Genomic DNA, 142,711 nt, shown 5'->3' with positions numbered 1-142,711 from the left:
CCATACCCAAGTACCTTTCCCTTTGAGTTGTCACCAAAGGTAATGCTTGACTTCTTGTTGATATCTTCAATGAATTGATCAAGCACACCTTTTCCTCCGGTCATATGATTGGTGCATCCACTATCAAACACCCATTTTGGACCACCGGAGGAATATCCCTACAAAATCAAGTAGAGGATTTAGGAACCCATCGATTAATGGGTTCCTTTGCAATGGCAACAATATCTTTTGGTACCCAAATTGAGTACTCTCTATAAGCATAGCCATTAGGAGGGCCAACATAGTTAGCATAGACATCACCATAATAATCAACAAATAATGCATAGTGATCGTTTGGCCCCGTGCGGTCACCACTAGTGGCTTTGCCCTTTGAGGTTTTGCCATTGTTAGTGACCTTCTTGTTCTTATCTTGAGCGGGTTTCTCCTTCTTGTAGTTGTTCTTCTTGTGGGACTTGGGAACATATCCAAGTCCATACTTTTGATTGTTTGACCTTTGCTTACTCAAGAGGTCATCCAATCCCATCTTGTTCTTGGCGGTGGTGAACTTTGCAAGTTCCTTTGTTAGCCTAACATTTTTCTCAAGAATAGATTCTTGCTCACAAGAAGATTCATTAGGATGATAGTCAAGACCATATTTAGTCACCAAGGACTCAAGATATGCATTGGTCTCAACATGTAAGGAATGTTCCTCTTGTAAGCGAATATGTTCCTCAACAAGTTTAGCATGCTCACTAGTAAAGGAAATGGAGGAACAAGCAAGCTTTTCATCATCAATGGGATCCTTCATTGATCCAAGAGCCCTTTTGTAAGATTCTTGAAGTAGATCATGGTTCTCTCCAAGTTTCTTGAGCTCATCCTTGACAAGCTTGTTAGCTCTTTCAAGGTGGTCAAGATCCCTAGTGAGAGAAGCATGAGCAACTTCAAGTACCTCCTTTGAGACATTGAGCTCTTGGGTCAATAATTGAGCCCTATCAATAGTTTCTAGGTCCTTAACTTTATCAAGTTCATAAGTTTCAATTTGTTGCTTAAGACCTTGAGATGTGCACCTTTCGGTTTTTAGCTCTTGTCTTAGGAGATTGAATCTCCGTTCCTTCTCATTCAATTGATATTCTAATTCCTCAATGGACTCATCCTTTTCTTTGAGTGAGTCCATCAAGAAATCAAACTTGACAAGAGCTTCACCACGAAGGGTGCATCTAACATCATAGAGTTCCTTAAGCACAATTAATTCTTCTTGATCTTCGTTCTCATCATCAAGAACACTAGATAGGGAAGGTGGAGATTCCATTACCTTGGTTTCCCTTGCCATAAGACAAGAGCCAATGATTGGAGAGGAGGGAGAGTCATCGGAGTCATCATCTTGAGTTGTTCTTGCCATGAAGGAAAAGCCAACATCATTCTCCGTGGAGTAATCTTTGGAGTAGTCATATGTGAAGAGTGACCGGGCTTAGAGAAAGCTAAACCGGCCACTCCGGCCTCCTTCTCCTCATCTTCCTCTTCTTCATCGGACAAGTACTCGGCCCCAACAAAAGCTCTTCCCTTGTTCTTCTTGTACCGATCGTTGATTGGGTTCGGCTTCAATCTTGGCTTGACCCCTTTGATGAACTTTGGCTTGTCTATCCTTTTCTCATAAGGGCACTCATTTGCAAAGTGGTTATCTTCATCACAATTGTAGCAAGTTCTCTTCTTCTTCTTGTCATTGAGGAGCATTGGAAACTTTGCCTTGTACTTCTTGGCAAAGAAAGCAAAGTCGGTAGCAATGTCACTAGTTGAAGTCATCTCTTCATCTTCTTCAATTTCATAGTCTTCTTTGCTTTCATGGTCGACTCTAGCTTTGAGAGCAAGGTTGTGTGACGCTTCATGGTTGTGTGAGGCTTCATCAACACGGTTCATTGCCTTGAGCCTCTTTCCGGCTTTGGCCATGTTTTCATTGGCGGCCACATAGGAGACTAGATCATCGGAGTTGAGATCGGCACTCTTGGTCATGATTTGCAAGTTGAGTCCAAGGTTGGTGTCTTCTTGTTTGACGGCAATCATAGCAATGACCTTGGATTTTATGAAGGCTTCGTTCATCTCGAATCCGTCATTGTACTTCTCAGACACCAAGTCCCTTGACCCTTACTTTCAGAGCACCAAGCCTAGCATAGGCATCGAACACGGATTCTCCATCTCGAATCATGAACTGGTAGGCCTCTTGCTTTGCGGTCTCATAGAGAGCTGATTGGATCAAATCGGTTCCCTCTTGGAGTACTACGATCCGATCCCACAACTCTTTAGCGGAGACAATGTCATCGACTTGATCAAGAAGCTTGCGGTTGATGCCACTTCTAATCTTGTCACGTGCGGATGCATTGAGTTGACGGTTGTAGAACTCGGTGGAGGTCAACCGAGTAGGATCTTGTGGCTCCCGATGTCCATGAACAATGAGCTCCCATAGCTCCACACTGCAGTGCGAATATGAGATTCCATAGCAGATTTCCAATGTGGAAAGTGAGTTCCATCGTAATGGGGAACGGTCCCACTATGGTTTATATGAGGCATGGGTGAAGTGTTTCTGGGATAGTCATGGTTAACATCATGGTAGGATTCCTTAGAAGCCGAAGCCCCACTAGGAGTTCCACCCGCAGTTAGGTTCTTAAGCATGGCGATCATTTCGTCATTTGGTTTTGTAGCTCATCCTCCTTTTTCTTCTTCTCGGCATCATATGCCAAGAATCTAGATTTCATCTCTTTAACCGAAAGGTTAGAGTCGTCATCTAGACCCTCGAAGAGTTTATCCATCTCACTCTTAAGGCGGTGAAGCCCTTAATAAGAGTCCAGGCTCTGATACCAATTGAAAGTATAGAGATGGTAAACCTAGAGGGGGTGAATAGGTTTCTACAAATTTTAATTCTTTCTTTGCAATATTAGGCTTTGCGGAATATAAAGATGAGCCTAATGCAAACTAGGTGAAGCAACCTATATGAGGATACAACTAACTCGAGCACGAAGGCTCTCATAGGCAGTTAAATCACAAGTAAGGAGTTCGGTTAGAGATAACCGATAGCACGCGGAGACGAGGATGTATTCCCGTGTTCCCTTGCTTTGCAACAAGGTACGTCACGTTTGGAGGAGTGGAGGTCCCACGAAGGATTCCCCGCGCCACGAAGGCTCACCCTATTCTCCGGAGCCTATCCCACGAAGGAATAGCTCACTCACTTGTGGTAGACTTTGAGGTAGCCTCCAAACCTTCACAATCTTGCCCGGAGCAAATCCACAGCCCGGATGCTTCCGGACTCCTCTTGCCTACCTAGGGTTTCCAAGGAACCCTAGGAAGCAAGCTTCTCAATGAATACAAGGGGGAATGAGATTTGGCTTGGTAGAACGGTAGATCGGGTCCTCCTCTAATGATTCCCCGGAGGGATTTGAGTTTGGGTGGAGGAGGAGGGAGATCTGAGGCTTTTGGTGTTTCTAGCAATGGAGTATGAGAGAGAGAGCTCAAGAACAGCTTGTAGTGTAGTGCCTAACTGTTCAGAGGTAGGAGAAGACCTATTTATAGTGTTCTTCGAAATAAGTCCGTTCGTCACTTGCCACATCGGCCAGATTCTTCGAGAAACCCGGTCAACCGGATTTGGCGCCGGACAGGCCGGTCCACAGCCCGGTCGAGCCAAGACCTGACCGGGCCGGCCGGTTTCCAACCGGAGCTGGGACCGGGTCTTGACCGGGCAGGCTTCGACCTTGCTTGGATGGCGTCCGGATGTCACGAGCGCAGTCCGATTCTTGGCCGGGCCGCTCGATGCAGCGCCCGGTCAGACCGGGCCATGGACCGGAGCAGCCGGTCCGAAACCGGGCTGGTGACCGGACGCAGATGGAGGGCTCGCCTTCTTTACTAGAACTCGCCGGATGGCACGGTTCTGGTCCGGTTGGTGACCGGGCTGTCCGGTGCCAGGGCCGGTCCGACCGGATCTGTGACCGGCCAGGCTCTGAAAAACTAGCTGATTTTTCGTCGAATTGGGGGGGGGTCTCCCGTTGCCTTTTGTTCCATTGCTATACCATCATACCTCTTTGGCTAATACCTGAAAGTCATCTTGTAGGCATGTATTAGACCAAATACTCTAGCACGGTGTCATAGATACCAAAATAATGGATAAGGGTAAAATACCCTTACAAATTCACACCGAGATATGTGGATCATTTCCTGTGAAAAGTGTGGATGGCTATGATTCGTTCATAACATTCATGAATGATTACTCCCGATATGGTTATATTTATCCAATAAAAGAAAGAACAGAAGCGTTGGATAAATTCAAAATATTCAAAGCTGAAGTTGAAAATCAGCATGATAAAAGAATAAAGATAGTCAGGTCTGATCGTGGAGGGGAGTACTACGGTCGATATACTCCATATGGCCAAGTCCCTGGACCTTTTGCAAGGTTTCTACAGGAGACTGGAATAGTCGCCCAGTACTCGATGCCGGGCGAACCTCAGCAGAATGGGGTAGCTGAAAGGCGCAATCGTACCCTTAAGGATATGGTGCGCAGTATGATGAGCTATTCCACCCTACCATTGGGATTGTGGATTGAGGCGTTAAAAACCGCTATTCACATTCTAAACAGAGTACCAAGCAAATCGGTGCCCAAAACGCCGTATGAGCTATGGACATGGAGAGTGCCTTCTCTAAACCACCTGAAAGTGTGGGGGAGCCCTGCTGAGGCCAAAGTATTCAATCCAAATATCGCAAAGTTAGATACCAAACAGTCAACTGCCATTTTATTGGCTATCCTGAAAAGTCAAAAAGTTATCGTTTCTACTGTCCAAAGAAATACACAAAGTTTGTGGAAACGAGACATGCTGTCTTCTTAGAAGACGAAATGATGAGGGGGAGCATGGTAGCTCCGAAAATTGATCTTGAGGAGAAGAGGGTGCATGCACCTAATCCGATGACTCAAGAGCCATTTTTGCGCTACCATGTGCACCTGTACCGACGATCCCTGCGATTGTGGTGCAAACGCCTATTGTGACTCCACCCATGACAACGATGAGTGAAAATTCGGAACCTGTCCGTCAGGAGCCGAATGAACCATTTGTTGAGCATGAAAGGGAGCAACAACAGCCACCTCCTGAAGCTGAGCCACAAGTTGAGGAACAGAATGCTCCAGAGATTGAGGCCCCTAGAAGGTCTACAAAAGCTAGAAAATCAGCCATTTCGACTGATTACAAAGTTTACAACACAGAAAGAGTTCATATTGAAGGTGATCCCACTTCATATGAAGAAGCCTAAAGAAATCCATTTATGGATTAAAGAAAGCCTCCAGACAGTGGTATCTAAAGTTTAATGAAACAATTAAGAGATTTGGATTTAAAGAAAATATTGAGGACAATTGCGTTTATGCAAATTTTAAAAGAGGGAAATATATTTTCCTAATCTTGTATGTGGATGATATTCTGCTTGCCAGCAGTGATGTTAGTCTACTGCAAGAGACAAAGAAGTTCTTATCCTCAAATTTTGATATGAAAGATCTTGGTGAAGCGTCATATGTTTTGGGCATAGAAATTCACCGAGATAGAAACAATGGAGTATTAGGACTATCGCAAAAGGCTTATTTAGAAAAGATTCTAAGTAAGTATAATATGCATAAGTGCAGTGCCACACCTGCCCCTATAGTCAAGGGCGACAGTTTTGGGAAGCATCAAAGTCCCCAAAATCAATACGAGCTCGATCAAATGAAAGCGGTTCCATATGCTTCGGCTATTGGAAGCCTACAGTATGCACAAGTGTGCACTCGCCCTGACTTAGCATTTATCACCGGAGTACTCGATAGATATCAAGAAAATCCAGGTTTTGAACACTGGAAAATGGTAAAGAAGGCATTGCGTTATGTGAAAGGCACAAAGAGTTACATGCTAACATACAGAAGATCTGATTCCCTAGAAATAAGAGGGTATTCAGATGCAGATTTTGCGGGGGATAAAGATGATAGAAAATCCACATCTGGATATGTATTCACCCTCGCAGGGGGAGTTATTTCGTGGAGTAGCTCCAAACAGACCATCTGGAAAATCCACATCTGGATATGTATCCACGATGTATGCAGAATTTATAGCATGTTATGAAGCCACGGGGCAGGCATTATGGTTAAAGAAATTCAAACCCGACTTGAAAGTGGTAGATTGTATTGACAAACCACTAAAGATGTACTGCGACAATGATCTCGCAGTATTTTATGCTCACAACAACAAGTTGAGTACAGCTACGAAACCAATTGAGGTTAAGTATTATGTTGTGAAACACAAGGTCCAGGATCAAACTATAAGTCTCGAGCATATAAGGACAAAAGATATGCTTGCGGATCCGCTAACGAAAGGCTTACCACCCAGCGTGTTCAAGGAGCACGTAGCCGGCATGGGTTTAAGGGAAAGTCTTACCTATCCTGGATCATAAGAGGTCCAAAAGTAAAAGAATTTGTTTCAGAACAGAGAAGTGCATTGTGGCTGTCCGATTCTATCGGCAATAGAGCTGTGACGAAGAAATATGCCCTATGTACCGATCCAAAATGAAACGAATAAAATGAAAGTATAAAGTTAAAAGAAAAGTTGAGATCAAGGGGGAGAATGTTAGGATGATCTCCTCGCGTCTGAGCCCAACGGCTCGAACTCGGACCCTTGACCTCGTCCGCGCCCTGATCGGGGGCGCCCAACCACATCTGGTTGGTGGGCCCCTGTCGCCTGTGCTATAAATACAGTGGTGGGGGCGGTGGCACAGATCACGAGGTTGACCGGAGTGCCACTCGCCCCACCAACACACCTACCGATCTAGGTTCAGCACAGTGCCGACGGGAAGCTCCGCCGCCACCACTCCCTCACCGATCCGCCGCCGTCACCCACGTCGCCATCGCCACCATCACCATGAGGACGTCGGGAGGATCGTCCTCCAGGAAAGGAGAAGGTACACATCTCTGTAATCTCAAAGTTCTACTCGGAAAGATCTAGACTAGTGATCCTAGAGAATCAACAGAGGGCAGCTGACCGACAGCGGCTGCAACCTGTTGATCCCCAGTGGCACAACATTGCTCGAGTGTCGAGATAAGGCACAATGTTGGCGAGGAGAAATCTGACCACGATGTTGCGGAGGTACTTGTCGTCCATGGCGGCGCTGTGCGTCTCTAATGCCATGAAACTGGACAGGAGGTCGTGGCTGCCAGGGACGCCCAGCTTGACATATCATGGAAATGTCGAGCTCGAGGCAGCCCGGTGGTGGTGGCTTCTGATGCACTGGCACGGGTTGGTCCGTCGATGGCGAGGTGGCACAGCATCTTCATGGCGGAGAAGGCAGCGGTGTCGTTGAGGTGGTGGGTCTGAATCTCCCGATCATTCTATGGGAGCTAATGACCCCTAGCTTGATCGTACCTTGGCAGTGGTACATGGTGCTTGGTCGGTCTTATCATCGGCCTTGGATCCAGCACGGTTGGATGAAGCTGGCCCGTATGCACGTGAGGAGGGTGGCCAGCCGGCCACCATGGAAATGAGCAATGATCGCTGGAGCTGGCATTGATGAAGGGAGCTGCTGGCCGGGGCTGCTGTTGGGCGCCGGGGAGCGAGCGAGGGAGACGGCCAGGGATCGACTGAGTTGGCTTGGGGGCGAGCGCGGCGTGGAGCTGGTGATGGGGGGTGCTGTACACCGACTTGGTCGGCTTGTACGGGGCACCGCACACCCCAGCGACCAGGTCGGTTGGTTGGGTCGCGGTCCATTAAGAGTAGGTACGTTTTTCTTCATTTTTTTGTTGTTTCTTTTCTGTTAATATTTTCCTTTTTAAATATGTAACTTAAAACAAAAATCGGAGAACAAAATTTCAAAATCTGTTTAGATTCGAAATTTTAAAAATGTTCAGATTTTGATTTAATTTTTTTCGAAATTTGAACATTTTCGGATATGGACATAATTGAACATTTTTTAAAATTTGTAAAATTTATTTTTTTCCGAAAATTAACATTCTTAGTTATGAACATATTTCGAATTTGAACATTTTTCCAAATTTGAACGCTTTATATATTTGAACGGATTTCAAATTTAAACGCTTTTATGATTTGAACATTTTCTAAATTTGAACGGATATCAAATTCAACAGTTTTCAAATTTGAATGTTTTTAAAATTTGAACATTTTTTGATTTTTGAACAATTTTCAATTTTGAAAATTTTATGAATTTGAACTATTTTCAAATTTGAACAAAAATAACAAAATAAACACAAACAAAAAAAAGAAACAAAAAAGAATCAGAAAATAAAAAAGGAAAAGGAAAGAAAAAAGAAAAAAGAAAAAACAGAAAACAGAAAAAAATTGGCGAACTGGGCCGATCAGGCCGGCCCATACCGCGCGCGGGGGGTGTGCGGCATGCGGTAGCGGCCGACCTGGTTGGTGTATAGGATTTGCCCTGGTGACCTGGGGTGATCGAGGGCAAAACCTATACACCGACCAGGTCGGTGGCTACCGGCCACCGCACACCCCTGGTCGGGTATGGGCCGGGCCCATTTGGGTCTGTTTAGGCTGTGCAGTTCGTTTTTGCTTTTTTTTTCTTTTCTGATTTCTTTTTCTGTTTTCTTTTCTTTTTTCTGTTTTCGGTTTTTGTTATATTTTTTCAGATTTGAAAATTTTAATTTTTAAAAATTGTTCAAATTGAGAAAATGTTTAAATTAAAAAATGTTTAAATTTGAAAATCGTTCAAATTTGAAAACCATTCATATTTGAAAACCGTTCAAATTTAAATTTTTGAAAACTGTTCAAACTTTGAAACTGTTCAAATTTTAAAATTGTTCAAACTTTGAAATTGTTCAGTTAAAAATGTTCAATTTCAAAAAATGTTCAACTTTAAAAATTGTTCAAATTTTAAAATTGTTCAAATGTAAAACTGTTCAAATTCTAAAATTTGTTCAGTTTTGAAAATGTTCAAATTTTACGGAATATTCTATCTCAAAAAATAGTTTTGTGTTTCCAAAAAAGTTGTTAGATTTTAAAAACGGAAATATAAACAGAAAAGATAAAACAGCAAAAAGGAAAGAAAAAGAAAAAAAAAAGCTTACCTGTTGGGATGGGCCGCGGCCCACTGAACCGCCCCGAGTTGCGGGGGTGTGCGGTGCGTTGCACTGACCGACCAGGTCGGTGTATAGCTGCGGAGAGGCCGGTCGGGGCGGTCGCTGGCGGCCCAGCGGAAGAGGAGGCCGAATCCAGATAGGCCGAATCCGGAGTCGGCCCAACGCGCTGGTGGAGTTGGGGCAGGCCGGGGGAGAAACCGGAAGCCGGAGCCGAGCCGGAGCGGGCCGCATGGAGCGTGCCAGCCGGTCCCGGAGGCGAGGTCGGTTGGCCCAGTACGCACCGTTTCTTCTCTATTCCATTGGTTTCTTCATATCTTTCGCTACACTTGGTATTTCCTTGATCTGCGAAGTGCGCGCTTGTTAACTCAGGGACTTTGCCATACCGGGGCATCCCGACAAAATCTGTGCATTTGTGTTTCTGTGAGAGCTAAGCGAAGTGGCAGAGAGGGAGGTAGGGATTACACCGCATTTTTGTCTTAAATCGCAGGTCTCATTTCTGGGCTCGCACTGGGCCAAGTCAACGTAGCATCAGGGTCTTTTTTTCTTTTTTCTTAAAATTTTCATTCCTTGCTCTGGTGGGAGAGAGAGGTGGCAGGCAAAGGCTGCCATGGCGGAGAGATCCACATGGACCCCGCAGTCAACGCAATAGTGGCTGGCTGAGTGTGAAAGGCATGGACGCTGTACTCTGTTCTTCCGTCTGTTTCTTTTTCGCTCTGTATTTCCGCTCGCATGTGTGAGGGTTTGGTTGACCGTGGTGGAGAGCTCATCGCTAGAGCTGTGAAGTCAGTCTCCTATTTCGCTGCCGCAGGGGAGCTTGGGTTTGGGGTTAGTGGCGGGCTGTAGTCGGGCTGCTTGTTTCTGCGTTGGGGTTAGGGATTTCATATCTAGCTGCTACTGCTTTAAAAAAGCTCTTCATAAGGACATATCTTTATCTTTTTACACAGGACACAAAAAATGTCAATTTTCCGCGAGACTTGCGTGCACATATAGAATGTTGACATGTATGTGTGGAGTTTTTATTTAGAATTTTCTTGAGAGTTTAAATGTATTTTCCGTTAGCAGGAGTATTTGCACCCTAGATCAAAATTGAATTTCCGCTGGTTTCAGTCTCTTTCTTAAGTTTCTCATATTATCAGTCACTCATTCCTCAGCTTCCCATTCTTCATTGTTCAGTCCATTTGTTTTTTCAGTTTTTGAGTTTATCAATATTGTAGTGTCTTATGGTTCAGGACTATTACTCTTAAGTATTTTGCCTACCAGTTTATTTGTTTTACATTTTTAGAAGAGCTGGATCCCATCCTTCTTGTTTTTTCTTCAATTATTTTTACATGCAGTTTAGTTTTGTTCTTATGTTCTCACTTCGTCTTTTCAGTTCAGTATTCCTCACTCAGTTTAGCTAGTTTGTCAGTCATGTCTTTAGTAGAGTTCAGTTTATCAGCTATTTCAGTTTGCATTCTCATTTTTCTCATTCTTGTTCTTCTACCTTTAATATCTTTGGCCTTTCTTATTTCTTTTGCTTAAGTGTTCAGTCAAATTTCTTCAGCTGCTCTTTATTAAGTATCTCTGATTCTTGTTGCCTCTGATTCTGTCTTAAGTTTCTCATCTCTTCAGTCACCTAATCATCGATTTTTCTTTTAGCATCTCTGCTTCAATCACTCAATCATTCTGTTCCTTGGTTTCTGTGTTAAGTTTCTGAATTATGTGGTCACTTAATCATCGGGTTTTCTCTCGGTATCTCCTGCTTTATTGACTCAATCATTGTGTTCTTGATTTTTCTTCCAGTATCTCTTGCTTCAGTCTCCTTTGTTTTTCATTTGGATGCTGATCTGGCACAGACGTTCGCGTCAGAGCACCAGCGCGTAGCTCTCACGTAACAGTTGCTAGGAAAAAATCAGGTGTGGGCCCTGACAGCATTGCCATCCACCATACACTGAAGATCCAATGGCTCTCAATGCATTTGCTCCACGGGACTAAAATCCTAAGGTTCGCTCCCTATATTTTGGGTGTCATTTTCTCTTGCTTCAGTCATTCATTCTTTATTATGAATTTTACTTTTCTAATTCTTTCAGTATCTACTTCTTTCCCTCTTTCTTTCAGTATTTTTCATTTGTGTTTCATTTTTCTTCACTCTTTACCCTCTGTTTGTTTAGTGTGAAAAAAGAATCATCGGGTTTTCTTTTCTGTGGTGAAATGTTGCTTTCTTCTTCTGGTTTTACTTTCTTCTTTTTTTCGGTTTTAATTGCTCAGAAAATTGTTTCTCATTTTCTGAGAATTTATCACTATCTTCTTCATTTATATTGTTCAACTACTTTAACTTCATTTTCATGGCTTCTTCCACCAACGAACTGTTTGCACCCTGATTTGCACTGAAGTTATCATTTTGAGCATCAAGATTCCATGTATGGTCGAATGCACGAGTAGTTGCTTCCTTATCGCAGCTATCTTCTACAACCTGAGTAGTAAGGAAGGACTGTCACATTCATTATCAATGTTTACTGGAAGTATCAGTTCCATAAAATTATGTAAGTAATAGCCTCATCAAGTAACCATGTCTTCGAATATGTTTGATTTGCTTGGGTTATCTTCAATATCTTGTTGGATGGTGGTTTTTAGTTGTCTTAATTTATTTGGGCGAAAAAAGCCACAAAACCTCTAGGGTTCCGTCCTCCTTGCCGGCGATATAGTCGGTCCGCTCCGTTTTCGGTGGTCTTGGGGCTTTGGAGGTGTGGTGGACTCCGGTCTTTCGCCGGCGGGAAGTTTTTGCTTTTAATTAGTTTTCTTTTCAGTCTCTTTTTTTTGGGCCGGTGAGGTGACGGATTCATGAAGTTAGAATAAGGTGCTCCCCGTTCTATCCTCGCTTTTGTGGTGCATCTAGCGCTGATGGAGGGCGCATGAAGTTATGTGTCCGTCGGATTTTCTGGGATCCAATCAATTTTCGTGTTTGTTGGTGTGGTTTCATGTGCGTCTCTGATTGTTATTGTTGGCGATGGTTGCTGCTCTTGTACGCTGGTCCTTTGAGACCTTAGCACGACGACTTTCCAACTGTCTACTACAAAGACTATGACTAATTTTGCCTAACTTCAGGGATGGAGGGACGAGAAAAGCGGCGCGCCTTCGATTTGTTAGTGTCTACAGTCATCGCTGGGGATACGAGTACCAATTTATAATTCTTTTACTTTTTAGGCTATTTATACTAATCTTAATGATGTTATTAATACTACATCGGTGGATTTCTCGAAAGAAAAAAGAGACCACCACGTGGATGCCTGGCAGATCCACTGTGCACTAGCGCATCACCATGCCGGCCTTCGTACGGATCAAGACCAGCCCATTAAAGCAAGTCAGTCTTGTGCCCCATCGGCCAGCACCCATGCGGCATGCGGGCCTGCCGCGATTTCGGAGATCAATATGAGTTTGATCTTACCCTAAGAGCATCTCCACTCGTCTTCCCGAACAGGCTTCCGACGTGCCATTTTTTTCATCCGGACGGTGAAAAATGTCCCAGCCGCGCCCCCGATTCCTCGTTTTCCGTCGGATTTGGGCTTTCATCCATCCGACGAGCCCACGCCAACCCTGGCCTACTGGGGAGCGATCGGGGACTCCGGACGAAGCGAAAGCGCGCGAAACGGCGAGAAATCTCTCCCGCGCTTTCGTTTCGTCTTCGCCGCGGAGGTGGCCCCCGACCGGTCAGCGACACACGCATCGTCTTCCGTGCACGCATCGTCTTCCGCGCGCAGTAAAAGCTGCCGCCGGTCAGTTCGCCGCGGACGCGTCGCATTCCACGCGGCATTAATCCCCGGCGCCAGCCGCGCCTATATACGCCGCTCCGCTCGCCGCGACGCGTATCCCTGCTCCCCTCTCCCTCCACTCTCCCTCCACTCTCCCGATGGCGTTCTACGACGACGACGGCGCAGCCAACAACGGCTTCCCCCGCCGGTCGCTCCACGCGTGGGAGGGGCACCTCCTCCACCAGGCGGGGTACCCCTGCCCGCCAGACACCAGGCCTCCCGGCGGCGGGTGGTGGCTAAGCGCTGGCGGCGTACCAATCCCGCCGCCGCCCCGGGGCCACGCCCTCGACGTCGACATCGAGGAGGCTCGGATGACGATGACGGACGAAGAGCGCGCCGACCCGCGCCACCACCCCGACAACTACACGAGGTGGAACTCGTTCTTCCTCCGGCGGTGGGAGCGGGAGCTGGCGGCCTACGACGGCCCGCTGCCTCCGCCTCCGCGCAACAACGCCGCGGGTCGGCGGCGTTGGTGGAGCGCGCCGAACAGGACGCTGGAGAACGTCCTCGAGCACATCGAGGGCGGCAACTTCCCGGTGCTGACGATGCCCCCTCCATCGAGGGCATCGGCCAGCCGCCGCCGGGGAAACATCTGGCAGCCACGGCGCATGGCTGCCAGCTCGTCGTCTTCCGGATCGGCGCCGAGGCCATCCTTGGCGCCGGTGAAAAGGGAGGCGACGTCTCCGTCGACACCGGCGCGCGTCAAGAAGGAGCCGGCGTCTCCACCGCCGAGCAGAGGGCGCAGCAGCGGCGCCCTCGTCATCCGCGACCAACCCTCCTCCCCGCAGCGTGGGCGAAAGAGGAAGTCGGCGAAGAAGGAGGACGCCGCGGCCGCCACCAACGCCGCTGCAAACAAGCTCGCCAAGGAGGAGGCGAAGCGCGCGGAGGATGCCGCCGTGGCGGAGGCGATCGCCAGGTCGCTCAAGGACACAGTGCCCGCCGACAACGCCCTCCCCGAGGACGCCGCGCCGGAGTGGTCGAGGCGCGGGCGGGAGCGCGAGGAGGTGGAGCAGCGGCGGCTGCTGGACCTGGCCGCCGCGCGTCAACTCGCCGCCCGCGCCGCCGCTCCAACCGCCGCCGACGACGTCGCTCGCTACCGCCGGCCTGCAACACCTCCATCCGGCGTCGCCGTCCCCGTCGTCGACCTCGAAGCCTCGGACGACGAATGGTACAAGCCATCGCCGTCCCCGCGTCGCACCAGCGGCCGGTGGGGAGACGCCGGCCAGGGCAGCAGCCAGGCCGCGCCGCCGCAGTTTGACGACGACGGCTCCGACGACGACGGCGGCGACTACACGGTGTTCTACCGCCATTTGGGCATGTAGAGCGCCGTGTTTTAAAATTTACAGTTGTATTCCCCTAGCCGAATTCGAAATATAGTCGAATTCGGCCTCTATGTATGAACTTCGTCCTCTATATAGTAAATATCATTAAATTTAGTCTAAATTCGCCCGTTTTAAGCCGTAGTTTGTCAAGTTTCCGTTATTCAAATTTAGATTGTTGTCTTCGCACGCGGCTGGGAAACTACTCCTCCCCACGCCAAATTTACATCCAATCCGGACGTAAATTTCCCCGGATTTCGGCGTGGGGAGGGCAAACGAGTGGAGATGCTCTAAAAAAAATACGGAGTATGAGTTAGATCTCACTCCTTGATCAGCACTTCACATAGAGCATAACACAAAAACAAAATGACGTTACCAGGTTGCCACCAACCACAGGCGTCCTGACGTTCTGTGCATAAGAGCATCTGCAACGGGATAACGTAAATCATCTATTTGTATTTGTTTGTGTCTGCGTGGATAAAAAAGCGCTCTAGCGCGTTCGTTCTAACGCAAACATATACCAAATATGCGTTAAAAATGTGTATGCGTGTATGATCCCTTCTCTCTCCCTTTCATGTGGTGGTCATTCTACACCACACAAATGGAAGCTTTCTCTCTCCTCCCTAATCAGTGCATGACAGACCCTTGCGATAAAAAAACGCATCTCTGCCGCTCGAGAAGGGGATGACACATGCGGACATGTGACCACTTTTTGTGTCAATGCCCAACGCAAACGGATATAAAAAATGTGTCGCGGCATCTCCAACGGAGCGACGCAAATGGACGCTGAGCGACTGTTTACTTTCGTCGGGCCGAAAAATGCGTCTGGTACCACCTCCAGCGGGACGACGCAAACTGACCGGGCCGTCCGCGGCAATGCAAACCTGGTCCAAATATGCGCCTCGGATGCGTCTCCGCGGACGCGCAAAGTGTCCGCTCGCGTCTAGCGAGCCTTTCGTCAGGCCCGGCTGGCAACGACCCTAGCTCGATGCGTCTTCTCAGGCGCGTCGCTTCGGCAGTCTGTGCCACGTTAATGGCGATGCCTCGCATGGTGCGCGATCGTCGCCTACCTCTGTGCACGAAGTAATGGCGATGACACGCGTGCCACGGTCATGGCGATGCCTCGCGTGGTGCGCGATTGTCGCCTACCTCTGTGCACGAAGTAATGGCGATGCCACGCGTGCCACGGTCGTCGCCTGCCTCTGGCCTATATAAATCTCATCTCCGCACACACTAACCCTAGCTGCCGCACAACCTCCACCGTTGCGTCGCTGCCGCTCAACCTCCGTCGTAGCCACCATGAGCAGCGGCCAGGCTGCCGCGCCTCCACCTCCACCTTCGAGTCCACCTCCCCCGGCCTCGAGCTCCGACGAGGAGTTCGACGACGACGACAGCACATGCGACCTCCTTGACCCGGTCAGGGACGTCAAGTTCCTGGCTAACGTGGAGAAAGAAGCAGAGGAGGAGCGGGCGGGCCACGCGGCGTTCGATGCCGAGATGGAACGACGCAGCCGCAGAGGACGACTCCGACATCTCATGGTCTTCCAACGACCCTGATGCGCCTACCTCGAAGGATAATGCGGCGAAGCAGAGGAATCTTGTCGACTCTTTCGAGACGCTCAAGAAGACCGAGGACGCCGCGAACGAGACGTTGCGCCTGCGCCTGCTAGAGGACGCGGCGGTGCACCGAGCTCTAGCGACCGCACAACGGGTGGCAGCGAAGCAGATGAGGGAGGGAGGCAATGACGAAGGCGGACCATAGGGAAGCAAGTAGTCTAGGTTTCTACAACTAGTTGTATAGTTTCTATGTAGTAGATAATGTTTTAAAATATTTTGTAAAACAAAAAATAGGTCGTTCCGCTGAAAGCACTCAGACGCAAACGAACACAGCGGTTAAAATATATCGGCTCGCGACCTCTTTTGAGCATTCGATATAGGTTCACCCGGTTGAAGATGCGCTAAATATCCGGCCATTTCCATCGGAGGAGCACGTAGTCCATTATCTTGCTAGCACGATGAAGCTCCTCTGCATCTGCATCCTATATATTAGTAGTATATCTGTTGCACGAATCAAGTTACTAATTGTAGATGCCTGCCAGATCCACTGCGCACTACCGCATCACCCATGCCTGCCTTCATACGGATCGGGGCCAGCCCATTAATGCAAGTCAGTACTTGTTCTCCAGCGACCACGTTGCATGCGAGCCTCAATATGGAGCACTCGTTTAACCCGCGACGTGAAGCACCTCACATTTTAACCCGAATAAAAAATCTCACATTACCAATTTGCATCCTGGAAAAGAAATATTACCAATTTGCCACCAACCACCGGGGTCCTGTGCATAAATATCCGGAGCACGTACTCGATTAACTTCATCCCTCTCGTCCCCTCCACCCCGCCTTGGTAGCACGATGAAGCTCCTCTGCTCCATCCTCTCGCTTCTCCTCCTCGCGTCCGTGGAACCAGCCATCTCTTCTCTCGGGAGCTTCGACAAAATCTTCAGCTTCGGCGACACCTTCGCCGACACCGGAAATGGCAGGATCATGAATGCCAAGAACAAGGTACCATTCGACCCCACTGCGAAGCTTCCATACGGCCAGACGTACTTTGGCCGCCCCACGGGCCGCAGCACCGACGGCCGCCTCATCATCGACTTCATCGGTACGACCTCCTGTTCTTGAGTACTGCTCTACGCTCCATGGCTGTAGAGAATGTCTAGTGGTGTTTTGTGCTTGGTCTAGCCGTGATGTGTGCTTCGTTTGCTGGAGTGCAGCACAGAAGCTAGGACTGCCGTTGGTCACGCCGTCCCTGTCGGAAAACGGAAATTTCAGCCATGGTGCCAACTTCGCCATCTCCGCCGCCACCGCTCTCAACGTCAGCTTCTTCAAAGATATCCCGATTGCAAGCATGCTTGCTCTGGACACCACCATGAAGGTGCAGCTGCAGTTGTTCGAGTCGCTCAAGCCTTCCCTGTGCAGCCCTGCCGAAGGTAAACACTTTGCACAGTTCTAACACAAAGCATATTGCATATGAGAGCTTTCTTTCTGCTCCATTGTGCCACGGCTCCAGACCTCCAACCCTCTTCCACTACATTTGAGAGTGATTAACAGGAAAAAACAATTTGTTGGTCTACACAAACGCAGATCTATACAGACTATTTAAATGGCACTCGGTACCTGTTGCGTGTCAGTACAAAAAAAAATCGAGATCTATGCGTATCAGTAGTTTTTTTCTCCGAGATCTATGCGTATCAGTATTTGTTTCGGAGATCTATGCGTGTCAGTGATTTCTTTCCGAGATCTATGCGTGTCAGTAAAATTATTATATTTTGTGAGTAGTGTCAAAATAATTAAGCTGAGTTGAGTAGTGCTGCTGCTAGCTGGTTGGGGCACAAGTTAGAACCTACAACTAGCTTGGAGGCAGGTCAAAGTTATCCATATTTTATCTTCCAAATTGAACATTTTATCTACCGACGCAAAGTAGTCACATAACTTTAACTCAAGATCTAGCGCTATTCTTTCCTCTTAACTCGATTTGGGCAAGCATCGGATGGCAAGAGACCATTGGAGCCACGGCTTCATTGTCCTCCCAAACATTTCTCGATTTTATTGTGGTTAATATATATATATATATATATATAAAATCCATGGCGGCAGTTAACTTGCACCGCGTCTTGCAGCATGCCCGTCGGGCTTCTTCAACAGTTCGCTTTTTTTCTTGGGAGAATTTGGTGTCAACGATTATAGCTTCTCGATTTTGGGAATGCCCCTGCCACAAGTGTATTCCATTGTCCCAAGTGTAGTCGGAAACATCACCGAGGCCACCAAGGTAACTATCCAATCTAGTTGTAATAAGTCATGGGTCATGAGTCATGACTCATGCCCAAGAAATATATGTGACTGTTAAAATTTGTGCAGAGGCTAATCAACCACGGGGCGAAGACCGTGGTCGTACCCGGGATCCCGCCGTTGGGATGCACGCCACCGAATTTGTTCTTCTTCCCTAGTACCGACCCGGCGAGCTACGAGGATGACACCGGGTGCCTGAAGAGCTTCAACGAGCTAGCCGAGCATCACAACACCCTGCTGCGGAAGGACCTGGAGGCCATCCAGAAAAATCACTCAAGTGTTCAGGTCATCTACGCCGATTTCTTCACCCCAGTAATCAGAATGGTCAAGTATCCTTGGAAATTTGGTCAGTACCCTTCCACGAATAAGCTCGTGATGCCATGTTGTTTGTTTGTTCTAGCTTCTTATGAAAACTATCTGGTTTGAATAATTGCAGGGCTTACCTCAGATGTCCTGAGCTGTTGCTGCGGTGGAGGTGGGGAGTACAACTTCAACATCACTGCCGGTTGTGGCATGCCCGGTGCGACAGTGTGCGAGGACCCGTCTCAGTATTTGTATTGGGACGGACACTTCACCGAGGCGGCCCATCGTATAATTGCCAAACGCTGGCTAAAGAAACTTAAACTGCACAACGAAATGATAGAGGCGGCCTACCGCTACGTCAACATAGCCAAAGACTCGGCCTAAACATGGGCAAACCCTAGCTAGTAGCTGTAGAAGGGTTGTAATAAAATGGGATCCATCATCGATGCATGGATTTGTAGCCATCTATTTCAGCACGTGTGTTGTACGTTTCCTTTTCAATGAACACTTTATAAGTGATCAATAAATATGTACCTTGCTTCTGGAGGTCATTGGGTTCATAAGATGCTTTTGCAATGCTTGAGATGTTGGCAGCCCTCGCGTTGTTTGTAAATTTACTTTGCTTTTGTCATCTGGAATTTGTAGTTTCTCGTTTTTCAAACGCTAGGAGTAGAGTAGGCGCTTACACGTCCACATATTCATTTTGGCCCATAGGTGTAGATGCACACGTTTATCTAAACAACATATTTTAAAATGTCAAAAGAAATATAAAAAAATTCCTACGTGTGCATAGATCTGGACATTCTATGCCTGCTAACATATGCTACGTTCAAATATGCTACGTTCGCACATAAAATTTCAAATGCATTTTTCATAATAGGTGCATTTAAACCTATGAGCCAAAACACCATGTCCAGATAGACCTATATTTACTTTCAGTATCACATTTGTATGTTGTACGCCCAGGCAGAGCATCTTGGGGACAATACTAGGCTGCCCAGTCTTCGGAAGGTTAAAAATTCATTTTTCAGGGTATCTAAGCTTGTTAATGGCCCGTGGCAATGTCACTTGGTCCAGTCAGATATAATTGGCCCGGTCTAGGATGGGCGGCATGTTCCGCTACTTTTTTTTTGAGAGTAACTACCACTTTATTGATCAACATTTAGAATTACAGGAATCGACATAGTATCATGGGGCTGAAGCGGCCATAGGTAGTGCCCCTGGTCTAACGATAAAGCAAAGCGAGCTAAACTAGGAGCCTCCATATTTGAGCTTCTGCCCTCAAACGTAAAAGATGCCTCCTGAAAATCTGATCTCTGAATATTTATCTCTTGCACTATTGCAGCATATTGGCCTCCAGTTCCAGCAGCAATATCTAATACCACATGTCTACAATTGACAAGGTATTAACTTATCAATGCCTATGGATTGTAGGCTAGGGTTTAGTTGGAAGTAGAGGGCAAGTAGATCTCGAAGGTTTCAGCCGAAAAGTACTCGACGATTATGAAAACTAGGGTTTGTAAACAATGATTCGATGATCTCTGTGTCCCTCGACTCCCCCTTATATAGGAGGCGGAGCCGAGGGATTCGTGTAGTACAAGTTACATAGTCCGGAAAGGTTTCTAACTCATCCCGTAAGATTACAATTAACACTTCCTATTACAACTCTATCTTTCCTTAAATACATCTTGGGCTCCCGAATCTTCTTATTCTTCGGGTAGTGGGCCTTCAGTAAACCCCGGGTACTATCTTCGGCAGGCCCATTTGGGATGCCTATGTCAGTAGCCCCCGAGATTTTGCTTGAATCGTAGAGTCAAGGAAAATCTCCACTGTTTATTTTTATTCGACAGCTTCGACTTTTCTATATTTATTCACATAAAATTCTACTCCCTCCGTTCCTTTCTATAATGCCTATTGTTTTTTGGCACGGAAATTAGCGCAAGCAATCTTTTTAACACAAAACTCCCTAGCGATTTGAGAGAGAATAGGAAACAGAAACAGATCGGTACAAACAGAAAATAGATCGCGTGATGTACGTGGGTTTCCATAACCGCAGCTCGCGTGATGTACGTGGGTTTCCATAAACGAGAGAGGAAATCTAATCCTGGAGATGTGAGACAGAGAGAGTCGTACGTGCGTGCGTGGGTGTCCAGGATGCGTACGTTGGTTTCCAGATTTTAAGGAACCTAACAGATTGGTTTCCGTATATGCGGAACTCACCTGATCGGTGGAAGGACTAAAACGCAAAAAACACAGCCTCTACTCTTATATTTTGAAACAAATGTGAAAAATCAATAGGCACTATAGAAAGGAACGGAGGGAGTATATTGTACAGGGATAATGGTAGTTGGGGCTAGTTCATCTGACGGATCAGGTACTAGTTAACTGCTCTCGTGGCAATCCGCAAAAACCTACTTCAAGATCACGTCCCTGGACATGACCTCGGGATACTGGTGTAAACTTCGACAGGCGCCGCTTAAGGTCTTACCATTCTGTCGAGTCCCAGTAAAATTTATCGGGTACCTAACGCGTCCGTTAGGATTTTTCTTCGTATCTGTTGATACGGATAAAAATGTGACGCAGTCTTCGGCGATGCCACGCCCAGCAGAACGGATCTGGGGTCTTACCTTCGCAAGTTTGCGGCATTCAGAAATTAATCGCAACTTTGGCGTTCTGAGAATATATTGTCGAGTGCTTTTTCGGCTGTTGGAATGGCACATTTTATCGAGTCAAAGATGACTTATACTATTCTCCCGATGGGAGTATATGTAGAGTTAATTTTAACTCGAAATATACTCTTTTGCTCTTCTATCTTTCTTTTTCTCTTTCTTTTATTTCTTCTGTATAATTTCATCGGGCACGCGAGTAGCGTTCCCGATGGGAGTAGCCCCCGAGGCTACAGCCAAGGATTTGTTCTTGGTTGTAGGCTCCACGCCTCATGCCGCTATATTCTCCTTTTATCTCCCGAAGTTTTATAATTTCTCGGGTGCGCGAACAGCGCTCCCGATGGGAGTAGCCCCCGAGGCTATGAACAAATATTTGTATTTGGTCATAGGCTCACGCCATTTCTATTTTGTCTTTCTAGATCTTTTTCTTTTTTCCAAAGTAGCCCCCGAGCATTTGATCAGAAACTTGTATTTGATCAAAGGCTCAATCATTATTTTTCCGTGTCGCCTTTTATGAAGCTGTTGAGTCGAATTTTTCCTTCTGTCAAGATGACGTTGTTGCTGACGATAGCCACGATTGCCTGTCAAAAATTTGTGACAAGCCTTTCCTCGCTGCCATGCGGGCCCAATTAATCCACTATCATGACACGTCGTGCAAGTGGGGGACACACGTCCTCCGCTTTTTCTGGCGCACGCACCGTAACTTCCGCGACGTTGAATTACTTTTTTACCCTTGATACCACGTGGCTATCATCTGTCACACATTTTCCTTATCCAACGGTTCGTCGTTTCACCGCACCCCTATATAAATTCGTCTTCTTCCTCCTTGGACACTTCCGCCCGCGCCGTCTTCCTTCTCTCCGCTGCAAATTTCTCCTGCGATCCACAGCTTCCTAAGCTCTTTGCCTCCCTGCTGAGAATCCTGCGCCATTATTGATGCCACCTCATCGCTTGACAAGGCATAACACGCCGGAGTCCTCCATGGCCGTCGTGGATCTCGGAACGGCGGAGTGGGAAAGATCGAAGATTTCCTCTCAGGACGTCAACATGCTGAAGAAGCTGGGGATCAGCAAGAAACCCCAGGCATTGCGCTTCCCCAGTGAGGAAAGCTACCCAACCCCTCCAATGGGGTACCGGGTAAGTTTTGTCGACCACCTCATCCGCGGTCTTTCCGCCCCCATTCATCATTTTCTCCGTGAACTTCTTTTTGTCTATGGTTTGCAACTCCACCACCTCACGCCGAATTCAATCCTCCACATCTCTATTTTCATCACTTTGTGCGAGGCCTTCCTTGGCGTCCAGCCTAACTGGGCGCTATGGAAGCGCATTTTTTTCTGCCGCCGCAATGGCTCGCCCAATGTCGCCTATAATATAGGCGGCGTTGTAATTTCTGTTCGGCCCACTGTCGACTACTTCGACGTCAAGCTTCCTGACTCAGTTCAAGGATGGCGCAAGAAGTGGTTGTACATTCAGGAGGAGAACCATGGATGTGCAGAAGACAACATCCCTCCTTTTGATGGTGCCGAGAAAATTTTTCGCCGCCGCTCCTGGGATGCGGAGGCCACCGAAGAAGAACGGGTGTCGACAGAAGCCCTGATGGCTCGCATCCACGAGTTGCAAAATACTCGCGGCAAGGAGTTATCGGGTATCCAAATTACTGCATACTTTCTTAGGACTAGAGTGCAGCCGCTTCAGGCTCGCAAATATCCTCTATGGAGATATGCTGGCAACGAGGATGTAGATCGGCTGTCAGTGGATTTGGAGGTCAAAGACTTGGAAAAGCTTGTCCGAAAAATCTCATCTCTCAGCAAAAAAGATCCTGTCCCTGCTTCTTGTCGTGTAAAACCATTCAGCGCCGCCAATCCACTCCCCCAGGTAATCTTTGTCTACTGTCTTGTTGTTGCTTTGCTAACTGTTTTGTAATTCCTCTTCTGACGTCTCTCCCTATTTATTTGGCACAGAATCATCCAGACCTTGTCTCGCTTCCTCCTCTCCCTGAAGGTGGAGAAGTCGAAGAAAGGGCGATTGTCACTGATGACAATCAAGAAGCCCCATCTTTTGTAAATGAACCCGTAGATTCTCGAAAATCTGCGGGTTCTTCCGAAGGCACTGCGTCGGCACAATCACCTCCTCCCGCTGTCTCCCCGAAAGGCAAAAGGAAAAGGAATGATGTCGAAGATTCCGGCACTTCCAAAGCCGAAGAAGTTGATCCTTCACATCAGAAGGCAGCTTACGATCCTTATCTTGAATCCCTCGTCAGCTCGTAAGTCATTTTTATTTCTCCTTATTTCCATATTCGGAATGTTTATCTTATCTTGCTTTTTATGCTGTCGATTTTTAATCACAGCGATGATGAGGAAGAAATACCAACTGTTGACGTGGCTCCCCGGACGAGCACGTCACATACTTTACTTGCCTCGGACACGTTAGTTGAAGGAGAAGAATCCTCGCCTCCTCAACGAAACGTCGTCACCACTACTCCACCGTCAAGCCCCCTTGCTCCTTCACCAAAAAGGACAAGGATTGAAACGATCATTGAGCCTGCCCCTCAATTGGGTAGCTCTTCTACTCTGCTCTTGGATGATGTAAGTTTTTTTAATTTTCTTGCTGATATCTATATTTCCTCTATTTTGCTTTTTCACGCCTTCACTCTTTTTTCATACCGATGTTTCTCTTTCTTTGTTCTTTTTTGACAGCCCATGATCAAAGAGCTTATCCGCATCGGATCCCAATTCATTGGGTACCGTGAATATGCCAGCAGAACTGAAGGTAATAACTTTTTTTGCTGTCATTGTTTTTGACTTCTTGCTCCTGTCGTTTGTCGCAATGTTTGACCTTTCTTCTTTTTTTTTTCGACAGAGAAACTTGCAGAGGCCAACAAACGTGCCGATGCACTTGCTCAAAAACTGGAGCAAAGTGAAGCGGCCCGCAAGAAAGCCGAACTTGTTGCTAGCGAAGCCAAAGCGGAGGCTGATGAAGCCAAAGCAAAGGCTGCTAGTGTCGAGGAACTGCAAAAGAAACTTGAAGATGCTGAAACTGCCCTAAACGAGCACAAAGCCGCACAGGCTACTCGTGAGCAGGGGATTCTCAAGCGCCTGAAATCGCAAAATCGACGCATTCAAGGTAATGTTATTGATCCCTTCTATTTTTATGGGACCCGCTGTTTCTTGTTTTTGACCAACGTTTGTTTCCTATGGCAGGCCAAACAAACCAAGAGTTTGACCTGGAAAATCCCGACAATGATCCTCTCCTTGACGCACTTTCTTATCTGGAGCTGCATGGATCCGAAATTCGTGAAGGCGTGGCGAATGCTGACGCGGGACTGTCGGCGTTGTTCCCCTACTTCTTCCCGAAGAAAGAGGAGCCCAAGACTTTCCTTGCCCTTGCCCAGAGCTTCAATTCATCAGAAGACCTTGGGTGAAGATGCGCCAGAAAACATGAAGATTCTTTGTCGAAATCTTGTTGCCACTGATCGGCGATAGCCAACAAACTGTTGATTGGATGAAGGTTGGCGACACCGATCAGATAGAGCAGTCAAGATGGAGGTCGTTGATTAAGGCAGCCAAGCCCAACACGAAGAAAATCCTGGCCTATCTCGGGATCAAACCAGCTTCAACTCCTAGCTCATCAAGGCCGGAGGTCTAGTTGCATGCCTCTTTGTATTTTCTTTCTCTGTTTCTTTTGCCCTTGTCGCCAATTTAGCTATGGCGACAATTATCCTGGTAGTCCTTTAGGAGACACTTCTTTTGTAATGCCTATGTAAATATTTCTAGAAATTAATGAAATTCCCTCTGGCACTATCATTGATCCTGGCACTTTCTTTTCCAGTTAATATTTGACAACTATTCGACCAATCCTTGCTCTGCCGATGCTTCTCCTGCTTCTTCCTTCTCGAAGAAAATGATAGTTGATAACGACCCCCTTGAAGGTTCTTCGAGCAAACATTTCTCGGAGGATTTGCAAGAACTTCGACAACAACTTCAGTCCATGAAGAAGCAAACTCTGGCAATGATGGAACAGTCTCGAAAAGCATCTGAACAAGAAAAACTTGCTCTCCAACAAGCCAAAGAAGCTGTGGCTGCCAAGGATACTGCTGTATTGGAAGCAAAAGGAGCCACTACCCGAGAAAATAGCATGCTCGAGCTAATGTTGGAGGCTAGCACAGATATGTTAGGTATGTTTTTCTAACCTCGCAATGCCTCCTCTTTATTTTACTGTGCCCCCCTTCAAATTTCTTGCCTTGTCGCTTAATAGGCTCAGTTCTTGATGCTGCCGCCGAAGATCGAAGAGTGAACGAGAGAACAAATCTTCTCGTCAATCTTTCCCTTAACCATGGCTGTTTATTCTGGGCCTCCCCTGAACGAACCCAGCAAATTGTCAGGTTTCAAGATCGTGCTTGCCAAGTGCGCGAATTTCTCAATTTTTGCACGACAACATTAACCCTTGTTTACAAAACTCTGTTTCCTCGGAATGTAATTCCCAAGACTCTTCCTGAATTGCTGGAGGTTTTCAGAGATGCTCCCCGCATTCATAATTTTGTGCGAGCTCAATTGACTGCTGGAGCAAGGTTCGCCATGATTATGATAAATATTTGCCATCCAAAATTAGACCTGACGAAAATTGTTGCTGATTGCCTGGCCAAGAAATCGCGGCGAAAGAATGATATTGACTCAATCAATGAGATGGTAACTCCTGTGGCTGAGTCGATGATAGATGAACTTCTTCGGATGGACTCAGAATTTTTCGTCAAGGGGTCCTATGCTGAGCATAAAACAACCAGAGGCTTGTCCATAGATAGTATCTTAGGCTTTGACTGATTTGTACTATATTGGACAACATTATGTCTGTATTTCCGAAGAATTTTGTTGTATATTGTAGATTGTTCTATATTGTTGGAGCCCCCGAGCCTTCTGGCTAGAGTTTGTACTGTTTTTCCATCTCGAAGATTTTTCATCTTCTCGTAAGAAGATATCATTATTTTTTCACCGAATAGGTTGCGAGCCTCCGAGTGTCTTAATGTCGAAGTTCTATATTTTTGTTGCAAGGTTTCTTGGACCAAAGCAAGAGCATTTTTGACGTGTACACTATATTTATAATTTGTTGGCTTCTTATATTTGGCGAGGTATTTAATGTACCAAGGCGAAATATTTTGGAAAGTCTATATTGTACGTATTTTGAGACTTGAAGGCGTTGAGCCCCCGGGCGTTTCGAATAATAAGAAATATATCTCCACTATCTTTATTATATTGCAGCACCGCGAGCCCGCCTCATTAAAAACCTTTCCGGCCCCACTCGGTGCCCCGAAAAGGAAAAGAGTGCGTCTGAAAACTCGCGGGCGTTTCAGTACATTGTATTTTTACAGAGAAGGACTATATTTCGACTCTAGGCGTAGAACCGCCTGAGCTGTGCTACGTTCCAAGGGTTTTTCTCGGGAACCCCTGTCTTCTTGTCTTTTATCCTGTACGCTCCTCCTTCAATTACTTCTGTTATGATGTAGGGGCCAAGCCATGGCGATTCGAGTTTTTCAGTGCGCTCTTGATTGAGTCGCAAAACTAAGTCTCCGACTTGAAAGGATCTTGGTCTCAAACGTCGACTGTGGTAATTTTTTAGGTCCTGCTAATATTTGGTTACCCTTGATAATACTTCGTCTCGAGCTTCGTCAAGTGCGTCGACGTCGTCTTCCAATGCTTTCCTGGAAGCATCTTCATTATACTATGTGACTCTGGGGGAGTCGTGCTCTATTTCTATTGGTAGTACTGCCTCTGCTCCATGGACAAGGAAAAACGGGGTCTCCTGTGTCGCTGTATTTGGTGTTGTTCGGATGCTCCATAACACACTTGGTAGTTCTTCTGGCCAGGTATGTCGAGCTTTTTCCAGTGGTCCTAATAGGCGTTTCTTGATGCCATTGCAGATGATGCCATTGGCTTTCTCAACTTGACCATTGGTTTGAGGATGTGCAACTGACGCGAAGTGCAATTTGATGCCTACCTCTGCACAGTACGCCTTGAACTTTTTTGACGTAAAGTTGCTGCCATTGTCTGTGACGATGCTATGAGGTACTCCAAATCGAAAAACGATGTCCTTCACGAATTTTATTGCTGATGCTGCATCTGGTGAATTTATCGGCTTTGCTTCTATCCACTTGGTGAATTTGTCGACAGCAACCAGCAAGTACTCATATCCTCCTGGCGAAGCTTTGTGCAACTTGCCCACCATGTCAAGTCCCCATTGGGCAAAGGGCCACGACAATGGTATTGGTGTTAATTCCGCCGCTGGAGAATGAGGTTTGGCGGCGAATCTTTGACACGCGTCGCAAGTCCTTACTATTTCCTTGGCATCCTCAATTGCTGTCAGCCAATAGAATCCTGCTCGAAAAACTTTGGCTGCAATAGATCGACTACTTGCGTGGTGGCCACATATTCCTTCGTGTACATCCTTCAGAATTATTCTTCCTTCTTCAGGTGCGACACACCTTTGCAGGACGCCCGAAATACTTCGCTTGTATAATTCCCCTTTGATCACTGTGAAAGCTTTGGATCGTCGAATAACTCGCCTTGCTTCAACTGGATCGTCGGGTATTTCTTTCCTAAGGATGTATGATATATATGCTTGCATCCATGGAATTTGAACCATCATCACAAGTTCTTGCTCCTCTTCATCCTCCGTGGTTTCTTTCGGAGGCGTCGAAGTTTTCTCTTCTTTTGCTTTTTTCTGCACCTTTTTTGGTTTCGTGGATCTTTCCGCTATTTCTTCCCAAAATACTCCTGGCGGGATTGGGAGGCACTGCGACCCGATGTTTGCGAGAACATCGGCTTCATCATTGCTCAATCGGCTGATGTGGTTTACTTCGCATCCATCAAACAGCTTCTCGAGCTCATTGTACACCTCCTTGTATGCCATCATGCTATCATTGACTGCGTCACATTGGTTCATAACTTGCTGAGCCACCAATTGTGAGTCGCCAAAGATTTTTAGTCGAGTTGCACCGCAAGCTTTCACCATCTTCATCCCGTGTATGAGGGCTTCATATTCTGCTTCATTGTTAGATGCGTTAGGGAACGTCATCCGAAGGACGTATTTCAACTTGTCGCCTTCAGGTGATATAAGTACTACTCCTGCACCAGCTCCTTCTACCCTCTTGGACCCATCGAAGTTCATGGTCCAAGTTCTCGACAAATCTGGAGGTCCCGTGTTTTGTAACTCCATCCACTCTGCAATGAAATCTGGCAGAACTTGCGACTTGATTGCCTTTCTTTTTTCATACGTGATGTCCCGAGGGGAAAGTTCTATTCCCCAAAGGGAGACATGCCCTGTAGCTTCTGGATTGTTCAGTATATTTGAGAGAGGTGCTTCATTGACTACTATTATCGGGTGTGCCGAAAAATAGTGGCGCAACTTCCTTGCCGTTGCAATTACTCCATATGCTAGCTTTTGGTACTGCGGGTACCGCTGTTTGGAAGGCGACAGAACTTCACTGATGAAATATACTGGCCTTTGCACTCCATGGAGTTTTCCTTCCTCTTCTCTTTCAACGACTAACACCGTGCTAACCACTTGGGGCGTGGCTGCAATATACAGCAGGAGCGGTTCCTTTTCCTTCGGCGCCACTAAAATTGGTGGTGTCGAGATTGTGCGTTTCAAATCCTCGAAAGCTCTATCGGCCTCTTTGTTCCACTGGAATTTATCTCCTTGCTTTATCAGAGCGTAAAATGGTAACGCTTTTTCTCCCGGCACTGCTACGAATCTGCTCAAAGCTGCGACTACTTGATTAAGCTGCTGTATTTCTTTCAACTTTGTTGGCTTCCTCATTGTGACGATAGCTTGTATTTTGTCGGGATTTGCTTCAATCCCTCTTGCTGAAACTAGAAACCCCGAAGTTCTCTATTTGGGACGCCAAAGGAACACTTCGTCGGGTTCAGCTTGAGGCAGAATTTGTTGAGGTTGTCAAAGGTTTCCTTGAGATCCTCGATCAGCGTTGCCCCCTTTTTTGATGTTATGACGACATCGTCGATGTATACTTGCACGTTTTTTCCAATCTGTGTCGCCAAACACTTCTGCATCATCCTCTGATATGTTGCTCCCGCGTTTTTTAAACCAAAAGGCATTGTTCTGTAGCAAAACACGCCGTAAGGTGTTATGAACGCTGTTTTGGCCTCATCGTCTTCTTTTAGTCTGATCTGGTTATAACCAGAGTATGCATCCAAGAAGGAAAGACGTTCACATCCTGCCGTGGAATCGATGATTTGATCGATCCTTGGGAGGGGAAAGTGATCCTTAGGACAATGTTTATTGAGACACGTAAAGTCGACGCACATGCGAAGGACTGACGTGTGTTTCTTCGGCACCATCACTGGATTAGCTACCCATGTGGCTTCTGTAGATATCTCTTTGATAAAACCAGCATCCTTAAGTCGATTTACTTCTGATAGCATAGCTTTGCGGTTTGGTTCCGAAAAACGCCGCAAGGGTTGTTTGATTGGTCTCGCGAGGGGATCCAAGTTGAGGTGGTGCTCGGCAAGTTCCCTGGGTACTCCTGGCATGTCAGCTGGACACCATGCGAAGATTTTCTAGTTCTCACGGAGGAACTCGACGAGCGCGCTTTCCTATGCGAGGTCCATGTCGTTGGCGATGGACGTCGTCTTTTTCGGGTCTGTCGGGTGAATCTGCACCTCCTTAGAATTTTTCTCGGTGTTGAAAGTTGATTCTTTGTTTGGCCTTCCAACGTCTGGCAGCACATCATAGTCAGTAATACTCCTTGACGCCAGATACTCAGCTTGCATCCCGAAAGTTTCTGATATCCGGTGAAAATCCTTGTCGCACTTATCGGCTAAGGCGAAGCTTCCTTTGACCGTGATTGGTCCCTTTGGTCCAGGCAACCTCCATAACAGGTATGTATAATGTGGCACCGCCATAAATCTAGCATATGCTGGTCGTCCCAACAAAGTGTGGTATTGCGACGGAAAATCCACGACTTCAAATTCCAGCCTCTCGATTCTATAATTTTCTCGGGTTCCAAACTGAACGTCGAGATTGATCTTCCCCAATGGGTAACTTGGTTTCTCCGGTGTGATACCATGGAACCTTGTGTCTGTTGGCTTCAAGTTTGCTAGGGATATGTTCATCTTCCTCAATGTATCTGCATACATAAGGTTTAAGCTGCTGCCGCCGTCTATGAACACTCGAGAGACATCGAATCCCGCAATAACTGCTGGTAAAATAAGTGCTGACTGCCCTGTTCGAGGAACTTGCTGCGGATTATCTGCTATTTTGAAGCCTATATCTTGCCCGGACCAATTAATATACTCGACAGTTGGTGGAGGCATTTTTTCTGCCATAAACACCTGTCGTGAGATTACTTTCTGAGCTCTATTGGATGGCCTTCCCTTCTGAATCATCGACACTGCTCCGTTAGAGTTAGGATCAACATAAGGTGGTGGTGGAGGTGCTGCCGCTATTCTGAGCTGATGTCGATTGTCTTCTGTAATCACGGGAGGTGGTGGTAGGTGAATCTCGCTCCTGGGTTCTCGAGGATTTCTCTGTGCTGCCCGCGCGTTAGCATTCTCTGCATACCTTAGCATTGCCTGGAAATTGCGACAGTCTTTCTGCAGGTGCCCTGACTGTCTTTTTCCGTTGCTGTCGAGGAAAAAGTGCATCTGACACGGCCCATTCATCATTTCTTCGGGGGAAACGAAAGGCCTCGGGAACCTAGGTCCGCTATTTTGCCTGTTGTTACGAGAATCGTCCCTGTTATCGCCTCGCTGCTCACTGCTTCTCTGATAATCATCTCTGTTGTTTCCTCCTGTGTTTGCCCGAAAACCTGCCGAAATTTGTCCTGGAGCGTCATAGTTCGGGTACTGCCGAGGAAATCGTCGCCTTGGTTGATAATTTCGACCACGATCCTCCTCTGGCGACCTGTGCCTTTTGTTGTGGACAGCATCTTCTCCATCTGCCCATCTGTTTGCTATCTCCATTAACGCGGATACTGTCTTTGGGTTGGTCCTTCCAAGTCCTCGACGAAATCTCCACGCCTGATTCCTGCGACAAACGCATCTATCGCTCTCTCGTCAGATATATTTTCTGCCAAGTTTTTGATGATGTTCCACCTTTGGATGTATTTTCTCATTGGCTCATCTGGCTTTTGTCGACATGCTCTCAACTCCTCCAACGACGCAGGTTTCTTGCATGTGGACCGGAAATTCTTGACGAACACATCTTCGAAGCTTTCCCAGCTGTCGATAGATCCTGGGGTAAGTTTCTTTATCCAAGATCGTGCGGCTCCACTCAGATGCACCTGGATGCTTTGCATAGCTGTTGCTCTGGTTCCTCCTGTGAGCTTTACTGTCTCGAGATAATCAACTAGCCAATCCTCTGGATCTTGAAGGCCGCCGAATTTCTTGAAGTTGTCGGGTAACTTGAATCCTGAAGGAACTCGAGTTTTTCGGACTCTCCTCGTGAAGCATGGCAAACCGCACATATCTTCGTCGTTAAGCTCCGGGGATTGCCGATGTTCCCTTCTGCTTTGCCGCGCTCTGTCGACCCTTGCTTGTGCTGCCGTGTCTCTTGCTCCGCTTGGTCCTTCAGGGGCTGCCGCTGTTGCTGCTGCAGGTCGTGGACTATTTTGCCTTGCCGCTCCTTCGGGAGGAGTTGATACAAATGCTGTCCCCATAGCTCCAACTCCTGCTACCGCCATATTGTATAGTGTTTCCCTTGGATCGCTTGGAGGTGGTTTAGATGCGAGGATAAAAGCGTGTGTCGCCATATACCCAGCCTCTGGTGTCTTAGGGATGATATTTCCTCTTGTATCTATCGACATAAAAGACATGTCGAGGTTTTGGACCAAGTGCTCTCTTTCTGCTTCGGGTATGTGTTCTAACCTTGATCTTGCTCTGTTCCGAGCCTCCCTGTGGCTATCACCCGAAGTTCTAGATTGTCGACTCAGATCTGCCCTTCTCCTGCTGGATGCAGAAGCTGCCTCCTTTCTTCTGTTTAACTCAGCTGTCTGTTTTTCCAGTTCTCTTGCAGCTCGTGCGAGCCTGTATTGATATGCTTGCAACTCCTCTGGCGTAGCTGTGGTGGCCATTGGTTCTGAGCCGTCCATAGCTCTCGCGGCCCTATCCCACGCTGCTTGCGAGAGTTGAACTCTGTCTCGCGGCTGTGGCCCGACGTATTTATTGCCCAGGCCTCGTCGCAGATCGGAGGGATCGACGTATGGATTTCCCAGATCGTCGAAAGCCTCAGATGTTTCCTCTTGATCTTCAATGGCATAAATCTGATGATATTTTGTATTCAGATCTATGTTGGGTTTGGTGACACCATCGTTGAGATTGATGAAGACCTTGCCCACTGTAATAGATTTGTCGATGAAGTCATAACTGTCGACATTGCTTGAGCCATCGCTTATATATGAGTCCGCAGATGACTCAAACGACATGTCGCTGAAGATCTTGGCAAGTTTCTCTCTTGCCCTGGTGCTGACGTAGCGTGTCGACGAAGTTTCTTCTTCTCCTGATTCGGTTGACGATGTATAGATTGAAAAATCAGAATCGACCGCCGATGATCCCGACGAAATCGGAATTTCGACACGATACGATCCTTCCTTCTCGACGCGAAAGCGAAACCTTCCGAACGTCATCTCCATAGGCTCCTCCAGATACGCATATGCATCCAAACGGGAGGGTGGGTGAGGAACAAAATCGACAGGACCAGTAGCGATCTGTTTACCTCGATCCATTGCGTTGCTTGCAGTTGATGATGTCGAAGATCTTGAACGTGCCATCGAGATCAGATCCTTACGCCTCTAGTTCCCACAGACGGCGCCAATTGACAAGGTATTAACTTATCAATGCCTATGGATTGTAGGCTAGGGTTTAGTTGGAAGTAGAGGGCAAGTAGATCTCGAAGGTTTCAGCCGAAAAGTACTCGACGATTATGAAAACTAGGGTTTGTAAACAATGATTCGATGATCTCTGTGACCCTCGACTCCCCCTTATATAGGAGGCGGAGCCGAGGGATTCGTGTAGTACAAGTTACATAGTCCGGGAAGGTTTCTAACTCATCCCGTAAGATTACAATTAACACTTCCTATTACAACTCTATCTTTCCTTAAATACATCTTGGGCTCCCGAATCTTCTTATTCTTCGGGTAGTGGGCCTTCAGTAAACCCCGGGTACTATCTTCGGCAGGCCCATTTGGGATGCCTATGTCAACAATCACTCGCGATGACAGGATGGTGAAGTGCAAGATCCGTAGCCAAGGCGAGAGCTTCGTGGCACGCCAGAGCTTCCAGAGTAGGAGGATCAGATACACCCTTAAAAACAACAGCTGATGATCCCATGTACTGCCCATCACCTCTCCTCATCACCACTGCTACTGAGCCAGTAGACTTATCCCTAGAAACATCAGCATCAACATTTGCCTTGATTAGACCCTCACCCGGAGGGGTACATCCTTGATTACTCACACGGTGAACTGTAGCCACTGCACCGGATGAGAGTTTAGGGATTAATGACAGCTCATCCAAGAAACGCCTCACAAAACAATGGGTTGATAACGGACTTTGGAACTCCCCTTCATGAATTGCCTTCCGTCGCGCCGTCCAAATAGCCCACAGCGACACACCCATTAGAACAAAATGCTCCGAGGTGAGAGAATCCACCATGTTAAACAACTAACTCCTTGCGTTTGGATCTGTGGTAGCATGCATGTTTTCAACCACTTCCTCATCAGCTAAGGCCCAAACACTCCATGCCATTGGACACTCCAAAAGAGAATGATGCCATGAATCTATCCTTCCGCATAACAAGCACGGACTAGAAGTGGCAATATGTCGATGGGCAGCAAATCACTAGTGGGAAGGGACTGCTTAGCAAGTCTCCAAACAAAGACTCTTATCTTTGAAAGTACATTAACCTTCCAAAGATTAGTCCAGCTCTTTGACTCTGCAGAACTATCGAACTATCAGAACTATCAGAACTAGAGGCCCTTCCTTCCAACCAAGCTTCTCTACGGTTCTTTATATTCACCAACAACCAATAAGCCGACCTGACCGTGAAAATACCATGTTTTTCAAAATTTCATGACCAGAAGTCGCTTATATTCCGGGTACATAAGGGCATACCCAAGATCACATCACAGTCGGCCTGAACAAAACACTCCTGGATCCTATCTTGCTTCCACGATGCAGAGGATGCATCGATCAGTTCACTAACAAATTGTGGTGGCTCATCTGATAAACATGCAATGGGCCTCATCATCTCACTCCTTAGAAACCAATTATGGGTCCAGACCTTAGTGGTTTTCCCATCACCAATCCTCCGAATCAGGCCCAGGGAAAGAGCTTGCTTCCCTTCAACAAGTGCAAGCCAAATTTGAGATGGGTGAGACCCCAATTAATGGTGGGTTTCCATCCCGCAAGGCGGGATTGGTACCCCTAATCGTTGCGAGACCCCGACCACTTTAGTGTTTGTATTTCTGCATGTTTGCATTCTTAATGTCTTGCTCACATGAAGTTGGTATTTTTATATTAGTAAGTACGAAAAAATCGTCAATGGTGATGTCCAATATATACACCTTTTGTCGTGCCACATCGACATAGCACGCATGCTCTATCTAACAATAACATGCAAAATGCTAAGATAGGGTTCAACCGTGTTTATAGTCTCCTAAATAGAAAATTTTAGTAAAAGCTTCACTAAATAGGGTAATATGTGTTACGAATGCACAACAGAAAAAATTCACTCGTATATAAAGATAATAATAGAAACATACTATTTATGAAAGTCAACTTGAGTCCAGTCTTACTACTCCAGATAATGTAAATCGTTTAATTGTCACATGCAAATATTTTGATCTTAGTTGAATGGGCTTGAACATGCTTCCTAAACTTATTTTAATAGGCTTAAACATGCTTTATGTTATGTGTTTTCCTTCCTTCGTTGACTGCTTTTCATGTCTCACCTTAGCTTCTAAGATAGGAGAGTCCTGCTTAAACAAGACATTAGTTTCCATAGGTATGCTCACTCAGTTTGCTCGTGGAGTTCTTAGATCAGTAGACCTGGATAGTCTCGCTCGCAAGCTAGCGCGGCTCGCTTCGCTTTTCGACGCAGAGCTTGCTGCTATCGAAACCTGCTTCAGAACTGCAGGACGTGGGTTAGCACTACGGCTTTTAAACCTACCCTTGTTGGAGGTAAGAGGCAAGCTTCAAAGGAAATAGGAAGGCAGCTGCAAGCGTTCAAGGCTTCTCCTTTTGAGACCGCGAAAGCAAAATGGGTTACCGGAATTGGGGTTATTTCCGAGTTTTGTGGCACTAATTAGGTATCCCTATGTCAGTTCCTTGATGGGCCAATAGGGGTGTTTTTCGACGCGGAGCTCGCTGGTGTCGAAGCCTGTTTCAAAACTACAGGGTGTGTGTTAGCACTGCAGCTTTTCAGCGTCCCTTTGCTAGTTTCGAACACAAGCTCGCACACAGCCCAACAACATGTGCCGTAAGTCCTCTACTTCCATATGACATACAGGGTCTTGGAAAACATGTATGTTTGCCACCGATTAGATTGTTTATCCTTCTTAAATGAATATCTGCAATTTGTTACAATCATCAAATCAATTCTATAGAGCTGTGAGAAAAGCCTGCTAAACAGTTCGGGTCAAATCCTAAAGAAAGCTCCAAAGCACAGTTTGATGATCTTGTGTAGTATTAGGTAGTTGGTCGTGTAAGAGCTGACCAAGTCAATGATGCTTAGATGTCTTTTCTCATGATGTCAAAGTACCGCTTGGAGATTTGGCTAGGCTTGCTTATGACGAAGTTGAATTTGCGGTAGAGGAAGACTCGACATAAGGCCAGCCGCCGAGTGGTGTGGTACGTATGGTAATTAAGGGGTGTGTGTCACACTCACGAGGGATGGCCAGTGGGATACTAGAAAGTGGGAGGCTCAGCATCCACTTGCTTCAGTAGTAGAGTTGCCCACTGTTCACCAAAGTCGTCAGAGAGGGAATCCTCTCACTTTGCATCGGCTAGAACATCCATCCATCCATCTAGAACTTGATGTCAAGTCAAGAGCAGGAGAGTCACTTTTATAAAGACTACAATGATCTGCAAGGCAGGATCTATGAAAAAACTCATCACTATAAGATGTAAACTCTACGACACTTGGATACAGCTGCAGCGTACATGGTACGCCTGCAAATAAGTGTTACTTGTAGAAATGAAAATCCAATGTGACGATTCTCCCGTGCATGGAATGTCCGGTGCATGTTTCCTCTGTCAAATTTACAAAGATTTTTGCTTTGCGATTTGTGCACCAGGTTTTCAGTCAGTGCCATTGTGCTTGGGAAGTCTCAATCTTATTAGCATGCAAACAAAATGATCTCGGGACAAGGACATTTCTTAATGAAAGCAACGCGGCGATCCTACGCTCGTTGACCAAAGGTTTTCAGACACTGCAAGTCTGCAAGTCGAGAGCCGCGAGGTTGTTCTTGCTCGTCTTCCCTTCGCCGTCCACTTCGGCCAGGAACTGGGCAAACGCCGCGCGGCCGGAGCCGCCATCTTTCCAAGACACGGCCGCACCGTCCTTGTGCACCGCCGCCCGCGCCCTGAGCGCCTTGCCCTCCTCACACTCCATGACGAGCCTCACCTTGGCCTCCACCTCGCCGGCCTGGACCCGCCCCTGCTGCCACCCGACCATCTCCGCGGCGACCCCCATCTCGCCCACCATGAGCAACTTGTTCATCTTCTGCTCCGCGTACAGCGGCCAGCAGATCATCGGCACGCCGGCCATGACGCCCTCCAGCACCGAGCTCCATCCGCAGTGCGTCACGAACGCGCCGGTGGCCCTGTGGCCGAGCACGTCGACCTGCGGCGCCCACAGCTTGACGACGAGGCCGCGATCGGCGGTGCGCTCCAAGAACCCGTCCGGCAGGAGCGCGCTGAGGTCCGGGACGCCGCCGTCGGGGGCTCGTACGACCCACAGAAACCGGTGGCCAGAGTTCTCCAGGCCGACGGCGATCTCCCTGAGCTGCTCCTCCGAGTGGGCTCCCCACCCCACGCTACCGAAGCACAGGTACACGACGCTGCAGTCCGGTTGTCCGTCCAGCCACGCCAGGCACTCGTGCCTCGGTACGGTTACCTCGCGCGCGCTCTCAAGTAGAGGCCCGACGCAGTACACCGGAGGCAGGACCCGGCCGGGGAGGCACCGCGGGTCCCTGAGGGCAGCCACCGCGCTGGGCTCCAGCGACTCGAACGTGTTCACCAGGACGCCGTCGGCCTCCGGGAGACGGTGCAGCACTGTCATCGTCGCTTTGTACGTCTCGCTCTCCGGATCCTGGAGCACATCGCTAAAAAGGTATGAGGCCGGCATGGGCGGCAGGCCAAAGAAGTCGACGGGGCTGTCTCCTAGCTCCTTGAAGCTCTCCCCGACGCCGAGCATGGAAGGTAGCTGGATGGAGGCGAGGAGGGTGTTGGCGTTGAAGGTGTACATGTTGTAACAGGGGATCCCACGGCGTGGACGCGGGGGAAGGTGCGGAGGAACTCGCGGAGGCGCCCGTTGTAGCTGCCAACGAGTCGAAGGTACCAGAGGAGGAACGACGCCAACGGCGGAGGTGCGCCCGGGTGGTCCTGGACGGGCGGGAGGAGCGTGTGGACGCGGACGGACGGCATGGAGGAGGCAGCCCGGCGGACCATAGCGCCGAAGGCAGCGTGGTGTTCTGTGGTGTGGCCGATGAGCGCGACGGAGACGGCGTAGCCGCGCTCGAGGAGGGCGCCGGCGAGCTGCATCATGGGGGCGAAGTGGCTCACGGCGAGGCCAGGGTACAGAACGACGGTCTTGTCCATTGGAGATTATGGACACGTACGTACACCACCTTGCGTTGCGTTACTGGGAGCGGCTTTCGTGTCTTTATATACCTTGCTTGCCCTGCAACTTGCGCTGGACAGGGTACGCGTAGGCGAGTAAGTAGCAGTCACTCCTCACTCACGATCCGATCTGTGTTTAATACGGTGATCAACACCGTACGATGACAGTGACGGACGCATGAAAAAGTTGGAGGGTGGGCACACCTAAAAAAAATTACGTCTCTTCTAAGTGTGATAAATTTTGCTAAATGAGTAACATATATAGCAAATAGGTTATTAACATTAAAGTTCATTACACACATTTATAATGTGCAAAATTACAATACAAATAGTTCAAAACATGAAGTCTTACAAGATGGATATTTGGATAGCATAAATATAAAATTACATCACTACTATTTCTTCACTCTACGCTCTCGTCATTCCCATGAATCTTTGAACTATGTCATCTTTACTTACTTCCAAGAACACATCTCGCTAAGGAGCATCCGAGTTTAGCTCTACCGCGCTCACTTTCCCCCTCCCCCTCTCTCACGCGTGAACAGTTCCTGGACCTTTCCTCCCTCTTGCCGGGCCTCTCCCTTCTCCTCTCCGCCGGAGTAGCCGGCTGGAGATGGAGGGGAGATGGCGCCGGAGTAGCTAGGTTCCTTAGGAGTTGCAGCAGTTTGCTGGTAGTGGGCTGTTTGCCCGGTAGTGGAAGCGTTTGGCGAGATCTGGCCGCCTGGATCTCACCATCTTTAGGGTTCTTCTGGTTTCTTCTCCTGCTCCGGTGGTCGGAGGGGGAAGGGGAGCAGCTGAGCGGCGCTTCTTTCAATAAAGGTAAGGCAGTCTTCTTCCTGCTGCAGCGAGGATGCGGCGGGCGACACCTTTTCTTGGCCGGCCTCGGCGGCGGGGGGGAAAAGGTGCGCCTGCTGAGGATCTTTGACGTCTGCAAGCTCCTGGTCGGCCGTGGAGGCGAGGAGGAGCTCAGCGACTTCGGCATCATATTCTCTGCTCCTTGGAAGGTGTATCTCTTCTGCTCTGCGGAGGAGGTAGCACATCGAACCTGCTCCTCTCGGCCGGCCATGGAGGCGAGGGTGAGGACGGCAACGATGTTGCTGCTACCACAAGCTTGAAGCGCTGAATCAAGTGCGTGTCCTGGGAAGCGATGTTTTTGAGCAGATCCAAGGCCACTTTGTGGCCTATCCAAGTGCCGGCGATGGACTCCGGCGTTTCAACCTCCGTTGTGAGGTTCTTCCTGAGGGTTGCAGTCGCATACTACGGCTGCGTGGAGGCAAGTGGTTTCGTCCCCGCCTCTTCGCATGACGGCGGCGAAAGAGAAGGACCTGATTGCTTTTTTACATCTTTCAGTGAGGTCTTTTCTGCAAATGCTAGGGACCTATATGTAATATTAGATCTCATGGGGTCCTTTGTATCCTTTTGTACCGCCACTGACGTGGGCATTACCCTTCGGGTAACCGATGTTGCCCTATCCTGTATTGATCAGTTGGAGGCCCATGAAGGCACTTGAAGGCAAGGCGGCCCATCCGGGTGGTACACCAGAAGATTCCTTGGCAAGCAAGATAAAGAAGCGGCCGAACAAGGAAAGATTAGATCTAAAATTACTGTAAACCTAGTCGTACACGGTTAGACCTCTTGAGACCTGGCCTCCTATATAAAGGCCAGGAGAGGGGCTGCCGAGGGACACAATCAATCTGAGCAATCTTAGCCACCAAAAGCTTAGAGCTAGGTCACCATAGAACTTAGCCATCTCGACGAGATCTCAGCCGAACTATTCGGCACTCCATTGTAACCCATTACCATCATAATCAAAAACAGACAGGCAGGACGTAAGGGTTTTACCTCATCGAGGGCCCCGAACCTGGGTAAATTGCTCTCCCCGCTTGTCTGTGAACCGATGTCTCGTGTCAGCTTGCAGGATTCCATCAACCCTAAGCCCCTATCGGAGGGCATTGCCGAGGAGCACCCTCGACAATTGGCGCCGTCTGTGGGAAGCCTGTCGGCACAAGGCAGGTCATCGGCAATACCAGTCACATCTGCGGCGTTCGTACTCGAGTCACCAACGCCACCAGATCTAAAAGACCCGATCCGCTGCGGATCCTTTGAGTTCGTACCACATCTCGAGCCGCCGCACTCGATCTCTGCAGAATCGCGCGACGGCATGACCGCAACTTTCGGAGGCGTTCACTTCATCATCGACTCCGGAGGCTTTCTTCGCCTCCCTAGGGCAAGTACATCTGGCTCGAGGACCTCAGTCTCGACAGGTGACGCTCCGGCAGCAACCTTGGAAATCCCGCCCAGAAACGCACAAGGAGGCAGCTGAGGAAGTTTCGACCTCGCAACAGGACGAAGGAAAAGACGAAGGGACTCGCACCGTGGAGAGGAAGAACGTACAGCGACTCACCCTCGCCAGTCCGAACAAGGGCAGCAGGACATGCAACCGATCCATGGCCGCATCCGCTCGCCGTATTTATCGGCTACGGAGCAACTCGAGGCACCATGCTACCTCCACTCCTACATTGATCCGAAGGATGGTCGAGAGAAATCCAGTCACCTGCTAAGGAACTACCGACACTTCCTGGAGATCCGACAGTTCTGTGATGATCTTAGAGCCGAAGCCATATCAAGAGTTCACATAATGGAGAAGAGGACAAGGTCTTACAGCTATCCGCCAGAACCGTATGTACCAGAGCCTTACGAACCAATGGAAAGAGACAAGTATGTACCAGCCGAAGCGTTCCCAGAGCCACGCGGGCAGGTCAACATGATCCATAAAACCAGCTTTTCAAAAAGGGAAATCAAGAAATTCTCGCGAGAAGTGAAGTATGCGGAAGTTGCTATGGTTGACACACCCGAATTCATCGACTGGTCGGAGCAAAGCATCTCCTTCGACAGGACAGACCACCCGAAAGCCGTCCCTAGACCAGGTCATGCAGCCCTTGTCCTTGAGGCGCAGATTGGAGGGTACAATATGAGCAAAGTATTCATGGATGGAGGAAGTGGCTTGAACCTACTATTCGCCAACACAATGAGAGCAATGGGTTTAACAGTCGATATGCTAAGAGAATCCGATACAGGGTTCCATGGCATTATACCGACTCGACCCGCTTATTCTCTTGGTAAAACATCATTGGATGTAGTCTTTGGTACGCCCAACAATTTCAGGAAAGAGAAGATCGAGTTCGAAGTAGTCGACTGGGAGTCTCAATATCACGCCATCCTCGGCAGGCCCGCGTTTGCCAAATTCATGGCTGTACCTCATTATGCGTACCTAAAACTGAAGATGCCAGGCAACAACGGGACCCCAATAACCGTTCATGGGAGCTTTGCTCGATTAGACACCTGCGATAGGGAGTTCCAGAAGATCGCCTCAAAGTTCGGCGCTAAGGAAGAACTCAATGCAATCGACGCTACCACGGATCACACACAACCACCAGCCGACAATCGAAACGTAAGATCCGATGAGTTTGACGCTACAAAGGAAGCCAAGAAGCTGCTGGTGCATCCCGCTGACCCAAAGAAAACGGTCAATACGTCGGCTGACCTTACGGTCGCATAGGAAGGCGCGCTCATCGAGTTCCTCCGTGAGCGCTGGGAGATATTTGCATGGGAACCATCCGACATGCCAGGTATCCCCAGGGAACTCGTTGAGCACGCCCTTAATGTTGACCCGACAGCCAAACCAGTGCAGCAGTCAATGCGCCGATTTTCCGAACCAAAGAGGAGAGCAATCGGCGAGGAAATCAATCGACTCCGTAAAGCAGGATTCATTCGAGAGCTCAAGGAAGCTGAGTGGGTAGCCAACCCTGTCATGGTGCCCAAAAAGGACACCACCGCTCTGCGTATGTGTATCGATTACACCGGCCTCAACAAACACTGTCCGAAAGACCACTTCCTGCTGCCTCGTATTGATCAGATAGTCGACTCCACAGCCGGATGTGATCGCCTCTCCTTCCTTGATGCGTACTCCGGATATAATCAGATCAAACTGAAGAAAGAAGACTAGGAGCTAACCGCGTTCATCACCCCACACGGCGTTTTCTGTTACAACGTCATGACCTTCGGGTTGAAAAACGCAGGAGCAACTTATCAACGTTGCATGCAGGCTTGCCTTGGAGAGCAGATCGGAAGGAACATCAAAGTCTACATCGACGATATCGTGGTGAAGACGAAGCACGCTGCCACTCTTGTCGATGATTTACGGGAAACTTTCGACAACTGAGACAAGTATAAAATCAAGTTGAATCCCAAAAAATGTTTCTTTGGAGTGCCAGGGGGACAAGTACTCGGGTACTTCATCTCAGCCAGGGGGATTGAAGCCAACCCTTTGAAGATCAAAGCTATTTTCGATATGGAGCCGCCAAAGAATCTGCACCAAGTGCAGCAATTGGCAGGGCGATTAGCAGCGCTCAGCAGGTTCATCGCCAAGCTAGGGGAAAAAGCTTTGCCCTTCTACAGTTTGATGAAAAAATCAGAAAAGTTCGAGTGGACAAAGGAGGCGCAGGAATCCTTCGACAATCTGAAGAAAATCTTATCGACATCTCCAGTCCTTGTAACCCCCCGTGAGAAGGAAACACTGCTCATGTATATAGCTGCAACAGCCCAAGTCTTTAGCAGCGTCTTGGTCGTCGAACGAGAAGAAGCAGGGAGAGTTCATGGCGTGCAGAGGCATGTTTACTATCTCAGTGAAGTGCTCACACCCGCAAGACAGAGGTACCCCCATCATCAGAAGCTGGCATACGCAGTGTGGAGGTCAGCTCGCAAGTTACGGCACTACTTCACAGAGCACCCGATCATCGTCGTGAGCGAAGCACCACTGAAGAACATAATGACTAATCCGGAGGCCACAGGTCGAGTGTCCCAATGGGCTATCGAGATAGCACCACACGACATAACTTACGTCAATCGAACAGCGATAAAATCCCAAATCCTCCCAGATTTCGTGGCAGATTGGATCCAATCACAGACACCAGCAGCACCCGACATGTCGGGGTCGTGGGTAATGTACTTCGACGGGTCGAAACGGAGCACAGGTGCAGGAGCAGGAGTGGTGTTGATATCACCGCAGGAAGATAAGATGAAGTATATATTGCGTATGAATTTCTCCCTGCCAACGAACAATGAAGCAGAATACGAAGCGCTGATGCACGGAATAAAGATGGCAAAGGCGTGCGGGGCAACTCGTCTAGAAATCTACGGAGATTCAAACTTGGTGGTGCAGCAGTCAATGAACCTGTGCGATGCGGTCAGCGACAACATGATCGCCTATCGGCAGCTGTATCAAAATATGGAAGCTAAATTTTAAGGATGTGAGCTCAAACATATCGGCAGAGCCAGCAACGAGGAAGCCGACACTTTGGCAAACATCGGGTCCATGTGCTCCCCCATTCCAGACGGAGTGTTTTACGAAGTGATCACTCAGCAATCAATAAAAGAAAAGGCGTCGGCACCTCCAAAACCGTCGGCTGATGAATCAGAGGCGAGCCCGCATCGAGCTGCCGAAGAATCTCCAACTCCTCCTGCCGAACAAGTTCTCCTCCTTGAGCCACTATGGACCAAGCCGTTTCTAGCGTATCTAGCGAAGCAGGAGTTACCGGAGGATCCAACGGAAGCGAGCCGAATCATCAGACGATCGAAAGCCTTCACCATAGTAAACGGTGAACTTTACAAGCGCAGCATTTCCGGTATTTTCCAAAGATGCATCGCCATTGATGATGGAAGAGCACTGTTGCGCGAGATACACGAAGGAACTTGCGGACATCATGCAGGAAGCAGGGCCCTTGTGGCAAAGGCCTTCAGGGCGGGATTTTACTGGCCAACAGCGGCATCGGATGCTCAAGATCTGGTCATGAAGTGCGACCCCTGCCAGCGGTTTTCACCAAAACCACACGCCCCTGCGACAGACCTGGTGACAATACCTCTGGCGTGGCCATTCGCTCAATGGGGACTCGACCAAGTTGGACCGCTGCCAAGATCATCGCCTGGAGGACACACGTACCTATTGGTCGCAGTCGATAAATTCACAAAGTGGATCGAGGCAGTACCGGTACGAAACCAGAAGGCAAAAATGGCAGTTCAATTCTTCAGGGGAATAACATGTCGATTTGGCATGCCACACAGTATCGTCACAGACAACGGAACTAACTTTGATTCCAAAGAGTTTCGAAAATTTTGTGATGATGGAGGAATTAAACTGAAATTTGCATCGGTGGCTCACCCACAGACCAACGGCCAGGTGGAAAGGATCAACGGTCTAATAGGGGATAGCCTCAAGAAACGCCTTACGGGTGCGGCCGGAGCTTGGGTCGAAGAGCTACCATCTGTACTTTGGAGCTTGCGGACCACACCTAACAGGTTGACTCAATACACCCCATTCTTCTTGGTACATGGAGCCGAAGCAGTTCTGCCAGCCGACGTTCGGTTTGAAGCCCCTCGAGTGACAGCATACACAGAGTCCTCTTCCAACATCGCATTGCAGGACGCTGTAGACCTCCTTGATGAAGCTCGAGACATTGCTTTAGCCAGAACTACGGTGTATCAGCAGGCGTTGAGGAATTATCACAGCCGACGAATACGCACCCGAAGCTTTAGAGTTGGAGATATGGTACTTCGGCTGAAGCAAGAGAGACCCTCGAAACTCGAGTCTCCATGGGAAGGACCTTACGTCGTCACTGAAGTGATACCAGGAGGAGCATACCGGCTCAAAAACCCAACTTCGGGAAAAGATGTTGGGAATCCATGGAACATTGCACATCTGCGACGGTTCTATACATAGGACACGATTGCCTTTTATTATTCGACAGCCCTTAAGGTTGCTTTTATGTTATGAATAAAGTTTTAATCAGGTTTTCTACCTTTTTTCTCAATCCAGGCCCTACCACCCGAACAGGTCGTCTGCGGCCCCTACCTTTGGCTCTTACTCCCATCGGAAGCGTTGGCCTAGAAAACACGCTTACACAGTGTCATTAATTAAATACTCTCAACGGGAGCTAAGATTAGTGACACACAAAAACAACCAATCCAAGCCTCGAGAAAATACGCGAGTGCTGCAGTCGATGGTTACATTATCACAAAATAAGGCTCAAACTGGTGCACCGCGTGACGAAGCCAAGCGTCTAATTCCCTCGACTAAGTCGACGGGTCTCGCTTTCATAATACTTACCTATCGACTTCGCAATAACATTGCAAAAAATTCAACGAAGTCATCGAGAGAGCAGGTTGAACTGATCACTCAGCCGCCCTCGACAATAAAATACCAATCAAACTAACATAGCGTGCAACGCACGCAGTAAATTTGTACAAAACAATTTTATGCAGATACAAGCTTATTACATTCATGACCGGGCTCCCTGGTTCCCTTGGGTCCTCAGATCCCTTTCGAGACATGATTCCATCCTGGAAATAATGGTATATGCAGGACCTCTAGCAATATCATAATATTGGCCTAAACTCCTCTCAGTGTTTGCCACGGCTCTCAAGTCTAAAGATGGATGGCATGCCAGTACCGAAGCAAAAGCAAGTTCAGCACCAGCCAGAAGTTCTTTCCGCGCCAACTGTCGAATCCTTTCGGGAGACTTGAATCGGGTGAACAGGGCAGATAAAGTCTCGGGTGCTTGGTCCAGAGGAAACAAAGTCCTCCAAACCATTGTGAGATGAGCGTGGAACTTATCAAAATAATAATGCGCCTTCTCCACCCGGTATTCGAACTTGGCCATAAAAACAGCCTTCGGGCGATGCAGCCATAAATCGTGCTTCGGGTGAGCAACGTCAGTCATCGCCTCGACCTTGTCATGGATCTTTTTGTTCTCCTCAGATTTATCTGAAGCCACGACTGGAAAGGAACGAATATCAATCGAAAGAACATTCAAGCTACGACAGAAATCGGAAGATGTGCCAATACTTACAACCCAAACTTTCGGTAGCAACATGAAGACCATCGAGAGCGTACTGCTCGATAGCAGTCGCTATTTCCCCCTTTTTCTTCACCAAGGCTGCCATTGCGCGAAGAGAAGTGATGTCTTTATTTAAACAAGACACTTGGTCACGTAAGCGGCGAACAAGGTCTGATTCATCATTACTCGAAGGGTTTGGAAAAAGCTCGGCACGGGAAGAAGATGAAGGAATCTGCAGTACAGTCCCCAGTTCAGAGCAGCACTAGCATAAAAAAATCCCATCGGGAGCGTTGGCCATATTCGTTACATTCAAAAGATTGTTCGAATTGGCAACAGAGCCGAAATAAAATAGGACTAAGTCGAATTCCGATTGGTCTTATTTACAATAAATCAAGCAAGAGTCCAAGGGACTGCAGATGATGAGCCAGGGGCAGCTTCAGGAATAGGCTTGGTTTGTGCTTCATCTACCAACTTCAGGAGCTGATTGGCACATGTCACTGCCGATCGTTTGAAGGGCTCAAGGTCGACTAAATGATTGTCATCATCCACAGGCAATGCCTTAGATAACCTCTCTAAATCCGACCCCATCCCATAGCCCATTAGCAGCTGGAAAGTAAGGACCGCCCCATACAAGCGGGAACGGCGTTTCAATACCTCCACAGGCTCGGAAGGATCAACAAGGAAAGCGTCCGCCATCTCGCCGAGAGTCTTGTCCTGCTTCATCTTCGGGAAGATCATCGAGAATAGCCTCGACAATGCTCCTTTAGTCTTTTGCAGAAGTCCAAGGACTTGGACATTAGACTCAGCGGCAAGCAACAGGGCATCGGCTGTAGAGTCCTCCCGAAGCTGATGGCGTCGAGTGACAGTTATATTGGCGGCCTCTGAAAGAAAAAGGTGATCAGTAACTAGTGAGGCAATACCAAGAAAGAAACTATGTGTCGTGAATCTTACCCAATAATTCCTTGATGGATTCACGGAGGACGCCTTCCTTTTTGTCGGTTGCAATCGCTGCCGCACGTCTGGCATCTTGTTCATCCTTCATCTGCTGCTTCAGCTTCTTCAACTCCTCCTTCAGCAAGGCATTTTCATTCTTGACGTCGGTGGCAAGCCTGTTGGCCTCTAGCACCTGATCAGCCGAAGATTTGACAGTCTTTCGAAGCTGAGTGTTTTCAGCCTCCAGTCGGGTAAACTGCTCGGCGAAATCTACCACAGCATCGACTGTGGCGTAAATCGGCTGAAGCAAGAAAAATCAAGAAGATTCAGTTGACAAAAGAAACTCAGCAAAAGCAAAATAGATTAAATACTTACGTGGTCACGGCCAGCCGACGAAGTAGGAGCATCGCCAGGAGGAATAACCTTCGACACGGGAATTTTCTCCACAACCGTCCTTGTAGGAGGCGTCGACTTGGCGGGAGAAGGATTCGGCTCCTTAGCTGATGCCTTTTTTCCAACAGATAATTTAACCCTCTTTGCAAGAGGAACTTCATCATCATCGTCAGAGCTACATAAGAAGAATGCGCAATTAGTATGCGAGGCAGTAAAGAGTGTATCAGAGAAGGGCTAAAAATGCTTACAGGTCCAGGTCATCTTCAGCAGCAAAAAAACCTGTCGAACTTTCCTGGATAGGAGGAGGCGAAGCAGTCCTAACGGCATCAACATCTTGCCCGCTAGGACTTGTTTCAGCCGTTGTGATAAAATCGTCGTGTACCTGCTTGCGTCGCATGCTCCTAATGAAGGCATCATCCTCGGCAGCATCTTCCTCTTGGACATCGCTGTCCTCAAGGGCGTGTTGGACGTCCTCGGTCTCCTCGGAGTCGTCATCATCATCCTCTGGTTCCACGCCACTTTCGGGTGGAGGAGGATAGCATTGAGCAACGGAGGGGGCCTGTCGGGAGAAGAAAGCTCACAAAGCGCAGTAAAGAAAGAAGCAATTACAACAAGCAAAAAACGGTGAAGAATTACCTCAGTCGGAAGATGGTGAAGATCATAAGGGGGACGAGCCGATGTCAAGATAATGTTGTCCTTCATGCCGAGGCATGTCAGACGGCGGACTTTGTCCCGAAGGTCCTCAGCCGAAAGGTCGGCAGAGGTGACCCTAGACTTGTTGCTTTTGCCAGTATAAAGCCATAATTGGTGGGGACGAGACATTAGTGGCTGTACTCGACGTTGCAGGAACACTGAGACTACTTCAGTGCCGCACATCGTCAAGCCCCCCATATTCTTCAAAGCAACGACTTGGTCAAAAAGCCTGTCAGCTACCACCCTCTCTTCGGGAGAAAGGGCGTTTCGCCAGGACTTCTTTGGCTTAGCTATCAAGACATCTTCGAAAGGGGGGAGATTCGAGCGCCGCCCGTGCACCACAAGGTCTCGCAGATAAAACCACTTGTTGCGCCAGCCCTGAACGGATTCCTTCATTGGATAGTCGAGGTAATCGACTTCCTTTCTGACAACAAAGCCAACGCCACCGATGACGGGGGGCCATTGTTGTCGTTGTGACGCTTCACATAAAAAATCTTCCTCCAAAGACCCCAGTGGGGATCAATGCCAAGGAAGGCCTCGCAGACGGTAATGAAAATAGAGAAATGCAAAATGGAGTTTGGGGTCAGCTGCCAAAGCTGGATCCCGTAGAAGAATAGAAGGGAGCGAAGGAACTCGTGGGCAGGAAGAGAGAGACCACGAAACAGAAAGGCAACGAACATAACAGTGAAGCCCTTCGGAGGCTGTGGGCGAGAAACAGCACCTGGGAGACGGATGTCGTCCTCAGATGCGGAGATGAAGCCGAGGGAGCGCAGCTTGTTCACGTCGCGGCTGGAGATGGCGGAGGCGCTCCAGTTGCGGCTAACTTTGGCCGCGTCCGAGGTGCTGGTGTTCTTCTTCTTGTAGGATAACGTTGCATAGAAAACAAAAATTTTCCTACCGCGAACACGCAATCCAAGCCAAGATGCAATCTAGAAGACGGTAGCAACGAGGGGGTATCGAGTCTCACCCTTGAAGAGATTCCAAAGCCTACAAGATGAGGCTCTTGTTGCTGCGGTAGACGATCACTTGCCGCTTGCAAAAGCGCGTAGAAGATCTTGATCACGATCGGTTCCGGCGCCACGAACGGGCAGCACCTCCGTACTCGGTCACACGTTCGGTTGTTGATGAAGACGACGTCCACCTCCCCGTTCCAGCGGGCAGCGGAAGTAGTAGCTCCTCTTGAATCCGACAGCACGACGGCGTGGTGTCGGTGGCGGTGTAGAAGTCCGGCGGAGCTTCGCTAAGCTACGCGGGCAATATGAAGTGGAGGAGCAAAGCTAGGGTTTGGGAGGGGGTGGCCGGCCACTCAAGGGGGGCGGCCAAGCTATGGTCTTGGGGTGGCCGGCCCCCTCCCTTGGCCCCTCATTATATAGGTGGATCCCAAGTGTTGGTGTCCAAGTCTTCGAATAAGACCCGAAACCAAAACCTTCCATAGGAGGGGGGAAACCTAGCCCAACTAGGACTCCCACCCAAAGGTGGGATTCCCACCTCCCATGTGGGGGGTGGCCGGCCCCCTATGGTGGAGTCCACTTGGGACTCCACCCCCACTAGGGCTGGCCGGCCATGGAGGTGGAGTCCCTTGTGGACTCCACCTTCCTTGGTGGTTTCTTCCGGACTTTTCTAGAACCTTCTAGAACCTTCCATAGAACCTTCCGCGACATTTTATTTCACATAAAATGACATCCTATATATGAATCTTATTCTCCGGACCATTCCGGAACTCCTCGTGATGTCCGGGATCTCATCCGGGACTCCGAACAAATATTCGAACTCCATTCCATAATTCAAGTACTACCATTTCAACATCCAACTTTAAGTGTGTCACCCTACGGTTCGAGAACTATGTGGACATGGTTGAGTACTCACTCCGACCAATAACCAATAGCGGGATCTGGAGATCCATAATGGCTCCCACATATTCAACGATGACTTTAGTGATCGAATGAACCATTCACATACATTACCAATTCCCTTTGTCTCGCGATATTTTACTTGTCCGAGGTTTGATCTTTAGTATCACTCTATACCTTGTTCAACCTCGTCTCCTGACAAGTACTCTTTACTCGTACCGTGGTATGTGGTCTCTTATGAACTCATTCATATGCTTGCAAGACATTAGACGACATTCCACCGAGAGGGCCCAGTATATCTATCCGTCATCGGAATGGACAAATCCCACTGTTGATCCATATGCCTCAACTCATACTTTAGGATACTTAATCCCACCTTTATAGCCACCCATTTACGCAGTGGTGTTTGGTGTAATCAAAGTACCTTTCCGGTATAAGTGATTTACATGATCTCATGGTCATAAGGACTAGGTAACTATGTATCGAAAGCTTATAGCAAATAACTTAATGACGAGATCTTATGCTACGCTTAATTGGGTGTGTCCATTACATCATTCACACAATGACATAACCTTGTTATTAATAACATCCAATGTTCATGATTATGAAACTAATCATCCATTAATCAACAAGCTAGTTTAAGAGGCATACTAGGGACTTCTTGTTTGTCTACATATCACACATGTACTAATGTTTCGGTTAATACAATTCTAGCATGATATATAAACATTTATCATAAACATAAAGATATAAATAATAACCACTTTATTATTGCCTCTAGGGCATATCTCCTTCAGTCTCCCACTTGCACTAGAGTCAATAATCTAGATTACATTGTAATATACCTAACACCCATGGCATTTTGGTGTTGGTCATGCTTTGCCCTAGGGAGAGCTTTAGTCAACGGATCTGCTACATTCAGATCGGTGTGTACTTTGCAAATCTTTACTTCTCCATCTTCGATGTACTCGCGAATCGAGTGGTAACGCAGCTTGATATGCTTCAGCCTCTTGTGTGACCTTGGCTCTTGTGCATTGGCGATGGCACCCATGTTATCACGATAAATGATTAATGGGTCCAATGCACTAGGAACCACACCGAGCTCTACAATGAACCTCTTCATCCATACCGCTTCGATGAAGCCTCTTGAAGCCGCTATGTACTCTGATTCTGTTGAAGACTTCGCCACCGTGCACTTTGCTTCGAGCTTGCCCAGCTTACTTGACACCATTCAATATAAACACGTACCCAGTTGTGACTTAGAGTCATCGGGATCGGTGTTCCAACTTGCATCGGTGTAACTTGTTACAACGAGCTCTTGGTCACCTCCATAACAAAGAAACATATCCTTAGTTCTTTTCAAGTACTTCGGGATATTCTTGACCGCTGTCCGGTGTTCCATTCCTGGATCACTTTGATATCTGCTAGTCAAACTAACGGCATGTGCTATATCCGGTCTTGTACATAGCATGGCATACATAATAGAGCCTACTTTGAAGCATAGGGGATGTTACTCATCCTTTCTCTTTCTTCTGCGTAGCCGGTCCTTGAGTTTTACTCAATACCTTGCACAGTAACATAGGTAAGAACCCTTTCTTACTTTCGTCCATTCTAAACTTCTTTAGAATCTTGTCCAGGATATGTACTCTGTGATAGCCCTATTAGGCGTCTTGATCTATCTCTATAAATCTTGATGCCTAATATATATGATGCTTCACCAAGGTCTTTCATTGAAAAACTATTATTCAAATATCCCTTAACAACGCTTAATAGTTCTATATCATTCCCGATCAATAATATGTCATCTACATATAATATCGGGAATGCTACCGAGCTCCCACTCACTTTCTTGTAAATACAGGCCTCTCCATGACACTGTATAAACCCGAAGTCTTTGATCACCTTATCAAAGCGTCGGTTCCAACTTCTTGATGCTTGCTTCAGTCCATAGATTGAACGCTGAAGTTTGCATACTTTGTCAGCATTTTTAGGATCGACAAAACCTTTGGGTTGTACCATATACAACTCTTCCTCAATGTCTCCATTAAGGAACGCCGTTTTGACATCCATCTCGCCAAATCTCATAATCGAAAAATGCAGCTATTGCTAACAAAATCCTTACAGATTTTAGCTTCGCTACAGGTGAGATAGTCTCATCGTAGTCAACTCCTTGAAGTTGTCGGAAACCGTTTGCGACAAGTCGAGCTTTATAGACAGTAATATTACCATCGGTATCTGTTTTTCTCTTGAAGATCCATTTATTCTCGACAGCCTTTCGGCTATCGGGTAAGTCTACCAAAGTCCATACTTTGTTATCATACATGGATCCCATTTCGGATTTCATGGCTTCTTGCCATTTGTTGGAATACGGGCTCATCATCGCTTCTTCATACGTCGCGGGGTCCTCATCATTGTTATCTACAATCATGACATTTAGACAAGGATCATACCAATCAGGAGTGGCACGTTCCCTTGTCGATCTGCGAGGTTCGATGGTTTCCTCGTTCGAAGTTTCATGATCATTATCATTAGCTTCCTCTGTTGCCGGTGTAGGCGGTACAGTACAACTTCGATCTTTGCGCTACTGCGATCAACGAGTATAGATTCATCAATCTCATCGAGTTCTACTTTTCTTCCAGTCACTTCTTTAGTGAGAAATTCTTTCTCAAGAAAGGTTCCGTTCTTAGCAACAAAGATTTTGCCTTCGGATCTGTGATAGAAAGTGTACCCTATAGTTTCCTTAGGGTAACCTATGAAGACGCATTTCTCCGCTTTGGGTTCTAGCTTGTCCGGTTGTAACTTCTTTACATAGGCTTCGCAACCCCAAACTTTCAGGAACGACAGCTTAGGTTTCTTATTAAACCACAATTCATACGGTGTCGTTTCTACGGATTTTGATGGTGCTCTATTTAAAGTGAATGCGGCTGTCTCTAATGCATAACTCCAAAATGATAACGGCAAATCGTAAGAGACATCATACTACGAACCATATCTAAGAGAGTTAGATTACGACGTTCGGTCACACCGTTTCGGTGAGGTGGTCCCGGCGGTGTCCATTGTGAAAGTATTCCGCATTTCTTTAAATGCATGCCAAACGCATTACTCAGATATTCACCTCCACGATCGGATCGTAGAAATTTGATCTTCTTGTTACGTTGATTTTCTACTTCACTTTGAAATTCCTTAAACTTCTCGAAAGTTTCGGATTTATGTTTCATGAAATAGATATACCCATATCTACTCAGATCATCTGTGAAGGTTAGAACATAACGATAACCACCGCGCGATGCTACGCTCATTGGTCCACATACATCGGTATGTATGATTTCCAATAAGTCGATAGCTCGCTCCATTATACCGAGAAAATGGAGTCTTTGTCATTTTTCCCATTAGACATGCTTCGCATCTATCAAGTGACTCAAAGTCAAGTGATTCAAGTAATCCATCGGTATGGAGTTTCTTCATGCGTTTCACTCCAATATGACCAAGGCAGCGAGTGCCACATATAAGTAGAATTATCATTAAGTTTAATTCGCTTAGCATCAATGTTATGTATATGCGTATCACTACTATCGAGATCTAACAGAAATAAGCCATTCTTTTGTGGTGCTCGACCATAAAAGATATTATTCATAAAAATAGAACAACCATTATTCTCAGACTTGAATGAATAACCGTCTTGCATTAAACAAGATCCAGATATAATGTTCATGCTCAACGCAGTACATAATAGCAATTATTTAGGCTTAAAACTAATCCCGAAGGTAGATGTAGAGGAAGTGTGCCATTTGCGATCACATTGACCTTGGATCCGTTTCCAACGCGCATCGTCACTTCATCTTTCAGCGGTTGTCGTTTATTCTTTAGTTCTGTTTCGAGTTACAAATATGAGCAACCGAACCGGTATCAAATACCAGTACTAGAACGAGAACCGATGAAATGAACATCTATAACATGTATATCAGATATACCTTCTTTCTTCTTCTTGACAAGGCCGCTCTTTAGATCAGCCAGGATACTTGGAGCAATTACGCTTCCGGTGTCCCTTCTCCTTGCGATAATAGCACTCAGCATCAGGCTTAGGGCCGTTCTTAGGTTTCATAGGAGGCGTGGCAGCTTTCTTGCCACCCTTCTTGAATTTTCCCTTAGACTTGCCCTGTTTCTTGAAACTGGTGGTCTTGTTGACCATCAACACTTGGTGCTCTTTCTTGATCTCAATCTCGGCAGCTTTTAGCATGCCAAAGAGTTCAGGTAACTCCTTGTTCATGTTACGCATATTGTAGTTCATCACAAAGTTCTTGTAACTTGGTGACGGTGATTGAAGGACACGATTAATCCCCGATCTGTTAGGAATCACTATTCCCAAGTCACTGAGGTTCTTCGCATGCCCGGTCATGGCGAGCATGTGCTCACTAACGGAGCTGCCTTCTTCCATCATACGGTGAAGAAATGTTTCGATGCTTCATAGCATTCCACGGCCGCATGAGTCTCGAATATAGCTTTCAGCTCATTCATCAACTCATGAGGATCATGGTGCTCAAAACGTTTTTGAAGATCGGATTCCAGGCATCGCACAGATGGCACACCGAACTTGAGAGTACCGAGTTTTCCGAGTCGCGTAAACAGCTTTTACTTCATCGGATTCATCTTCTGCGGGAGGGTCACCTAGCGGTGCATCAAGCACAAATTGCAGATTTCCGCCGAGAGGAAGATCCTCACATGACGGAACCGGTCGGTGAAGTTGCTACCGTTGCTCTTAAGTTTCTCTTTCTCTAGGAACCGATTAAAATTGATTGGGGACGCCATCTCTACAACATATATTTGCAATAGTTTAGACTAAGTTTATGACAAATTGAGTTCAAATTTTAATTCAACATAATTAAAAACCTAAGTGAACTCCCACTCAAAACAATATCCCTCGCATTGTCTTAGTGATCACACGAACCAAATCCACCGCACCTAAACCCGATCATCACGAGAAAAGGTGTGATTTCAATGGCGAACACTCAAAGTGTTCATCATATCAACCATATGATTCATGCTCTACCTTTCGGTATCACGTGTTCCGAGACCATGTCCGTACATGCTAGGCTCGTCAAGGCCACCTTAGTATCCGCATGTGCAAAACTGTCTTGCACCCGTCATATGTACTTATTGAATCTATCACACCCGATCATCACGAGGTGCTTCAAACGACAAGACTTGGCAACGGTGCTACTAAGGATGAACACTTTATTATCTTGAGATTTTAGTGAGGGATCATCTTATAATGCTACCGTCGCGATCTAAGCAAAATAAGATGCATAAAAAGGATTAACATCACATGCGGTTCATATGTGATATGATATGGCCCTTTTGTTCTTGCGCCTTTGATCTTCATCTCCAAGGCACGGATATGATCTCCATCATCTTCGGGCATGATCTCCATCATCGTCGGCGTAGCGTCAAGGTCAATGGCGCCGTCTTCATGATTGTCCTCCATGTAGCAACTATTACAACTACTTTGAAATACTACTCAACATGAAATTTAAAGACAACCATAAGGCTCCTGCCGGTTGCCACAATACAATAATGATCATCTCATACATATTCATCATCACATTATGGCCATATCACATCACCAAACCCTGCAAAAACAAGTTAGACGTCTCTAATTTGGTTTGCATATTTTACGTGGTTTAGGGTTTCGAGAGAGATCTAATCTACCTACGAACATGAACCACAACGTTGATACTAATGTTTTCAATAGAAGAGTAAATTGAATCTTTACTATAGTAGGAGAGACGAGACACCCGCAAAGCCTCTTATGCAATACAAGTTGCATGTCGAACGAGGAACAAGTCTCATGAACGCGGTCATGTAAAGTTAGTCCGAGCCGCTTCATCCCACTATGCCATAAAGATGCAAAGTACTCAAACTAAAGATAACAAGAGCATCAACGCCCACAAACCATTGTGTTCTACTCGTGCAACCATCTATGCATAGACACGGCTACGATACCACTTTGTAGGATAACGTTGCATAGAAAACAAAAATTTTCCTACCGCGAACACGCAATCCAAGCCAAGATGCAATCTAGAAGACGGTAGCAACGAGGGGGTATCGAGTCTCACCCTTGAAGAGATTCCAAAGCCTACAAGATGAGGCTCTTGTTGCTGCGGTAGACGATCACTTGCCGCTTGCAAAGCGCGTAGAAGATCTTGATCACGATCGGTTCCGGCGCCACGAACGGGCAGCACCTCCGTGCTCGGTCACACGTTCGGTTGTTGATGAAGACGACGTCCACCTCCCGTTCCAGCGGGCAGCGGAAGTAGTAGCTCCTCTTGAATCCGACAGCACGACGGCGTGGTGTCGGTGGCGGTGTAGAAGTCCGGCGGAGCTTCGCTAAGCTACGCGGGCAATATGAAGTGGAGGAGCAAAGCTAGGGTTTGGGAGGGGGTGGCCGGCCACTCAAGGGGGGCGGCCAAGCTATGGTCTTGGGGTGGCCGGCCCCCTCCCTTGGCCCCTCATTATATAGGTGGATCCCAAGTGTTGGTGTCCAAGTCTTCGAATAAGACCCGAAACCAAAACCTTCCATAGGAGGGAAACCTAGCCCAACTAGGACTCCCACCCAAAGGTGGGATTCCCACCTCCCATGTGGGGGTGGCCGGCCCCCTATGGTGGAGTCCACTTGGGACTCCACCCCCACTAGGGCTGGCCGGCCATGGAGGTGGAGTCCCTTGTGGACTCCACCTTCCTTGGTGGTTTCTTCCGGACTTTTCTAGAACCTTCTAGAACCTTCCATAGAACCTTCCGCGACATTTTATTTCACATAAAATGACATCCTATATATGAATCTTATTCTCCGGACCATTCCGAACTCCTCGTGATGTCCGGGATCTCATCCGGGACTCCGAACAAATATTCGAACTCCATTCCATAATTCAAGTACTACCATTTCAACATCCAACTTTAAGTGTGTCACCCTACGGTTCGAGAACTATGTGGACATGGTTGAGTACTCACTCCGACCAATAACCAATAGCGGGATCTGGAGATCCATAATGGCTCCCACATATTCAACGATGACTTTAGTGATCGAATGAACCATTCACATACATTACCAATTCCCTTTGTCTCGCGATATTTTACTTGTCCGAGGTTTGATCTTTAGTATCACTCTATACCTTGTTCAACCTCGTCTCCTGACAAGTACTCTTTACTCGTACCGTGGTATGTGGTCTCTTATGAACTCATTCATATGCTTGCAAAACATTAGACGACATTCCACCGAGAGGGCCCAGAGTATATCTATCCGTCATCGGAATGGACAAATCCCACTGTTGATCCATATGCCTCAACTCATACTTTCCGGATACTTAATCCCACCTTTATAGCCACCCATTTACGCAGTGGTGTTTGGTGTAATCAAAGTACCTTTCCGGTATAAGTGATTTACATGATCTCATGGTCATAAGGACTAGGTAACTATGTATCGAAAGCTTATAGCAAATAACTTAATGACGAGATCTTATGCTACGCTTAATTGGGTGTGTCCATTACATCATTCACACAATGACATAACCTTGTTATTAATAACATCCAATGTTCATGATTATGAAACTAATCATCCATTAATCAACAAGCTAGTTTAAGAGGCATACTAGGGACTTCTTGTTTGTCTACATATCACACATGTACTAATGTTTCGGTTAATACAATTCTAGCATGATATATAAACATTTATCATAAACATAAAGATATAAATAATAACCACTTTATTATTGCCTCTAGGGCATATCTCCTTCACTTCTTGCCCATGGCGTACGGAGCTTCTGAAGAAGGAGCAGAGGAGGCAGGAATGCTTGAGCAAGAAGATGAGCAGTAAGAGGTGTGAAAAGTAAAAACGAGGAAGCCCTCTATTTATGCCATAAGAATTTGTGTGAGATCGTGGCCATAACTCCACAGACGTCGTGGGAGGTGGAGCAGATCTGGCTGTACACGTGGCGCTTAAAGGAACGGAACCGGCGGCCCATTATTCTCACGTCGCGCGAAAATCGAGGAAACGCCTCGGTCGCTGCGCATGCACTGGTCAAATCCTAAAAACTGCCTGCGCAGAACTAGGGTGGGCCCGTTAGGTCAAGTCTTGTCAATCAGGCCACAGCAGCGGCACGTCATCAGTGATATCATGGGCGCTGTCAAGGGCAGTCGAAGGAATAAAAAGGTATCGAATGGTGAACTTGAGTCTATGCACAGAATGCAAAGCATTTGTGCCCAGACTCGGGGGCTACTCCCATCGGGAACGCTGGACGCGCACCCGACAGAAGAAGACTCGAAGAAAAAAGCCTTGAAGGAAAAAATAATTGCTCGACTCGAGTCTGCACCCGGTTGCAAGCACCCGTGCCCAGACTCGGGGGCTACTCCCATCGGGAGCGCTGGACGCGCACCCGACAGAACTTTTTTGCACTCCAGGATCATGCCCGGGGACTTGATTCTGTGTAGGGTAACGTTGTTTTGCCATCGGCAGTTAACCAGCAAAAGTTGGGAACGTTATTCATTATCCCTTGCATGAAGAAAATATATCGGATGACCTACCAAGACTTGCGGAAAAACTTCGGCAGAGCAAAATGTTCGAGTGGTACAACTTGAGTCTACGCACGGATTGCAAGCATCCGTACCTAGACTCGGGGGCTACTCCCATCGGGAGCGCTGACGCGCACCCGACATAAGAAGATGAAGCAGATTCAAGGAAAACAAGAACAATCGAGGAGAAGGACATCAGAAGAAGACATGCTTTAGTCCCTACCCGAACTATCTTCGGCTAGACACTCGGGGCCTACTGACGTGGGCATTACCCTTCGGGTAACCGATGTTGCCCTATCCTGTATTGATCAGTTGGAGGCCCATGAAGACACTTGAAGGCAAGGCGGCCCATCCGGGTGGTACACCAGAAGATTCCTTGGCAAGCAAGATAAAGAAGCGGCCGAACAAGGAAAGATTAGATCTAAAATTACTGTAAACCTAGTCGTACACGGTTAGACCTCTTGAGACCTGGCCTCCTATATAAAGGCCAGGAGAGGGGCTGCCGAGGGACACAATCAATCTGAGCAATCTTAGCCACCAAAAGCTTAGAGCTAGGTCACCATAGAACTTAGCCATCTCGACGAGATCTCAGCCGAACTATTCGGCACCCCATTGTAACCCATTATCATCATAATCAAGAACAGACAGACAGGACGTAAGGGTTTTACCTCATCGAGGGCCCCGAACCTGGGTAAATTGCTCTCCCCGCTTGTCTGTGAACCGATGTCTCGTGTCAACTTGCAGGATTCCATCAACTCTAAGCCCCTATCGGAGGGCATTGCCGAGGAGCACCCTCGACAGCCACCGTTTGCTTTTAACGAGAAGCTTCCTGCCCCTTTGGGGCACTCCTTGTTCAAAAAAAACACATCTCGCTCATAAATGTCACTAAGCAATGGTTCAAGAGATCATCACCCTGAAAATGCATCTCTACATATATGTGGGTGTCCCGGGCTTATCCTGTCCATCCATTTGTGCTTTAAGATTCGTGCACCTCCTTCTTACACATTGCAGAAAACTCCCCGTGGTATTCCCCTTTCTTGTCAGTAATCCCTTCCCATTTTATAGTAGATTCTAACTTCATTCGTTTGCTGTATATGTGTCGTTCCAGATCTGAAAACAATCCAAGGTTACCAACAAAAATTTATTAGGTTCATTTATTTTGTTTGTTCACTGATCTTTCCACATTTGAACCAACCAAAAGATGGAAAGCTATATCAAATCTGGCAAACGAAACCAAGTAAAGCACCAAAATTCCATGAACCGATTTGGATCTGGCAAAACAAAATGGAAATAAATCACATGGAGAATTTATGGAATGAAATCACATCGGGAGAAACATGGAGAATTCGTGGAGCTTAGGAGAAAGGACAAATGGAGATCGTGATCCCGAAAAAAAATAACGCGTCTACAAGTTCTGTCTTCCAGGCAAATCCATGGAGGAGGAGCGCGGTCGCCGACGAGTGCCTCTGCGTTCTCGAATTGGACGAGCCTAGGACGGGAAGGAACCAATCTGTCAGCTGCTTGGTTTGTGGATGCTTGCTGAGCGAAAGGGAGAGGAAGAGAGACACGACCTGGGCTAGTTGGAACTCTGGAAGATGGAACTTGTACACTTTGTTTCCATTAGAGGAAGGAAAGTGCACAAAGTCAAGGTTGTCTATGTAAATTGCTCAACACGAATCACAAACAAGCTGTGCACGGTGGAGATAAGACCGGGACGCCCACGCCTATGTGGAATCTCTGTATCGTCATCACCCATGTTATTTCTCAACTTAATTTTCACTAGACTCATTGCAGAAAATACTCTTTCAACATTCGCCGTTGTCACCGGTAGTAGCAATATCAACTTGAGAAGCATGTAAACCAAATCATAAACAACATGCTTTTTTGTTTGAAGAAGCAAAATAGAGAGCTCACCAAGATGATTGACACATTTGAACATATCATATTTTCTCATAGCATCAATAAAGATGTCAAGTTGGAGCTCAAGTCTTATCAAATCCGCACTTGATATGTCACTGGGATAGAATTTGGCAAGTCTTATTACCTTTTGTGCATCATAAGAAGCAAATGAATTCAAGGGATTCAAATCCGCCATGTAAATTAGCAACTCCATGTTGACTTCATCAAATTGATTGTCGATCTCTTGAATAATTTGATCAATAACACCAACATAGACTTCTCTTCTATAACGATCATCATTTGTTTGTATTTGATAATACCTATGTGATCTTCCATGAGCCACATAATTTTCTTCCGTTGAAGGAACTTGAATGCCATGTGTCTTGCAAAACAATGTCACCTTTGCAAGAAATTCTTCCCATCCATGAGACCTCATTTGTTCCATTTTGCCATTTGTCGATTCAACAAGCCCCATTGCATTGACAATATCTTGATCCCTCTTTTGCAAAGAGATAGACAAATCATTTGTGTAGCCAAGAACAACAAGCATCAAGTGAATATTGAAAACAAAGTCAAATGATTCAAAGGCGGCGACAACTCCTCGGATTCTTGCCCACTCACTCTTTTGTGAAGGATCTTTTCCAATCCTTACAAGCACCTCAAGGATTGTGGGGTACATATCAACAATGTGTAGAATGGCCTTGAAGTGAGAACCCCATCGAGTTTCATCGGGTCTTGATAAACCCATTTCTTGATTTAGTCCACTTCCACTTTCTATTTCACCCATCTCAAGTGCTTCTAAAACCTTTTGATCGCCCTAACATCTCGAAGCATGTAATGGAGCTTGCAAGAAATTCCAATAATATTGAACAAGTAAGAAACATGATCAAAAAATACACACATGCTTCTTTTTTCCTTTGCCACGGCAATAAGAACCAATTGGAGTTGATGTGCAAAGCAATGGATATCACTAGACTCATCGGCTAGAATTGCATAATGGTCACCATCAAGATCTTCAATAATTAGTCTTGTAGTTTCCTTTGCACAACATTCAGTAATGTCATGTTGTATCCTTGGACTATTGAAAATGCAATTTCTGGGAGCATTCTTCAAAACAACCTTATTAACCTCTTCATTACCTTCCGAAAGACATTTTAGAAGTTCAATAAAATTCATTTCCGGGGGCAACAAATAAGTTGTACTTATCTTGAGCTTCATTGTGAATGCTACTAACACCACCCACATGTTTCTTAAATGCTTCGGGTATTTTCCAATCTCTGTAACCATCTTTAACAAAGGCATCACCCCCATACCCTCCATGGGATCTTTCTTTGAACAAATAGCATACAAAGCAAAAAAGATGCATCCTTAGAAATACTATATTCAAGCCATGGGTACTTGTAAAACCAAACCGGAGTGAAGTGTCGTTTTTTCCTTTATTTTTCTAGTTGGGAAATCATGTTCAAATGGTGGCATGGACCCTTTAAGATATAGCCTCTCCTAACATCGTCTTGATCATTAGCATTATATTGTGAGATGGGAATCCTTTCTCCGGGGTCATATGGAAGAAAGTGAGCATCATATGAAGGTATGTTGGAAAAAGAGGAGAAGCTGTAGAATTACTTTTGTTTGCTACGGTGAACGGAGATAATTGCGAAAGAAAGAAAGAAAACTCACCACGTTTAGGGCAACTACTACTACAAACATCATCGGGACTCGGTTTGGAGTGGTTGAGGATCCTCCGGAGCCTGCTTCCCTAACAGACAAGTACTTTCAACAAAAATCCTGATTCTGCTTCCTCAACCAAAAATGTCCCGCTTTGCTTCATTGAAGTACGCCACCTTGCGTTGTGTTTTTACTAGCACATATGCCCATGTGTTACACTGGGTGAAAAAAATTATACCGCAGAGGACCACAATTATCTGCCTCAACACCGGCTACGTCTAGGTATTTGTCGATGAATCCTCAACCATGTTCCTAAATAGAAGATGTATTTTGCTAGTTTAAAATGAACTCCCGGGAGGGGAGTGATGTTTTGGCACATGAGTGCGTATGCTCCCTTTATTTTGAAAGGCATGTTAGATATATTTTGAAATATCAAAAAATTGAAAAAAAAAATCGCACGGACATCTTCATGTGCTACAGGCTCACAAAGTCGTTTCACGAAAAATTGACTTGTCGTGTGGCGTGTGTAAAAAGATAAAATTCGGTGCTAAAACAAAGACTTGCCACAAGATAAATTTTCTCTTTTTCACGTAGACTGCAAAAAATATCATTTTTTCGTGAAACTTGATGAACCCACATATATTATGGAGATGTACATGTAAATTTTTTTATCAACATTTTTCAACACTTAGAAATATGTTTTTATGGTAGAAGGATCATACGCACGGCAGGAGCCGAATTGAGTTTCTGCTTGAGCTCAATATCTTATTTCTATCTATAAAAGACGCTAGCCTACCCGACCATCCAGGCCATCCAAAAGGGGCAAAACAATCTCGTTCACTCATTTTACCTGCCTCAATCTCACTTTTCACCTAAGTCGTCGAATGCGGTAACTTTTTCTTCACCTTTTGCTTGTCTTATTAGATCTATGAGCGAATGAGACTTAGCCTGTGTGGGGACGACGAGCAGAGGCAGCGAGCCTGCTCGTTCACGTCGCCTTTCTCCCGTCGTATCTATAGTATATCTTTGTGCTGCTACGACTGAACTTGTATTAAATATTTTAGGTGTTGTGAGGTTATGGTGGTCCGAACGTGTTAGACCTCGATTATTTGGTTGCTAATAAAAAGACATATTTAGAGCATCTCCAGTCGCGTCCCTCAAAAAACGTCCGGCACAAATGATTTGGGGCATGTTTAGGACCGCGCCGGATAAAAAGAGACCAAAAATCTGTACAAAAAAGAGGCCCTTCCCCGCCGCGTCCCTCAAACAGCGTCCGGATGCATGCATTTTAATAGAGGGGACCACCCCATGTGGGAAAAGTATGTGAGAGAAAGTGTGGGGAAAGAGACTACCATGTGGGGAGTAGAGGCTGCATGCATGCATGGGGACGCCGGACATAAAATGAGGCGCTAATTAGCTTTAGGGGACGCGACTGGACAGTTTTTTTCTCCATTTCTTGTCCGCGGTCCCCCAAACCTCATTTGGAGGACGCGACTGGAGATGCTCTTACCTACCACCGTACGAGCTACGGAAAGCGCCCTAAATTTTGCAATTCGTATACCAGGCTCTCGTTGGTGTCATTGTGTTTCGGAATTCGCAATATTCCATTTTATTACCATGCAATAAAACAAAATGATCGCAGTGTTAGAGTATATCTCTTGTATAGATTGCTAGGCAATATCTGTAACACAATCCCTCCACCGATCTTGTTTATATTCGGTTTGGTAGGTTTAGATTGTTTCCTTGCCTTGCAAGACACTTTGTATTGTGCTATATATACAATGAAGGACGATCGCCCCAAGTGTGGCGTTTTCCCAAACATACTCGTTCTATGGTATCAGACACCAAGTAAACCTTCCAGCCTACGTAAACCAGCCCACCCCGATCCGATCTCCCTCTCCGCCGCCGCCTCATGGCTGGCACCGATCTCTCCCTCTCCAGCGGCTCTGCTGCCGCCCTCAACAGCGGCTCCGCCGCTGCCCTCAACAGCGGCTCCGCACCGCTCTCGCCGACCTGCCGGCCCCGGCGTCCTCCTCCTCCCTCGCGATGAACGTGGCCAGCGTCAAGACACACGTGCCCGTCGTCCTCGACCTCGCCAAGTCCAACTACACCAAGTGGCGCATGCTGATCACCGTCCTCCTCGGCAAGTATGATCTTACTGACCATGTCGCTATGCAGACACCCCTGGAGGCTCGCACGCCGGAGTGGACACGGGCGGACTTCATCGTCCGCTCCGGCTATATGGCTCCATCAGCGAGGAGATCCTCGACATCATCATGGCGGACACCCAGACCGCCCACGACGCCTACACCCTCATCCGCAACCTCTTCCTCGACAACCAGATGACGCGCGCCGTCCACCTCGAAGCCGAGTTCCGCGCGCTCGTCCAGGGTGATCACTCCGTCACCGCCTACTGTCATCGCCTCAAGTCCCTCTCCGACGCCCTGCGCGACGTGGGACAGCCGGTGACCGATCAGACCCTCGTGCTGACCTGCCTCCGCGGCCTCAACCCGCGCTTCGCCGACATCACCACCATGGTCACCATGCAGGCGCCCCTCCCGTCGTTCCTGCAGACGCGCTCCTTGCTGCTCCTGCGCGAGACGCAGCTCAACCACGCCGCGCCCATCAACCAGCAGACGTCCCTCTACGCCAACAACGGGAACGGTGGCTCGGGCGGCGGCTCGGGCTATGGCCAGCCCTCGGGCTATGGCCAAAACAGTGGTGCCAATGGTGCCAACGGCAACCGCAACCGCAACCGGCGGAGGAACGACAACTACGGCGGCAACACCGGCAACATCGGCGGTGCCCCCCGCCCGCCCGTCGGTCCCTGGGTCTGCTTCAACCCGGTCACCGGCGTCGCCCAGCAGATGCCGGCGCCCACGTCATGGCGCCCTGCTGGCGGACCTGGCCCAGCTGGCGGCCCAGGCCTCCTCGGACCCCGACCGGCTGCTCCCCGCCCACCCGCCTACGGGCCGGTCCACCACGCCAACTATGGGCCGGTCCAGCCTCCGCAGCAGGCCTACACGACGATGCTCGCGCCTCTCCACGGCCAGGCGTTCGGCACCAACCCGCCGCCACCACTGACGCCCCAAGGTCCACCTGCATGGGACTGCTCCGCCCTGATAGCTGCACTTCACGCCGCGAGCTCTTCATCGTCATCGACTGCCGCTGGTGATTGGGTCATGGACTCGGGTGCCACCTCTCACATGGCCTCCGACCCTGGTATACTCTCTTTCCGCACCCCACCACCTCCACACTCCCATGTCACCGTCGGTAACGGCGTTTCTTTACCTATATCTAGCACCGGTTACACCACTCTCCCACTCTCTGATAAATTTTTCTCCCTTCGTAATATCTTAGTTGTGCCTCATTTTATCAAAAATCTTTTATCTGTTCGTCAATTCACTATTGATAACCTTGTTTCCATTGAATTTGACCCGCTTGGTTTTTCTATAAAGGACCTTCGAACCAGACGCGTGATAGCTCGCTGCAATAGCTCCGGTCCGCTCTACACCGTCTCCGCCGCCACACCGCCATCCAGCCTCGGCCTCGTCGCATCATCCAACCACCATGAGCTTTGGCATCGTCGTCTAGGACATCCGGGTCGTAACACTATGTCACATTTATCTAGCAAACTATCGATTTCATGTAATAATGCTACACCTTTAGTGTGCCATGCGTGTCAACTTGGCAAGCATGTTCGTTTGCCGTTTTCTAGGTCCAGAACATTTTGTGTCGTTCCTTTTCAGTTAATTCATTGCGATCTGTGGACATCCCCAGTCCTTAGTAATTCTGGTCTCAAATATTACTTAGTTATCATTGACGATTACTCTCATTTTATGTGGACCTTCCCACTCCGTCGCAAATCCGACACCACCGACATTCTCCTTAACTTCATCTCCTATGCCCGAACCCAATTTAACCTTCCTGTAGTCGCCGTCCAAGCCGACAATGGTACCAAGTTTCTCAACTCCACCGTCACCACCTATCTCTCCAGCCATGGCATTCATCTACGCCTCTCCTGTCCCTATACATCGCAGCAGAACGGCAAGGCCGAACGCGCCATACGGACACTCAATGACATCACCCGCACCCTCCTCTTCCAAGCTCATATGCCACCATCCTATTGGGCCGAAGCTCTTTCCGCTGCCACTCACCTAGTTAACCTTCGACCCTGTCAACCCATTGGTTTTTCCATCCCCTATGAGCGTCTCTACAATGCTCCTGCCTCCTACAGTGATCTTCGCGTTTTCGGGTGCCTATGCTACCCGAACCTATCCGCTACAGCCCCACACAAACTCTCACCCCGCTCTAGTGCATGTGTTTTTCTCGGATACCCTTCCTCCCATCGTGGCTATAGATGTCTAGACATATCTACGCGTCGTGTCATCACCTCGCGCCATGTCGTCTTCGACGAGTCATCTTTTCCGTTCGCCTCCACCTCTCCTAGCCTCCCTAATGACTCCCTAGATTTTCTTCTAGACCTCGCCGCCACCGAGCCCCCTCCCATCCACAGCACACCCACGCCTACACCTGCACCCGCTGCGCCTACCACACGCGCACCAGCCTCCGTGACGCAACCGTCGCCTCCTCCACCCATGTCTCCTACAGGCCCGCCCACCCCACCGCCTCCCCCATCCCCGCCCCGGCATGCACCTCCTCCAGCCGACAACACTCATGCCATGACCACCCGCGCCAAACACGGTATCCACGTTCCTCCCCGCGAGCGCCTAAACCTCTCAGCCGTCACATCCACCATCTCTCCTGTGCCCAAAACCTATCGCACCGCACTCCATGACCCTCATTGGCGCGCCGCAATGACTGATGAATATGATGCTCTAATCCAAAACCGTACTTGGACTCTTGTTCCCTGTCCGGTTGGTGCTAATATTGTTTCAGGCAAGTGGATTTTCAAGCACAAGTTTGGCTCTGATGGTGGACTCGCACGGTACAAGGCGCGATGGGTTGTCCGTGGCTTCTCTCAACAGCCCGGCATTGACTTTGATGAGACGTTCAGTCCCGTCGTCAAGCCGGCCACCATCCGCATCGTTCTCGGCATCGCCACGTCCCGCGCATGGCCTGTGCATCAGCTTGACGTCAAGAATGCCTTCCTTCATGGCAACCTTGACGAGGAGGTCTACTGCGTGCAACCTCCTGGCTTCATCGACCCAGCTCGGCCACATCATGTCTGCCGTCTACACAAGTCGCTCTATGGCCTCAAGCAGGCTCCTCGAGCATGGTACCAGCGGTTTGCTCATTATGCTCATCGTCTCGGCTTCGTCGCCTCTCAGTCGGATGTGTCCCTCTTCGTCTATCGACACGGCACCGACCTCGCGTACCTCTTACTGTACGTCGACGACATCATCCTCACCGCCTCGACACCGCAGCTGCTCAAGCACATCACCGACCTTCTACATCGGGAGTTCTCTATGACCGATCTCGGGGCTCTCTCTTACTTCCTCGGGATTTCTGTGACACGGACGTCACGCGGGATGCTACTTTCTCAGCGCCAGTATGCTGTCGATCTTCTCCAACGCGCCGGCATGCTCGACTGCAACCCAAGTGTCACTCCTATTGACACGCGTTGCAAGCTCTCCGCTGATGAGGGCCCTCTTCTGGCTGATCCTACGGAGTATCGCAGTTTTGCAGGGGCTCTCCAGTATCTCACCCTGACTCGCCCCGATATTGCTCATGCGGTTCAGCAGGCATGTCTGTACATGCATGCACCTCGAGAGCCTCATCTCAACTTGGTCAAGAGGATACTTCGCTACATCAAGGGTTCTCTTGATCTTGGGCTCCGTCTTCATGCGACTCCGGCGTCTACACTCATGGCCTACTCCGACGCCGATTGGGCCGGTTGCCCGGACACACGGTGTTCCACTTCGGGCTACTGTGTATACCTTGGCGACAATCTGGTCTTGTGGTCCTCCAAGCGACAAGCTACGGTTTCCCGCTCCAGCGCTGAGGCGGAATATCGAGCTGTTGCTCATGCCGTCGCCGAGTGTTGTTGGATCCGACAGTTGCTGCAGGAGCTCCATCACCCCCTCCACTCGGCCACCGTTGTCTTTTGTGACAACGTCAGTGCAGTCTACATGGCCTCGAACCCGGTTCAGCACAGACGTACTAAGCATATCGAGATCGACATCCACTTTGTCAGGGAGAAGGTGTCTCTCGGTCAGATACGGGTTCTCCATGTCCCCTCTTCGCTGCAGTTCGCCGACATCATGACCAAAGGGCTCCCCTCGCAGCTCTTCTTGGATTTCCGGTACAGTCTGTGCGTTCGTCCGCCCGACGCACTGACTGCGGGGGGATGTTAGAGTATATCTCTTGTATAGATTGCTAGGCAATATCTGTAACACAATCCCTCCACCGATCTTGTTTATATTCGGTTTGGTAGGTTTAGATTGTTTCCTTGCCTTGCAAGACACTTTGTATTGTGCTATATATACAATGAAGGACGATCGCCCCAAGTGTGGCGTTTTCCCAAACATACTCGTTCTCAGACAGTCATTTCTCAGTGAAAGCAAGGCGGCGATTCTATGCTCGCTGACGAAAGTCAAAGTTCAGGCGACACCCACAGCTTCCTCGCTGCAAGTCGAGAGCCGAGGTTCTTTGCCTTTGCCATCCACTTCCGCCAGGAACTGGGCAAACGCCGCGCGGCCGGAGCCGCCGTCTTTCCAAGACACGGCCGCACCGTCCTTGTGCACCGCCCGCACCCTGAGCGCCTTACCCTCCTCACACTCCATGACGAGTCTCACCTTGGCCTCCACCTCGCCGGCCTGGACCCGCCCCTGCTGCCACCCGACCATCTCCGCGGCGATCCCCATCTCGCCCACCATGAGCAATTTCTTCATCCTGTGCTTCACGTACCGCGGCCAGCAGACCATCGGCACGCCAGCCATGACGCCCTCCAGCACCGAGCTCCATCCACAGTGAGTCACGAACGCGCCGGTGGCCCTGTGGCGGAGCACGTCTGTTGTAGGGAGGCTAACTTCAAACAAGCGGAGCGAGACCTGTCGCCGGTAGGTTTAGACCGAAGCGTAGCGGAGTCTGAAGTTAGTCCATACATCGTGTCCTGCAGGGACGCCTGTGAAGGAGGGTGCAGGGGCGGCAGCCTCCCACGGTACGGATCGTTGCCACCGTCTATAAATACATTTTGTAAGCCAACGGCTAGGGTTTATTAGAATATAAGGTATCCCACAGCGTTTGTAAACACTTCCCGATATAGTGAAGTTTTTCGGCTCAAGCCTACCGTTGACGGGCCTCGCCTTTGCTCGTCAGAAGTTAGCCCCCTTTTAAAATGAATTTGGATCACAATACAATAACGTCGACCTGTGGCGCCCACAGCTTGACGACGACGCCGCGGCCGGCGGTGCGCTCGAAGAACTCGTCCGGCAGGAGCGCGCCAAGGTCCGGGACGCCGCTGTAGGGGGCTCGCACGACCCATAGGAACAGATGGCCGGAGTTCTCCAGGCCAACGGCGATCTCCCTGAGCTGCTCCTTCGAGTGGGCTCCCCACCCCACGCTCCCGAAGCAGAGGAACACGACGCTGTGGTTTGGTTGACCGTCCAGCCAGGCCAGGCACTTGTGCCTGGGTACGGTTGCTTCACGCGCGCTCTCTACCAGAGGCCCGACGCAGTACACAGGAGGCAGGACCCGGCCGGGGAGGCAGCGCGGGTCCCTGAGAGCAGCCACCGCACGAGGCTCCAGCGACTCGAACGTGTTCACGAGGATGTCGTCGGCCTCCGGGATCCTGCGCATCGCGGCCATGTTCGCCTTGTACGTCTCTCCCTCCGGGTCCTGGTCCTGGAGCACATCGCGTACAAGGTGTGAGGCCGATATGGGCGGGAGGCCGAAGAAGTCGATGGTGATGTCCTCTAGGTCCTTAAAGCTTGCCCGGCCCTCGCCGACGCCATGCACGGAAGGGAGCTGGATGGAGGCGAGGAGGGTGGTGGCATTGAAGGTGTACATGGTGTAACAGGGGATCCCGAGCTCCTTGGTTACGCCGAGCGCTTCATCATACCATAGTTGCCAGGTTCCGGGTCGGTGCCGCGTTCCACGACCCCGGATCGATCGATCCGGATCAGGGGTCGGGAACGACAGCGGATCGACGTGATTCGTGGCCGGATCACGATCTCGTTCGATCTCTACCGGAATTCGAACGCCTGGGCCTGGCCAACTGCGACCAGAACAAAGGACATGTTTGGGGTGACTACGCCGGCCCGGAGGTGCACGGAGAGGAGCGTGGGCGGTAGAGCGAGGTTGAGGAGCACGACGAGAAGGGGAGGGGCGCAGACGAGCAGCAGTGAGGCGAGCATGGCGACCAGGAAGAAGGCCGTCTTAGCCCACCGCCATGGTTGCGCCCACGTGGGCTCGCCGTCGGCGCCTCCATCGACCCAAACCAAAGTGGATCGCGATCCACGATCCAACTTGGCGTACCGGAGATGTGTACTCCTGACCGATCCTTGTTCGTTGGCATTTCGAACATCGTTCCCCGATCCCATTCCTTGATCCAGTTCGCCGGCAACTATGCATCAGACATTGAGTCGACGACCACGGGGTGGACGCGCTCCAAGGAGCAGAGCAAGTCGTGGAGGAGCCCGTTGTAGCTAATCACGAGACGATGGTACCAGAGAGGTTGAACGACGACAGCGGCGGTGGCGCGCCGATGAGGGAATGGTTCTGGACAGGCGGAGGGGAGCGTGTGGATCATAGTTGCCAGGTTCGGGGTTGGTGCCGCGTTCCACAACCCCGGATCGATCGATCTGGATCGGGGATTGGGAACGACGGCGGATCGACGTGATTCGCGACCGGATCATGATCCTGTTCGATCTCTACCGGAATTCGAACGCCTGGGCCTGGTCAATCGCGGCCAGAACAAAGGACATGTTTGGGGTGACTACGTCGACGCGGAGGTGCGCGGAGAGGAGCGTGGGAAGGAGATCGAGGTTGAGGAGCACGATTGATGAGGACATCCCTACTACAGTACTACCTCCGTCATTGCAAGATGAAGACGATGCTGCTGTGAAGCTCAAGTCCAATGAAGTCAGAATTGGACCTATGACAAGAGCTCGTGCGAAGATACTCAAACAACAGGTGAACTTGTTCCTAAGTGATACTTTGATCGATGAGAACTTTATACTGCCTAAGTCCTATTACTTATGTATGATCAGGTATGAAGAGGGAGCAAGCATCGCACGGGGAGGAGAGGAGCAGATGGACAAGAAGCTGGACATGGAGCTGGACATGAAGATATCCCATGGACGCGCGAGGGAGGAGAGGGAAGCATGCGCGAAGGAGGAAGAAGTCCAGGCCGGTGCCAGGTCCGGTCAGACCGGTCGCCACGCCGGCGCGCCCAGTCCCAGGCCCGGTCCGACCGGGCGCCACGCCGGACCAGTCCGGCACCGACCGGATTCTACGCTTGTGCCAGCCGGGCACTATCCAGTATGCCTGGACCCCTAGCCCGGTCACCACCCGTTGCCAAGTCCGGTTTCGACCGGCCTACCCCGGTCCCAGGCCCGGTCGACCGGCCGTATGACCGGCCGACTCCGAGTCTGTCTCGACCTGATCCGATCTAGGTCAGTTTTCTATGTATATTTTCAACTTGAGGTCGTCCTGAACCCCTATATAAGTGCCCAGGACGCCCCAAATTAGGTTTAGACCACGTTTAAGATAAACCCTAGTTCATAGTAGATTGCTTTGCAACTCTATCGAATTCCTACACCATATTGCATTGATTTGGTGTATACCCTGAAAGTCTTGTGTGATCTGTTGTTCCATTGGGAATTAGAAGGTTGCAACTTACCGCTTCGTGGTCGGCGGCTACGTGCGCAAGTGTGTGGAGTTGCGAATATCTTGCAGGGTTGAGAGCTGTTGCATTGGCGACAGGGACCAATCGGGAGACTTCGTTGCGTCATACAAGTTATCATCCACTTCATCATCGTGTATTTCCGATGTGTTCACCCCGTGATCATCATCACCACCGTTTCATACTGAGAATATTGGGCCACCCCTTATCAATGATGAGCAGGGGTGGGGCGCAAACGAGAAGTAGTGAGGCGAGCATGGCGACCAGGAAGAAGGCCGTCTTTGCCCACCGCCATGGCTGCGCCCACGCGGGCTCGCCGTCGGCGCCTCCATCGACCCAAACCAAGGTGAATCGCGATCCACGATCCAACTTGGCGTACCGGAGATGTCTACACTGACCGATCCGTGTTCGTTGGCATGTCGAACCTCGTTCCCCGAGCCCGTTTCTCGATACGGACGATCCGGTTCGCCGGCAACTATGGTGTGGATCATAGTTGCAGGGTTCGGGATCGACGCCGCGTTGCGCGACCCTGGGTCGATCGATCCGGATCGGGGGTCGGGAACACGAGTGGATCGATTGAATTCGTTTTTGGGTCGCGATCCCGTTCGCACCCTTCCACTTCCCATATTAGCGACCCTGGAATATGGTAGGCCCATTAAAAATAAATCCTAAAACTGGTAATTCCAAGGGTTATATTTGGGCTTATTAATAGCCTCTTTTCCTTTGATTTTCGGCCTCTTGTCCCTTGTCATCGACCCAAACTAAAGTGGATCGCGATCCACAATCCAACTTCCCATTCCAGAGATGTGTACCCTTGATCGATCCTTGTTCGTTGGCATGTCGAACCTCGTTCCCCGATCCCGCTCCCCGATCTGAGCGATCCGGTTTGCCGGCAACTATGGTGTGGATACGGACAGACGGCATGGAGGAGGCAGTCCGGCGGACGACCGCACCGAAGGCGGTGTTGTGTTCCGCGGCACGGCCGATGAGGGCGACGGAAACGGCATAGCCGTGCTCGAGGAGGGCGCCGGTGAGCTGCATCATCGGGACGAAGTGGCTCACTGCGAGGCCGGGGTACAGAACGACGGTCTTCTCCATTGGAGATTATGGACACGTACCGCACCTCACCTCACCTTACTGGGCGCGGCTTCGCTCTTGTCATTTCTATTTATGCCCTTTTATGTTGATGAATTGTGCGTGTCCTTCTACTTAAAAGCATTTCCACCCGCCTCGCCGCTCACTCCCGCTATTTTTTCCAGCCCAACCGAGATCCCGTCGCGACGCCATGGCGCCAAGAAAGTACGTGTGGCGGTGGACGCGCCACCAAAGAAGAAGAGGAAGCCCGTGTTGGAGATATGCCCAAGAGGCAATAATATAGTGGTTATTATAATATATCTTTGTGTTTATGATAAATCTTTGCATACCATGCTATAATTGTATTAACCGAAACATTGATACATGTGTGTTATGTAAACAACAAGGAGTTCCTAGTAAGCTTCTTGTATAACTAGCTTGTTGATTAATAGATGATCATAGTTTCGTGATCATGAACATTGGATGTTATTAATAACAAGGTTATGTCATTAGATGATTGATATAATGGACACACACCCAAATAAGCGTAGCATAAGATCACGTCATTATGTTCAACTTGCTATAAGCTTCCGATACATAGTTACCTAGTCCTTCGACCATGAGATCATGTAAATCACTTATACTGGAAGGATACTTTGATTACATCAAACGCCACTGTGTAAATGGGTGGTTATAAAGATGGGATTAAGTATTCGGAAAGTATGAGTTGAGGCATATGGATCAAGAGTGGGATTTGTCCATCCCGATGACGGATAGATATACTCTGGGCCCTCTCGGTGCAATGTCGTCTGATTAGCTTGGAAGCATGTGACTAGGTCACAAGAGATGACATGCCACGGTACGAGTAAAGAGTGCTTGTCGGTGACGAGGTTGAACAAGGTATCGTGATACCGATGATCGAACCTCGGACAAGTAGAGTATTGCGTGACAAAGGGAATCGGTATCGTATGTAAATGGTTCAATCGATCACTAAGTTATCGTTGAATGTGTGGGAGGTTATTGGTCGGAGAGAATTCTCAACCATGTCTGCATAGTTCACGAACCGTAGGGTGACACACTTAAGGTTTGATGTCGTTTTAAGTAGATATGGAATATGGAATGGAGTTCGAATTTTGTTCGGAGTCTCGGATGGGATCCAGGACACTACGAGGAGGTCCAGAATGGTCCAGAGAATAAGGTGCATATATAGGAAATCACTTTCCAAGTTTGGAAATGATCCGGTGCATTTATGGAAGGCGCTAGAATGTTCTAGAACCTTCCGAAAGAAATCACCATGGAAGGTGGAGTCCCGGTTGGACTCCACCAACCCTAACCAGCCAACCAAGAGGGAAGGTGGAGTCCATGGTGGACTCCACCATCTTGGCCGGCCAAGAAAGGGGGAAAGGGAGGAGTCCATGCCCCTCTAGGTTTCGTCCATATGGAAGTTTTTGAATTGGGGTCTTATTCGAACACTTTGGGCAAACCCTAGGGATTCCACCTATATAAAGAGGAGGAGAGGGAGGGGGACCGGCCACACCAATCCAGCCGCACCCCCCAGGGCTCCCAGGCCGGCGCCCCCTCTCCCAAACCCTAGCCGCCTCCCTCCTCCCACCTCTCCCGTAGAGCTTAGGCAAAGCCCTGCCGGAGATCTCCACCGCCACCGACACCACGCCGTCGTGCTGTCGGGATTCCGAGGAGGATCTACTACTTCCGCTGCCCGCTGGAACGGGGAGAAGGACGTCGTCATCAACACCGAACGTGTGACCGAGTACGGAGGTGCTGCCCGACTGTGGCACCGTCAAGATCTTCTACGCGCTTTTGAAAGCGGCAAGTGATCATCTTCAGCAACAACGAGATCTAATCTCGTAGGCTTTGGAAATCTTCAAGGGTTAGTCTCATGATCTTCTCGTTGCTACCATCTTCTAGATTGGATCTTGGCTTGTTGTTCGTTCTTGCGGTAGGAATTTTTTTGTTTTCTATGCTACGAATCCCATCAGCCCGAGAAGCCACGGCCGGAGGGGATGACCAATACTGAGTGGGACTTCGACCTCCAGCGCATGCAGGTGGAGAACGCCACTCGCTGGCAGATGGAGCTGAAGGCGAGGGAGTAGAAGCCTTTGGCGGCGAAGGCGGTAGGGGCAGCCTTGATGCTGAGGACTGCTACCGTGGCGGGGATGGTGGCTTCGCCGCCCCAGTACATCCCCAGTGCGTGGGGGGCAAGGCAGCATCTAATCGCCCTCGTTGTCAAGCGTGTCGCCGGTGCCAGGACCGGTGCTCCAAGAAAGCAAAGGTAACAGTGTGTCACACCTCTCTCGGTACTCACCGGGCTACCAGGACTTTGACCCGTTCGGTGATTCAAACCCAAACATCCTTACCGTCAGGCGACCTCAACACCGTCTTCACTGAATCGCTTGAGCTCCGCTGAGCTCACTTCAACGACGGTGCACCTCCTCCTCGGCATGGCTTCCGCAGTTCGCCGCAAGCAACAACACCCATGGCGCGGATGGACCGTTCGACGGAATGCCCATCGACTCCATCATGGATGACATCATCAATGCCGGTGGGGGCAGCCCTGCTTCAGGCGGCAGGAAGCTGAGGCGTACGCCAACGAGGACGGCGGCGATGAGCCTTGTGAAAATGGCACGTACACCTACGCCGAGGTCACCGAAGAGGAGGCGGAGGATGCCCGTGGCCAACCCAAAAGGTCTCGGCAGCTATGGAGCCGAAGAAGAAAGCTGGTGGCCATGGACCCAAGTGGAGCTCGAGCGAGGATGGGTGCCTCGCCAAAAAAAATGGTGATTGTCCACCCTTTCACCAGTGCTAACCAAAACCCGGAGTGCTATTGGAAGAGGGTGAAGGCGGCGTTCGACCAGCGGCGGCTTTTGGATCCATATTTCAAGACCTTGCACATAATCGCAATGACGTGACCATGTCTCACCATTGGCACATGATCCAACATGTTTGCAACAAGTGGCATGTCGTCGTGGAGGAGGTTTGCCGTGTCCATGTTAGCGGCGCCAACTTCGGCGACCAAGTAAGCAAACTTGCCTTCATTGTGCATTGTCGAGGCCGTTTGTGTGATGCTACATTGTCTGATGAGGATTAGGTTTCCCGATCTTTCACGATGCACCTTGTTGATCCATAGGACCTATAGATCTTGAACTTCCTCGACAGATTCAAGGATACTCAAGCACATATGAATACTCTTGACAGACTCAAGAACGCTCACATCTTTATTGGATAAGCGGACGAGCGTCCTAGATGCCGTCACGCACGCCGATCCCATAGGGACGGTGATAACTGGAACTCGAAGTTCTACATGATCTGAATCAAAACTAGACTAAACCTAACCCTCATCATGTGGTATCAGAGCAGATGATATGGATATCCAGGCCTGGTACACTAGGACAGCCATTGATATGATAATTAGGTCTAAGGTTGTACCAGTATTTTATTATAGTCTTGTTATTAGGAAATAATAATGTAGCCAGGTCATGTGGTGGGCCAATTAGGATTAAATTAGTGTTGTGTTTGGTTTTGGGCCTGTCCAAACCAAACCAGGTCAGGGCCCATAGTGGGGCGCCCCAGCCTAGCAAGGCTGGCCGGCCACTTCCCCCTCATATAAGGAGGTGGGCGGCTAGGGTTTAGGCACAAGACAAGTTTAGACTAAAGATTAGGGTTTTCCCCATTGCGTGTGTTCACGTGTATCATCCCTCCGGGGTACGGCGTTGCCGTTTATCTATTATATCCGTTGCGAAGGTTCTTGTGTTAATCAAGGATTGTCTAGCTCAAGGTTTGAGGCGTATCGTTCATCGATCCGTTGCTTGCTGGATTCGTTCCCTCTTCTCCAAGCTGCGTTCATCGCGTTGTTGGGAGGAATTACTACCCCAGGTTCTCGATGTGAAAGATCGGGAAACACCCTAGGAGGATCTAGCTGGGTTCCCCCCTTATCATGTGGTATCAGATTTCTGGGTTGCTCACGGCGAGGTTTTGTTGATCGGTCACATCAAGATCGGTTTGCGTCGGGGAAGTTTGGCTCTAGATCGGAGGAGTTTGGCTCTAGATCGGAGGAGTTTGGCTCTCGGTCGAAGGAGGTTGGTTGGAGGAAGTTTGGAGCGGTTGTGGTGCAGTTTGCAGGTCATCCATGGCTGTTTCGGAGGTCAAAATCGCGAAAAATCGAGGCTGGAATCGGGAAGAAGAGGCAGATTTGCGACGCGATCCGGTCCCCAGGCCGGTTGACCGGGCCCTGGACCGGCCAACCCGGTCCAAACCGGACCAGAAGCTGATGCCCACCGGCCCGTGTACTGAGCCGTCCAGCCGAGCGGCCGGCTGCCAGGCCGGTCAGACCGGCGCCCAGTCCGATCCAACCGGGCCCTGGGCCGGACCAACCGGTCCCCAGGCCGGTCCAACCGGGCCCTGGGCCGGGCGAGCTGCTGCTGTTTCTGTTGTTTCTCCGGCGAAGTTGGTTGTTGCTGTTGAGGATGCTACTTCGTTTCCGGGCGATGTTCTGGGCATGAGGTGTACTCTTCCGAAGAAATCTAGTAAGGTCTTCAATGACTATCTGGACACCTTGAAGGCAGAAGCACGTCCGCCATCCAGTCTTCGTTGGTATCTACACCGTCTTGCGACAGTTCAGGAGTATGAAGATTGGGAGAGGAACATGGAATTGGGTTTTTCTCGATGTCGCATATACAATAGGAAGTTCAATGGATCTTATGCATATTATCTTGCTCTACGGCGTGTGGACGAGGCATTAGAACGTTGCTGGCATGATGCGGTGGACAGAGGTGAATTTGCTGAAACTTGGGAGGACTACAAAAAAATTCTTCGTAATGGTTTCGTATTACCGTATATGGAGGAGAGTGAGCAGCCGTCCAGAGTTGTGCATGTAATGAAGGAAGTGGGCAAGTGCATAGTTCCTATTCAGGAGATAGTGACTGTTGAGGATGATGTACCATTGAGCGGGCTGAATATGCAACTCAAGAAGGTACAAGATGATGCTTGCAAGGCAGTTGACAAGGTTCAGCGGTGGAGTTTGTTTCAGACTCAGTGCTTTATCAATGGCAAGGCTTGCAAGTTGATGATTGATGGTGGTAGTTGTACTAATGGCATTAGCAAGGCGATGGTGGCAGCATTGGGGTTGTCTACATGGCGTCTTTCTGAACCTAAACGTCTTGAGTGGTTGAATAGCTGTGGTATGCTGAAGATTACTCACAAGGTGCGTGTGCCATTTACAGTTGATGATTATGTTGATGAGATAGAGTGCGATGTGTTGCCATTGGAGGTGTGTGGATTGCTACTTGGGCGTCCTTGGCAGTATGATCGCAATGTGACACATGCTGGGCGAGCAAATACATATTCTTTTATGCATGGTGGCAAACAGCGGACTTTGAAGCCTATGGGTGATGATCATATCAAGTCCGATGTGGAGTTAGTGGTGCGTAAGGAGAAGTTGCACAAGCCTAAAGTGCAGCAAGAGGTACATGATGTTCCGAGCATTGATGTTGGTGATGTTTCAGCCATGCCTGTAGATGACAAGCCAGTTCTTGTTGGTGACAAGCAGGATGAAGCTATACTTGTTGTTGATATGGATGTTGCAGCATGTGCTACAGTTCCAGTTTGTATTGATGCTAGTATACAGACTGATGATATTTGTGCTGATGATGTTCTAGTACATATGGCGCAGATGCGCATGGGAGGAGTGGGAGGCGAGCAGGTTAGAGAAGCCAGTGCTGATGGTGTTCCAGACTGGTCACAGGCCCGGTCCAACCGGACCAGGCACCGGATGAGCCCAGTTCAGACCGGCTTCTGCGCTGATGCCAGCCGGGGCATGTTCTGTGAGACATTGCGACGGCCCGGTCCTGATCCGGTCCCAGACCCGGTCACAACCGGACCAACCGGTCCCAGACCCGGTCAACCGGCTTATAGACCGGCTGTGGCGCAGCGCGTCAGTGCAGATAGTGGGCAGCGGCACTACCGTGCTAGGAGTACTACAGTCCAGTTGTCCGCGACACCGCGGATGCATCGAGGCAAGGATGGATGTGTGAGACATTTATGTGGCCCAGGCATTACACATCTTGTACAGGGTCATGTTCAGCGACACAGGGTTCCATCAAGACCTCAGAAGAGGAAGGTATTGGCGCCGAAGTCCAAGCTCATGTGGAGAAGAAATGAGGCGCCAAGTGCTGTATCAAGTCAAGCAGGCCGCGAGGGAGGATGTGGTGTGGAAGGCAAGCAAGACTTGGGGACGGCGAGGACGTGTCATGTTCATATCACGTCACCTTTTTCCAGAAGACCCTCACGCGTTGGGGACAACGCTTCTTGAAGAAGGGGAGAGATGATATGGATATCCAGGCCTGGTACACTAGGACAACCATTGATATGATAATTAGGTCTAAGGTTGTACCAGTATTTTATTATAGTCTTATTATTAGGAAATAATAATGTAGCCAGGTCATGTGGTGGGCCAATTAGGATTAAATTAGTGTTGTGTTTGGTTTTGGGCCTGTCCAAACCAAACCAGGTCAGGGCCCATAGTGGGGCGCCCCAGCCTAGCAAGGCTGGCCGGCCACTTCCCCCTCATATAAGGAGGTGGGCGGCTAGGGTTTAGGCACAAGACAAGTTTAGACTAAAGATTAGGGTTTTCCCCATTGCGTGTGTTCACGTGTATCATCCCTCCGGGGGGTACGGCGTTGCCGTTTATCTATTATATCCGCTGCGAAGGTTCTTGTGTTCATCAAGGATTGTCTAGCTCAAGGTTTGAGGCGTATCGTTCATCGATCTGTTGCTTGCTGGATTCGTTCCCTCTTCTCCAGGCTGCGTTCATCATGTTGTTGGGAGGAATTACTACCCCAGGTTCTCGCTATGAAAGATCGGGCAACACCCTAGGAGGAACAGTTGGGTTCCCCCTTATCATTGTCAGTCATTGTAGATGCAGGTCATGATCGCCGCCTACCGTGAAGACAACGACGATGTTGAATTCAAGTTCATCCACGTCTTCGCTCAGATTAAGACATGCAACACATGGACGGAGATGCGGACAGCTCTCGCCAAAGGCCAACACCACGTACGACCCCGTCGTGACGTCAACGCCGGCTTCTAACGATTGGCCCATTGGGAACAAGAAGGCCAAGGCACTGAGGGACACATCGTCGGCCATCGAGAAGATGCACTCGTCCATCATGGTGTGCATGGCTGACGTTGCCTCGCACGCCGCCAAGCGAGCAGAGCATGCCGCACAAATGGAGGTGGCCGCGGCGGCAAGGTGGGCGTCGGTCATCGAGAGGCGAGAAATCAAGCTCGACCTAATCTTTTTTTTTTGCACACAAAGAGGGGTCCGGAAGACCCCAGATAATTCCATTAAAGTGGCAGGATTACAAATTGCAGTAAGCCCCTTGCAAATACTCGGTATAAGAACCTAATATTTGAAAAAGGGACCTACACTTCACAGAAAACACTCTACAAGAAACGAGATCAAAGCAATCAAGTACATCGGTGTCTCTGCCACACATCGCCAGCATCCTCCAGGCATCGCCGCCGAGGAACCAGAGCCAGCTGCTCAGGAGCCCTTTTCCGGCGAGAGCACGCTGCCGCGGTCCATCACCTCTCTGCGGGAACAAATCACTTCGCAGAGAGACGACTTAGAGCACCCGTGACAGAGCTGATTTAGGGCCTCCACATCGGAGGTTGAAGAGGTGCCACCCTTGCGGCCATAGATAGCAGCGGCAAGATCGCCAGCTGCTTGTTGAAGCTCATCGACGTAGCACCCCGCAGGCATCAGATAGCACCAACCCAGAGAGCCTTCAGCTTCTTCATCTTCCATCTCACCACCATGGTGAGGCAGAAAAGAGGGGAGAAGTAGAAATCCCCATCGGTTGAAGCCATCCACTAACCTGGATCTAGCAGCCGGCGCACAGAAAGATGCAGCTCCTCCAATCTCCCCCTCGCCACCCAGGCCGACCGGGAAATAAAGAGGAAGCATCGCCAAGACTCGTCCACTGTTCCCCTCGCCGCCATGGCCGGGCAGAAGAGGTTGAAGAACTTGGATCTTGCACAGACTACCGAGATCCTCCGCCGCTAGCTTATTGAAGAAGGTGGATCGCCCTCCTCTCCTGGTCTCCTCCACCCAGAGGAGGCAGATCAGCACTAGCAGCACGCCTAGGCCATGGATCCGGCGGAGATCCATGACGCCACCTCCACTACGGGGCATCGGCCCAAACACTGGCATATCGTCAAGAAAACAACACTAATCTACCCTAAACTGCTCCGGCGCCCAACCTAGACGCACTCCGGCTAGCTAATACGGCGGAGCGGTCGTCGGCGGCCCGATTAGCGTGGACGGCCTTCAAGGTTACTGTAGAGCCTTGAGAGAGAGGAAGGCCAGCATGGCGGCGAAGAAGAGGAATGAGGACCTAGCGATGTTGTTGGTTGACACAAGCAGCATGGATGACGACGTTAGGGCATGGTGCGTGGCCATGATCATGTCCGAGAGGAGAGCTCCACCGCCAACCCAGGCCAGCACCACTACACCACCGGCGACCTCGTCTCCTTTGAAACTCCAATTATAGAGATCGCGGGCTCGTATAAAGGTTGGCCTACAAAAAACTTTACAGGTTTTGACCATTTTAAGGTGTCTGATCTGAATAAAAAAAAAACCCTAAACCCTTAAACCGACGTGCAAATTTACAAGGCTTGACCAATTTAAGAGATCTGCTGGAGATGCTCTTACCCTGCCACTTGCGCGGGAGGCGGGGCAGGGAACAGTCATGCAATAATTTGCTACACAACGGATGGTTCCCTTCTGTAGAAAATCTCGTCCGTATATGTAGAACATTGTTTGCAGTCACGGAAACGGAAATTTAATTTGGCTCCCAGTGGATATTCTCCCATGACTGGTACGGAAACTCACATATTTTAAAATGATGCATATGCTCCTATGTTTCAAAACACCACTCTGGTACAGTGGAACCTCATGCAATTTTTTCCAGTCGTGCCTGGTCTGAACAGTTTAACAAACAGCACTGATGTACAAGTGAAGAACAGCTAATTAGTTGAACAAGATCCAAAATTTCAGTTCATACGTACCCATCTAGCTATTTATATCAAGGAAAAATCTTGCTATACCTATCTAACTTCACACCTACAGGGCTAATTTCTCATGCACAAATTTGGATACTATGCAGGAAAAGGGCTTTATATAGCTCGCTCGCTCATGAAGAATATCACACTGTTTCCTTGAACCTCGATGATGATCTTGGTCACCGGGCTGTATTTCCAAAATAAGCAGTAATTCCTTTGAATCTGTGTTGCACATAGTTTTCTTCACTCTAACCAAAAAAAAAAGGAATGTCAAGGTATCTTACTAGGATGACGACTGAAAGAATTTCATTGAAGATGCAACCGACAGTCGGGAAGAACGGTTACATTAGTCATACCTCAAAATCCAAGGGAGGAGAACACAGCCACGAAAGCTCCTCTACTTGGTTTATGTCCACATTCCGTGGCAAGAACATGATGATATTACGAGCTATTTTCTGAGCTGCTTGAAATAACATGTATCTGCATACAAAACAAACCATACAGTAAGTGCCTTTCCAAAATAGCATACCAAAAATGTGTGATAAATGTAATGCATCAATCCAGTTAAACCACACGCAGCTAAAAGTTCACCGGCCAACAACTATACATGTGTTCATCATAATGCTCACTAAGCTTCTTTTTTTTGAAGATAATGCTCACTAAGCTTAAACTATTTAAAACATAGTACGAGATTACTGTTGATTTTTATTCAGTGCTATGGTAAGGAGCATACCCATCTTTTGGCTTTAGCATATCGAGGGTGTAAATAGGAGTCTGGTTGTACGATGGCCCTCCCCATGGTGGTGAAAGGAACACCAAATCTGCCTGGTATAATAACAGTAATCAGAAAAGAAAAGAAAAAACGTAATATTGAATGGCTACTCTGTATTGTTAGTTGGATGGGGCATTGTCCTTCATGTGGCCATATGAAGGAGGAGGATTTCATTTTGAAACTAGACTGCAAGAAGAAATACAAAAAAAGCTAATTAAAGAAGCGTTGATAGCTAAAAAGGCCTTCAATTAAATCAGTTGGCTGGTAATAAGCAAAGTTAAAGGGGGGGCAGGTCAGTATTTTTCTAAAAGGGGAACAAGGTATGAAATACTACAGTAGCAAAGGCCAGCGTCAGAAAGAGCCTCTCTGCGTTGCTTCAGTTTAGTTGCTGACGATACTGAGTAGTCATCTCAAGATTACACTATGGCAAGCTCAAGGCATTTCAGACTATCCAAATACCCAAAATATCCATAACCGTTGTTTTATTAATTAATTATACACATGCCAAGCTTCGGGACGCATCAAGAGTTTACTCATCTGCATCAGACAAAAACTATGTTGAATACCAATCAGGCATACCAAGCTTAGTCAGCTAATTCTGCATCTCCAGCAAATCATAATTTGTAAAACGCCGTCCTAAATTGAGAGTACATGTGGTAGTGGGGTACTTGTTAATTTCCTTAATCGCACTACCACAACTACTACTCAAATCTACAAACCTTTTCTCGAGATATCTCCAAATTCTTAGGGTACTAATCTTGTTCCCCCTCTATAGCCTAAAGAATCCTCTTGTAAATTACCTCCTCATATAAGGGTGGTCAGAAACGGTATGGCTGGTTTGAGCTATAGTTCATTTTTTGTTTGTTAGTAGTTTGGAAATGAGGATTGAGTTTGTGGAAGGAAATGAACTAGCCCCTGCTGGCCGGTTTCAACCGATTTCGGTTTTAATGAATATAGGTGCTCCGCCACGGTTCCTCCAAAAGGGTGTGGTAGCAGCATAGAGATATCAGACATGAAGTTAATGAATCAGATGTGAGATTTTGATCAATATAAACATAATAAGTCTAGCTTAGCTCCGCTTTCACGGCAATGTTGACTATGCGAGCACGAAGTGTTAATAAGACTATTCGTCAAGCAAAACTGAACAGCCATAGTATTACCTTCAAGGCAGGCGCGAGCCGGAAGAAATCCCCGACCACGAACTCGATCATGTCCTCCACACCGTAGATCCTGGCGTTGTGCCTCGCCAGCTCCACCTTGCGGGGATCGATCTCCACCGCGATCACGTAGCAACCCCTGCACGAGACCGGGATGCCGGCGACGGGGTTAGCGGGAGAAGGAAGCGAAGCGGCCTGGAAAGGGAAAACGAAAAGGCGGGGTTCAGCGGCGCGTGCCTGGCTGCGAACTGGATGGAGTTGCCGCCGACGCCGGCGAACGCGTCGACGACGAGGCCGGCGGGGGAGGCGCGGGCGGCCTGCGCGGCGGCGATGGCCTCCGGGGTGGCGGAGTACCAGCCCTCGGCGTCCATCCGCACGCCGCGGTCGTACAGGGAGAAGAGGCTGTGCCGGTGAGCCCAGTACTTGCCCGCGGCAGCGGCGGGATCCTCATGCGGGGGCTGCTCCGCCTCCGGGCGCTTCGGCTTCGGCGGCGCCTCGACCTCGCGGGTCGGCGAAGGGGTTCGGGATTGGATTCCGCATCTACGCTTCTCGGAGGAGGGGGAGACGGCGATGAGGCTGCGCTGGCGACGGCGACGGCGGACGATTTTCGGGATGGCGGCCAGCAGGCGAAGGAAGCGGTGGGGCACATTGGTGGGGAGGAGTGTCACGGCGTTGGCCCGGCGGCGAGCGATGGCTGGTGTGGCGCTTCTTTTTGCCATCACTGAGCTAGGACGGTGCCGTGTTCGTTGGTTTGTCTTCTCCTCTGCAGGGTTTGGACTGGAATAGCAGTGAGCCAGTAAATGTTACTTTTCAAGAACAACGAAAATCCGGGAGGAAGACCATGCGTTGAGAAAGAAAACTCTCTGAAAAATAAATTACTACATATTTACATAACATCTGGTTAACAGGATGGCAGGAATTTTAACAAAAAGTACAAAAACAAGGAGTTTGAACAAACAGGTCAAAAAGATGGAATTTGAACCATCAGATTCCTTAATATTCTCACAACAAACAAACAATATAATGTTATAGATAGTCATGTTACAAGTGAGAGTAGAACTAGCTCACATGAGGCAGTTCACTACAACAACATTAAACAACATGCTTCCACACAAGTTCCACAAATGCAAGTTCCCTCACATCTTACAACCCCTGGCCGCAACTGAGAAGCATTTCGTGCAACATGCGGCAGAGGCTTCTTAATTTAGATAGCGACTGAGATGCCTTTGGTGCAGCAATTGGCTCCACAGATCACCACGGGATTTTTAGTATGTTCCAAGTTTCTGCAGAAGATACGGCAGAGCTACTTAGATTCACAAAAAAAAAAAAAAAAGATGGTCACAACCAGAAACTTCCGTAAGGTGAGAAACAGAGGGCATGAACTTACTATAGAAGTACACAGGGCTGTTGTTCCCCAAGAGAACAAGAAATGCAAGGCTGGGAAAAATGGCCACTATAGATATGAGATTTACAGGTACTTAGACAACCAAGGAAGATCTGGGGACTCCTTCAGTGCAAAGGTCACATCGTCGCTGCCAACCAACAAAACAAAGATATTAGTAAATGAGAAAAGAGGTTTCCACAGATAGTAATAGCTTAGAACTGTGTTGTGGCTCCAGTGTTGCGGTAGAGATAGGTAAGAAGGGGGAAACACCTCCTTATTCTTGTTCGATGGAAACCGGTTATCAGATTTTTAAACCAAACTTAACTATCCCCAATTTAGCTGAACCTACTTGATTTCTCTTTATATATCTGGCTGATAGGCATAGCATATGCATTCAGCCCTTGGCCCATCCGCGTGATAAATGATACTTTTAATATTTAATAATGGATGTGAATTGATATTGTCTTTAAGCTGTTCTGTAATGCCTGTTTCAAAGGGCAATGTGGTTTTGCAAGCTAACCTTGGGTAGTTGAGCTGCAGCTTCTGCAACTTATGCTTAGTGCCTTCCTCACAGAGAACTATCTTGCTCTCACCAAGCTTGCAACTGCAAGAGAAGAAACTTAGAAAATTGTGTTCTAGAGAACACAACTGAAACAACATATGCTTTGACAATAGAGGATGTAGCATTAGTGGGAAAATAATGAGACTGGTAGAGAATGTATGCTAACAGAGCTCTGGATTAGTTTAATCCTACCATAGGATCAGACTAGCATTGAAAAAACACTATGGCAACAATAATTTCCAACATATACAGCCTAAAAGGTATACAGTGAAAGCATTATTTTCTGAGTTGTTTCCATGTAGCAAGTTCTGTGCAGTGGAAATACCTTTTGTGTGTGATGGAAATTGAGTCCTATAACAAACTAGGGTCAGACTACAGACGTAATCATTTCCCCAAAGAATATGCAACTAATTAAATTAAATGCAGTAGTTTCCTAGCAGTAAGACTGATTAGACAGGCTTATCCTTCATTACTAGACAGCAAAATTAGCATTATAGAGAACTAGCCATCATTGTCTTTCTTGAATACCTAGTGCAGTGCCAGCTAAGGTAGAAAAACTCAAGTGCTTGAATAAACAGAAGACCAATATGATTTCCTAGCGCCCACAGAACCTTTAGCACTTCTTCACAATAAACCTATCATATAAATTTTCACTTGGACGAAGTTTGGTAAAATTAGTAAAAGGAAACAAGAGCATAAACAAATATGCACTTGACCAACCAGTGTATGCCTGACATGATGATAACCCCAAATAAAATTCAAAGGAAACAGCATTTCCAATCATGGTATGACTTCTCTTGGAACAAGAAAATGACAATGGGTTGCATTTGTAACAATGCACCTTAGCAAAGGCAACAGTAATGCTATCCACATCATACATGATGTGCGTGAACATGAACTCAAGGCAACCATATGTAAAAGCAACTTTAGCACAGCTTCATGCAACGTGAATACCAGGATCACTTACCAGATTTTCAGGAGAGTGTCATATCCAGGCAATAGTTCTCTATTGGCATGGCACCACGAGAAAACAGTCGATGCTAGCTACAGGATAAAAAGGATATCACATCAGATTTCTTCTTCAAATGTACCTAAAATGGACATTAATTCGGTAACAAAAGGGCATGTTTTCCAGTAGAATGTGAAAGAACACTGACAGTAAACTTCTGTAGCAAGTATGACTGAATGAGAAAACAATTTCAAGGCTATCATTCGCATGGAAACTCAACCAGAGAAGAAGCTGGAAAGAACTGTTGGTTATATGGAGGAATAGTTCAATGAGAAGAGACTGAATGACAAACAGTTTTTCACTGCAGACCAATATACTGTTCCAGAGAATAACCAGAGCTTTGATGTAATTGGAACAACACAAATTTACTGCATTCATGAACGGTATAGCTAAGGTAAATCAGACTTCTCATTTGAATGCAGTAAATTTGTGTTGTTCCAATGAATTTGGAAAAAAAACATTTGGGGCCTAGATGAATTAGAATATTGGAAACCACTGCATACTGGTGAGCTTAAGGTTGTGGCAGCTGGCAGGCACGAATTTGGGAAAAACTTAGTGGTAAGCAAGGAGGGTTGCCTAAAACAGATCGACGAGCTACTATTTTTTTCATGTGTGTGCTGTACTCTGCCCTTCAGAACTGAACTTCTTTCCACCTTTTGAAGTTATCGAGACACAGTTCTTTTGTGTTCTTATCGGGGGAAAAGCATGGCTAAATTCATCGGAAAAATTGATGTAAGCAAAAAAGAGTGGATCCAGAAGGAACAGCTGTAACTTTACTTTTGCTGCATGACTGCAATGCTAAAGACCAACATAGGAATTACAAAAACATGTGCTCACCTTATCAAATAATACTTCACCTAGGCCACTTCTGTATAATTCGTGAACCATAGCAGCCAATATAATTTTTCCAAATTTTGGGCAGTTCTTCATTACCTGTAGGTGCACAAAAATTGGTAATGTGAGATTGGACGGTCAGCAAGTATTACTGTTTGATCTGGTCAGGGAAGAAAAGTACATGTGGTTTACCCTAACTGAGCGAGCTGCACACTACATATCAAAACCAACACAAAGTATGAGTTCAGATAAGAGGCAATTGTTATCTCCACTCACTTGAATATGTGGTGCCTGAAAGACTTCTTGAATCGCGTCTTCTATATCACCCATGCAAACAGCACCATTTCCTATAAGTATTGGACAAATGTTCAGTGGACTATAAACAGTTTGGAGCTTAGCTGTCTGAACAAATGGAGGGAGTGAAATAGGATAAATATAAGCATAAAGATAGCATAAACCTAAGTAAGGTCCTTTATGAATATGTAATTACAATTGCAGTACATGCAGACGGTACCTCCAGGAGATGGAGTCGGTCCAACTTGTTGTAGTTGTTTAACACGGTAGTCTGCAAACTCTGCGGCACGTCTACAGATTTCTAAGGCACGCCTAGCATCGCCAGACATAGCAGCTACCTGCACAAAAAGGCAATCAACTGAGATGAATGAACATGCATGCTAACAGAACACTTACATGGTCTAGCCTTCTTACCTGACAGAACACAAAAGCTAATTAGTTAGCAGGTAGAGATAAACAACCAAATTATTTGTATTTTATTATTGCTACAGAATTTAACTTTTTTCATTATGCTAGGAATGCAGTAGCAATTAGCAACTAATACTCAATGGCACCAGACTGCATTGCTGAAACTCGGTTTATTCCACTGACTTCCATCAGTATCAAACAGAATATTTGGCGCTTTTAATCACACTATTCGAAAAGGGAAGACCATATAAATAATCAAAGCATGATTCACTCTACTACTTCGTGGGACCCTGTATAACTTAACTATTTTATTATGAAACAAAAGGAAGCAAAAAACTAGCTACATCATGAAGGGTCTATACGCAGATAGGAGAACTTAGCCTTCGGGTGAAGGACCTGGTCTTTAAATAGTTTATTTATCAGAAAATCTCAGATCAGATGACAAGAGAAACAATCATCATGAACAAAAACAAACAAAGATACAAGTATATAAAAACAAATATATACACATGATACAGTGATCTAGAGTTCCAAACCTTTCTAGAAGCAAATTCAATAGCTTGATCTTCAAAGGCATCGATACCCTTAAGACGGCTTGTTATGATTTCTTGCAGTTGTCGATAATTATAAGGGCCAAAACAGAGCCGTTGAATACCCATCCTACTTGAGATGCGAGGAAATAGTTTTTCTGGAAGATCCATTGTGTTTGCTATACCTGCATTAAATAACAATAACAACACCACCAGAGAATAAATACTGGCTAGAGACCAAAATCACAAGTCAAGACAAAGTTATAGGTACCTATAATAACTAGGTTTGAATTTGGCTTGGTGGGCCAATCAAGAATGTTATACAGCACCTGATAAAAAGATCAATCCAAATATCAATGAGCATGGAACATTGTCAAACGGCGGGAATATTGGGCATTCACTCAAGAACAAACTAAAAGTTTATACAGCTACTAAATAAGTTCAGCAAGATTTTATTACCGACTGATTTCTTGTCAAAAGAAGATCAAGTTCATCAATGAGCAAAACAATTGGTTGGTTTGCTTGCTTTCCGATTTTAATGCCATCTGAAAAGTGCTCAGTTAAATAATGAAGAGCTTTTTTCCATCCAACCCTATGCCCACTCAACTGTTCATATATAACCTGCATATTTTATGAAGTGTGCCTGTTATAAGTCTATGTTAACACATAAGGGATTGTATATGCTATACTTGAGTGGGAATTTGCCATTTCTTAGCAAACTTAGAAGTTTGTATACCTTGTAGATATTCTCTGGGGAAGCTAATTTGAGACCATTGATTTCTATAAAACAATAGGGCCTCAGAGCTCCAGAATCAAATTCAGATCTCAACCTCCTCATGACTGCAAGTACACTCATAGTCTGCCATCAACAAAGCAGGTGCAGAAAATGCAGTTTAGCATTTAGCCACAGCAGAAGAATCAAACCATCAGCACAGCCATGAAATAAGGGTTGGTTACCTTGCCAGTACCAGGCACACCATGAATATACAGGCAGCGTCCTAGACATTGGTCATTGCAAATTGCATCCTTCACAAATGTAGATATCTCCTCCATTTCTCTGGCACAAGAATTCTATTCAGTAACAGTTTGCGTAAGAAGTTGATGAAACATGCAGCAAACATGACTAGTCATACTTATCCCTGCAAGGCAATGATTTGGGAAGAGTAGCCAATAACAGTGTAGCTTTCGCCTTCTCCAGAGCAGTCTTTTGATAACACCGAACATGCTCAGGTATTTTTCGGATCCCAATCTTTTGCAGGCCATATATCCTCCCTGTCCGTGAATTCTACAAACAAACATGCATTTCAGTAAAGTAATGCAAAACTATAGGGGGAGAGGTAGGGGTGAGGAAGAGTTCGTACAGCAGCCAATCCATGAGATTGGTTCTTTCTGGCCACGCAACGTGTGGCCGGTTCATCCTCCTCATCATATTCTGAATCTTCGTCAGTATCACTGACATAATCATTATCAGCATTGTAAGGCTCGTCGCTGGGATCTTCTTTTGTCTACACAATAGTGAAAGGACGGGATCACTGGCAATTCACTATACCATAATGATGATCCAAATTTCTGTGAACAGAGTTTCACAGATTTGAAGTTTCAAAAGATGTACCTCAGGTTCATCATCAATATCTGCCAGACGCTTAAAATTATGCCAATGTTCATCATACTCGTATTCACAATAAAATACATCATCTCCTTCATTAGTGGCATCCCTGAACTCTTTGGGGCTCATGACAAAACAATGTCTAAGGATAGTTTCCATCTGTAGAAGCCACAAGAACAAACAAAGTAGAATCAATAAACATGGTAAAAGAATGGAATGAAACATAGCCAGGAAAAACACTAATCACCTCAATGTCTCCAATATCATTACTACGATAGAGCTCTCTCCGCAAATTATGTGGCTGCCTTCCTGCTGCGGTCTCTTCAGGAATAATGTACCACCTCACCTTTGCCCAGAATGCTCCATCTGGCTCCCTCCGTAAACTGTTGCATATTATTGCTATTTGGTAAGTAAATTCATGAACTGCCGGATTGTAATTCATTGCAGTTAATTGTTGAGAACTAGAATGATTACTGTAACAACAAGTGTGTCTAAAACTAGTTCCTATTCAAAGCAAATACACCACCCAAAAACGCTATTCCACGCCCTTTTCTCAGAAAACAGATCAGTAGCCACCAGCCCACCACCACTACGGCAAACTGCCAACTCCCTCCGAATTCTGCAAACCTTTCCAGATTCTACTGGAATGTGACCAAATATAGATAATTCTCACATGAATAAGAATACCAATTCACAGAATGTCCTCTAAATTCGAGTGCCACTAACCTCTCGATGCGTGCAGCCCATAAATCGCTGGAGAGAAGCTTCTCTTTGGCTGTCCTCCTGATCCTCTTCCCAACGGGCGGCTTGGGTCTGTCAATCGCCCTCCCCGCACGCTCGGCTTCACAGTATGGGCACGCCCAATCCCCCTCAGGCACACGCCGCAGCGGCGGGCGCACGCACCGCAGGTGGAACCCGCCAAGGCACGCGTCGCACTCCACCATGACCCCGCCGCTGGTGCGGAAGCACACGCGGCACTCCTCCTGCTCCGGGTCCTCCGCGTCCGACTCCGCCCCCTCCTGGCGCTTCACGTACACGTCGTCTCCGACGGCGAACTCCCCACCGTCGTACACCACCTTCCGGTAGTGCGCGGTCTGCTTCGGCAGCCGCCTCTGCCGCTTGGGCTCGGCCTGGCTCGGGGTTTTGGGCGACGGCGCGGCCCGCTTCCGCTTGAGGGTGGGCGTGGGCTTGGGCTTCACCGGGGTCGCCGCGAGGTCCTTGGCGGGGGTCTCCGGGAGGTCCTTGGTGGGGGTCTCCAGGAGGCGGCGGGATCTGCGGACGGTGGAGGGCGTCGCCGGAGACATCGGCGGCGGCGAGGCCATGGATTTGGACCTCCGCCTGGGCATAGGCTTGGACGGGGTGGAGAAGTCCATCTGGGCGGCGGCGGAGGCGGCGGTGGTCTTCGATGGAGAGAATTTGGTCTTGGAATTGGATCTAGTCGGGGTGGCGGAGAGATCCATTTCGGTCACTCGCCGGAGGCCGGGAGGGAGGCGGGGCAACGGTAATTTGAAACGGAAGGGGCGATTTTGATAGACGGAGTTAGGGTTTGTCGGTTTGCCGCCCAGGATTTTTCGCGCTTTTACAATTTTGCCCTTCAAAGAATGGGCAATGCAAAATCTGGCCAACCTGGCCCGACATGCGAGCCCGGCCCAGGATTTTTGGGCTGGGTCAGGTACTCAGGTCAGGCCGTCCGGGCCGGGCTGCAAGGCTAGGCTAGAATCGGAAAAACCTATTTCCCGCTCATCAGCAAGTGTTACCACGTTTCGCTCGCGCGCGGGTGCCTGTTATGCTGGCCCATTTTATTGGTGCGTTCGTTCGTCGTTCTTTGCTGCACGGTCGCGGTTTATCAGGGTCTTTTCGGATTTTTTATGGTTCTTCAGTTCTTGGTTTGTTTTCTTCGGTTTTCGCTTTTTCTCTTTCGTTTATTGTTTGAACATTTTTTATTTGAACAATTTTAAATCTGAGCAGTTTTCAAATCTGAACATTTTTCAGCCTTAAGAAGATTTCAAGTTTAAGCAAATTGTAATTTCAACAAACTTCAAATTTCAACAAATTTCAAATTTCAACAAATTTTGAATTTCAACAATTTAGAATTTATACAATTACTTTAAATTTGAACTTTTTCAGCTTTAAACATTTTTTATAACCTGAAATTTTGCAAATCTGATCTTTTCAAAAGATTCAATAGAAAAAAACCGGAGAAGACCTTTCTTGGGCAGCTGGGCCGGCCCAACACGGAGGCGCGAGGGGGAACACTGCATGTGTGCGCTGCTCCCACACGCAAGCGAGGTATAGGGAAACCAGCCAAACTCTTTTCTACTAGGGCAAAAACCAAACAACCGGGCCTAGATTCCACAAGCGGCTCCATGCCGGCACGAGGAGACTAGCCCTAATTAATTCATGACGTGCTGACCACACAAAAGACATCTCTTTCTCTCTCCATCCTAATCAATGCAGGTCCATGTTGCTCTGTCCTTTGCGGTAAAAAAATGGATGCTATCACTAGAACAAGGGCAGGCGCATACGAACATATTAAAAAAAGAGTCATTTTTAATGTCCGCACCTAAGCTAGATGGAAACAAATCGTGTCCAAAATGTGTTGGGCCGCTAGAGATGCTCTCACGCCATCTCCAATGAGGCAATGCAAAATCAGACCACTTTTTGGTCTGATTTGGTCCGTTTACGCATCCGTGTGGACGTGGTGGGACATGCCGGCATCCGCCTGCCCATTTGGCTCGCGCGCTCGACCCAACGGGGTCACCCAACCCATTTGACCAAACAAAATTAAAATTTAAAAAAAAACATAATTAGACATAGTTACTAATTACACATATGCCCTTTAAAGGGCAAGATTAACATTTAAACAAAACAAAACCTCGCTAGGGTTTGGAGGGCCACCGCCCTCCGTCGCTGCACGGCCTACTCCCAATACTCATTGTTGTCGGAGTCGCTCTCGACGTCGATGACGGTGGGCTCCGCGGGGGTGCGGCTTCGGCGGCTTGAGGCTCTTGACGCCGCTGGGGACTCTGGCCATGCAGACTAGAGCGCATTACCATCCCATGGTGAGTCCGGGTAGGGAGGGGTCGTAAGCCTCCACGGTATCACCGCCTCCTTCTCATGTTGCTCCGTCGCGGCCGCCTCTTGCTACGCCTCCCAAAAGAGGCGCGCGTGACACTCCTCCTCCCACACGACGGCACTACAGGTGGCCTCCTCCTGCTCCCACACCATCTCGAGGAACGCGAGCGCCTCGGCATCCTCGCGTGCCTGCCTTGCTGTCTGCTCGAGAGCAGATGTGCGGAGCACCTCGGTGAGATTCGGCCAAGCCGCCAACTCGTCGAGTACGAAAGCTTCAATGGCAGCGCGTAGGTCGGCGTCGACCTCGTCCACTTCGTCCTTGACGATGCGCGACGGAGGTGGTGGTGCAGCGGTTACGGGGACCGGCTCGCGGATGACGAGGGTGCCTACGCTGGATCGGCAATGATGGGTTTGTTGCATGGGATGCACACAAACCCATCATTGATGTTTCTGGTTAATACAATTATAACATGGGATGCAAATATTTATCATAAACACAAAGATATAATAATAACCACTTTATTACTGCCTCTTGGGCGTATCTCTAACAGTCTCTCACTTGCACTAGAGTCAATAATCTAGATTACATGGTAAGGTACCTAACACCCATGGCGTTCTGGTGTAGGTCATGTTTTGCTCTAGGGAGAGCTTTAGTCAACGGATCTACCACATTTAGATCTGTGTGTACTTTGCAAATCTTTATGTCACCATCTTCGACATACTCGCGAATCACATGAAAACGTAGCTTGATATGCGTCAGCTTCTTGTGTGACCTTCTCTCTTGTGGCTATGGCACCCATGTTATCACAATAGATGGTCAATGGGTCCAATGAATTAGGAACCACACCAAGCTCATTAATGAACCTCTTCATCCATATCGCTTCCGATGAAGCCTCCGAAGCCGCTATGTATTCAGATTCAGTTGAAGGTTTCGCCACCACACTCTGCTTGGCACTCATCCAGCTTACTGCAGCACCATTCAAAATAAACATGTACCCAGATTGAGACTTAGAGTCATCTGGATCAGTGTTCCAACTAGCATCGGTGTAACTGGTTACAGTGAGCTCTTGGTCACCTCCATAACAAAGAAACATATCCTTAGTCCTTTGTAGGTACTTCGGGATATTATTGACCGTTGTCCAGTGTTCCATTCCAAGATCACTTTGATATATGTTGGTCAAACTAACAACATGTGCGATATCCGGTCTAGTACACAGCATGGCATACATGACAGAGCCTATTGCCGAGGCATAGGGGATCTTATTCATCCTTTCTCATTCTTTTGCCGTAGCCGGACCTTGAGTTTTACTCAAGACCTTACCTGACAACATGGGCACGAACTCTTTCTTGCTCTCATTCATTCTAAACTTCTTTAGAATCTTGTCCAGGTATGTACTCTGTGAAAGCCCTATTAGGCGTCTTGATCTATCTCTATAAATCTTGATGCCTAAAATATATGCTGCTTCTCCAAGGTCTTTCATTGAAAAACACTTATTCAAATAACCTTTGACACTGCTTAGAAGTTATACATCATTCCCAATCAACAATATGTCATCTACATATAATATCAGGAATGCTACAGAGCTCCCACTCACTTTCTTGTAAATACAGGCCTCACCATAAGTTTGTATAAATCCAAAGTCTTTGATCACCTTATCAAAGCGTCGGTTCCAACTCCGGGATGCAGAGTCCATAGATGGAACGTTGAAGTTTGCATACCTTGTCAGTATTTTTAGGATCGATAAAACCTTTAGGTTGAACCATATACAACTCTTCCTCAATGTCACCATTAAGGAACGCCATTTTGACATCCATCTGTCAAATTTCATAATTGAAAAATGCAGCTATTGCTAACAAAACCCTTACATACTTTAGCTTCGCTATGGGTGAGAAAGTCGCATCGTAGTCAACTCCTTGAAGTTTTCGGAACCCCTTCGCAACAAGTCGAGCTTTATAGACAGTAATATTACCATCAACATCTATCTTTCTTTTGAAGATCCATTTATTCTCAACAGCCTTGCGGCTATCAGGTAAGTCTACCAAAGTCCATACTTGGTTATCATACATGGATCCCATTTCGTATTTCATGACCTCTTGCCATTTGTTGGAATCTGGGCTCATCATTGCTTGCTCATACGTCGTAGGGTCTTCATCATTGTTATCCACAATCATGACATAGACAGGGGTCATACCAATCAGGAGTGGTACGAGCCCTCGTCGACCTGCGAGGTTCAATAGCAACGTTGCTCAAAGTTTCATGATCATCATCATTTGCTTCCTCTCTTATCGGTGCAGGCGGCACAGGAACATCTTCCGGTGCTGCGCTACTCTCAAGTCCGAGAGAAGGTTCAGTAACCTCGTCGAGTTCTACTTTCCTTCCTGTCACTTCTTTCGTGAGAAACTCCTTTTCAAGAAAGGATCTGTTCTTGGCAACGAAAATTTTACCTTCGAATTTGTGATAGAAGGTATACCCAATTGTTTCTTTAGGGTATCCTATGAAGTTTCATTTCTCCGCTTTGGGTTCTAGCTTGTCAGGTTGTAACTTCTTTACATAAACTTCGCATCCCCAAACTTTATGGAACGGCAGCTTAGGTTTCTTACCAAACCATAATTTATACGGTGTCATTTCAACGGATTTAGATGGTGCCCTATTTAAAGTGAATGCAGTTGTCTCTAATTCATAACCCCAAAACGATAACGGCAAATCGGTAAGAGACATCATAGATCGAATCATATTTAACAGAGTTCGATTACGATGTTTGGACACACCATTGCTGACATAGGCATGCCGGAAGGGCCTACCGAATAAAGTACCCAAGGTTATATGGAGGCCCACGTCCCGAAATATTGAAGGCCCAGAAGCCCATAGATCCTCGATAAGGAAAATAGAGTTGTATTAGGAATCGTGTAGCAAGATAGGAAAGGCCCAACCTGCCTGCCGACAGTTTGTAACTTGTACGACACGAAAACCTCGACTCTGCCTCCTATATAAAGAGAAGTCGAGTGTGAAAGAAATGATCGAATCCATTATCAACACATACCATATATTCCGAGTCTAGCACATTTTCGGCTGAACCTTCGAGATCTACTTGTCCTCTACTTTCCGCGAAACCCTAAATCTACAATCTATAGGCATTGACAAGTTAATCCCTTATCAATTGGCGTTGTCTATGGAAATTAAACACCCGCAAGGAGGTGATCTCAATAACATTGTCAACATCATTTCATCCAGAACTTAAGCGCAGTGCCGCCCAACCAATCAGGAGTACAAATGTACAACACCCCATTTGCGCGAAACGACCTACTGATTCCACTGGAAGGTGGGTCCATCGATCATGTCCCACCCGACAGCGACAGGGCCGTCTTCTAGTCTTAGTTAGCAATCAGAACTGAAATTAACAAAGCGAGTCAAACGGCTACCCTCGACTCCTCCTGCTCGCCCCCAATTCCCAAAGGATTCTCCCATTTCTTAGGACTTCTTCCTGCCATGATTCTTTTTTTCTCTCCCTCAGTTCCTCTTGCTGCTTTAGACACTGGAATCTGATGTTTGCAGGCTACCAGCATTCATATTCGTCCGCTTGAGTAGTAGCAGTAGGAGTATTTTCGAAGCAAGCCAGGCGGCGAAAGGTTCAAGGAGCCATCCGATTTGATGTTCTTGACCAAACCCTGCCAATTTATTGGGTTTCCTAAGACTTCAGGATCGACACTTTTCGATAGAGATGCACCTAGCAGCTCGCATCTCCGATGCTTTAGTTGTCCCTACGGCGCTTAGGATCCAAGAAACCCCACCAAATCTGTTCTTGGGCATCCAAGCTCCAGATTCAGCTCGGAGCAAGTCGTCGAGAGCCGGCAAAGGATCCAAGCTTCTTTAACTCCGCGATCTCCAAGAATCCGTTGGAGATCTCGCGGAGAGCTAGCAGCCGAGGAAATGTCGCCCCAGCCGCCCCACGACATCCCCGAGGACAAGGGGAGCGGCAGAGAGGAGACCAATGTCCTCATCGAGGAGCCCCCGGGGTCGCCGCCGGCAAAGGATGGCGGCGCCGGGAGCTGGGTGCCGTCCCCGGTGGCGTGGTTCCGGATGCTGGTCAGGGAGCTGCACTGGAGCTTCGTGCTCGGCGTGGTGGCGACCTACGGCATCAGCCAGGGGCTCGGCGGCGGAATCACGCGCGTCGCCTCGGACTACTACTGGAAGGACGTGCAGAAGGTGCAGCCGTCCGCCGCGCAGGTGTACCACGGCGTCACGTCCATCCCCTGGATGGTCAAGCCGCTCTGGGGCCTGCTCACCGACGTGCTGCCCGTCGCCGGCTACAGGCGCCGGCCGTACTTTGTCCTTGCAGGTGGGCCGCACAATGTCTTCTTGGTTCTGTTTGTTTCGTTTACATTTTATTTTTGGGAATTGTGCAATTGACTAATCCCTGTTTACTTACGAACTGGGATATGAAAATTTGTGCTGAACTCTAGCAATGTTTGATCATTTGGTGGGTGCTGGGGAAGTAGTAAGCCATTTCTTTGCTGAGAGATTACCCTATAGTTGAGATACGATTGCCATTTCTTGCACATCCGAGCCACACCAGTAGCTATTGAAATAACCACATTTCACTTCTGCATCACTGAATTGCATATAGAGAAATGCAAAATTTGACCAAAAACTAGGAAGGAATCAATGGAGCTGTATATTTGCATATAAGGGCATGTACAGCGCAGAGCGCTTATACAGGCGCTAGGAATTTGATCCTGGCAGTTTTGCCCAATTCCCAGTCGTTTTCTTGGCATCAACGCACAAATAAGAGCTGGGCGCTTGAACAATACACGCAAAGTATGCCTATGAGCCGGCGGGCGCTTGTATGCATCTAGTAACTGCTCAATAAGCGTCTAGATAAGCGCTTAGGCGTTGTACATGGCCTAATTGAAGCAAAGATGCCACACAAGCCAAACACATCAGCTATTTCCTGGTGTTATTTTTACTAATATTCTCTTGCTTAATGTAACTGTCATTTGGTAACAGGCTATGTACTTTTTTGTATTAATATTACCCCCTCTCTGTTTTTGGAGGAATTTGCAGGCATAATGGGAGTGATTGCCATGCTTATAGTGTCTCTCCACAGCAAGCTTCATGTAATGTTTGCGTTGTTGGCATTGATGTCTGGAAGTGCAAGTGTAGCAATAGCTGATGTAACTATAGATGCCTGTGTAGCCGAAAACAGTCTGATATATCCTCATCTTGCTGCTGACATGATAAGCTTAAATGGCTTCTGTGCATCTGTTGGAGGTCTTATTGGATTCTCAATAAGTGGTTTTCTTGTTCATACAATTGGGTCACAGGTGAGTATCGCCAGCTCACAACACTCGTACTTTAGCTCTTCGTACTTTCCGTTGATCATTTCTATTCAGATGATCTAAGTAACTTCCTCATAAATCCAATCGCGAGTATTTTATCTGCGTACACATTCTGGTTATGCATAGAGAGTAAATACACAAATCTTATGCTCCTCTGTTTTGTTGGGTAGAAGTAAATTGTCTATTGTTACTACTTTGGCTGGTACTAGTTGCTGGTATAATAGATAAATCTTGTCTTTCTCAGGGAGCCCTTGGCATGTTAACTATACCTTCTGCCTTGGTAATTTTAGCCGGATTCCTGATAAAGGATGTCCATATCCCAAACTTTCCATACGGGCAGGTTAGTAGAATGTTTTCTTTATGTTGTTTGAGATCAAATACGAGTATTTGGTTCTCATGCACTAACTTTCTTGTCAAAAACTACAAACTAGGCTCATAAGAAGTTTTCAGAAGCCAGTGGAAAAATGTTAATGACCTTAAAATGTCCTGAAGTATGGCGTCCATGTTTTTACATGTACATGTCTCTTGCTCTGAGTGTGGAAATTCAAGAAGGAATGTTCTACTGGTACACAGATCCTAGTGCAGGGCCATCTTTTTCCGAGGTACACTTTTTTTTTGCTATTCCAAGCAGCTGCTTTTGGCCTTTGGCTTCTTTTTTCATATCAATGAAGTTTGCGTGCAGTTAAACTTCTTTGGAACTGCCTGACAGATCTGAAATTATGTACCTGTTCCTTTTCACTTTATTTTATTTTGACTTTTAACAGTTTCCAAGATGTGATTTTGATTATAATTTTTATACCTTTAGGTTAACATATTTTCTTAAAATTATAGTATCAATAAATTGCTTTTAAAGAAACTGCAATACATATTTGTATGCAAAATATACAGTTTCAGCTATATTCATGATCAAATGCTGGAAAGTTTGCTTGCATGTAAGGCATCAAATGTAGAGTTGCTACCTTCGAGAATTTACCTATCTTTGACGCATGGCCAAAATAATACCCTTTTTCTACTTTACCAGGGATTCATTGGGTTTATCTTTGCAATTGGGTCAGTCGGATCTCTTGTTGGAGTTCTACTTTATCAAAATATTCTCAAGGACTATTCATTTCGCAGCCTTCTATTTTCAAGTCAATTACTACTAAGCCTGTCGGGAATGCTTGATCTCATGTTGGTGCTGCGTTTGAATCTAAAGCTGGGGATACCGGATTACTACTTCGCTGTGATTGATGAGGGGATCTCCAAAATGATCAACCGCCTCAAGTGGATGCCACTTTTAGTGCTTAGCTCAAAGCTTTGCCCATCTGGCATCGAGGGCACATTCTTCGCGCTACTCATGTCCATTGACAACATTGGCCTGATGACAGGATCTTGGTTTGGTGGATTGCTCCTTCATTTGTTGAAAATCACAAGAACAGAATTCAAAAACTTGTGGGCTGCTATTCTGATTCGAAATGCGATGAGGCTACTCCCGTTGGCATTGCTATTCTTGGTGCCGAGAAGTGACCCAAATTCTATCCTCCTTCCTGCTGATTTGCTGGCTGGGGATGATGGTGCTGAAGCTCACCGGATAGAAAGTGTGGAGTTAACCTCTCTTGACGTGGAGAAGAATTCAAGCACCAACGGTTCGCTCCAAGAAAGCAAAAATAAGGAGCATCTTGATGTAGGACAAGATGACGACGAGGCTTCATTACTTGCCAACAGGGGTTGATGAATCATATACATGGAATTTTTTCATTACACAAACAAATAGTTGAAAGATCAGGATATCACATTACGTTGTGTTTAGTTGTTCATGATGTTATTTTCGTTAATTATTGATCTACAGCAGGGTAGGAAATCCTAAAATGTCAGATAGTAAGGACACTTGGAAGTTTGATATTATTATTATTTCTTTAACTCACCCTTTGCTATCTGACATGATTGGCTATAAGTCATGCCACCGCATATTTACCTTCCTTCCAAGCTATGGCACGTGTCAGTTTTTTTTTTCCTCTCCTTTTCACGCTTAATGTGGCTAGTTCACACATCACACTTCTTAATCTATTTCTACATCTTCAGCCAAAAGTCATGCACGATTGCCATGTGACTAAGGCTTCCTTGCGGCTCATTTTCATCAGCAAATGTAGGAGACCAATAAGACAATAGCGATTTTTCTGTCAGGTGCATGCTAACAATGAGCTTCTTGCTTTATCGCAACAATTTTAGGCTGAACAGACTAATACTATCTCTTTGGAAATTATGGGTTTACATGGAATTTTTCTAGAAACCATGAAGTTTCGTGTGGAACCAATGGATGTTTTCCCCCATTTCCACGAGAAGTATATTGTTCCATGCGATGTTCAAAATTTGTGATTATATGCCTGAAATCCTACGAGGTTGAAACAAATGTGTATACTAAGGACATCATCTAGTAGATATGAAAAGCATATAAATTTTGGAAAAAACCATTGCTTGAAGGCGAGACATGGATAAACATGATACATAAGGATTTTTTAGGTTTTGTGTCCAAACATCACTGTCATGAGTGGACATGTTTGTCCATGTAAATAATCTCCTACTACTCCTTCCCCACACAAGCAGTGTTCCTCTTCGACCACGATGGAGAACTAATGAGGGTGTGTTTTTTGCGGATTTAGGCCATCGGATTATGTGACTTTCTTGGTCCTATTATCTCCTACTTTGATGAGTAGAACCACAACCTCCGATTCGACGCCTGCAAGTGTGGGGTGATTCTTTGACCTATGTGGACTGGTTTCAGATTTTTGATGAATCGGGTTTAAGTTGTCGGGTCCAACTGTTGTTGTCCCTATTGCCGGCCAACCGCCATAGATTCCTACTGGTACCACTACACCTTGGTAGAAACTTGTCAACGCAGTTATGTCGGGAAAGGTGCAATAAGCCCAACATATCAGCTGTCAGCGTACCTAGTAAGCTTTGCCATCCCGGAATCTATAGGCAAAGGTTAATGATCCGACGCCGTAGTTCCTTGGAGTCATAGCTGTGGTTTAGCTCGGGTCCAAACGAAAAGATTGGAGGCCCCATCCATATCTTTCTCCATCCCCGCCACCACAAGGGGAGGAAGAAGAAAGCATGACTAGAGGCCAAACCTCCATATCCTTAGGACCAACACAACAGTTGTGCAGAACAACAACAAACAACCTAGACACCTACTGCTACAGGACTGGTATACATAGAGGGTCCCTCACCCGTGTCGATGCCGACCACCGCCAAAGAAGAGGCAGGAGGGGCTGGAAGAATAGGGTGGTTGTTTCTAGAGAGATCTCGGGGGAAGGATGGTGGATAAGCTCAAATGTAGTACTCCGTTCGAAAAATAGTTTTTGTTTTCGGTGTGAAAGTTGTACTACGTACTCAACACATCAGTTGTACTCAAAATAAATAACTTAGGTTTATCTATATTCAGATGTATGTACACGTAGAATGTAAATAAATCCAGGTCACTCATTTCTCGAGGGGAGTAGCAAATAATTGTACAAAGTGTTTTTTTTTTATAAACCAAATGTGTTAAACTAGAAAGACGCCTCGTTAAAAACCAAATACATTAGGTTTATGATATATCTACGGAGTATATATATTCAGGTGTGAAGGGGATTGTACAATGTTGTATTTTAGTCTCTCTTTGGACGAAAAACAAAACAGTACTACTGGCTGGCCGTAAACGAAACAGTAGCCGCGTGGGGCGGGGAGAACGTTTTGCACGTGATGAGAGCCGCAAACGCGACCACATACATGCACACCATCGGCGCCGGTACCCGAATACGACCCGACCCGACCATTCCATCCACGTGGGCCCGGTAACCTGTCAAGCGAAGCGACCCGCCGCACCTGACACCCCTTCTCCAGCGAGCCATCCCACCGCGACCCCACCACTTTATCCACACCCATCTTCGCACCACTCCCACTGACATGCGGGGCCCAGTTCTCAACCCCACCTGTCATCCGCCCGGCTCCGGCTCGCGCTCCCGACGACTATTTCTGGACCCTTCCCTTTCGCAAAGGCCAAAGCTCCCCCTCTTCATCCTCCTTCGCTCGCGCTCCCCTTCCTCGAATCACTCGCCGTCGCCGCGCCGCGCCGCCGATTCGATTCGATTCGATCCGGGCCTCGCGGTGGCTGGGCCGCGGCGCTAGGGCTAGGGTTCCGGCGACCCCCCATGGTGCAGCTCCCGAGCATGGGGAAGCGGCAGCACGCGGAGACGGCAGAGCCGGCCATGCCGCCGCCGCCGCCGCTGGTGCCGTCGGCGGCTGCCGTGAAGATGGAGGCGGAGGATGTTGGCTACGACGACCACGGGCCCTTCGGCAAGCGCGCCAGGGCGGCCCTGCCCTCGCCGCCCCCGCAGCAGGTAGATCCGCGCGCGTTATTTGGTTCCTCCGTCTGTTCGGGACTCGGTCAGGTTCGGCGCGGGGTTAATCGTGTGCGGCGGCGAGCTGGAGGGCTCTGATGCGATCTCACGCCCTTTGAGTTTCTAGGCCGAATCAGTACCTTTTTTTGCGTGTGTGTGTGGGGAATTGGCGTGTCAGGTTGGCGGAATGACGCGTTTCATCCGAGCTATGGCCGTGCTTGACGAGTAGCAGTGGCTGCAGTGGAGAGTGATTTGCGCGGGCTTAATTCGATGGTGCGGATGGGAGTGGTTGGGCCTGTGTGATTACTTGGATTCAGTTTGCTTCAGACCCATAGGGTAGGGGGCATTCGCGTCAAATAATAAGAATGAGGGATGCAAGTTATGTCCCGCGTTATACTGTTATACTTAGGTGGACTCGACTCTGCTTGGCTAGGCCTGTATGCATGCTTATTGTTTTTGTGGTATCTGTAGCCTCAGCAATTTACTGTTTAAAGGCAACTTGATGTAGGAGTATGGTTATTTAGTTATCTAGTTTCGGGAGCAACAGATTTCGGACTTCATATATTTTGTACGCCTACATGAATTGCAGGACATGTACCAAAATGTGCTTGACGAACCTAGCCCATTGGGTCTGCGCCTGAAAAAAAGCCCATCGCTCTTGGATTTGATTCAGATGAGGCTTTCTCAAGCAAATTCCAATGCAGGACAGTCCTCTACAGATGACTGCAGTGCTGAACCTTCCAAGAAGAAGGATCTTAAATCTGGTGCATCGTCAGCTGGTGAACGGTTGAAAGCTTCAAACTTCCCTGCAAGTGCATTGAAAATCGGTACATGGGAGGTAAGGAAATTCATGTTAACTGAAATATATGATTCTGCCAGTATCTGCGTTTCAGCAGTTTGGTGCCTTCTTTCTACCATCCTTTGTCTGCTCCAATGAAAGAACTGTACTATTCACACAGGAAAGATTCTTGCTGGTGATATTTTATTGAGGTGTGGTTGGTAAATTAAACATTTACTCCCTCCATTCCGTTGAGTAAGGCGTATAAATTTAGTATGAAGTCAGTGCCCTCTATGTTTAACCAATATTATAGACAAAAATATTAGTAACATTTACTATACCAAATCAATATCAATATATTATCCATAAAATATATTTTCACATTTTATTTATTTAATATGGTAGATGTTTATATTTTCTTCTATATATTTGGTCAAACTAATTAAGTTTTGACTTTTGACTAAACTTATATGCCTTATTTATTGGAATGGAGCTAGTAGTATAATTTAGTAAATCATCACTATCATGATTTTTTTTGTCTGTAAAGCTTTGAAGTAATACACATGTAATTGTAATGTTGGTTCTTGTCTCGTGTGGAGTCTTAGTGTGACATCAATGGATGCTAGTATTCTTCCTCCACAGTCAGTCAGTTGCCCAAACGCCAGTATCTGAATGTTGATGATTCCTTAGTAAACCTAGTAATCTTGCTTCATACATAGCAGCTCAGCTGGACAAATCTTCACCTTAAGTGTCTTAACTGAATTCAATCTCTGAACAGTATATATCGCGATATGAAGGTGATTTGGTTGCAAAATGTTACTTTGCAAAGCATAAGCTTGTATGGGAAGTTCTGGAAAGTGGTCTTAAGAGTAAGATAGAAATTCAGTGGTCGGATATTACTGCTTTGAAGGTAACTTGCCCTGAAAATGGAGTAGGATCGTTGGATGTGGTGGTAAGTTTATCCAAAAGATATATATGCTTATTATTATTACTTCAATATCTCCTTTAATGAGAGCTTTCCATTTTTTATATGAAGCTGGCCCGACCACCTCTCTTTTTCAAAGAGACAGATCCTCAACCAAGAAAACACACATTGTGGCAGGCGACTTCAGATTTCACTGGTGGCCAAGCAAGCTTGAACAGGTGATGGATTATTCAGTGTTCGCTCTTCATAGTGAGAGTGAAACTTCATATGTGAAGTGTTCTTTCAAGGGGGTGAAGTATATGTGTTTACATCACAGTGATTATTAGTTTTGACTGTAGGATTATAACCTGTCTTCTCCCAATGCTTGGAAGCATTTGTAGAACTTGCTGTAAACTTACCAGGGCTTCTTTATCGGATTTTATTTCTTTATTCAAGTTCACCTCTGCATTTTGGCGTCTATTCTTAAAGGAACATAGAGAACTCATTCAGCTTCTTTTTAGATCTCAGGAAAGTTGATAGAACCTGTAGTGCAGCCTATAGTTACATTGTTGTAAAAAATGAAGGAAATGCAAAAGATAGCTTTATAAATTCCAGGCAGCTAGATTAACTTTATTTAGTTTATCAGCAAAGTACCTGTGTTTTGCTGCAGATAATTGTATGACATATCACATTGAGTCGTTGTCATCTGGCTCGGTCTGCTCCATGCTCTTGGCTCCACCTTCCTTTTGTTTGTGCCCCACCACTGTTAGAGATTAATTAGGAAGCTGAGTAAGCTTACTACTTAGGAGATAAGTTGTGTTTGAGTTGACAGTTTGTTGGAAGATTTGTGTTAGAAAATTTAGTGATGTGGAACTCCGTATTTTGTAGTGAACCTAACGGAATTACTTCCGATTATTAATACCTGCTGAGCTCCTAGTCTTGACACCTTCATGTAAAACCACAACTGTTTCACAATTTGCAGGCGGCATTTTCTGCAGTGCCCTTCAACCTTGCTAGGCAAGAATTTTGAAAAGCTTGTCCAGTGTGATCAGCGGCTTAATCAATTGAGTCAACAACCGGATATTATCTTGGACTCTCCAGTTTTTGAAACTAGATGTTCTATATTTGAAGATCCGGTGGAGTTGAAGTGTCATGATTTTGCTAATTTGAAAGATGAACATGGAGATTTACCTGGGTTTTCAGGTTCTGTGTCACCATGTGCTGGTTCATCTATGTCTGCTAAGAATGAAGCAAATGATTGTTTTGGGAAGCAACCTGCATTTATCGCTCAGACAGTAAACCCAGGTACTCCAAAGTCTATGACACTAAATATGTTATTTTTACAATAATAAATCCTGGCGTTACACTGTTACCTTGATGTACTGATAACAGAACATAGATGTCAGTAGTTTGCCTGTATATGAGAAATCGTGTGTGTGCTGTTGTTCTTGAATGATTGTCGCGATTAGCACCTTCTGTAGCTATGCATCTTGACCTCTTTCTGATTTAATTGTGATAGATGATATGCTAATCTGATCACGTTCTTAACTTTTGGTGTTGTATTATTACTCAATTGTAAGCTACAGGGCATTGCACATGAAAAATCTATCTCAATCCTTCTAATCCGATGTGTTAAATTTACAGGAGCAGGAGCTAGTGCTGTGAATGTACACGCAGTCAGCAGAAATGGTGTAGCCCAAGAATTTAATATCCCCAACTGGTGGAGTCAATTGAAAGTGCCTGGGCTTAGACCATCAATGTCAGTGGATGATCTGGTCAGCCACCTAGGAAATTGCATAAACGAGCAGATCACTTCAGGCAATCCTTCAATGACCAACAATGAGGTGCCTACAAAAGAATCGTTGGAGGAGATCGCACAGTACCTTCTTGGTGATACACAGGGCCCTCAGGCACCAGCCTCCGATGAGCGACTGATGGCAAGGGTGGACTCACTTTGCTGTTTGCTTCAGAAAGATACAGTGCCGACAGCCAAGCCAAAGCCCGAGCCAAACGATAGCGGTAGCCTTGGTGGGGAGGACTCAGATGGTTCAGATGATGAATTTAGCTCAGCATCAACGAGGAAGACTACAGACGCCAGTCATCCGCCTGCCATGTCTAGAAAGGACTCATTTGGAGATCTGCTGATGAACCTGCCTCGGATCGCCTCGATTCCGCAGTTCCTATTCAAGATACCAGAGGATTCTGAGAACTGAAGTTGCATAGCTTGCTCTCCTCTTTCCCAGATGAGAGAAGTCGCTGTAAAAATTGTACCTCAGCAATAAGTAAGCCCCTCGTCTTGTCTCTGATCCAGCAAGCTGTGCTTCCTTAACCGCCTGTAAATGCGACCCAGTAGGTTCCTTCAGCTGTCTGTATGTTTCATGATTCAAATGGGTAGTCGAAGATTGATTGTTGGTTCTTTTAACTGATTTCATTGTGCAAGATCAAGTGCGAAAATGTTCATAAGTCTTGTGAAAAGAGTATGCAGTGTACCCCATTTTTTTTTTCAGTATTATGACATGAGACCGAAGCTTGTTTATCCTTTTGAGAGCGAGAGGTTTCCAGTTTGAGTGTTTGACAGCTGTCCTCTCACGATGACACGCCAGATGTTTCACGACCAGGTTCTCGACCTCTAATTTCTTCACAGCCATCGGCTGGAGCGTTCTGTTCCAACTTGCAAGTCCTCTCAGAGGACGGTGGACAAGCTGAGGTTGACTTTTTGTTGGGCTGGTTTGCCCCCGTTTTTCATGGCGTGCATGATGGGGGACAACAATCTGGGGTGCGTTTGGTAGCCTGCATGGATTTCTTCACCACTATGCCAGCGAGATGGGTCTCCCTACGCGTCACGAACGGGTCTCCCTACGCGTCAAACGGACCATAAAACGCGGATCGTTTGGTACCCTGTACTGCCTTTTCTGAGCTGGAGAGGGAAGGCATGCCCCATTGTTTGGGTGTCTACTACTTTCTTCCCTGCTCGTGTAGTCCACACGCTGTTTGGTTGCAGATAGGGGCGAGCTGTGGTAACCCTTTCCATAGAGTGGTGAGGTTACCCAACACTGCTAATAACTGAATTACAACACATAACAAATTCAGTTCACCAGGTGCTAGTAATACACAACAACTACGTAATGGGCGATGCATCACGAGTGAAACAACTATACTTCGTGATGCATCGCAGGTTCATCACACGAGGGGTTAGTATATACCACCTCGAACAAGTTTATCATTACAGACCGGGAATCAGTTTCAAACAAGTTCTAGCTAATGGAGGGATAAGAGTCCACCTCCTAAAATGAGCAGATCATGGGATATAGAAGCACTAAGCAGGAACTGGTTGCGAAGCTAGGTCCTAAGCCAGCTCCTCCTCTCCGGTAGCTGCAGCTTACGGTACTCGGCATACTGTTCTTCGTTGTCTGCAATGAAGTCGATATCCTTGACCAGCAACTTAGGTTGGAACAGTTGCGCCCTGCTGACAAACCGGGGTGTGAAGATCGTCTTCATCTGAGCATAGTTTGTGATCGAGGTCCCGAGGTACTGACGATGCCTCGGGTTGCGCTGCAATCCACAAGGAATAACTGTTAGTGCGGACGACATTCACATATACAGATCGATGAAGGAACTCAATGAGGCTTATTACCTGAATGTACTCGTCCGCCGTATCTTCATCAGCAGCATCGAAGCAGCAACCATCTTCGCTCCAGTCCAGATTGCCATCGGTTTTCATCTTCATTATGACGGTTCACTTGGTCCTCCAGTTTCTGATGTGGTTGTAGAGCTGAAGAGTTGTCACATGTATGTCAACGAATGATAGAACATCAACATCTACTTTCTTCATCTGCTGCTCTTTGAATCCCATGTTGAAGCAGACACCGTTACGGACGAGCTGAACCAACCGGTTCAGCACAAACTCTGATAGCTCAGGTTTCCAAACCACTGGTTTGCTTGAAATCAGAGATTGCTCAGCATTGACAGTACGCACAGAAAGATCAGGGAGCCCAATGGTATTACTTCCTCTACCAAGAAAATATATTTCGAAGTGTCAAAAATTTTTACATGTACATCTCCACCCACAATTTATGTTACTAGGAGTTTTATTTTTAGCAGCAAATTTTATCTTTTTTACACATGTCACAAGACAAGTCAAATTTTCATGAAACAACTTTGTGGCCGTGTAGCACATAAAGATGTACGTGCGATTTTTTTTTCAATTTTTTGATGTTTCAAAATATATCTAAGATGTATTTCAAAGTAAAGGGATCATATGATCCTATGTGCCAAAACACTCAATTTGGCTCCCGGGTGGGTATGCTCTCTCTACCAAGAAAACACCACTCCCTATTAAGTGGCCTATTTTGATTACTAGAGGAATTTTCAGTTTATGTCAAACTGAATTGATTTGTTTCTTATTAATTCCTACAAATCAAAGAAGGCTTAAGCTCTGCTGTCCAACGCAACTTCTACAGTAGTTATGTTCGGAGGCAACTAACTTTTTTGAGCTGGTCCCACTAGATTCTATCCCAGCTAGGCTCATAGCGATTGAATTGCAGCAACTTTGAGAAAGTTGTTAGTCCCAACTAAATCAACCGCCTAATATAAACTACTTAAATCAATTGTTCCTTTACACAGCACCACCACCACAACCAGTTTCAAGCTTGCTCGTGATTTCTAACATATTTTACAACATACAGAGCAGCATTAATACAATAACGCCTAGCACTCACGCAGCGCAAGGGCCCACACATGAAATCCAAACCATTCAATGGTTAACCGTGTTCCGTACTAGCACCGCACACACGTGCCCCAACTTTGTGTTGGAGTTCTGGAAGAAAAGGCATTGCCACAGACTGGAGCCATGAGCTTTGGCAGTCGCATCCATTTTCGAGATACCTGGCACAAGAAGGCTAGAACTGAAAGTTCAGTTGTGAGATGTGGTGTGATCGAGTAGGGAGATAGAAAAGTTGAGCGTCATATGCTTACCCGTCTAGAGAAAGGGCTCTATTCTATTCCTGGAGAGCTTTCACGCGGGAGGTCAACTCTCTGACTTGATTCTTGAGACGCTCGTGGTTGCTGAAGAAATCGACAAACACCTGCCTTTCCCTCCCCACCTCATGGGCACGATTCTCAAAGATCTGCAAATTCATTTGTAAACATGAATTCTACAGCAACAAAGAGAGAGAAGAACTACTATTAACCAGAACCCTCTGTACTAGTCTCTTCAAGTTCTTCGCTTAGCAAATATTGTCTATTGAATCAAGACACAAGAGGTAATGCAAATGTTTTTGTAAACATGAAGCCTACAGAGAAACATGGAGACAGAAGAGAGACAAAGACTACTATTCTTCAGAGCTTCAGATCTATGCAGGAAAATCGAGTGCATAATGATTCCAATACTCCGTAAGGTAAAGAAGGATGATAGCATAGTAACAGCTAACAAGTGCATTACCTTTATCTTTTGAGTACGAGCCTTGGTTACTTCTTCAACAGCAACTTCGACTTGAGCATTGGCATTTTCCATATCATCAAGCGCGCGCATCAGTGGCTGCAACAGGAACAAAGATGTAATGAAATACAGGAAAAATACAAGAAATAACATAATCTGATGGCTCAAAGGGTGTACCCAAGGTGTCAATACTGGTTCTGCAGTCGTTGACGTGGCAAATAGAAGCTGTTCAACTGTTTGAATCAGAGTGCATCTGCAGAATCGGAGACGTGTGAAATGACTATTGGATAAGCATTAGCAGACTAAGAAGTGACTAAGCAGTATACAACAGATTGAATAACTTGGTCAACAAGGTTTTTTCTACAAAGTCTCAAGGAAAGATAAAAAATGGAGCATGGCTAGTTGAATCGATACTATCTTGCATATCACAGTCTTAATTCTGTATGGGTACTAGATCAGGCAGCAATTCCATATGTATAAAATAAGTCAAGCCGGCACACCAAGCACCATGCACACATTGTCTGCTTAGCTCTACCATCCAGAGCTTGGCTGCATGCAAGATAACATCTAAACAGGTGGTTTGCTGGATCTTTTGGAGGCCACCCTTATTGGTTACTATACACCAAACTATGAATGTGTCTGTTCATACCAGAAGAAGCACTAGAAGCAGTCATATTTAAGACATGAATTAAGGTAGTGCCTTGTTATTACTTACAACTCATTAATACATCTTTTCCTGTCAGCTGGAAGAGTATTTTCAAGTTCAGACTGAAGAGAAAGCAAGTCAGATTGAAGTGCCGATATCTGCTGAACTAAAGCATGTGCTGACATGTATGTTGGTACTGCTGCTTGGGAATCTATAGACAAGAGTAGATAATATGAAGAATAGGAGAATAAAAAGAAATTCAAACTGCTAACTGATTGCAGTGGTGTCTGCTTACTTGAGTGAATACATAGTAGATCTCGCACTGCATGGAGGAAAGTGTCACGGTCATCAATTGCTCCTTGTTCATGTACCTCAGATGCAGCTTGAATTAATGAACTGTAATGACCCTACAGATGAAGTAAACACAAAAAAAATCAAGAATCTCTAAGGCATAAGACTGAAAAATAATTCTGAAAGTAGTGTGAAACATGAATAAATACTAAGGAAGTGAGAACAAAGAGAAGTCTGAGACATCAGAGATTACTTACCAGACGGGTGTTGACTGCCGATAGGTAGCTCTGTAGCTCAGATTCTATGACTCTAAGCAATGAGTGAGCACTGGCTATGTGCTTCCTTTCAAGCTGGCAAGCAATCTTCAGAAATTGGTGTCTAGCAAGCTGATTAACCAAGTGGTTGATGAACTGCCAAATAAATAAAATGCCAAGATGATCAAAAGAAGGTGTGAGAAGGTATATGAGCATACTAATAGGAAGTCCAGCTGACATACAATCATATGAAAAAAAAAAATTGTCCTTGAAAATCAAACTTCAACATGTAAACATACTGGATGTAAAAAAGGGCAGCTGCTGGAGGTGTTTGCCACGTATCAGTGCACAGTAGCAAACACATTCGCATTTCATTGACCAGTATCACTTCTGAATGAATTGAAAAAACCAACAAGGTGCAACACAACCAGTTTTAGAATATGAAACTAAGTCATATCTTAGTTTCATAACACGAGAGTATACCACCAATAAGAAAATACAGAAACAGAAGACACATAGAATATTGTAGAAATGAAATAGTGGGGTGTGCTTACTGTTTTTTGCCTGTTGATATAGTATTCCTGGCGCATAACCTTTAAATCGTAGTCACCTAAACATTTGAGAGAAGAATGTTAGAAGAAAAAAAAAAGACATAATCTTACAGAACAATGATAAAATAGAATACTTTGTGCAAACCTTGCAAAATATATGTGCCTTGAAGTTGAGCAAGTTCTGAACAGAGGCATGGTATGGTCTGGAAGAAAGAGCAAGTAATATATCAAACAAACAAGCTTATGCTGTTAAAGATTTAATCATATGCTAAGAAAATTGGAGCATAACTGTTGCACTGCAGTACAAATTCTTATTGGCCTCAATGTCCTCTAAAACACTATAGGTATATCTCTACTACTATAGTGTAGCAGTTTTGAATTTGGATTTACCACCCTCTTCCAGTTTCCCGCTGAAACACTTCGAACCTATTGTGGCCATTGATTTACAATACGAAACTGCCATCTACCGTTCATCAAGTATCTTTGGGAGTAATCGGACGGTCGGCCTGCGCTGGATTCGCCCGCGCGCACCCAATCAGTCCGCATCGAGCATGCCCGTGAACCTCCTAGAAGCTAGCTGAATTTTTTAGAGTCCATGGTCAACCATCCTCGAATTTTCTAGACTACAATCGTTGCACAGTTGCAAGTTGCAACCTGCGCTGCGAGCGTTTTTTCATCACGCGGAACTAGGAACCGACGTGCACACGGAATTTCTTTTTCTGGAAACCTGCCACGACCAGCAATTGCCATGAGCTATCTGGCCACGCTGTCTCTTCGCTCAGGTTCTCTAGCAGGCAGTTCACATCTCTTCAGCCCTTTTATAAAGGTTTCTTCTGACCACTAAAATCCCCTCAATTTTCCCTCAAAAAAAACCCCTCTCAATTTTTTTTTCGAACGAAACTTACAGACATGTAGCAGGTGCTAAACGGAATAAGAAATGTACAATAACCGAAAACTTTAATAAAGAAACTTGCTCCATCTCACATAATTATATCCAAATTGTAAGATACGTTCTATTTTATACTCCCTCCGTTTCAAAGAACAAGACACCCACGTTTTTCGTGCTTTTTGTTTGACCACGAATTACTTCAAATATATAAAGATTGTTTGTATGAAATTAACATCATTAGAATGTTTTTTTTTCAATACGAATTCGATGATACTATTTACATATAATATAATCAAGATTTTGTTGCTCAACTTTTATGGTCAAACTTCGTCTTGGAATACGCGTGCACCTTATTCTTTGAAACGGAGGTAGTATATTACTCTGAATTGTTTGACCGATGACATCTTATCTCGAGGAACTCACTTAAAAGTATGAAACTAAATTCAATATAAGTTACTGCACACAAAACAGACCCTAAATATTTTTCCTACATTATGTCTTCTAAAAAATATAGCACGTCTTTTACAAAACTCCTTGACCTAATCACAAACATGTGCGTACTCATGTTGAGATGTCCATTACTTCTCTTTATTTTGCGAAAAATCCACCAATCTATTTATAATCTTCAACATCATTATAAGGAATTCCAAGAGTAGTAAAGACTACAAATATGTCATTGGACCACCTAGCGATGACTACAATCACTCGAACAAGCCAAATGCACGCCGCCATCAACCTATCCCTCATTTGAGTCTGGCAAAGTTTAACGTATTAGAGTTTGTTGTAGTAGACAAATGAGAAATCGTTGGGCTAAGGCTCCAAAGGACCACCGGTAGGAGAGCAACAATCATCGTTGATGAGAAGAAGCGCAGATCACAAGGAACACCGACCATATCCAGCGATCCGTGAAAGAAAAACCTCCACACGACCTCTGGCGACACGCAAGAAGCACCACTAAGACAGGGGCTATGCGGGGAGGACTTATCTTCAGGCAGTCACCCCTGCCTTCTAAGTAGAACATAAACCCTAGACAGACTGAGAAAAACATTAAAAATGGAGCTCTTCCTCCGACAATAACCAGGATCTAATCGCTTTTCTCTGTGTCGAGAGCAAAGGCGTACACAATGCCTACAGTTTTTTTTATTATACTTCTATTTCACCCATAAATATCCCAGTTTATTGTTTCTCACGGCACCATATGTCTTTACTTTGTTAAAAATGTATTCTTCTACTTATATGGAACAACGTGCAAAGCACGTGCTAATTACTAGTTGCATTTGGTGAGGTGGTACTTTGGGTGAACTGTGCATGGTACCAACTATTCCTGAATAACAAAAGGTAGCTCCCAAATTGAGCACAAATTACTCCAAGGGAATAGCGATTTCACAATACCACCACAACTCGTAATACATTTTGTAGTTTCTAGTCCTACCAGAGGTAATCACCTCTTATGGTACTACATGGATTTGGGAAATTGCAGAACACTCCTAGTTGTCAGTCTGGGTATGAAACCACCGCAAACCAGTCTGTTGATGAACACTTCACTGAACTCACATACATATCGATATTCGACAAACAAACCTACACATTATGATGATAAATTTGTGACATTTCATCAAAATAATACTGTTCATGAGTGTAGCATTAAAAAAATTAGAACTACAGTTTATCAGATTGTTGGGTCATGAGCATTAAAGGTAATTTTACAACTTAGGAATAAAATGCATTTCTGCAGATGAAACTGTTCTTTCTCATACCTCAGATATGAAAGGCTGCACCTTTTGAGAAAGTGTTGAGAGTTCTCCAGCAAGCTCAGAACTCTTTCTCCTGGAGAAAAAAAAAGACAGTGATAAGAAGTAATCAAGATAAGAGAGATCAGTTTCTTGTTTTTCAGATATTTTGTCACATTATGTAAAAGGACCATAGCTGAAAAACTGATAGAATCACAAGAAAGATCAGTAACATAAGATATACCTAAGAGAGTGGATATCCCTATGTATGTGAGCCTCGTCGGAGGATACTTGTGATTTTAAAACTTGGAGTATTGCCTGCTGTTTAGCATTCTCGACCTGTGCTTCAATCCATTGTCGTTCACTTGTAGCAAATCTGTTGACAAACTAGAGTAAGCTCAAGACTACACTGAATGACAATACAAGCTGAAAAGTCAAGAGGTTAACGCTGAAGAATACATAATGACAATACAAGTGCACCAATTGCACCACACACATGTATATGATATAAATGAACCAATAGCATTTGGTATTGATAGATCATTGTAATCACATTTGGTAGAAACACCTTGGAATGCTATCTTGTTTGACTACCTACTTTTTTTTCGAGAAAGCACAAAGGAATCCTTGCGTTTCATTTCACTGAAAAGATAGAAGTTGTTACACACCTCCTAAGCGGTTTACACAAATTGTTACAGGCTAGGGGATTTAGTGAATGCCCGGCAGAACACCTGTTTGACTACCTGCTTTTCAACAGAGGTTTTCTAAATAACGGTTTCCCACAACAGTTTAGGCCACACCAATCACAAAAGCAAACTAGCCTTAAAGGGGATACTCTGGAAAAATATGGTGGATAGAAGAGATTTAGCGGATCAGGACGCAGTGGGATGGGAGCTCTGCTAAACACTTCCCTAACATATTTACGGTCTATTCAGAAATTTCCCCATCCATGCGACCACAAAATTTCATGGATCTCGACGATACACATGCAGTACAAATGTTTGCAAATTGCAACTAAGTATGCGGTTTCACCTGATTACAGGCATCATGCAGCATGATTGAAAGAAATGTTAGACATTATCATGACGCAAACATAAAGAGAAATAAAAGGTAACAAGAAGAAGATACCTACATTGAACGGAGTCGTTGTAACTCAGCCACACGCTGGTGATGATGAGATTTTTCAGAATCTCCTGCATACAAGAACATTGCTGTTATAATTTGTTCATCTCTGAGCAGTCATGCCATTACAGTACTAGAGCATAGCTATGCCCTTCCCAGATTTCAACTAATTCCTTCATGATAAAATGTAAATCAATAACAGAAAAGTTTCTGAAGAAAGTTTGTACCTCTTATCAAGCCATTTGTGATGTCATCAAGACTAACCCAGGAACATTTGGATTTCCCCTCCTCAGCAACAAGTCTAAATGGCCCCTAATAACATAACATAACAATATGAAACAAATAAGAAGTTCAAAACTTTGAAGCGTGCTTGCGTGATACTTAAAAAAGACAAAAGGTATAGCTGCAGCAGAGATGCGCAATCGTTCAAACGCATTGGTTCTAGAAATTTGAGAATATGATACATAAGTCCCCAAAATCCAGTGGCAAAAGCTATGCGTATGGAAGAGCAGAGATTTTATTCAGCATAAAAAGCCTCACGCAACAATGAAAACTGAGCAATATCCATCTACACAGGCAAATATTACTTTTTATTATTATGACATTTTTGCACCTAAAATAAAGGTATTGCTGAGTAAATACTAAATGCAAACAAGTATAGGTAAGAATTTGACACCAACAATGACGGTTTTACTCCTTGTACCATTAACCTCCACTGGATTTGGAACGAGATAGGGGAGGGGGCAAGATAGTGATGTTTGAGATTTGAGAAGGTGAGATATTTAGTAAATAACAAAAAAAAAAGACTACTTTCCCACATCTCTTATTCATCTGGATCAAAGAGAAGTTTGTTTGTTTGTTATATAGGTGCAAGTGTGTCACAGTTAGGGTACCTTCTACCCTATTTAGTTCAACAAAATGCACTAACGTTTTAGTGATAACATCATTTTAGTTCTTTTTTTTTACAAAAGAGGGTAAAGGGTACCCTAACACTGACCCACTTGCATCTCTAGTTTGTTGCAACGAATTTACCTTCTCAAATTGCTTCGAGAACCACCGGTTTAGCTCCTTGGTACAAGCCAAATCTCCAATAACATAAGGGTGGAAATCTGAATATGCCAAGTATATACTGTCCTCTGCATATGCATATCATGAATATTAATCAAATTATCAAGGACTACTGGATATGATGTGATGTATAATTATATGCACAAGTTTAGCATATACCATCTCCTGAATGATAATGGGCCAACTCTTGGGTGGTAGCAGTAATCCTTCCAAGAACTGCATTCGTCTGAAAGTTGGCAAGATATCAAATCAAACTTATGGAATGCACATGTACGATCACATTTGTTTCAGATTTTGGCGTATGCACGTTTATTAACAAGATCTAGTACATAGATGTTTTTAGGGAACTTCCTGAAGTGTACAAGTGCTCTACTACTATAATACGTGCAGATGATCCTAAGATCATATTTGTATTTCCCCACATTGTACTACCTTTGTTTCACTATATCTGTCTTCAGACATACACAGTGATGGACGAACCAAGGAAGCACTAAATCTAAGAAAGAGTTAATGATAATTGACAAATGGCCATGTATTAGTTGACAGACTACAAGTACCTAGCCCCTAAGCGTTTCAGTAAGGGCACAGATTTGCAAATATAGCCTCTTGATTTCTTGAATGGACAGATATTTCGAAACAGATTCTCCCGAAGACTAAATATTTATGATAACCTTTTTATCCTTTTGTTTGTATACTACATGAATGAAAATCTTTAAAGACGCAATATAGTAAAAATACCTCTAAGTTTCTTGAAGAAAGTATCTCATCTAATGATATAAGTTGTACACTAACTGTAGACATAGCTGATACACGTGCTCGTCTGCCTTGGATAAGAGAAGATGCTTGCCCTGCAAGCAAATCAAACTGTGCTTGTTGCCGTGCAATCTGCTTCTGCAACTCAAAAACTTCAGCTCTATACGCTAGTTTTGCTTCTCTGCAAGCAAGAAAACGGAAAAAAAAAACTGTAAATAAAAGCACATATAAGAGTTTAAGATGAAATATTTTACTGTGCAAATCGCACTAACTAGTTTTTGACAGCAACTTGGTCCAGCAGAGGAATGTTCAAAAGCCAAAGTTCAAGCAGATAAGAGATTGGTAGATGGTATGCATAACCAGATGTTATGGGCTTATGGCTGAGAGATGTGGCTCATCTAACGTGCTGGAGGTACATCAGAACTGGTGTAGGCCTACATATCTCACATTGCCTGTACGTGAAAACCACCCAACAAACTTAACGATTCGTTTGCGTATCTTCTCGCCCTCTCTCTCGCTGATAGGCCAAAAATTTGACAGCCCGTGACAGCGTGTGAAATCCTTCTGTTGCCTTCTCGCATTCTTGTTTGCTGCTGCAAACAGAGCCGCATGGCTGAGCCACATGCAAGACAAAGGCAATCAAATCTGCAGCGAACTTGATGACCGCGGGAGAAGATGGTACAGCACCGCTACCGCCATCGTTGTTGTTATCGCTGTCAAGTCATCCCTCTAGTGAGGTAAAAGGACGATTGACGGTTGTCGTCATCTCTTTTTCTCATCTACTTTCTCTAACCTCATCTTCTTCAGCAGACCTTCCGCTTAGACATTCGTTCAAACTGTCCAAGAACCATATCAACGAGCAAAATTAGGCTCAGAACGTCATCATTTTCTTGCTAACTTTTGACACTACATTTGGAACAAATAAAGGACATAGGTCATCTGGTGTCTTCGTTGGGTTCAACCATTTCAGAGAAACAATCATTTTTGGTGATTGCTTTTTGAATGATGAAACATTTGAATCTTTTAAATGGCCCTTTGAAACTTTTCTGTCAATTCATAATCAGAGGCACCCCTCGAACCATATCTACAGATCCAGATGTTGCAATGGAAAGTGGAAAGGCAGTTGAGCATGTCTTTTCAGCAGCACACATGGGTTATGCACTTTTGAAAAAACAGGAGAACTTTCCAGCAAGAGGGAAACAGAAGGGAGACATCACAAAGTCAATTAATAGCACAGAAGGGTTGTGGGAGCATCTAAAATGATTCTGAAGGTTATGGGTTCCTGCAAAGTGTTACTGATCTGTTCACGGTATGTTTATGTACAAGAGTTTTGAGCTAGTAGCGATTTACAGTTAATAATATATGAATATATCGTCGTTCTAAGATATCAAATGTTCTTAAAACTGAAAGTAGCTACTGTTGAAGACACTGATGCAGAAGATATTTTTCGATCATATGAAGACTTTAGTAGTAGTGAAATTTTCATGATTTCTTCTTGGCCATTTGGGTTATGGAGTGGTACTATCTTTGTACTTGTATGCTTCAGTGAAAAAAGGCATCAGCCAAAATGTTTTTTTCTTAACTTAGAAGTGCAATCCTTTAAATTTGACTGGAGAAGTATCAGCTATGTGAGTTCACATTATCATATTTGCTTCAGGATCGTAATAGTCTGCTTTGATTTGATTCTGTTTGAAAGCCAATATGTCGAGGGACGTTCATATCATATCTTGTACTAACAGCTTGATCGTACCTGCTATGCTCTGTCTTTTAGCGCACCACAGCGAGAATAGGTGAGATGGCAAACACGCTAGCTGGAGCCGGAATTACTAGGTTTGTTGGATGGTTTTACATACAGGCAACAGCAGATACAGCCCTGGCATGTCATATGAACCGCATCCACGGCTGAGAGACTAGTTGCAGAAAACAGACATGACATGAGACAGTCGAGGCCCTTCTATATCAGGAAGGCAGCTAGAAAGTTTCCTTAGAAAACAGGTCAATTAATTCCCTTTCAGTCAGATAAATTTTGGTCAGTTCTAATTGTAGGCACAAAAGCATATCTTAGTTCTTTCACTTCATTGAGTTGTTTGAGTAGTCCTTCGGAAGGATGTGTCCCTTATGTTCCTTGTCTATCAAGGCAGCAGAAAGATAGGGATATATTAAGCTTTGAATAAACAGATATGTTCATAGTGTATTTGCCTCTTTTTCAATCAGGTACCAAGCCTAAGCAGGCGGATGGTCGCTCAATCAAGGGCTAGTGTGCTACTATAGATCCTTATACTCCACCCAGTCTAAGTGTCCTCAGTCCTCACACCAAATCTATAGATCCTCATACCCCAGTCCCCACCCAGTCTTAGCTCCAACCTGGATTCTCAGGAACCAGTTCCCACTAGATTTGGTGTGAAACATGACCACAGGTACAATTACAACAATGTGAATGTAGCAATAATGTAAGGATGTCATGGCTTTCAGTACTAGTTTATAAAAATGGAAGTTTGAGCATACCGGATGTCAAGAATCGTTTCTTCTGCTTCAAAGATAGCCTCTTGGTTGTCTTTCTTGCTTGAAAAGGCTGAGATGCTATCAAAAGCAGAGTCCAAATCCTCACCCTGAGAAAATTATATGGGGCATTGCAAGAGTTTTAAGGTTCAACCAAAGGATAAATAGGTGTTTATAACGCATACAGAAGTTGCAGAGCGAGGACAATAGTACAGGAGAATGCTAGCAGCTTACTTGCATAATATGTGGGGGCAAATATCCAAAGACTGGGATGAATCTGATTTTAAGTTTGCTTGCAAGCAGGGGTGCATATCTTAGATGGGATCAATTCAGAGATGGTTTGTATTTCCCAATAACTGCCGAGCATTGATGAATTTCTAATCTTTTCCAAGAAATTAAAGAGGGTGCTTTAATATTTTATTTTATTAGAAACTCGTCATACTGTGCCAAAAACAACTGGCATTTGGAACTCCGCTTACAAGATCAGAGCACATCCTATATTCTGGGAGATTATCAAAATACTAAAATTAGGAAGCGCGAATATGTCCCAGTGGGTGGATATACCTCTAGCAGTCTTCCCTCTTCCAGGAGTTGCTCGTACCTGTCAGTCAAAACATATGGAGTCACACACATAAAGTCAAGCTAGAGCAAGGCTACAAACTCAAGAATGCATGTCAAACTTCTTGATAACCCCATAAGTGAAAGCAAAATCATAACTTTCCGCAAGTATGATATTACAGTAAAAAGAAACGAGTTTTCTTGGTTTAGCTCATGCAGTCACCAAATCCAGATATCCAACTTAGTCAAACTGCGGTCAGAACTGTAACACAACCCCTCGCGGCATATCACAAAATGCTCGCATTTCCAGCTAATCCCCCAAAATTCCCCTCCCAGCCGCACAAGACCAGCACTAGAGCCGTACTGAACCGTAGCTCCCCGAGCAAATCGCAGAAATTCCGGAGCAGATCAGCACCCAAGCTCCCCGAATCTCGCAACTGACCATGCAGCTGCAGGCCGGCTCGTAGGAGCGCAATCAGAGCAAGCAATCGCCATCGCCAGCAGCAGCAGCAACCAAATGAAATGAAATCGAGACCCCGGATGGAGAGAAGCGCTGGGGAGGGGAGGGGGACTGGACTTACTGCGAGAGGTGTGACGGGGAGAGGACGTTGGAGGGGCGGAGGCAGGAGCAGATCCAGGCGAGCAGCGGGCGCGCCTCCTCGTACTGGAACGGCCACTCGAGCGCGTCCGCGTCCAGCGGGTCCTCCCCGTCGAACCCCAGCTCCGTCAGCGCCGCGCACAGCGCCGCCCCACTCATTCTCGCTCTCCGCCTCTTCGGACTGAGCTCGCCGGAGGGCTGAGGCTGGGCCGCTTCGAAGTGGTGGTTGCGGTGGTGGTGGTGGTGGTGGTCGTGGGTGGGTGGGCGGCCGCGGCCGGCAGAGGTAGCCGGTAGGAGTGCCCAGTGGAGTGCGTTCGAAACAACACCGGGAGAAGAATTGGGATCTGATTTTTTTTTGTTGAGGGAAATTTCGGATCTGTTATTGGAGCTCGGAACCGCGCGGCCGTTCCGACTATCGGGCTGTCGCTGGGTCTCGTCCAGGCCCAAATAGCCCAGTTTTTTTTTTTTGTCTAGAACTCTACCTCCCGGCAAACCTATTTATCGGGAGGTGATATACACCGATCTGGTCGGTACCAAAACAGTTGCCGCACACCCCCCACCTTCTTCCGCTAGTTCATGGGCTTGGCCCATTAAGATTTGCGAACCGTTTTTTCACCTGTTTTCTCGTTCGTCTGTTCCGAACCGTTTTTTTCTTTTTTGTTTTTTTTTGTTTTCTCTTATTTGTTTTCTTTTTTAAAAGAATTTAAAAAAATCTGAACATTTGTCAAAATTAAAAAAAAATCAAACTAAAAGAAATCACTTTTTAAAAATCTGAACATTTTTCAGATTTGAACATTTTTAAATTTGAACAAAATTGTATTTTTTCTATGAGCAATTTCCGAATTTGAACATTTCTGAATTTGAACAAATTTTGTATTTGAATAATTTTCGAATCTGAACGATTTTCATATTAGAACAATTTTCAAATTTGAACAAATTTTATATTTGAACGGTCTTCAAATTTGAACGGTTTTCGAATTTGTACGATTTTTAGATTTGAACGATTTTCAAATTTAAACATTTTTGAATTTAAACATTTTCTCAATTTGAACAATGTTTTAAAATTAAAATTTTCGAATCTCAAAAAATATAAACAAAACCGACATGATTTGCTGAACACAAAGGATTAGACGTATTGAATGGAAGGAGATGTTTGTAGAAAATAAACAGACATGATTGCAATTGAATTTATCAGTAAAGGAAATAGGACCGGGGTCCACAGTTCACTAGAGGTGTCTCTCCATAAATAAAATAGCATGTTGGGTGAAAAAAGTACAACTGAGCAATTGACAGAATATCGACCGTACATGACAAGATGATTACTATGAGATTTGATATTGGGCATTACAACATAATACATAGATCGTAATCCAACTGCGTCTATGACTAATAATCCACCTTCAGATTAGCGTCTGCACCCCTTCCAGTATAAAGTTGCAAGCAACAGACTATCGCATTAAGCAATGTGTGTAAAGTAAGCAATAGAATTACCCTTGGATAAAACATTGTTGTTTTCTCTCTAGTAGCAACAACACATCTACACTCTTAGAAGTTATAAAGTCACTCTCCCAGAAAATTAGAGGCATGAACCTACTATCAGCATAAATACCCCCTCTTGGAGTCACAAGTGTCCACTTGGCCGGAGTTTCTACTAGCAACGGAGAGCATGCAAGATCACAAATAACATATGACATGAATATATAATCAATCTCAACATAGTATTCAATATTCATCGGATCCCAGCAAACCAAACATATAGGATTACATAAAGATGATGTTGATCATGTAGAACAGCTCACAAGATCGATACATGAAGCACAAAGTGGAGAAGACAACCATCTAGTTACTGCTATGTGGATCCATAGTCCAGGGATGAACTACTCACGCATCACTTCAGAGGCGGACATGGAGATATAGATTCCTTCGGCGATGATTTCCCCCTCCGGCAGGGTGCCGGGAAGAGCTTCAGAACCCCCCAAGATGGGTTCGGCGATGGCGGCTGCGACGAAACTTTTCATGGATGGAGGCTCGGGTCCCAATGGTTTTCCCGAGAAGATGTATAAATATGCGGAGGATTTAGGTCGGTGGGGCGCCTGGTGGGCCCAGACCTACCCTAGGCGCGGGCCAGGTCCAGGCCGCGCCTAGGGGTGGTCAGGCCGCCCTGCTGCGCCTCTTCGACCCCCTCTAGACTTCGTCTTTGTTTCGGTACAATATTGACTTCGGCTTTGTTTCGTCCAATTCCGAGAATATTTCCTGTACAACTTTTCGGAAATACAAAAACAGCAGAAAACAGGAAACTGGCACTGTGGCATCTTGTTAATAGGTTAGTGCCGGAAATCATGTAAAAGTGCAACGAAGTGTAAGCAAAACACATATGAATTGGTGTAAAGCAAGCATGGAGCATCAAAAATTATAGATACGTTTGAGACGCATCAAGCATCCCCAAGCTTAACTCCTGCTCGTCCTCGAGTAGGTAAGTGATAACAAAAAAATTGACGTGACATGAAGCAAACACAATCTTGATCAAGCATGTAAAGCATTGTGAGCTGGGATCTAAGTACTCTAACATAGGTGATGGGATTCGTAGCATAGAAAACAAAAAAATTTCCTACCGCGAGAACGCAATCCAAGCCAAGATGCAATCTAGAAGATGGGAGCAACGAGGGGATGAACGAGACTAACCCTTGAAGATTTCCAAAGCCTACAAGAGGAGGCTCTCGTTGCTGCGGTAGACGATCACTTGCCGCTTTCAAAAGCGCGTAGAAGATCTTGACGGTGCCACAATCGGGCAGCACCTCCGTACTCGGTCACACGTTCGATGTTGATGAAGACGACGTCCTTCTCCCCGTTCCAGCGGGCAGCGGAAGTAGTAGATCCTCCTTGGAATCCCGGCAGCACGACGGCGTGGTGGCGGTGATGGTGGAGAACTCCGGCAGGGCTTCGCCTAAGCGTATGCGGGAGTTGTATGTGGAGGAGAGTTAGCTAGGGTTTGGGAGAGGGGCTTGGGTGCCGGCCCTCAAAGGGGTGCGGCCAAGGTGGTGGCAAGAGTGGCCGGCCAGCCCCTCCCCTCCTCTCTTTATATAGGTGGAAGCCCCAAGGATTAGGTCAAAAGTCTCCGAATAAGACCCCAACAAAAAACCTTCCATATGACCAAACCTAGGGGGAGTCGGACTCCCCCCTTTCCTTTGGTGGGGTGGCCGGCCACCATGGGGAGGAGTCCACTTGGGACTCCTCCTCCCTTAGGCTGGCCGGCCAAGGTGGGTGGAGTCCCTCTTCCATGCTTATTTCTTCCGGACTCTTCTAGAACCTTCTAGAACCTTCCAGAGAAAATACCGGATCATTTTCAAACCTAGAAAATGACTTCCTATATATGAATCTTATTCTCCGGACCATTCCGGACCTCCTCGTGATGTCCTGGATCCCATCCGAGACTCCGAACAAAACTTCGAACTCCATTCCATATTTCCATATCTACTTAAACGACATCAAACCTTAAGTGTGTCACCCTACGGTTCGCGAACTATGTAGACATGGTTGAGACTTCTCTCCGACCAATAACCAATAGCGGGATCTGGAGATCCATAATGGCTCCCACATATTCAATGATGACTTAGTGATCGAATGAACCATTCACATACGATATCGATTCCCTTTGTCACGCGATATTTTACTTGTCCGAGGTCTGATCATCGGTATCTCTATACCTCGTTCAACCTCGTCTCATGACAAGTAATCTTTACTCGTACCGTGGTATGTGGTCTCTTTATGAACCATTCATATGCTTGCAAGCTATTTAGACGACATTCCACCGAGAGGGCCCAGAGTATATCTATCCGTCATCGGGATGGACAAATCCCACTGTTGATCCATATGCCTCAACTCATACTTTCCGGATACTTAATCCCACCTTTATAACCACCCATTTACGCAGTGGCGTTTGATGTAATCAAAGTACCTTTCCGGTATAAGTGATTTACATGATCTCATGGTCGAAAGGACTAGGTAACTATGTATCGAAAGCTTATAGCAAATAACTTAATGACGTGATCTTATGCTACGCTTAAATGGGTGTGTCCATTACATCATTCATATAATGACATAATCTTGTTGTTAATAACATCCATTGTTCATGATCACGAAACCATGATCATCTATTAATCAACAAGCTAGTTATAAAGAGGCTTACTAGGGACTCTTTGTTGTTCACATAACACACATGTATCAATGTTTCGGTTAATACAATTATAGCATGGTATGTAAACATTATCATAAACACAAAGATATATTATAATAACCATTTTATTATTGCCTCTTGGGCATATCTCCAACAGTCTCCCACTTGCACTAGAGTCAATAATCTAGTTTACATATGTAAAGATATAACACCTTGGCCTTCTGGTGCTTTATCATGTTTCGCTCACGGGAGAGGTTTTAGTCAACGGTTCTGACACACTCAGAAACGTATGTATTTTGCAATTCATTTGCGTCTTCACACATCACTCATTTTCCAAATGAGTCGGCATTAAATATGTTTGGTCTTCTGGTGGAACCTTAATTCCGCGGTCTGAAATATGTCACTAATATTGTCACACACACAATATAGCTTCAAAGTTCTAACACTATCGGAACTACAACAAGTTCTCAAAGAACTTCTTGACTTAACAACCTCAATCATTGTCAAAACAATGACATACTCTGCCTTCTTTTGTAGAATCCGTCACAATATTTAGAACTCTTCTAAATCTAGCATTGTGCTACCTTTTAAACAACACTTAGCCTAATTTGAGATTGAAATTTTATTTTTATATGTGACAAAACCAATATCGGTGCAACACCTTACAGCGATTTATTTGTCATTTCTCCATACAAAACTATTTATATATCCTTGGTTCTTCTAAAGTACACAGGGATATTCTTACTGTTTGTCCAATGATCATCACATGAATCATTCTGGTATATGCTCCTAACATTTTAGAGCACAGGACATCTGATTGTGTACATATTAATTGTGATCTAAATCACTCATGTGTTTTTACTCATTGAGTGTCAGATACACTCAAGTCTTGTTAAAACTTCACATGACAAGAACATTTTCTTAATATTTCTATATTGAACTACTTCAATATCCTTTCTATGTACTTTGACTTAAACTTATTATGTGTTTCAATCTATCTTCATAGATCTTGACACTAAATATGTTTCAGTCCATATTCTTTCATTGAATTTAATTCTCAATGAAACCTTTTATAATCAAGTATATAATTACATCATTTATATCCAACTATATGTCATCTACATAAAGTATTATAAATATGTCTCAGCGCTCCCACTTAATTTCTTGCAAATGCAAGCATCTTCATCGTTTCTGATGAAATCAAAAACTCTTTGACTATTTCATCTGGTGAAGATTCCAACTCCGTGATACTCACTTCATCCAATTGAAATTTGTATACCTATCTAGTATTCCACGGACTAGCAAAACTCTTGGCTGTATCTTGTATACACCTTTAATACACACTTCTGTTAAGTAATGTATTTTGCCATCCTACTAGCATATCTCATAAAAGAAATATGTAGCGATTACTAGAATAATCCACATAGACTATAAGCATCGCTACGAAAGATCTAATCTTATCGTAGTCAACTCTTTGAACTTTGTCATAAACTACTTTTCGACAAGTCGAGCTTATTCAAGGATATTCCATCCAAGTCCATCAATTTTATAGATCCATTTACTTTCAAAAAGTATTCATCTATCTTGGATTTCATGGCGTATAGCTATTTTAACGGAGTCAGGGCCCATCATAACTTCTTTGTTTGTAGTTGGTTTATCATTGTTCAAAATCAATCCTTTGTTCACAAATCATTTATTTGATCACAAAGTAAACCATACCTACAAGGTTAAATAGGTACTTTGATCTCCATGACTATAACATTTTGTAGACATGGGAGCCATGATCGTCGTGGTCGCTTCCGGAACCAATTTCGATGTTGCGCTACTCTGATCATTATGCTCAGGTTCATAAACCTTATCAAGTTCTATTGTCCTCCCACTTAAATACTTCGCTAGAAAATAATTTCTTGGAAATAAGCAAGTAACATTAACAAACACTTTTGTCTTTTACTTCATAGTGGAAAGAATTCCCAATTAATTCTTTGGGATAACCAACAAAGACATTCATCCGATTTTGGTTGTAAACTTATTTACCTTATGCTATGCATACCAAAATTTAAGAAAGGACTATTAGGGTTCATACCCATGCCATAACTCGTATGGTGTCATTTCAACGGATCATGATGATGCTCTATTCAGTGTAAAAGCGGTAGTCTCTAAAGCATAATCCACAAAAATATAATGGCATCATTTTATTTTATCTCATCATTGATCCAACAAGGTTTGGATACATCTCTCGGATACTCCATCATCACTATGATACTCCAAGAAACGTGAGTTGTAGAACAACTTCATAACTCTCTTAGATGTTCGCTAAAACTCGTAATTCAAATATTTCCACTATAATCCAATAATATATATTTGACTTTTCTATTACGATGATTTCCACTTCATGCTGAAATTGATTTGAATCCATTCAAATGTTTCAAACTTCTTCCTTATTGAATATATCCACATATATACTCAATTCATTGTTGGAAGTTTTCATGAAGTAGAAGAATCTCCCGCACACAACTATGCCCAGTGAACCACATACATCATCATGTACATTTCCACTAAGTTAGTTGCCCGTTTCAACTCTTGGCCTATGAACGGTATTTTAGTCATTCTCTTTAGAAAAGATTTGCAAGCGCCAAACGATTCAAAAATCAAATGACTCCAAAAATCCATTTGCATGGAGTTCCTTCATGCGTTCCTCTCTAACATGACCTAAATGGCGGTTCCACAAATAAGTGGAATTCAAATCATTTGCCTTATGGCATTTTAGCGTCAGTGTTATGTATGTATGTTTTACCATTAAGATTTATAATAACTTATCCATCGTACATGGAGTAATGTCATAATTTGAACAACTCATTGTTTTCATTTGACCAGAGCAAAATAACAATTATTAAGTTTTTTATTATAAATTCTAAGGGCTAGATAGAATGCCAACGACGAACATAATAACACTTTATTTTTGTTCCAGAAGTGCATTCCTATCATATTCCTTGTCAGTCACTTAGGCCATTGAATTCTTGTATTGCGTTGTTTTGTATGACACTTCATACCAACCAATATAGTACTAATACCCAAGAATTTCATTGTGTGATCAAACTAGGAATACAACCATAACATGTATATCATTTATATACACCTGAGCTAGACTTTCTAGTCTTTTCTTTTCTTTCTGCCAAAATATCGTTTTTAGTTTCTCTTTTAGCTTTCTCATTATTCAGAAAAACACTTCAACATCAATAACTTCTAGGTTTGTTGGTCAAATACCAATAACCTTGAGGTTCTGAATTTTATCATCATATGACAAGTGTTCCAGATTTCACTATTAGTAACGTTGTAATATGATGAACAATTTCACTCATAATTTTATCCATTATATCATGACAACTTTCCGAGACCATGTCTGTACATGCTAGGCTCGTAAAGTTTAACCTCAGTATTCGCATGTGCAAATCTGGCTTGCACCCGTTGTATGCACACGTTGAATCTATAACACCCGATCATCACGAGATGCTTCGAAACGACGAGTCTTAGCAACGGTGCATACTAAGGACGATTACTTCATGGATATGCGAATATCGTTAGTGCCCCAATAGTTGGAGGATTGGGACGCCTTGCGTCTTCAACCTTCGTACATTCCCATAAAACTTATGAGTTTATGTAGTCTCACTAAATTATATTCTATCATCTTGCAATAAGGTCTTAGATATCACATATATCTCATACCTTTGATTATTTCTGAAAACTAAAATTTTCAGCTCCTTATTTTTCAAACAGATTTGAACTTCAAGTTTCACGGAGACAAGATATCTTTAGGTACTAATTGAAACCATAGCTCTTTGAATCAACAATGTGAGGTTTACTAAAAGTTTGCAATAGGACTTAATCATTTCTTGATTCTTTAACAATACGGTACCAGTCCGTAAAGTTTCTTGTCAGACTTTAACAGTATTTCTATCTCAATAACAAGACTAGCGCTTGGTAGAAAATGAATGCCAATACTACAAAATTAATTCAAAATACTACTCAGACTATGTTTATGATAATTAGTTCATGTTTTAATCTAATTACTAATGAACTTCCACTTAATACAACATCCCTCATAGTTGTTAAGTGGTACACGATCCAAATCCACTAAATCAAAACCGATCATCACGTGAGATGATGTAGCTTCAATGGTGAACATCAACATGTTGATCATATCATCCATATGACTCGTGTTCAACCTTTCGGTTTCCGTTGTCCCGAGGCCATGTCTGTACATGCTAGGCTCGTCAAGCAAACCCAAGTATTCCGCGTGTGCAACATGGCTTACACCCGTTGTATGTGAACGTTGAGTCTATCACATCCGATCATCACGAGATGCTTCGAAACGACGAACTGTGCAACGGTGCATACGAGGGGAGAACACTTTATTATCTTGATATTAATGTGAGGGATCATCTTATAATGCTACCGTCGCGTTCTAAGCAAAATAAGATGCATAAAGGATTAACATCACATGCAATTCATATGTGATATGATATGGCCCTTTAGTCTTTGCGCCTTCGATGTTCATCTCCAAAGCACGGACATGATCTCCATCATCAACGGGCATGATCTCCATCATCGTCGGCGTAGCGTCAAGGTCCATGGCGCCGTCTTCATGATTGTTCACCTCATGTAGCAACTATTACAACTACTTTGAAATACTACTCAACATGAAATTTAAAGACAACCATAAGGCTCCTGCCGGTTGCCACAATACAATAATGATCATCTCATACATAGTCATCATCACATTATGGCCATATCACATCACCAAACCCTGCAAAAACAAGTTAGACGTCTCTAATTTGGTTTGCATATTTTACGTGGTTTAGGGTTTTCGAGTAAGATCTAATCTACCTACGAACATGAATCACAACGGTGATACTAGTGTTGTCAATAGAAGAGTAAATTGAATCTTCACTATAGTAGGAGAGACAGACACCCGCAAAGCCACTTATGCAATACAAGTTGCATGTCGAGCGTGGAGCAAATCTCATGAACGCGGTCATGTAAAGTTAGCCCGAGCCGCTTCATCCCACTATGCCACAAAGATGCAAAGTACTCAAACTAAAGACAACATAAGCATCAATGCCCACAAAACCATTGTGTTCTACTCGTGCAACCATCTATGCATAGACACGGCTCTGATACCACTGATGGGATTCGTAGCATAGAAAACAAAAAATTTCTTACCGCGAGAACGCAATCCAAGCCAAGATGCAATCTAGAAGATGGGAGCAACAAGGGGATGAACGAGACTAACCCTTGAAGATTTCCAAAGCCTACAAGAGGAGGCTCTCGTTGCTGCGGTAGACGATCACTTGCCACTTTCAAAAGCGCGTAGAAGATCTTGACGGTGCCACAATCGGGCAGCACCTCCGTACTCGGTCACACGTTCGGTGTTGATGAAGACGACGTCCTTCTCCCCGTTCCAGCGGGCAGCGGAAGTAGTAGATCCTCCTTGGAATCCCGGCAGCACGACGGCGTGGTGGCGGTGATGGTGGAGAACTCCGGCAGGGCTTCGCCTAAGCGTATGCGGGAGTTGTATGTGGAGGAGAGTTAGCTAGGGTTTGGGAGAGGGGCTTGGGCGCCGGCTCTCAAAGGGGTGCGGCCAAGGTGGTGGCAAGAGTGGCCGGCCAGCCCCTCCCCTCCTCTCTTTATATAGGTGGAAGCCCCAAGGATTAGGTCAAAAGTCTCCGAATAAGACCCCAACAAAAAACCTTCCATATGACCAAACCTAGGGGGAGTGGGACTCCCCCCTTTCCTTTGGTGGGGTGGCCGGCCACCATGGGGAGGAGTCCACTTGGGACTCCTCCTCCCTTAGGCTGGTCGGCCAAGGTGGGTGGAGTCCCTCTGGGACTCCACCTTCCATGCTTATTTCTTCCGGACTCTTCTAGAACCTTCTAGAACCTTCCAGAGAAAATACCGGATCATTTTCAAACCTAGAAAATGACTTCCTATATATGAATCTTATTCTCCGGACCATTCCGGACCTCCTCGTGATGTCCTGGATCCCATCCGAGACTCCGAACAAAACTTCGAACTCCATTCCATATTTCCATATCTACTTAAACGACATCAAACCTTAAGTGTGTCACCCTACGGTTCGCGAACTATGTAGACATGGTTGAGACTTCTCTCCGACCAATAACCAATAGCGGGATCTGGAGATCCATAATGGCTCCCACATATTCAACGATGACTTAGTGATCGAATGAACCATTCACATACGATACCGATTCCCTTTGTCACGCGATATTTTACTTGTCCGAGGTCTGATCATCGGTATCTCTATACCTCGTTCAACCTCGTCTCATGACAAGTAATCTTTACTCGTACCGTGGTATGTGGTCTCTTTATGAACCATTCATATGCTTGCAAGCTATTTAGACGACATTCCACCGAGAGGGCCCAGAGTATATCTATCCGTCATCGGGATGGACAAATCCCACTGTTGATCCATATGCCTCAACTCATACTTTCCGGATACTTAATCCCACCTTTATAACCACCCATTTACGCAGTGGCGTTTGATGTAATCAAAGTACCTTTCCGGTATAAGTGATTTACATGATCTCATGGTCGAAAGGACTAGGTAACTATGTATCGAAAGCTTATAGCAAATAACTTAATGACGTGATCTTATGCTACGCTTAAATGGGTGTGTCCATTACATCATTCATATAATGACATAATCTTGTTATTAATAACATCCATTGTTCATGATCACGAAACCATGATCATCTATTAATCAACAAGCTAGTTATAAAGAGGCTTACTAGGGACTCTTTGTTGTTCACATAACACACATGTATCAATGTTTCGGTTAATACAATTATAGCATGGTATGTAAACATTATCATAAACACAAAGATATATTATAATAACCATTTTATTATTGCCTCTTGGGCATATCTCCAACAATAGGCATGATAGATATGATTCAATAGAACTTAGCAACTATGTTATAACATGAAGAGTAACTCAAACAAAGGATCGTGAATAATAGTGCATTGAAAGCAATTGTGTGTTTATGATCATAGAGTAAACATAATAAAGTGGTACTCAACATGTCCTTATGGAATAGCAAAACATAAATGCAAGGACACCTTGAAAATTCAAAGGGTGACTAGATACAAGTAATTTTAGAGCAAGCAATAGCACAATCATGAATCAATCAATAATAATTTTAGGACTATGCACATTGCACTAAGAATGACAACTATGATCTCTTAATTGGTGCATAAGGTAGAAGATGAAGACTTGATACGTCTCAAACGTATCTATAATTTCTTATGTTCCATGCTAGTTTTATGACAATACTCACATGTTTTATATACACTTCACATCATTTTGATGCATTTTCCGGTACTAACCTATTAACAAGATGCCGAAGCGCCAGTTCCTGTTTTCTGCTATTTTTGGTTTCAGAAATCCTACACAGGAAATATTCTCGGAATTGGACGAAACAAAAGCCCACGGTCTTATTTTCCACGGAGCATTCCAGAACACCGAAGAGGAGACGAAGAGGGGCCACGAGGCGGCCACACCATAGGGGGCGCGGCCCCACCCCTGGCCGCGCCGCCATATGGGGTGGGCCCCTCGGGCGTCCCCCGACTCTGCCCCTTCGCCTATATAATCCTTCCGTCGCGAAAACCCTAGTACCGAGAGCCACGATACGAGAAAAGTTACTGAGACGCCGCCGCCGTCAACCCCATCTCGGGGGGTTCAGCAGATCGCCTCCGGCACCCTGCCGGAGAGGGGAATCATCACCGAAGGGCTCTACATCACCATGCCCGCCTCCGGACTGATGCGTGAGTAGTTCATCCTTGGACTATGGGTCCATAGCAGTAGCTAGATGGTTGTCTTCTCCTCTTGTGCTATCATGTTTAGATCTTTTGAGCTGCCTATAATGATCAAGATCATCTATTTGTAATGCTACATGTTGTGTTTGTTGGGATCCGATGAATATGGAATACTATGTCAAGTTGATTATCGATCTATCATATATGTGTTGTTTATGATCTTGCATGCTCTCCGTTTCTAGTAGAGGCTCTGGCCAAGTTGATACTTGTGACTCCAAGAGGGAGTATTTATGCTCGATAGTGGGTTCATGCCTCCATTGAATCTGGGACAGTGACAGAAAGTTCTAAGGTTGTGGATGTGCTGTTGCCACTAGGGATAAAAAATCAATGCTTTGTCTAAGGATATTTGTATTGTTTACATTACGCACAGTACTTAATGCAATTGTCTGTTGTTTGCAACTTAATACTGGAAGGGGTGCGGATGCTAACCCGAAGGTGGACTTTTTAGGCATAGATGCATGCTGGATAGCGGTCTATGTTCTTTGTCGTAATGCCCTAAGTAAATCTCATAGTAGTCATCATGATATGTATGTGCATTGTTATGCCCTCTCTATTTGTCAATTGCCCAACTGTAATTTGTTCACCCAACATGTTGTTTATCTTATTGGAGAGACACCACTAGTGAACTGTGGACCCCGGTCCATTCTTTTACATCTGAAATACAACCTACTGCAATCATTGTTCTCTGTTGTTCTTTGCAAGCAAACATCATTCTCCACACCATACGTTTAATCATTTGTTTACAGCAAGCCGGTGAGATTGACAACCTCACTGTTAAGTTGGGGCAAAGTATTTTGATTGTGTTGTGCAGGTTCCACGTTGGCGCCGGAATTCCTGGTGTTGCGCCGCACTACACTCCTTCACCAACAACCTTCATGTGGCCTTCATCTCCTACTGGTTCGATAACCTTGGTTTCTTACTGAGGAAAACTTGTCTTTGTACGCATCACACCTTCCTCTTGGGGTTCCCAACGGACGTGTGCTTCACGCGCCATCAAGCATATTTTCTGGCGCCGTTGCCGGGGAGATCAAGACACGCTGCAAGGGGAGTCTCTCACATCCAATCTCTTTACTTTGTTTATTGTCTTGCTTTATTTTATTTTCTGTCTTGTTTGCTTTCTTTATATCAAAAACACACAAAAATTAGTTACTTGTTTTACTTTATTTAATTCGGTTTTGCCTTATTTATTTTTATTATTACTAAAATGAGTAAGTTGAAGTTCGTTCTTTTAAGCAACAAGGGGAGAAAGTTTTAAAGATGCTTGGTATAGAATTAGTGATGCTCATCATAGGTGCACTAAAAAACACTCCACTATTATCCTTCTTAGAAACTTTTATGTTGGTATATCTAGCTGGAATAGGTATGTTCTTGATACTCTTTCAGGGGGTAATTTTCTAGGTACTCCTGCTTTAGAAGCTAGTTGCATCATTGAGAGTCTAGTTGGAATACCACCTGTTAATGAAGCTAAAATTGAAATCTCTCTTGAGGGTGTCATGATAAAGTTGGAAGCCATAGAGAAAAATCTTCCAAGTGTTGAGACTAAATTGGGAATATTACTTGATGATACTGATAAACTTGATAAATCCCTAGGAGGAATTAATGAAAGAATTGCTATCTTAGAAACTTGTGCTATCCATGGTAATCAAACCCATAGGATTGGTGAACTTGAAGAAGCTATGGGAACCTTGGGTTCAACTTTTTCTTCTCTTAAGTTTAAGGAGAAAGCTTATGTGGGTAAGGAGCAAAAGTTCATGTATGTCCCTAAGATGCCAAAGCCAAAGAATCATTATGAGCTTAAAATTGATAAAACCCTTAGTACCACTATGGGAAATTTAGATAATGGAGCATCTAAGGTACCATCTGCGACAAGTTGTGTTTTTAAGAAGAATTATGATGTTGATGCTTCTTCTCTTGATATTACTTGATTTACACTTTCTGCGCCTAGCTGAAAGGCGTTAAAGAAAAGCACTTTTTGGGAGATAACCCATGTTTTTATTTTGCTACTGTTTTGTTGTGTCTTGGAAGTTGTTACTACTGTAGCAACCTCTCCTTATCATGTTTATTTCATTTTTGTGCCAAGTAAAGTCTTTGATAGAAGGTTGATACTAGATTTGGATTCCTGCGCAGAAACAGATTTTTAGCTGTCACGAATTTTAGTTGATCTCTCTTTAGGAAACTCGTAAAATCTTGAAAAAATTCATGCGTGATCCTCAGATATGTACGCAACTTTCGTTCAACTGGAGCTTTTCCATCTGAGCCTGTTAAGTGCCTCGAAAAAAATCGTCTTTACGGACTGTTCTGTTTTGACAGATTCTGCCTTTTATTTCGCATTACCTCTTTTACTGTGTTGAGTGGATTTCTTTGCTCCATTAACTTTCAGTAGCCTTGGGTAATGTCCAGAAGTGTTGGGAATGATTGTGTCCTCGCTGAACATGTGAATTTTTTATTATGCACTAACCCTCTAATGAGATTGCTTTGAGTTTGGTGTGAAGGAAGTTTTCAAGGATCAAGAGAGGAGGATGATATGATATGATCAAGAAGAATGAAAAGTCTAAGCTTGGGGATGCCCCCATGGTTCATCCCTGCATATTTCAAGAAGACTCAAGCGTCTAAGCTTGGGGATGCCCAAGGCATCCCCTTCTTCATCAACAACTTATCAGGTCACCTCTAGTGAAACTATATTTTTATTCCGTCACATCTTATGTACTTTACTTGGAGCGTCTATTTATTTTTATTTTTGTTTATGTTTGAATAAAATCAGATCCTAGCATTCATTGTGTGGGAGAAAGACACGCTCCGATTTTCATATTGAACACTGGTGTTCTTAGTTTTACTTTTAATGTTCATGGCGAAAGTTGAAAGTCGCTTCATTTATTGCTATTTGGTTGGAAACAGAAAATGCTTCATGTGGTAATTGGTATATTGTCTTGAATAATTTGATACTCCCTCCGTTCCTTTATATAGTGCTTATAGATTTTCGGCATTTGTTTCAAAATATAAGGTTGTAGCTTAGCTTTTCTTCAATTACCCCTCCCCGTTCAGCTCCCAAATCGTTCAGCTCCCAAAAATTGTTATGGTAAGTTAGAAAGATATGGATTTACCAAATTTTACGTTGATCTCAAATCGTTCAGCAAGGGGTCTTGTGTAAAAAATACTCTTGCGCTAATTTCCGTGCCAAAAAACAATAGGCACTATAGAATGGAACAGAGGGAGTACTTGGCAATTGTTTTGAGCTCTCAAGTAGATCATGTTTAAGCTCTTGCATCATGTGGTTTAAACCTATTAGTGGAGAACTACCGTAGAGCTTGTTGAAATTTGGTTTGCATGATTGGTCTCTCTAAAGTCTAGATATTTTCTGGTAAAAGTGTTTGAGCAACAAGGAAGACAGTGTAGAGTCTTATAATGCTTGCAATATGTTCTTATGTAAGTTTTGCTGTACCAGTTCATACTTGTGTTTGCTTCAAGCAACCTTGCTAGCCAAAGCCTTGTACTGAGAGGGAATGCTTCTCGTGCATCCAAAACCTTTAGCCAAAACTTATGCCATTTGTGTCCACCATAACTACCTACTATGTGGTATTCTTCTGCCATTCCAAAGTAAATTGCTTGCGTGCTACCTTTAAAAAAAATTAATTCCTTGTCTTTGCAATACATAGCTCATGGGAAAGTAGCCTAAAAAACTATTGTGGTAAAGAATATGTCGCTTATGTATCTTAGTTCTTATAAGTTGCTTGTTGAGCGGTAACCATGTTTCTGGGGACGCCATCAACTTGTTAAACCTTTGTTGAATATCATGTGAGTTGCTATGCATGTTCGTCTTGTCTGAAGTAAGGGAGATTTCTCATGATTAAATGGTTTGAGTATGCATATTGTTAGAGAAGAACATTGGGCCGCCAACCAAAGCCATGTATCATGGTGGAAGTTTCAGCTTGGACATTAATCCTCAAGTCTCTTATGAGAATATTATCTGTTGTTGAATGCTTAAAGCATAAAAGAGGAGTCCATTATCTGTTTTCTATGTTGTCCCGGTATGGATGTCCTCAAGTTGAGATCTATCAAAATTGAGAAATCAAATGCGATCTATCTCCTTGGACCTTTGTACAGGTGGCATAGAGGTACCCCTTTGTGACACTTGGTTGAAACATATGTAATGCAATGATAATCCATGGAAGTCCGAGCTAATTAGGACAAGGTGCGGGCACTATTAGTATTCGATGCATGAGGCTTGCAACTTATAGGAGGTTTTATGCATAACACATATGAATTATTACTACCGTTGACAAAAATGTTTCCATGTTTTCAAAATAAAAAGCTCTAGCACATGAGTAATCCCTGCTTCCCTCTGCGAAGGGCCTTTCTTTTACTTTATATTGAGTCAGTTTACCTACTTCTTTCTATCTTAGAAGCAAACACTTGTCTCAACTGTGTGCATTGATTCTTACATACTTGCTTATTTGCACTCATCATATTACTTTGTGTTGACAATTATCCATGAGATATACATGTTGAAAGTTGAAAGCAACTGCCGAAACTTAAATCTTCCTTTGTGTTGCTTCAAAACCTTCTATTAAGAATCTATTGCTTTATGAGTTAACTCTTATGCAAGACTTATTGATGCTTGTCTTGAAAGTACTATTCATGAAAAGTCTTTGCTATATGATTCAGTTGTTTAGTCATTATCTATTTGTTAACAAACTATAGACCATTGCTTCGAATCACTTCATTCATCTCATATGCTTTACAATAGTATTGATCAAGATTATGATAGTAGCATGTCACTTCAGAAATTATCCTTGTTATCGTTTACCTACTCGAGGGCGAGTAGGAACTAAGCTTGGGGATGCTTGATACGTCTCAAACGTATCTATAATTTCTTATGTTCCATGCTAGTTTTATGACAATACTCACATGTTTTATATACACTTTACATCATTTTGATGCATTTTACGATACTAACCTATTAACAAGATGCCGAAGCGTCAGTTCCTGTTTTCTGCTGTTTTTGGTTTCAGAAATCCTACACAGGAAATATTCTCGGAATTGGACGAAACAAAAGCCCACGGTCTTATTTTCCACGGAGCCTTCCAGAACACCGAAGAGGAGACGAAGAGGGGCCACGAGGCGGCCACACCATAGGGGGGCGCGGCCCCACCCTTGGTCGCGCCGCCATATGGGGTGGGCCCCTCGGGCATCCCCCGACTCTGCCCCTTCGCCTATATAATCCTTTCGTCGCGAAAACCCTAGTACCGAGAGCCACGATACAAGAAAAGTTACTGAGACGCCGCTGCCGTCAACCCCATCTCGGGGGGTTTAGCAGATCGCCTCCGGCACCCTGCGGAGAGGGGAATCATCACCGGAGGGCTCTACATCACCATGCCCGCCTCCGGACTGATGCGTGAGTAGTTCATCCTTGGACTATGGGTCCATAGCAGTAGCTAGATGGTTGTCTTCTCCTCTTGTGCTATCATGTTTAGATCTTGTGAGCTGCCTATCATGATCAAGATCATCTATTTGTAATGTTACATGTTGTGTTTGTTGGGATCCGATGAATATGGAATACTATGTCAAGTTGATTATCGATCTATCATATATGTGTTGTTTATGATCTTTCATGCTCTCCGTTGCTAGTAGAGGCTCTGGCCAAGTTGATACTTGTGACTCCAAGAGGGAGTATTTATGCTCGATAGTGGGTTCATGCCTCCATTGAATGCAGGACGATGTGAGAAAGTTCTAAGGTTGTGGATGTGTTGTTGCCACTAGGGATAAAACATCAATGCTTTGTCTAAGGATATTTGTATTGTTTACATTACGCACAATACTTAATGCAATTGTCTGTTGTTTGCAACTTAATACAGGAAGGGGTGCAGATGCTAACCCGAAGGTGGACTTTTTAGGCATAGATGCATGCTGGATAGCGGTCTATGTTCTTTGTCGTAATGCCCTAAGTAAATCTCATAGTAGTCATCATGATATGTATGTGCATTATTATGCCCTCTCTATTTGTCAATTGCCCAACTGTAATTTGTTCACCCAACATGTTATTTATCTTATTGGAGAGACACCACTAGTGAACTGTGGACCCCGGTCCATTCTTTTACATCTGAAATACAACCTACTGCAATCATTGTTCTCTGTTGTTCTTTGCAAGCAAACATCATTCTCCACACCATACGTTTAATCCTTTGTTTACAGCAAGCCGGTGAGATTGACAACCTCACTGTTAAGTTGGGGCAAAGTATTTTGATTGTGTTGTGCAGGTTCCACGTTGGCGCCGGAATCCCTGGTGTTGCGCCGTGATACGTCTCCAACGTATCTATAATTTCTGATGTTCCATGCTAGTTTTATGACAATACCTACATGTTTTGTTCATACTTTATGATGTTTTTATGCATTTTCCGGCACTAACCTATTAACAAGATGCCGAAGCACCAGTTCCTGTTTTCTGCTATTTTTGGTTTCAGAAATCCTACAAAGGAAATATTCTCGGAATTGGACGAAATCAACGCCCAGGGTCTTATATTTCACGGAAGCTTCCAGAGAGCCACAGAGGGACCAGAGGGGAGCCCTGGGGGGCCCACCCCACCTGGCGGCTCGGCCAAGGGGGGGCGCCTTCTATGGTCTGGCTCCACCAGGACTCCTCCGAGGCTGCTCTTCCGCCTATATAAAGCCTCCATCACGAAAACCCTAAAAAAATAAGCCAGGGGACGAGAAAAGTTATGCAGCCGCCGCCATCGCGAACCCAAGTTCGGGGGACAGAAGTCTCTGTTCCGGCACGCCGCCGGGACGGGGAAGTGCCCCTGGAAGGCATCTCCATTGACACCACCGCCATCTTCACCGCCGCTGCTGTCTCCTATGATGAGGAGGGAGTAGTTCTCCCTCGAGGCTAAGGGCTCTACCGGTAGCTATGTGGTTAATCTCTCTCTCATGTACCTCAATACAATGATCTCATGAGCTGCCTTACATGATTGAGATCCATATGATGAGCTTTGTATCACTATTAATCTATGTGCTACTCTAGTGATGTTATTAAAGTAGTCTATTCCTCCTCCATGATGTAAAGGTGACGGTGTGTGCATCATGTAGTACTTGGCGTTGGTTATGATTGTAATCTCTTGTAGATTATGGAGTTAACTATTACTATGATAGTATTGATGTGATCTATTCCCCCTTTCATAGCTTAAAGGTGACAGTGTGTATGCTATGTTAGTACTCGGTCTAAATTGCAATGGTCTATTATGCTCTAGAGGTTACTTAAATATGAACTCCAAATGTTGTGGAGCTTGTTTACTCCGGCTTGAGGGAGCTCTTGTAGCCCTACACAATGAATGGTGTTTGTTATCAAACAAGAGAGTGTATGTAGCACAAGTGAGGAGAAGTTATTTATTTATTATGTGATCAATGTTGAGAGTGTCCACTAGTGAAAGTATGATCCCTAGGCCTTGTTTCCAAATACTGCAAACATCGCTTGTTTACTGTTTTACTGCATCTTTACTTCCTGCAATATTACCACCATCTATACCACCTGTGTTTTACTATCTCTTCGCTGAACTAGTGCACCTATACATCTGACAAGTGTATTAGGTGTGTTGGGGACACAAGAGACTTCTTGTATCGTAATTGCAGGGTTGCTTGAGAGGAATATCTCTGACCTCTACCTCCCTGAGTTCGATAAACCTTGGGTGATTCACTTAAGGGAAACTTGCTGCTGTTCTACAAACCTCTGCTCTTGGAGGCCCAACACTGTCTACAGGAATAGAAGCGTGCGTAGACATCACGCTGCACTACACTCCTTCACCAACAACCTTCACGTGGCCTTCATCTCCTACTGGTTCGATAACCTTGGTTTCTTACTGAGGGAAAACTTGCTGCTGTACGCATCACACCTTCCTCTTGGGGTTCCCAACGTACGTGTGCTTCACGCGCCATCAAGACTCAACATAAAAGTAAAAGAAAGGCCCTGCGCAGAGCGAAGCAGGGATTACCCATGTGCTAGAGCTTTTTTATTTTGAAAGCAATAGGAGTGTTGAAAATATTTATTTTGAGAGATGCAACTCATGTCAACGGTAGTGATAAATAGTATGGCTTATGCATAATTACTTCCTATAAGTTTGCTTGCCTCATGCATAATATACCAATAGTGCTCACACCTTGTCCTGATTAGCTTGGACTTCCATGGATTTTCATCACATACATATGTTTTAACCAAGTGTCATAAAGGGGTACCTCATTGCCTCTTGTACAAATGAATCTCATTTGATTTCTCAATTTTGATGAATCTCAACTTTTTGGACATCCATACCGGGAAAGCAAGGACAACAGATATTTGGACTATTGCCCAACTGAAACTTCAACCATGTGAACATGGCTTTAGTTGGCGGCCCAATGTTCCTCTCTAACAATATGCATACTCCAATCTTTGCAACTCATGGTAAATCTCCCTTACTTCAAACGAGATGAGCATGCATAGTAATTCACATGATATTCAACAAAAGCATATTGATGGTGTTCCCCATGATAGCATGGTTATCACACAACAAGCAACTTATAAGAACTAAAAATGCATAGGACATAATACTTACCACAATAGTTTTTTAGACTACTTTCCCATGAGCTATAAATTACTCAAAACAGGTGATATTTTTTTTGAAGGTTTAAAGGTAGCACACAAACTATTTACTTTGAAGTGGCGGTGAAATACCACATATAGGTAGATATGGTGAACACAATTGGCAACTTTGATTTTTAGTGGTTGGATGCACGAGTAGAGCTCATACTCTGTACAGGTGAAGGCTAGCAAAAAGACTAGAAGCGACCAACTAAGAGAGCAATAATGGCCATAATCATGCATAGCGACAAAACATTATCAATCAAAGCATAAACTGATATTAAAAGTAAAAAACTAAATGATCATAGAGGCTTTAGTTGACTGGTTATAGTGATAACAAGTTATAAGCATGCGCCAAGTCAACCCAATAAAGCATCAAAGGAGAATACCACAATATCATGCTTTTATGACAGAAACAACACATAATTATTTCAATGACACATTATGCACTCTCAGCCATTTGAAACAAGTCATGCTACAACAATAAATACTAAGCACATGACAAGAATAACATCCAACATGACATGCCAAAGTCTATGCCACAGACTAGACAGCTTCCTTTTTTGCATCACTATAGTCATGAAATATTTTACTGGTATCCAACACCAATCAACTTATTTGAAATAAATCTCAAAGATGAAATACATTATGGACCAGAGAGCTAATCATACAAAAAAAATGAATACTAACGTGCTCTGAACAAAATTCAAGTGAAAGAACAAGAGCTAAACGCAGTACCAGAAAACTAGAACACTCGCAGAACAATAACAACGAAAACTAGAGTGTTCTATGCAATTAAAAAGGAGCGGGTCTTTCTCCAAAAAAAATGTGCCAGGATCCAACATATGCTGCATACAAAACAAAACTAAACAAAAAACAAAAATAAAGATGCTCCAAAAACAAGACATAGCATATGAAGCAAAAAAATTATAGCGTATAGAGAGATGACA

The 142,711-nt window shown here is 45.8% G+C and overlaps 7 protein-coding genes, 1 non-coding gene and 2 pseudogenes across 10 annotated transcripts; 4 read left to right on the top strand and 6 right to left on the bottom strand.

The window, feature by feature from the left end:
* The first annotated feature begins 16,537 nt into the window (after positions 1-16,537).
* On the top strand, positions 16,538-18,889 carry LOC127317907 (GDSL esterase/lipase At1g28590). Its single transcript, XM_051348509.2, has 5 exons — positions 16,538-16,836; positions 16,949-17,164; positions 17,855-18,003; positions 18,093-18,369; positions 18,460-18,889. The coding sequence occupies exons 1-5, from the start codon at positions 16,587-16,589 to the stop codon at positions 18,708-18,710; spliced, it is 1,143 nt and encodes a 380-aa protein (XP_051204469.1). The 5' UTR covers positions 16,538-16,586; the 3' UTR covers positions 18,711-18,889.
* A 17,335-nt stretch (positions 18,890-36,224) lies between these two features.
* On the bottom strand, positions 36,225-37,874 carry LOC127317908 (anthocyanidin 5,3-O-glucosyltransferase-like; annotated as a pseudogene).
* Positions 37,875-57,398: 19,524 nt separating this feature from the next.
* Positions 57,399-65,361, top strand: LOC127317909 (uncharacterized; annotated as a pseudogene).
* A 2,928-nt stretch (positions 65,362-68,289) lies between these two features.
* Positions 68,290-72,654, bottom strand: LOC127316150 (UDP-glycosyltransferase 88F5-like). Its single transcript, XM_071823854.1, has 3 exons — positions 72,446-72,654; positions 69,042-69,897; positions 68,290-68,713 (listed from the first exon to the last, which is right to left on the bottom strand). The coding sequence occupies exons 1-3, from the start codon at positions 72,630-72,632 to the stop codon at positions 68,290-68,292; spliced, it is 1,467 nt and encodes a 488-aa protein (XP_071679955.1). The 5' UTR covers positions 72,633-72,654.
* An 8,937-nt stretch (positions 72,655-81,591) lies between these two features.
* On the bottom strand, positions 81,592-84,378 carry LOC127313494 (uncharacterized). The gene is made up of 5 exons (XM_051343988.2): positions 83,853-84,378; positions 83,619-83,754; positions 82,420-82,511; positions 82,043-82,166; positions 81,592-81,934 (listed from the first exon to the last, which is right to left on the bottom strand). The coding sequence occupies exons 1-5, from the start codon at positions 84,332-84,334 to the stop codon at positions 81,866-81,868; spliced, it is 903 nt and encodes a 300-aa protein (XP_051199948.1). The 5' UTR covers positions 84,335-84,378; the 3' UTR covers positions 81,592-81,865.
* A 196-nt stretch (positions 84,379-84,574) lies between these two features.
* On the bottom strand, positions 84,575-91,774 carry LOC127317910 (origin of replication complex subunit 1). The gene is made up of 17 exons (XM_051348511.2): positions 90,969-91,774; positions 90,490-90,625; positions 90,249-90,401; positions 89,998-90,141; positions 89,770-89,921; positions 89,594-89,693; positions 89,373-89,495; positions 89,096-89,257; positions 88,908-88,965; positions 88,643-88,821; positions 87,919-88,036; positions 87,681-87,751; positions 87,408-87,503; positions 86,529-86,605; positions 85,520-85,603; positions 85,003-85,147; positions 84,575-84,898 (listed from the first exon to the last, which is right to left on the bottom strand). Exons 1-16 carry the CDS (start codon positions 91,700-91,702, stop codon positions 85,084-85,086), a joined length of 2,451 nt encoding a protein of 816 aa, XP_051204471.1. The 5' UTR covers positions 91,703-91,774; the 3' UTR covers positions 84,575-84,898; positions 85,003-85,083.
* LOC127318144 (small nucleolar RNA snoR28) lies at positions 90,264-90,341 on the bottom strand. Its single transcript, XR_007861699.1, has one exon. It is a non-coding gene; the product is annotated as a small nucleolar RNA snoR28 (small nucleolar RNA).
* A 4,933-nt stretch (positions 91,775-96,707) lies between the features above and the next one.
* LOC127317912 (probable folate-biopterin transporter 2) lies at positions 96,708-100,623 on the top strand. Its single transcript, XM_051348512.2, has 5 exons — positions 96,708-97,654; positions 98,380-98,639; positions 98,899-98,994; positions 99,086-99,256; positions 99,676-100,623. Exons 1-5 carry the CDS (start codon positions 97,246-97,248, stop codon positions 100,363-100,365), a joined length of 1,626 nt encoding a protein of 541 aa, XP_051204472.1. The 5' UTR covers positions 96,708-97,245; the 3' UTR covers positions 100,366-100,623.
* A 2,053-nt stretch (positions 100,624-102,676) lies between these two features.
* On the top strand, positions 102,677-107,160 carry LOC127317913 (uncharacterized). The gene is made up of 6 exons (XM_051348513.2): positions 102,677-103,015; positions 103,605-103,853; positions 104,572-104,745; positions 104,830-104,936; positions 105,680-106,002; positions 106,342-107,160. The coding sequence occupies exons 1-6, from the start codon at positions 102,827-102,829 to the stop codon at positions 106,908-106,910; spliced, it is 1,611 nt and encodes a 536-aa protein (XP_051204473.1). The 5' UTR covers positions 102,677-102,826; the 3' UTR covers positions 106,911-107,160.
* A 2,040-nt stretch (positions 107,161-109,200) lies between these two features.
* Positions 109,201-121,434, bottom strand: LOC127317914 (AUGMIN subunit 3). 3 transcript variants are annotated; one of them, XM_051348516.2, is made up of 19 exons: positions 121,077-121,434; positions 120,502-120,538; positions 119,944-120,047; positions 117,424-117,619; positions 116,845-116,911; positions 116,650-116,753; positions 115,845-115,929; positions 115,628-115,688; positions 114,740-114,871; positions 114,523-114,592; positions 112,022-112,079; positions 111,880-111,935; positions 111,329-111,481; positions 111,076-111,187; positions 110,850-110,991; positions 110,312-110,387; positions 110,138-110,233; positions 109,672-109,823; positions 109,201-109,601 (listed from the first exon to the last, which is right to left on the bottom strand). In XM_051348516.2, exons 1-18 carry the CDS (start codon positions 121,250-121,252, stop codon positions 109,695-109,697), a joined length of 1,854 nt encoding a protein of 617 aa, XP_051204476.1. In that variant the 5' UTR covers positions 121,253-121,434; the 3' UTR covers positions 109,201-109,601; positions 109,672-109,694. The 3 variants fall into 3 exon arrangements, with proteins under 3 accessions (XP_051204476.1, XP_051204474.1, XP_051204477.1); XM_051348514.2 differs by having other exon boundaries at positions 109,201-109,595; XM_051348517.2 differs by having other exon boundaries at positions 109,201-109,581.
* Positions 121,435-142,711: the final 21,277 nt, after the last annotated feature.

Source organism: Lolium perenne, chromosome 7, assembly GCF_019359855.2.
Source record: "Lolium perenne isolate Kyuss_39 chromosome 7, Kyuss_2.0, whole genome shotgun sequence".
Taxonomy (NCBI): domain Eukaryota; kingdom Viridiplantae; phylum Streptophyta; class Magnoliopsida; order Poales; family Poaceae; genus Lolium; species Lolium perenne.
The sequence above is the reverse complement of the archived record's forward strand: the minus strand, read 5'-3'. Positions and strand labels throughout refer to the sequence as shown.

Excerpts from the sequence above, each read along its gene's own strand:
- LOC127317907 (XM_051348509.2), top strand. The coding sequence starts at position 16,587 with ATGAAGCTCCTCTGCTCCATCCTCTCGCTTCTCCTCCTCGCGTCCGTG. Across the intron at positions 18,004-18,092 it reads ACATCACCGAGGCCACCAAG|AGGCTAATCAACCACGGGGC; the intron begins GTAACTATCCAA and ends AAATTTGTGCAG. Across the intron at positions 18,370-18,459 it reads CAAGTATCCTTGGAAATTTG|GGCTTACCTCAGATGTCCTG; the intron begins GTCAGTACCCTT and ends GAATAATTGCAG.
- LOC127316150 (XM_071823854.1), bottom strand. The coding sequence starts at position 72,632 with ATGGAGAAGACCGTCGTTCTGTACCCCGGCCTCGCAGTGAGCCACTTC. Across the intron at positions 69,898-72,445 it reads CTCCTCCATGCCGTCTGTCC|GCCCAGGCGTTCGAATTCCG; the intron begins GTATCCACACCA and ends GCAGTTGGCCAG. Across the intron at positions 68,714-69,041 it reads CAGGTCGACGTTATTGTATT|CCTCCCTACAACAGACGTGC; the intron begins GTGATCCAAATT and ends GTTTGAAGTTAG.
- LOC127313494 (XM_051343988.2), bottom strand. The coding sequence starts at position 84,334 with ATGGCAAAAAGAAGCGCCACACCAGCCATCGCTCGCCGCCGGGCCAAC. Across the intron at positions 83,755-83,852 it reads TCCATCCAGTTCGCAGCCAG|GGGTTGCTACGTGATCGCGG; the intron begins GCACGCGCCGCT and ends GGTCTCGTGCAG. Across the intron at positions 81,935-82,042 it reads CTCCTCCCTTGGATTTTGAG|AGTGAAGAAAACTATGTGCA; the intron begins GTATGACTAATG and ends TTTTTTGGTTAG.
- LOC127317910 (XM_051348511.2), bottom strand. The coding sequence starts at position 91,702 with ATGGATCTCTCCGCCACCCCGACTAGATCCAATTCCAAGACCAAATTC. Across the intron at positions 87,504-87,680 it reads TTCAGGCACCACATATTCAA|GTAATGAAGAACTGCCCAAA; the intron begins GTGAGTGGAGAT and ends GTGCACCTACAG. Across the intron at positions 85,604-86,528 it reads GACACTCTCCTGAAAATCTG|TTGCAAGCTTGGTGAGAGCA; the intron begins GTAAGTGATCCT and ends CTTCTCTTGCAG.
- LOC127317912 (XM_051348512.2), top strand. The coding sequence starts at position 97,246 with ATGTCGCCCCAGCCGCCCCACGACATCCCCGAGGACAAGGGGAGCGGC. Across the intron at positions 98,995-99,085 it reads CAAACTTTCCATACGGGCAG|GCTCATAAGAAGTTTTCAGA; the intron begins GTTAGTAGAATG and ends ACTACAAACTAG. Across the intron at positions 99,257-99,675 it reads CAGGGCCATCTTTTTCCGAG|GGATTCATTGGGTTTATCTT; the intron begins GTACACTTTTTT and ends CTACTTTACCAG.
- LOC127317913 (XM_051348513.2), top strand. The coding sequence starts at position 102,827 with ATGGTGCAGCTCCCGAGCATGGGGAAGCGGCAGCACGCGGAGACGGCA. Across the intron at positions 103,854-104,571 it reads TGAAAATCGGTACATGGGAG|TATATATCGCGATATGAAGG; the intron begins GTAAGGAAATTC and ends ATCTCTGAACAG. Across the intron at positions 106,003-106,341 it reads CGCTCAGACAGTAAACCCAG|GAGCAGGAGCTAGTGCTGTG; the intron begins GTACTCCAAAGT and ends TTAAATTTACAG.
- LOC127317914 (XM_051348516.2), bottom strand. The coding sequence starts at position 121,252 with ATGAGTGGGGCGGCGCTGTGCGCGGCGCTGACGGAGCTGGGGTTCGAC. Across the intron at positions 120,048-120,501 it reads AAGAGGGAAGACTGCTAGAG|GGTGAGGATTTGGACTCTGC; the intron begins GTATATCCACCC and ends TAATTTTCTCAG. Across the intron at positions 110,388-110,849 it reads AAAAGATGTATTAATGAGTT|ATGCACTCTGATTCAAACAG; the intron begins GTAAGTAATAAC and ends CCGATTCTGCAG.